This window comes from Ochlerotatus camptorhynchus, unplaced genomic scaffold (genome assembly GCF_037179485.1).
Source record: "Ochlerotatus camptorhynchus isolate MF236.1 unplaced genomic scaffold, CSIRO-AGI_Acam_v1.1 ptg000137l, whole genome shotgun sequence".
Taxonomy (NCBI): domain Eukaryota; kingdom Metazoa; phylum Arthropoda; class Insecta; order Diptera; family Culicidae; genus Ochlerotatus; species Ochlerotatus camptorhynchus.
In genome coordinates, this window is record NW_027040627.1 from 1 (window position 1) to 144179 (window position 144179).

At 39.7% G+C, this 144179-nt stretch overlaps 5 protein-coding genes across 5 annotated transcripts; 2 read left to right on the forward strand and 3 right to left on the reverse strand.

The window, feature by feature from the left end:
• The first annotated feature begins 7689 nt into the window (after positions 1-7689).
• LOC135700501 (fibrous sheath CABYR-binding protein-like) lies at positions 7690-84025 on the forward strand. The gene is made up of 3 exons (XM_065221045.1): positions 7690-8428; positions 68875-69201; positions 83186-84025. The coding sequence occupies exons 1-3, from the start codon at positions 8417-8419 to the stop codon at positions 83900-83902; spliced, it is 1056 nt and encodes a 351-aa protein (XP_065077117.1). The 5' UTR covers positions 7690-8416; the 3' UTR covers positions 83903-84025.
• On the reverse strand, positions 46976-48824 carry LOC135700452 (putative serine protease K12H4.7). The gene is made up of 7 exons (XM_065220969.1): positions 48611-48824; positions 48363-48544; positions 48064-48299; positions 47591-48001; positions 47402-47534; positions 47166-47335; positions 46976-47098 (listed from the first exon to the last, which is right to left on the reverse strand). Exons 1-7 carry the CDS (start codon positions 48806-48808, stop codon positions 46992-46994), a joined length of 1437 nt encoding a protein of 478 aa, XP_065077041.1. The 5' UTR covers positions 48809-48824; the 3' UTR covers positions 46976-46991.
• Positions 84026-84114: 89 nt separating the features above from the next.
• LOC135700453 (uncharacterized) lies at positions 84115-84850 on the reverse strand. Its single transcript, XM_065220971.1, has 2 exons — positions 84447-84850; positions 84115-84388 (listed from the first exon to the last, which is right to left on the reverse strand). Exons 1-2 carry the CDS (start codon positions 84795-84797, stop codon positions 84152-84154), a joined length of 588 nt encoding a protein of 195 aa, XP_065077043.1. The 5' UTR covers positions 84798-84850; the 3' UTR covers positions 84115-84151.
• Positions 84851-102182: 17332 nt separating this feature from the next.
• Positions 102183-103851, reverse strand: LOC135700454 (CLIP domain-containing serine protease B4-like). Its single transcript, XM_065220972.1, has 3 exons — positions 103679-103851; positions 102592-103613; positions 102183-102526 (listed from the first exon to the last, which is right to left on the reverse strand). The coding sequence occupies exons 1-3, from the start codon at positions 103734-103736 to the stop codon at positions 102413-102415; spliced, it is 1194 nt and encodes a 397-aa protein (XP_065077044.1). The 5' UTR covers positions 103737-103851; the 3' UTR covers positions 102183-102412.
• Positions 103852-130903: 27052 nt separating this feature from the next.
• On the forward strand, positions 130904-132079 carry LOC135700455 (uncharacterized). The gene has a single exon (XM_065220973.1). The coding sequence runs from the start codon at positions 130960-130962 to the stop codon at positions 131437-131439; it is 480 nt and encodes a 159-aa protein (XP_065077045.1). The 5' UTR covers positions 130904-130959; the 3' UTR covers positions 131440-132079.
• Positions 132080-144179: the final 12100 nt, after the last annotated feature.

The window sequence follows — 144179 nt, forward strand, 5'->3', positions numbered from 1 at the left end:
GTTATTTATTTGTTTATTAATTCATTTATTCTTAATTTTTTTTGAGTTTTTTTGTGCATTACTTTATTGATTAAATAATTAATTAAATTTTTTAATTTATTTATTAATTGTTTTTTATTGATCAAGTTATTTATTAATTTATTAATTTATTAATTTACTTATTTATTTTTGTATGTGTTTGTTTTTTTTAATTTATTTTTTTATTTATTTATTTAAAATTTTATTCATTTATTTAATTTAATGCGAGAACTGCACTCTTTCCTAGTTACTTTACAGGTCGTAGCGTAGCAGTAAGTTTTAGTGTTAATCCAATGGTGTATCCAATACAAACAATGCATGAATGACTAACGCAAACGACTATTAAATTCAGTACTTTAACTACTTAACTAACTACGGTAGGCCAACACTTTAATTTTGAATTCCAATTAACTTTAAACTTAACTTTTTAAATAGCATGGAATTATTCTGCTGCCTGCGTGCATACAATCACATTGTTTTTTTTTGTTACATCCCTTTTCTACTTTCCATGACTTTCTGGCTTATCACAAAACGCACCACAATAGCTATCATAGACGAGTGCACGGGTGAACTTTTGTTCCTCTACTGAAAAGGAATTGACACAACAGCGGGGCCCTGTTTACTAACAATGAGCACATGAATAATGCTCGCGTTACATTTGAAACGAGCCTTTCAACTTTTGTAAACAACTTGCTAGGTCCTTTCCCCGAAAATCGAAGTAAGCCCACGCAAACCAACAGCACTATCGGGAAGGGGAGAATTTCCCCGACCCGGGTGATGCTAGTTTGCGTGGACGAATTCGGTTCGCACGAAAAGGACTTAACAAGTTTTATGTACAACAGTTGATAAGCCCGTTTCAAATGTTACGCGAGTATTATTCATGTGTTCATTTTTAGTAAACAGGGCCCCGCTATTGTGCTATTTTTTTCTTCAGTAGATGAACAAAAGTTCACCCGTGCACTCGTCTATTAATCAAATCTGTTCCAGCATCCCTACGGTAGATTCTTCCGTACTGCTAACGGTCGTAACGTCTCCCGCAACAACTGGAGTTGTTGAATGTTGAGACATTTAACATTTTTGTCTCCAGTGTGCAATGGCTGATACAAGTTTACTCACTTTTGTCAAAAGCGGATTTAGCCACAGCTGTAATATTCCACATGAACACTTATGAGAGGAACCTTTTTTTTTTGCTTTATTATACAGATTTTCAGCCTGTAGCTGGTTCGTCTCTTTGAGAGGGACTTGACGAATATTCATGGTCCATAGAAATATTTAAACATTACATGGATGATATTATCCATGGAGGGGGAGGGGCGGGGTCTAAAACATCTCATAAACTGACCACGTGGCATGTGGACAGCCCCGACGTCCGTGTAGATGCGTTACATACAGTCCACAGAGGGCCAGGAATTACATTTATCAGGAAAATTTAAAAACGCCCTGGGATTGCATCCAATTGAGTTTCTTGAATTAATTACGAGTGAATAAAAATAGTTCATGTTTTGGCCGCAAAGATGGCACAGCGATAATTTTTTTTTTTATTTAACAAGATAGAGGTTTTTTGCTATGGACAAAGTTGAAGAACGTAGAATTTTTGGAAAAGTTGCCGAAGACATAAAAGCTATACATCTTCAAACAACTGAGATATACGAAGTTTTATAAAATTTGACTGAAATTGACGTTTTTAGTATTAAATGGTGATACGGTCAAAATTTGGTCAAGGGAAAACGCGTGTAAATCGGTGAAATCGTTTATTTAAAAAATCAAATTAAATTTCTTTTTCAAGTTCAATTAGTATAAAATTCAGGAAAAATATTCAGTTTCCGCTTTTCCAAATCCGAATTGCCGGGCCTTACGCTTGACCCCTGCCATCAGATTTTGTACAGCCACCTTGTCCACCTTCTTCGCCGCAGAAAGCCAGTTTGCCTTGAACTGCTGCTCGCCCTTAGCAGTTTTTTTGGTCTTCTTTAGGTTCCGCTTGACAATAGCCCAGTATTTCTCAATTGGGCGGAGCTCTGGCGTGTTGGGAGGGTTCTTGTCCTTGGGAACCACCTGCACGTTGTTGGCGGCGTACCACTCCATGGCCAATGGCAAGATGCCAAATCCGGCCAAAACAGTACGGAACAACCGTGTTTCAGACGTTTATTCAAACACTCTTTCACGTAAATTTCTTGGTTGACAGTCCCGGAAGCTATGAAAATGCTGCTTTTCAAGCCACAGGTACAGATGGCTTGCCAAACCAGATATTTCTTTGCGAACTTTGACAGTTTCATGTGCTTGAAAACATCTGCTACCTTTCCCCTTCCTTTTGCCGTATAAAACTCCTGTCCCGGAAGCTGCTTGTAGTCGGCATTGACGTAGGTTGCCGTCCATTACCACGCAGTCAAACTTCGTCAGCATCGTCGTGTACAGCCTCCGGGATCGCGCTTTGGCCGTCGTATTTTGTTTATCATCGCGATTTGGAGTCACTATCTTCTTGTAAGTCGATAGTCGATAGGCTCGTTTTTTGGCTCGATGCACGGTTGTAGACGATACACCCAGCTTATTTGCGGCATCTCGGAGAGAGAGGTTAGGGTTTCGCTTGAAACTACCGGCAACTCTCTTTGTCGTCTCAGCGGCTTCCGGTTTTCGATTTCCCCCCGATCCACACTTCCTGGCTGTCGACAAACGTTCCCCAAACACTTTAATTACATTTGTAACGGTTGATTTGGCAATTTTTAGCGATTTTGCCAACTTTGCGTGCGAGTAGCTCGGATTTTCGCGATGCGCGAGCAAAATTTTGATACGCTGCTCTTCTTGCTTGGACGGCATTTTGACAACTGAAGAGTGAATTCCAAAATCAAAATAGGAGCAACATTCTACACACACACACCTTCAAAATGAGGGGTGTTCAGGTTTTTTAAATGCAAAATTGAAAGAAATACGTAAAGTTGATATTGACCAAATTTTGACCGTATCACCCTTTATATTTTGACAACCGTTAAAAAGAATGCTTTTATCATTTTTCCTCGATCCCGCTGAATCTTTTCCAGATCAATGTTCTTATTTTTAAAGTACTGAAAAATATATATCACATAACATTTGAAAAAAATACATGTTTTCTGAATGCATTTTCTAAAAAATGCGCAAGTGAACGCAAAATGTCATCAATTATTCAATATGTATACCAAATACACATAAATTTCTCAAAATATCTAAAATTTTTAATAAGATATATGAGATATTTGGATTTAAAACAATTTATTTTATTTAAACAAATACTTCAAAACTATTCTTTTTGCTTTACATATTTAAAAAATGCTCAATTTTGATCAAACTTGAGATTTTGATTAGGAAAACTATGCAGAACAACGTTGTTTAAGACCGCAATTTGATTGGACTTCTGCGCAAAAAGGTATAAATGATTTACGTTTGACCTATTGCACCAAATATACCTACAAGCCTATGTATGAGCTTATAGGTATGCGCGATGCACTTGGCCTGAAGCTAGTAACATAACATAACATAATATAACATAACATAACATAACATAACATAACATAACATAACATAACATAACATAACATAACATAACATAACATAACATAACATAACATAACATAACATAATATAATATAACATAACATAACATAACATAACATAACATAACATAACATAACATAACATAACATAATATAACATAACATAACATAACATAACATAACATAACATAACATAATATAACATAACATAACATAACATAACATAACATAACATAACATAACATAACATAACATAACATAACATAACATAACATAACATAACATAACATAACATAACATAACATAACATAACATAACATAACATAACATAACATAACATAACATAACATAACATAACATAACATAACATAACATAACATAACATAACATAACATAACATAACATAACATAACATAACATAACATAACATAACATAACATAACATAACATAACATAACATAACATAACATAACATAACATAACATAACATAACATAACATAACATAACATAACATAACATAACATAACATAACATAACATAACATAACATAACATAACATAACATAACATAACATAACATAACATAACATAACATAACATAACATAACATAACATAACATAACATAACATAACATAACATAACATAACATAACATAACATAACATAACATAACATAACATAACATAACATAACATAACATAACATAACATAACATAACATAACATAACATAACATAACATAACATAACATAACATAACATAACATAACATAACATAACATAACATAACATAACATAACATAACATAACATAACATAACATAACATAACATAACATAACATAACATAACATAACATAACATAACATAACATAACATAACATAACATAACATAACATAACATAACATAACATAACATAACATAACATAACATAACATAACATAACATAACATAACATAACATAACGTAAAATAACATTTAGCGCAAATGTTTAATCGATTTGCGATCTTCGATAAAGTTGTTCTGCATAGTTTTCCAATTTTAATCTTAGTTTTGATCCGAATTGACAAATTTTTGAATTTTTACCAGTATATGAATAGTTTAAATTCGTTTTCCATATGTTTTTTCTAAAAATAATTTTAAGATCTCCCACAAATGCAAATCATAACCAACCTCATACAAATTAGGCACAGTTGTTGGGGACCTCAATTCAAATCCAAATATCGCAGATAAATTTCAATTTACCTCTGAGATATGTTAAGAAATTAAAGTCTGATGTATGTTTTGAATAATCGATGACATTTTGCATTCACTTGCGCAAATTTTTAGAAAATAATTCATTCAGAAAACCATGCAATTGTTCAACTTTCATATGATTTACAGGGTGTTCGGTTCCTTAGTGCAAATAATTTAAGTGGCGATAGAAGAACAAATTTAAAGTAAAAAATTATTCTTCGCATATGACCAAATCTCAAAGATTACTGAGCTATTGAGCTTTTTCTGTTTCGACAATGTAGATGAGCTGTCGGTCAATTATATCGGCCTATACATTAACGAAAAACCGGTACTGTGTACTTGTTTATTTGACCACTCTTGGGTTTTCAAAGAGATGATGGCAAAAAATCTCTATAATAAAGAAAAAAAAATCTTGGGTTTTCAATTGCCCACGTGTGGTCATTGTGGGTATTGAAGTATCCTGCACGGGTAAAGGTGCACTCGTCCGTCCAAAGAATGCTTTTCAAGAACAATGCATCCTCATCCATTTTCGGGGCCATAATCCTGCTGAACTCAAGCCGGAGCGGTTTATCTTTTTTCCAGAAGCTCCTGAACTTGTAGCGTATGAAACGGATGCATATTCTCTCTGTTTGTTTTAAGTACGTTTTGTACTATACGCTCCAGTGAGAGACTGGAAACGGAATGGACCGATTGCTTGGCCCCCAAGGAGTCCGGAATTGAATCCCATGGATATCTTTTTATGGGGGTGCATAAAGAAAGAGGTGTATTCGGTGAAAATAAAGACGCGCGAACAGCTAGTTGACCGAATTTTTCTTGCTGCTCGAAAGATACAAGAGAAGATGAATAATATTAACCTTGTGGAAGAAACCGGAAGGAGGTTCAGGTACTGCATCCAAGAAAATGGAGGACACTTAGAGCAACTATTGAAATAAATTTATGAAAGAAACGAAGATCAGTGTTTCACTTTGATTAATCATTGGAAAATACCCAATCAGTTCAATGAACTGATCTACATTGGCATCGAGAAAAAAAATAGAACATTTTCAATTTTCATAATGCGTTCAATTGAACCGTCCGCAGCATTGTTTTTCTTGTCACACCTTTCATACCGTCACTCCGCGTGGCGATCAAGTGTGCTATGTGCGCTGCAAACAGACGTCAACAGCAACGCACGGTTGGGCTGTATTCGTGTTTTAGGCAACCGTTAATTAACGACCTAGCATGATGTGTTAAGTACGAAATTGCGACAAAACTAAACAAGATAGAAAATTGGTGTCAATGAGAGAGTTGTAGAGCGCATCTTTTGGTTAGACAAAACAATAGACTTTATCACGTATTTTTTTAAATAATAATAAGGAAAAACCCGTAGGTAACACGAGTTGTATACTCGGTTATCCCTAAAATGTGTCTAAATGCAGCTTACCTAAAGTAGAAATAACACTATTAAGTAGGAAATTTACCAAGCTGTCCAATGGAGGCAGGATTTTTCTGCTAAATGGCATAGTTTTTTAGTTCGAGCCAAGCATATACCAAAACAAAAAAAGTTCAATAACTCAGTAATTTTTGAGATTTGATCATATGCGTAGAACATTTTTTTACTTCAAATATGATCGTCCATCGCCCCTTAAATTATTGGCACTAAGGAATCGAACACCCTGTATATTTTTCAGTACTCTGAAAAAAAATAACATTGATCTGATCGATTGATTGATTGATCGAAATCAATCCAAGGAACTTCACTGAAAACGTCAACTCATTTGGATGCAATACCAGAGCGTTATTAATTTTTCCTGCTAGTTTTAATTTCTGGTCTATACACTTAGTTTTTTTCTACCAAGCTCGGCTGTGCAAATCTCGGCAAAAATAAGTTTCCCTGAGATCTCAGCAAAAGTGACATTAAAACACATGAACACATGACATGAAATTTTTTCTTGCCTTCATTTTACCGAATATTCATCAAACAGCACCAGTTTACGGATAACATACGCTTCAAAAGGTACGTCAATATCCAGAAAAAAAAGAAGAAAAAGTAAATGCAAAATTTATTCAAATTCATCATAATGCAAAAGTTTTCCAAGAACATAAGACCTAACGGATTCCGGAATGACCCGCTCCGAGAATTTCGCTCATATTCTTCAATCAAACCGCACACACCTGTACAGTTGGGGACAGCTCTTTGCATTGGACAACAGGTGACAAGGCTTTTCGGATCAAAGCAAACGAGAACGATCGAAGAAAACAAAACAAATTTAAAAACGAGTAGGAATCTATGAATGAAATAATACGTGACGAGAAACCATCATTCCGACTAGCAAAACCCATCGGAGGCGTTGATTGAAAATCCCACATCATATCGTCCACATGGAGAGTTGAATCACATTGGTGAGGACTCTGACAATTCTCGTTAATGTGCACGACAGTTGCCGTGTTTCTCATTGTTTCAACATGATTTATTCGAATCTTCGAGTCTAATTTCAAAGAGACATATGACCGCTCTGCATTCAGCTGTAGCGCTCTTTAGAATACCTAAAAAGGATGCTCAGAACATTGTCCGGTGAGAACTCAATTTGATCTGGAGCTGATAGGGTTTACAAACTTTGAAACGATCGCCTACGGCCGTAGCGTGACTCATGGAGAAAACTCAATTCACTTTGAAAGGGCAAGGTTCGACTTTCCCGCTCTCAATGAACTAAATCAAATAAACTGCTCTCGCCCACAGTGGAAATTTATCCCTTTGAGAATAATAAAAAAAAATCTCCCGGTGCAGGCAAATCTCTCCGCTCTCAGCCCCAGACGAGCACCCCACGGTCAAAACTCTCACTCGCGCGCCCAGTCGCGATTTCAAAAGGTATAGTAGGTATGTTACTTATTATAAAAGAAGGTAAACAGTCATTCTGTATTCCCATTTGTAGACTTACCTTGTTGGAGTAAACACGAACCGTGCGTGGCGGCAGCCCTGATGAGAGAGTGGCTCTGAAAAGTGCTAAGTGATCGTGAAGCGAGTTTTCAGTGAACATTTTGTTGCTACCTTCAGATCGTTGATAAAAAAAAAATCATTCATTAGCCGGAGTGTGAGTGTACGAGCCTGGCCTGCTGTGATTTTAAATTGTGAAGCGTTTCCTAGAAACATTAAACATTACTGAGCCAGCGCATGCTGCAATTGGTGAGTGATCGGTCCAAGTTCTAACCTGTGCACCCAAATCAACACAATCACAATTGACGATTTAAAGCTCACATGTGTAAGCAGCGAATAAGTGTGGCAGCCTGAGAACTTCACAACACCTGTATTGCATGCATGTAACGATCAACAAACATTTGAAAGTCCCACGATTATTATTGTTATCAACGAGACTGGAGCCATTCAACAGAGTTTGCGCTTTAGAACCGGTTGAAGCTTTCCAAAGAAAAAAAAATCCGTTCTAGTTGGTGAGGCGTGCGTGTGTGAACTTGGCAATCTAGCAATCGGCACAGCAAGGTGCCTGTCAGTTTAAACGCCCATAGTAGCCACCATAAAGCTACCAGCGGGTGGTGGTAGATTGATCCAGATACATTAGATCGTGTGCAAGTGGCTCAATAAGGCTCTGCCGCGCGCTCGGGGGTGAGATAAAAAAATAGTGACAACAGGAATTGAACGATTGCACACCATGAATATCAAGGTAAGCTCAACTCTTCGCTAATAACAGAAACATGAATTGAAGCCGGATTTGAGAGTTCGGGACAAGATTGATTGGATTTTGTAAACAGGATTGCTATTTTCGATCGTATTAGATGACCGGCAAGAAGGCGATGGTGATATTCGGCTCCTCTTATTTCCGCATGCCAAGATTGGCAAATTTGACAATACTGAAACAGTTCACGAAGTCATTGCATGATCTACACGATTTGACTATTGAACAAGATTGCTAAAACCAATAAATGGTTGGAAACGGAAGAAATATGTGCAATTGAATCAAATAAATTCAGAGTGAGAAACTAATAAGCTAGTTTCAGAAAGCTTAAATTGATTATTGATTCTTAAAATTGTCCATAATACGTACTATTTCGGGGCCTCCCAAATGAAGTGTCTATAGAGGGACGCGAACATTAGTCATACCATGGTTCAAAACACCAATTTCGATGTTTTATAGTGATTTATTTTTGATTTTTGCAATTTTTTTTTCAAGGAGAAGTATTGAAAATAACAGGAGCCTTCGGTGCTCGTTTTTAATAATTCACATCGATCGAGTGCTTCAAGCATCAATGTAAAGTGGTCCAGAATGGGAATTCAGCATAAATAGTAGTCCTACAGCAATTGCCGTTATATTTAAAAGTTTGGTTTCTTCGGTGACGTTTTTTTATAGCGGTAAGCTCCAACTCGTATTAACTTTTAATACCGACCCTGATTGGATGATCTTCCAGATGTTTGCTTCGGATCGCATTGATTAACACCGACATCGACTTAAAAGCAGCCCAACATTCCTGATTGGGATTTAATCCAAGGATAATACCGGTTGGAGCTTACCACCATTAGTGGTTGTCAACAAATTAATTGATTTTCAATAACTCAATTTTTAATTTTGAAAATAGGTAATGTAAATATGGATGTAATGTCGGCCTTATGCCCTTAGCTGAGTTAATTTCAAGAAAATATGTTTTCCATCTCTTTGTGTTCTCATTTTGGGGTAATTTTTCAGAATTGAATTTTGTTGAAATTGTTCCTGAAAAATGTAGTTTTTAGCTCTAATTTTGTTGTTTTAAAATTGTCGTGAAAGTTGACTTCACGAAGCTTTTATGACTTGGTATTGATGATTTCGGACCTGATTGAACTCTTGAGCTAAAATTAAGTACGCAGCAATATTTTCGCACTGGTCATAAAATACAAATTTTGAGCTTACCCAAGTAACCAAAAGTTCTGATAAAAGGCTTTTTGTGGCTTAACCAGCTTGGTTGAAGGTGGTCTATAGAATTCTTAGCAGCCTCATTTTTAAGTCGTTATAAGAACATGAAAGTTCCGGTAGCATAATTGAAGAGCATTCTAAGCAGCATTCTAAGCAGCAGTGTTACTCTGAGCTATATTGAAAGGAGCTGTTGTCCCGCCTACTGTTGGAGTTTTCAGAGCCAGCCGACTGATTTGAATACGAAACACAACACCTTGATGAACTTTAAATTGGTGTTTGTCCGCATGGTTTTCCAAACACACTTGTGACACAGTGGTTAGCGTTCGTAGTTCGCATGCCGAATAAACGGGTTCGAATCCAGGAAATTAATGTGTATATTTTTTTGGATACTGTATTGAAGTACTGCGTAGTTATAAGAATTATGATTTATTTGAGCCACTTAACATTTCATATTTACGTTCATTAAATTTTGTTACTAATAAAGACTTGTGCGGATTGCTTCATGTGGGCTATGACGGACCTTTTTGGAAACATTCAAGTTACTAAGATACTTTAAAGCTGCTAAGAAGTTCCGCTGGGAACTTGTTCGGGACTTTGTTGAGGCCATGTTTTCAACCTTGTCCGAAGTTCTTAAAAAGAGCTTAGGGATGCTTTTTGGATTTTTTTTTTTTTTTGAACTTCTATCGGATTTTTTGGAGCCTGAAGTTTTTTGTGCGCTTTTTATAGCTTCTAAAGTTGCCAGAATGTGGTGTTAGAACTTTATATGCACTTATGGAAATTGAAAGTAGTTTTTATCGTTGAATGCGGAACTTGGGAAGAAAGTTCTGTTGGAACTTTATTTGAACTTTATGGAACTTTAAAGTTCTTCCGGAACTTTATTTGAACTTTATGATGATGATGATGATGGTCCCACATCTTACCCCTACAAAGGTTTGAGCTGGACGAGTTATCTTTAAGATAATTAAATATAAACATTTTAACCAGGTTTGCAAACAAAATCGAGCTGGTTTCAATTACAGGTATAAATTTCCTCAACCAAAAACATTCAAAGGTGTAACTAGTTATCAAAAGTCCAAGTATAGTCCTCGACAATACTTCCATTTACACGTGACCTGGGATTTACACGTTTAAGCTTCCGCAGTGCCAGGACTATATCCAAGAAAACGACTTCCAGCCAATCCTTTACTAATTCAAGGCTTTTGCCACAATTCCCACGTATTAGTAATTTATACCTGTATTCCGCGCGCGAGGCTCAAACCATTGTAGACTACTTAAAGCTATTTTTACTATTACTACTACAAAATCAAAAAACTAAAAATCCATCATCACCATCGAGGCAAACAATGTAGTTTTTTGTATATGCTACACAAATTACTAAAATGTCTTTATGACAGTCTCCATACAAAATAATCCGTTAGTGATAACTTTGTCAAGATACATAATTTATCCATTCATAAAAATTTAACTGCTCAATAAACAGCTTTTACATGTGAAATGCAGCGTCTCTTGAATTCGGTAAGTGTAGTTGCACGCTTGATGTGTCTAGGCATCGAATTGAAAACATTTATACCTTTGAAAAATAATGAATTTTGTGAAGCATTATTCAAAAGATGTGGTGTTCTTACTTCATCCGCGTTTCTAGTGTTATATCTATGAAAATCACTTCCTCTTTCAATCCGATCACACAAATATCGAGGCAGCAAACCGTTAACTACTTTAAAAATGAACACCATAGTCAAAAACACAATTCTTTGCTTCACTGACAGCCATTGCAAAGCGTCCAGCATAAAAGTTGAGGAAGTGAATCTATTACATCTTAAAATCAAACGCATTACTTTATTCTGCAAACGCTGTAATCTCGATATTTGTTTCTAATTGCTAATTGCTTAAGATGGTTCGAATTGCTAGTATCATGCCAATTAATGTTAAAATCACCCGCAAGTATATTTAATTTACTAGAATCTAAAAATGTCTCAAACCAGTTCTCTAAAATTTCAATAAAACGCTGATTACTTGAACTGGGAGAATGATACAAAACACCATAATTACCCATCTTCATGCCACGTTCAACTGTAATGCCTAAGAACCAATTGCCATCAATAACTTCGTTTTGGCGAAGATTGAATTGAACTGATTCTTTGACATAAATAGCAACACCGCCAGTGTGCCTTGAATGTGACAAACAAGCAGCAGCTTTATATCCCGGAAAGCTATACTGATCAAAAGATTCAATTTCTACAATATGTGTTTCTGCTAACAAAACCAAAAGTGGACGATTTACTTCTACAATCTGACGTAATGTTACGTAGTTTGTAGATAACCCCGCAATATTCAAATATAAAATCTCTAATTTACTCACATTACTACTGGAACTTGGTTGCTATTTATTGAAATGTAAGCTGCTTTTTTCTGATCATATAGTTTTTTTTATACACAAAACAATTAGAACTAAATGCTGCGTGGTTGACGTCCAGATTTAATTTACGCTCCTTATTAGTTTTTAAACAATTAACGCATTTCAATACAGTTGACGTACACTTAGAGGTGCTATGTTGTTTGCTGCATCTAGAGCATCGTTCGCAATTTTTGCAATCCGTGCTTTTGTGCCCAAATTCTCCACATCTGAAGCATCGCAAAACATTAATCGCGGGAACTATCGAGCACCGATCAAACCCTACATTTACTTGAAGACTGCACATTGTAGTCGAAATACGTATCTGTCATGGATACCAAAATTAATTAAGTGGAATTAAATGGAAGATAACCTTTTTTACTATTTTATCAGGTCCTGGTAATTTTCCCAAAATTTGAGCTCATTTAGATGTGAACTCATACTGCACTGGCCCTTTGAAGTTTATATGGAAATTACTCTGGGAAAAGTGAACTTTTTGTTCTCATCATTCTAGCCGTTCTATGTAATGATCTGCTATGAACGATGAACTAATGTGAAATTTTCTCAGCTGCAACTATGCTCAAGACTGCATTTGGATTGAACGTCAGGATAATTAGTTAATAATTGACTAGGAAACGATATTTTTCTGACATGCTCCATAAACTGCACAGTAGGCAACATTGCACAGTGGTCAAGGAATGTGCAATCTAGTAGAACGAAATTAATAACTCCAAAACGAGTCATTTTAGTAATTCTTTGTCTTGAGAAATGTTGTTTGGAATGAAACGCACCATCTTTTGGGCAAAACATGATTGTACTAAACTGCTTTTCAAAGTGCAAATAATTCATTCTAAAGTGCTGGTGTCTTTTAAGACGTTGTTTATTTGTCAAAAATATAAAACTTTTACGAAAAGGTCAAAATCGCAGCGGCTTTGGTTTTCAAGCTTATGATTTTTTTTTGTTATAAATGTGCCAAAAATCGATAATTTAACGCGTCATTTAAAATATATTGAACAAAAACCAATATATTTGACACATCTTTCAAAAATCATATCTACGTATTCCCACATAATTATGTGGGATGCGTTTAAATTATGTTTAAATTAAATAAATTATGCAACTAATCGCACCCCAGACTTTTCAGGGCTGTTTCTATTTTGGATGTATGTAGAAGAAATTTTAGGTCGAAACTCCGTGCAGCATTTGATCGTTGGACAATTTTGTGAAATTCAAGTTCATTTCAGAACTGATTTAATGTTTCTATGTACTAGTTACAGAAGGAAACGCATTAGGTTATTGTATGACAATGCATTATAATTTAAGACTTAGTGAGGTACATAAGGTTCGATAAACGTTTAAAAACAACTTCGATTTTAATCTTTGCAGCCCCAAACTTTTAGCTCTTAAAATTTTAAATTGCTCTTATTTCGTAATGTTTTGATCAATTTTTCGTAACTTCAAATCATAAGCCCCTTAAATATAAATAAGTTTGGAGTCAGAATATTTGTTAGTAACTGTACTGACACCAAATAATTTCCAAGTTTTTTCATAATAAGACCGGAATTATCTAAATTTAGACTACTTCGCATAGTCTAAAACTCGCATTTCTGATCTATTGAAAGCTGTTTGTTCAAAATAGGTTAAGAAACTTGGGTGCCAACCAACTTTCCCTAACTCGATATTTAAGGGATCATTGAGATTAGGTAAATTTTAGAAATGTAATGTGGTCAAAGTAGCCAGGATTTCCATCGAGTTAGGGAGAATATCGAGTAAGGGAGAGTTGACGGTATACAAAAATTACATCAGTTCTAAAAAGAACTGGTGTTTCACAAAATTGGTCACGGATCAAAACTTCAAAAAAGTTCCGACCTAAAATTTCTACTAAATACATTTTATATAAAATACTATTAGCCCTGAAAATTCTGGGGTGCGATTTTGTGTGATTACGTAGATTCAATTTTTGAAAGATATGACTAATTTAATGGATTTGGTTCAATATCTTTAAAATGAAGCGTCAAAACAGAGTGATGCTTGAGGCAAAGATTCAAGTTTTGAAGAATTACACCAACTTTTCAAATTGAATTATTAAAAAGTTAAATTTCTAACAGCAGTTTAGTACAAGTTAGTACATTTCTTTTTTGTAGCAAAAGATGGCGCTTTTCATTTCGAAAAACATTGTTCAATATACACAATCACTAAAAAAAAAGCTTGTTTTGGAGTTATCAATTTCATGCATGGCGCGTAGATTAGGGGCATAAAATCTAGGCTACTATGTCATAAGTGCTAGATGCAGTGTTATACTGAAAGCAGTCGATTAATCATATCAGAAAGTTATCAGTTTCGAAATCAATTAATAACTATTTACCTTAAAGTCTAATCAAATGCAAACTAATACCTAGGTAACTGTAAGATCAGAAGAATCCCTTAACTTTTTGGCGCCACCCTACACACTAAGATTTTGTTTCCGTGTTCGGTAAATTTTACCGAAATCAGAACAGCTGAACGTTCGGTAAAACTTTGACCATTTTAAAGGCTATTGAATTTGAAAATAATATAAAAACATGTTCAACCTTGTTTAAATGATCAAATCTTGTCATTTTAGTGGAGATTTAGTTTCAAAGTAGCTGAAAAGCAATTAAATTGAATTGCATAAATTTTACCGAAAAGTTCAGCTGTTCAGATTTCGGTTAAAATTACCGAAGTCGGCGATAATTTCTAAGTGTGTAATACTATCTTCGGTCCCAAGCTAATCGATGCACCCCTCAAAACATAGGAAAATCCACGAGCCCCTCATTTTATCTATCAAACTTTCATAGCAAATAAAAAAACATAGTGTATTGCTGGAATGGGGTACGTTAATCAATTTGCTTGGGACCAATAGGCTAGTCAAGTAGTGAGCCAATTTAAAAAACGTTAGTTTCCACCGGTTGCTAATACTGCAGTTTATATGGGAATTACTAGAGCCCGGTAAGAGAGAGAACCGAGAATTCATATCTGCAGCCAATTTAACTGCCACATAAGTGCAGCCAATCGAGCAGAAGACCTGTCAGTAGGTATAAAGTAGTCCTGATTAGATTGTAGTATTGCTATCTCCCGAAAATCAATACGACAATATTCAAATAAATTAAACCATCTTAAAAAGGATTAGCACTATGGCTTGGTGTATTGCAAGGAGATGCATTAGAACATACACTGAAAAAAGTTTTCACTTAGTTTCTATTAGGAACGCACATAGTATTTTTCCAAAAACAAAAACAATGATTTTTACCTAAATATCACATAGCATTAGAAATTCTATATGAGAAATCATATAGATTTCATTGGACACATAACGTTTCAGTGGTGCAATTTCCAATTATGGGATCACATGAAAGTTATGTGAAATTCACATGGATATTTTCCACTGGTTATGTGATTTATTTTATGAGTGTATGACAATAAATAAGAGCCATCGTTAACATATCTTCAGTAACGTTTGATCTCAAACTTCAATTCTTAATAATAACAACAATACACAACGAAAGTGGTAAGTCATGCAAGGGTGAACAACGTTTAGAGTTGCTAGTTCGTGTGAAAAATATCGTCATGCTACCAGCTATTTTATTTGTCTTCGCGTTTCTGTCTCTCTTATAGGACTCTAGGCATTACGATAGGAAAAGTGAACTTTATGTTCTCAACGTCCTAGAACTTCGCCATAATAATTTAAGGAAATATTTGTTATGTGTTCTTATGTAAAAATGTACCAGACAACTTTGTTTAAGGCCAGTTTTTAATTAGACTTCTAAGTAATTAGTTATTAACCATATTTAATCCCCCTATGTTGAGATTTGACCCTTCTTACTAATAGGAATTCCGACAAAAGTGAGACGAAAAATGAATTCTCATGTGATTTAAGGTATCGCATGTTGGATTTTTACCCTTGGCAGAAAATTTCCACTTGCTCGGAATATACCTAGATTGTGCCAGTGTGATCCTGGGCACACTTAACTGTTACCATTGAACTGGTTGTTGAATTCTCATGTAATTTGATTATGTGTCACATGATGGGTTTTATTAATTTCAGGTCGGATTTAGTATCACGGCTCATACAAACCTGAACATGTTCCGGACATATATCCGGAACCAGTTGAACGATTCCAAAAATATTCAAAGCCTTCTACACTGAGAAAAGTTTTCACATAGTTTTTATTGGGAATGCACAATAAATGTTTCAAAGAACGAAATTAATGATTTTTATCAGAATTTTACAAAACATAAAAAAATATATGTGAGAAATCATATCTTATCAATTTTGAGGTTCAATTTTCAATTATGATATCAGGTGAAAGTTATGTTATATTAACATGGACATTTTCCACTAGTTATGTGATTTATTTTATGAGTGTATGAGATCATAATACCTTGTCCTACCCACATCTGATAAAAGCAGTAAAAATGTTCGATAGTATAATTGATTGGGATGCAGCATCGCTCCTTTCAAATGACAATGCTATTTATCTTCGTCGAATTCTAGAATTTTTGATGACGAAGTCTCTCAAACATTGAAAGTCAGTTAAAACTGTTATGTACAATGCATTGTTTTTAAAATTAGTAATATTCTTTGAAAATAAATCTAAGAATAAATGTTGAATAATAACTAAAGCAATATTTTTTAATACAATAGCAAATAAAACATTACACTGTTTTTTCAACCAAATATAAATTCAAAATAAAAAATTCCCAGTAGAGAGACAAGGACTAAAATGAGCAATTGAAACAACGGTGAAATCATTCAAATTATATGATTGCAAATTTATTAAAAGCTAATGAACATGTGCCTTGAATTGACTGATATTTGAATTAAATAGCACTTAAAACAGTAAATTGTTCATTTTATCGCGTATGCTCATTTTATCTCACTTTTCCTAACATTTTCATTTAACCGAAGGGTAACAATAACAAACATTCAGAACGAAAAGTTTGCGAATTCATGTCTAATAGGAATTCCACGAACTGATCAATTTTTCAATGTTTTCAAATATAATTGTTATCTCTGAGCGCTCTCTCTCACTCTATTACTACAATGCCTCAGGTCCCTGGTCTAAAGTCACGGGGACCAGACGGGGTGGGCTATCCACCAGCCTCTTTTGCGGTGACTTGCTCGAGCTTGAGGGACACTGATCAGCAAGTTCAAACACAGTCACCTACTCTTTCACTAGTTAAGTTTTATTTACCAAAACCTACTTACAATTTCTGGGTATGTGTGTATGTATGTAAGGGCCGGCCGGCACGGGGATCTCTGCGGCGGGAAATCGGGCGGGGCGGCTATGACTGTAACAGTCGTATCAGCGCAGGATGGCACGGGGTCCTGTCGCTGTGAACTCCTCGCGGTACTTGGTTCCCTACGAAGGCTGAACTTCGACTCGTTGGCACGTGTAGCCGGTCGATCGAGCACTACCTGTCCCGGAGCGATCTCGGTCTGATTTACACACGGCTTTGAAGTAAAACTCAATGGGTTCTGCGGGCACGTGGGAAATAGGAAAAGGGTCTATTGAAGGTTATGCTACCGGAGTCCGTTGTATATTTTCCTAACCTGATTCTACGGTTTCAAAGGATTAGGCAGCTTTGTTTTTTCACCCGTATTCGACTGTTCACTATTTATATTTAAACTATATATCAAACTTATAAACTTTGTTCTTCAACTTGGTGAACTTGTCCCTTTCCTTCTTGATCCATTAGTCCCATTCCAAATTACACCTTCTCCTCCATGATCCGGGTGGTGGGTGTTGTTTTCTGTATGCTAAGTGTAGGTATATAACAGATGGTGTGTTTCTTTATTTAATTCGACCGTTCATACTGGAGTTTATGTTATTCAGTTCCCTAATTCCTATCTGTTTTATCTATATGAATGCGCCATTAGTGCTTTACTATGCACAACAATATGAATAATAGTATCAATAATTCAAAACAAACATTAGTTCAATCAGACGGCGCCGGTGGTGTAGTGGTAAGCGTGATTACCTCTCACCCCAGCAGGCCTGGGTTCAATCCCAGTCGGCGCCGCCGGGATGTTCTGAGGCATAACATCTCTGATCACGCCTTCTTTCGGATGGGAAGTAAAGCCGTTGGTCCCCGGTTCATGAGTTGATGGGTCGATAGGTAGGGTCCAGGTGTGGGAGTTGCCTTCCTGGCACGTCGGTAGCATTGGTGCTCAGCACAGAAAACAAGATCGACGGAAAAAACAAACCAAAGGAAAAAAAAAAATTAGTTCAATCATTACTGATTAAAAACTTTAATGGTTCTCAGGCTTGAGCGCACCGAACAGCAGTATACTAGTGGATTGTTGTCTCGTTCGGTTGAGTGCTCGCTCTTTATAGCACTGCTATCGCTCTGCTCGAGCTTTTTCCATAAGGCAAAGTACCCAAACGGTAACATAATTGGGAAAACATTTTATAAATATAGATATACAGACCATTTTGTTTGCAGAACATGCGTCGTCTCAAGTAGGCTCAAAAGTCTCTTGAAGATGACATTCATGAGCAAATTTATATATAAAAGTTTCAAGCAAAAGATGGGTTTCAGAGGGCCATCCTAACGACAAATTTAAATAAAATCTGCTAGTGCTTTTGGTGCTATAATTAGACTCCGGTGAAGTTTTTGTGCTTAAAACATCCCTTCATTTGGTGATTGTAAACAATAGGGTCACAATAATCAGCTTTCTTACTTTTGAAAAAAAAAAGACATTCAATCTTCCGCAAAGTTGTAACTGAGATAATTTCAAGCAACTTTGTCAAAGAAACATGTTTTCTATCTGTTAACGTTACTTTTAATGCTTTTTAAGAGGCATGTGGAAATTCCAAGGAAATTATCAGGGAGGAAATATCAGGTTCCATTGTAATTTCGGGGGAGTATCTTCAACATTCCAAGGGGATATTTAGTGAGACCAATTTGAGGTGTATCTTAAGGTAAATTTGAGAAAAAAAATAAGGAAGGTCAGACTATAATTCTTGAGTGTTGAGTATTCCAAAATAATTTTTAACTAACGCATCCCTATTTTATTTATAAACTTTCAACATTAAGCAGGTGTTAACTTTTTGTAACGAATGTAGTGTTAACGGATAAAATGGATCCGGCTTTCAAACCGAATTTGAGTTCTGCTCATTTTTATATCTTCTTCTTCTTTTTCGCATTTCAAGCTTATTGCTTATCGCATATTATCTTATTGCGTGCTCTCAACTTAGTGTTCTAGATGCACTTCCACAGTTATTAATTGAGAGCTTTAGATGCCAGGTACGATTTTGCATTAGTTTAATTGTGTGGCAAGTACAATTATACTCTAAGCCCAGGGAAGTCGAGAAATTTTCCAACCCGAAAAATTCCTAGACCGGACCGGGATTTGAACCCAGCCGCCTCCAGCATGGTCTTGCTTTGTAGCTGTGCCTTTACCGACTAAGCTAACGGAGGCTTATTTTCATATCTATTAAATCTAAATATATTAAAGACTGTACACGAAAAAAGTGAGACACAAAAATGGTCGCCAATAATAAATTTTAAGTGGGAGTTTCTTCAAACTTCAGGGAATAAACTACAACATTATGGTTAGGTTTCTACTTCATTGCTTTATTGGATCTCTGCTCCATAACCGAATACCCGAACCTTGCCCTTGACACCACACATAAGGTTTTGGGCAATGGTGAGGACGACTTCTTTTGATACTTTTACCCACTGTTTCTTCAAAGCCAGTTCGTTCTCCAACACCTTAGGTGTTTTACGAATACTGACCTTCATGATGGGCCAAAACTTCTCAATCGGGCGAAGTTCCGTGGGATGATGTCTTTGTATATGAAAAACTTACCAACGTATCGAATTTGTTGAGAAACACATCTGTATTCATCTATAATCATGTTAGATATTGTATTTGGTCTGACTCATTAATTTTAGATATGTTTGCCTTTAATCGGAAAAACAAAATGTCCGTGTTTAAACACTTACTTATTTCGTTTTAATAAATACGATACTTCTCGCAGTAAATCGGTAGTTATCTATTTTTTGGAAACCCAATAAACTTTTGGTACAAAAACAACATTTTTGTCTCTGTACGCTTCCGTGAGACTGCAGGAAGGGTAGGAGGCGCTCCTGGAGCCACTCGTTCCGGTAGATTTGCTCGTTAATGGTACCCGTCGTGATGTACGACTGGCTCACCTTGCCGCACCCACAGATGGCCTGTCAAACCAAGAACTTTTTGGAAAATTTGCCTACCTTTTTCTTCCTTACCTCCTCAGGAACGGCCAACCGTGATGTGGTGACGTAAAACTCCTGCCCCGGCAACTGTTTTGTGTCCGCCTTGATGTAAGTCTCGTTGTCCATCACGACACACCTCGGTTTCGTCAGCCACTCCCGGTACCACTTCCTGGCGTGGGTTTTGGCTACCGTGTTTTGTTTGTCGTTCCGGTTCGGTGCCTTCCGGACCTTGTAGACGTGGATGCCGGCACGTTTCCTCGTTTTAGACAAACCGCTTGACGCTTGAACAGACTCAGCACCTTCCTGGCCTTCGCCGGGTCAGCTGTCTTCGGTTTTTTGCTGCCGTTGAGTCACCTGGGTCTCCTTGAATGACTTCACCACCCGGGAAATTGTTGAATGATGGATTCCCAGGTGTTTCCCTATCCATCCCTATTGGGACGCAGGTGGATTTTCCACGAAAGCGCTCAAGTTTTTTTGGCGCATCTGCTCTTGCTCCGATGCCATCTGGATAACCACTTGACAGTTGTAATGTAATTCTGCCAGCGTAAACATTACACACTTAACTAGTTTCAGTCAAAATTTCATAAATTTTTACCACACTCTAAAAAGTTACAAACTAATCAATGTGTCTCACTTTTTTCGAGTACAGTCTTTAATCATCTGTTATCGCAAGAAGCAACAAACTATAAGCTTTGACATCCTCTTAAAAGATATGGGAGTAATTCTGGGTTCCTAGTTAACGTCACCTGACTGATCTGAAGCCTTTACGGATTCGGAAAGATATTATCGGTACAGTTGAAAACCGGAATAGCCCACTATTGAACATAGTGTTGGAAGTAGTGCACTGTAAACTGCATCATTGTGCGAATACAGTGCACTACTTCCGACACTGTGTTTAACGTACAGAACGAGATTGTCGCTAGTGGATTATTTCGGATTTCAAATGTATCGATAATACTTCACGGGCCCTGCTCATCGCAGAATTGATTGATCTACAATCCTACAAAAGATCAACTTGAACGTCCGTCCCCTAGCGCGTATTTTTTGTGATGCAGTAAACCGTAAAAATAACCCTGCATTGTGTATTTTATTAAGCTGGACTATGTATTTTAATGGTACTCCCTTATACATGATTGGGGCACATAAGTTTAATCTAGTCGTAAAATGCCTAAGGCATTAAAGTTGAATAACCTGTACGTTATAAATGTGTATATCAGAACCCAAATTCAGAACCCTAAAAACTGCCTTGTATCTAATCCGAATCAAATGAATCAAAAGTTGTGCACACCTCTTCCCGCCACATCGAAACAGAAAATAAGATTAGGCTCTAGCATAACAAACATTGCTCCCACGTAAACCACACGCCCTAATAGTCACGCTGAAACTAATGAACCAACAGAACTCATGTCTATAACCCCCCGAGATGGATGTAAGAATCGTTCAAAGCACCGTCAAGTCGGAACGAAATCGACTAAATCACACACAAAATATGTTTGCAGTAAAAATGAACCATTGTACGCGCAATAAAATGACGAAAACTCAACCGAACAAACAAATGGTAAATTTGCGCGTTGAATGCTAATAAGTTCCCCAAGCAAAACACCCACCGCGCACCGGTAGACGGCTCACAGACATCTACACATACTTTACCTACCGTTTGGTTCAGTCACTGTGGCGACTGGTTGACTACCTCACGCGTCCGAAACCAACTTTATTTAGCCTGTGAGTGAGTGCTTATTACAAGAGAATAAATCAAAACTGCCAAGTTTATTACTCAATATTTTGTGGTTCGAGCAAAAGTTCACTTAGCTTTACAACAATTACAACCGTTGTGAATGGGTGGCTTATTTCGATAAATTGTTTTATATTCTACAGACAACGTTCCATTAGGCTGTCGTACCAGATATCAATACCTACATGCGTCATCTTCTGGTTTATAAGTCTTTATGGTGGACCTTTTACGACATTTGGATTTCAAGGTCCGATGTTGTTAAAGTCAATGTTAAGCTGCTGGAGTAAACCGCGTTAAATTTTTCAGACATTGCTTCACCCGAGCGCAAACACGAATTGAAATCATCTGTCAATGGGTGCACTTGGCTGACCTGAAAACGATAAGCACCTTCCTATTCCGCTCAAAAGCCATTGTATCACATCACTCTAACCCTACTCAGCTCTCACTTTAAAAAGCCAACTTAACCTGATTTTCACTCCTGCTACCAACCAACCAACTAGCCAACGATCGAACAAACGAATGCATCCATGGTTGGCGATCATTCATCGTAGATATCATTGTTTATCATTCATTGGAAGGCTCTTTTTGAGCAATTGCATTCCTAGCGTTGCTGTTTGCGATTGACCCGATCGTCGCTTTTGAGCATCTTGGTTGAAGAAATGCAACTCCTTGGTGGCGGCGGTGGCGGCTTCGTTGCGATCAAAAGAAATCGGCAAAAATGTCGGGATCATGCTCGGTCAATTATATGCATCACCAAGTGACCTGGATGTGTCGAAGTCGTTCCATCAGCGGGAGATGTTCGTGAAGGAAGCATAAAAACAATGAAATCACTCGCACGCCGCCGCCGTCACCGCTAAAGGCTAATTTTCAAGGTTGATTTATCGGTGTTTTTCAATACAATAATGGCGGTAAGAATAGGGAAAACGCTAGCGATCAATATTGAAATTATATTGTTTACCCTGTCTTTAGTGGATACAGTCGATGCTGTCCCTTTGAATAGTTAGGCTGTCATGGCAACAAAATCAACGATGAATGGAAGATTTATAACGGTTTGTGCTGGTGCCGGTCGTGCAATTTTGATTTACGTATGTATTCAAAGGACGATAAGTTCTTCAGGTGTCCTAGTTCAAAGGTCCCATATATTAAGGTGCATTGCAATGAGCCAGTCAAGTAAAACATGTCATCATCGCTACAAAATACTAACTTGAGAACATAGAGGTAGTTACCCACCGAATAAATCATCACGTGAATCGTTTTGTTGTAAATTATTTCTCTACAAATAAACGAGAAAATTGATACATTTCTAGATTAATATCTCAAAAGATTTTATCAACATTGATCGATTCGCCTCATCGACTTTCTTTTTTGATGTCCATGGCTGTGCAAACAGATTGGGTGCTATTTTTGCCACATAGTTTAATAAAAGAGGTTCTTATGCAATCTAGCGTCCTAAACGTAAATCACAACAGAAAATGTTTTTGCATCCGAGTAATTTACGAAAGCATGGAGAGGATCAATGATTGATTAATGCAGATAGGACGTTTTGAAACGTTGATTTAGATTTATCTGCAAAATTCATATCGCTGAAGATCAATCCATAGTCCTCTCCAGGCGTGTTTGTGTATTGGTGCGATTTTTGTGTATTAGTGAGATGATTTTTTTTTATTAGCGGTGATATTTTTTTTGTTTGCTGTTAGAACTGTCAATCGAAATAAACATAAGCAACAAAACGAATACAAACCCTACGTATGCACGGTTATAATCAAAAACCCATGATAAATTAAACAACCAAAATGAAGACTTTACTAATTCCTTTGAAAGTGATTTTAGAAGAATAGGTGGTAAATCATCTGGACCAGCGCCTTTTGACGTATCCAAGGACTAAAGAACATGGAAGATTTCTTTGAGGGATAAATTGTTAACTGTAATATCCGTCATTGGCTCCGGGAGATATGAAAAATATTGATAATCGTGATCATTCTCGTCATGAGTTGTATAAATATTCTGAAAAAAAATTGGAAGGAAAGTTCTTCGATTTTTGTCTTTCTTTAACATAGTTTAAAGATGATTTTGGATCTGTTTGATATTATTTTCTAGCTTGGTATTATGTTCTTCATATGATTTTTTTTTTTATTTTTTCATTCAGTTGATCACTTAGGGTATATGTTCCTAACCTAGGTCTAATATGACGCCTTTAATTACATATTATACCGTATCTTATGTTATAATTTAGATATTTGTTGACAGAAAATGCAAGTTTAGATGTACTTATTAATTGAATATTAATTAAGCACGACTGAAAATTGATACACTCACAATTTTAACATGATAACTTTTTACGTGGATGTGATGTCGGTCTACTGTGCTCAAATTGGGTCTATGAATGGATGCAACTTCGTCCTATCGAAGATGAACCTGGAACCTGATCAGAAATGCTATACCTCAGAACCAGGGGTTGAAACTGTTGACGTTTTTTTTACTTTTACACTCGCTTCGTTGTCATGCGCGACAGTCTGTTTGTATTCGTACTCTCATGCTCTACCGTCGTCTCTCTTATACAACACAAACACTAGAACAACATTCTAGTAAAAAAAAATATCAAATAACTTTCATATGACATGAGTGATTTCGTTCTAATTCCTCAATTTGATGTAAAATAAAACAATTTCTGATCAGAAATTTTATTGCTAAGACATCGTTGCTTGCTATTTTCAGAATTCACCCAAGCACAACATCAGCAGCTCTTTTTATGAGAAAAAAAAACTAAAATACATGCATTCGTGACGGTCTTCGGCGACAGTGTCGTATGACAGAGCCATTCATATGACATTTTAGTTTGATACTGTAATTTGATAGCTTGTTTTGCAAGTGTCGGAGACGAAGGCAGTCGATTGTCACAGAAAATGTGTTGACTACGGTGACCGCTTACAAGATTGCTCAGAAATTCCCGGAGACGCAGACTGGGATTGAGCCCAGGCCTGCTGGGGTGAGAGGTAATCACGCTTAACACTACACCACAGGCGCCACTGATCTACAAAGGTTCAACATGTAAAATCGTGCTTCTTTTTCACTTTTTATCATTCATGCGTAGCCACATTGGGTTGACGTCAATTTAACTTCTCGCGTAAGAACTAATAAGAAAGAAAGATACAGTGTTTTCTTTTCGGTTGATCTAAACCACGAAGCTTTTAGAATCGAAATAAAAGCCAAACAGTCATCTCATGACCACACGTATATCGAACTGTAAAATCATGTGATAGCTAGCCGAACAATGCATTAGCTCCTAAGTAACATTGACAGATTCTGACGGTAGATTTTCTATTTGCATCCAAGCTATTATCGAAGACAACATATCAAGAAGACTAGCAACTCTTCCATTTTCTCATAAGAACGCTATGAGGCAGGTACAATCGCGTCATCTACCGCTCCAAGGGTAAATGCTTCGAACAAATTTGATAGCAAAGATTACATCCTCAGAAGAAGGGTTTGTGTGTTTGTTCATTTTTCTATGCGTTGTTTCCACCTTCACTCAAGCGCAGCGCCATTGTATCTGTCGCTTGGATTCTGGGAAAGTTGCCAGTCTTCTTGATTTGTTGTCTTCGCTTTTATCTAGCATCTATTACGGCAAACACGGCAAGAAACGATATTGTAGCCAAGTTATTAACGAAAGAGAAAGTTGAAGAAGAGAAGCGATCAATGTTACTTGGGACCTCATGGATTGTTCGGCTTGATTTTTTTTTCGAAGGGCCTACAAGGTAAATTAATCTAACTCATATTTGAATCCCGCTCATTCAAATTGGGTTCTTTAATTTTGAAAAATGTATCGGTTTTTATACATCATCTGAAAGAGATTCGTTTTCGGAGCACAGCGATATTTTTTTCGAACCCACACACTTTCATCTCGATTTTTAAATCAAGATTTAAAGCAAAATAATAACTTCACTGTTTGAAACTAAACTAACAAACTAACAGCTCGCTCCCATACAAAGTGACACCGAGGGGCGCTAATAAGGTGATTTTTGCAAATGTAATCGTACTTATTTAAAATAGTTCCAGTGTACCAAAATTGATGAAATTTTGGGTTTGGGTTCCATTTTTAATGCAGATTACGAATATGCATTTACCTCAATACCCTTAAAGAACCCAATTCGCAAAAACCTAGGCCACTCATTGAATGAGTAATTTTGTTTTCAAATATGAATAAATGTCACTCATATATAAGTAAAGTGTGAGAGTGACATTAACTCATATTTGATAAAAATTTACTCATTCTACAAGTGACCTACGCTTTTGCGAATTTGAGGGAACGGTACTTAATTATGAGTCATTTGCCGTGAAGTTTGTTTTGATGGCAGGATTTGCTGCACGCTATTTCATATCCGTCAAAAGTAGGGCTACTTTTAATTAAGCAAACAAAGTTGGAACTGACAAGATGATGAACAACATCGTTCGTATTCAGCACATAACATGTGTGGAACTCGATCAACAAAAATCGACCCCATTTCAGTAATTTCAAGTGGTATAGATTGGCGTTGACGAGAGCTCTGTAACTCTTTACTCCTATGAAGAAATCTCATATGTAACTGTCAGTCTATGTGTGAAACATGGCGGACTTTTTCTTATTCTCTCACTCCAACGCAAAACTCTATAAGGAACTGTCAAAATGTGTGTGAAGAAACGTCACTTCCGGACTGGTGTCAAGGCGAATGGACATCGATCTGTCAAATTGATTATACCCACTGTAAAATGATAAAGGGGATCAAGGGGCTTGTCAATTATTTTATATAATTCTAAACCACGGTATGTTCCTATATGTTCCTAGCACTCCTGAACTCATGTCTTACCATATATGTGCTTTATTTATAATTATATAGCTAACTTTAACAAATTCATCACCTTGATTCACACAGCAAACTGGGGTAAACTTAGAAGAAACATGTATGTAAAATTTCCTTCTTTTGACATTTTCTATTTTTTTGGAACCAATTTCATCAAACTTTAATTTCATTTGGTTTCATAGGAGGAAAAACACGACCACGTAAATTCGGAATTAAGTATAAGCACTTTCAAAGTCCAGAGAGAAGCAGCAAAATTTTAAACAAGAGTTAGAAGTCCCAGAAAATATGCAGTGTTTTGTGCTGACTTTGCATCGTTTCATTCGCAAGAATTTTGCAAGCAGGACGATAAATGATTTCGAGCGCAATATCCAAGATTTCAACACTCGCAATTTTTCTCAATTGCCATCAATTGAAAATTTCTTCAAAAAAAAAACGTGGTAAGGTTTATCCTTGTTGATCGAAAAGGCAAAGGAGGAGCTACACACAATCATAACAAAAAACAAATTCGACCACTATGGCTAAGGTTCCAGCAACCGGTGAGCACTCGTGTTTATTTCAGTTACCATGGGGACGTTATTTGTGATTAGCCCGGTCCCTTTCAATTTGTATCATTATTTATGCACGGTCCTTATATTTGAAATGACGTTTCACATTCATCTAGTAATGGCCGATTTTCATTCGAATAATCGATTAATCGATTAACGAACCGAAAAGTAAAAATATGTGTAATCGGTTATATCAACAATCAATACGAAACTAACGATTTTAAATTGGCTCACTACCTGACTAGCCTATTGGTCCCAAGCAAATCGGTTAACGACCCCATTCTAGTCAAAATTCTAGTACTACGCAATGTTTGTTTTGATTCGCTATGAAAGTTTGACAGATAAAATGAGCGGTTATTGGATTTTCTTATGTTTCGAGGGGTGAATCGATTAGCTTGGGACCGAAGATAGTACCAGAGCTGAACCAAAAAGTTGAGCACATTTCTTCGGTGTCTACTAGTCTTAGAGTTACCTCTATGGTTATATCATGCCGATATAAGTATAAACGTCTCCAGAGGATAATCACCCATCGTTTCAAACATATGCTGCACTCTCATTGGTGAAAAATTACAGCACAGCGAACAAAAAATAACCGATAAGTTGTTAATCCAATAATAAAAAAAATGGGACATCTCTGATTTTGGTGTGATTGTTTTGATAAAAAAAAGCGCAAAATTTCATCTCTACCGAGGGGGCAGCAAAACCACAAAATTACCTTGCACACGGGAGGTATTCATTTGATGAAAGGGACCGTGAAAGAGGACACTAAAATAGAAAGTTTTTCTTCCGACTGTTTCATCTTAGTATTCTTCTTTGATAATACGGCAAGATCATGTCGCCTAAAAATCGAGGAATACTAATAGTTCACTAAACTTTTTCTTTGAAAAAGAGCAATAAATGTTCTGAATTTGTCCCAAAAATAGGTAATTCATTTACGGATCATAATTTCACAGCAGATGTGGTATCAGTTTCTTATTACTATAGTGTATTATTGCTGAATGAACCAGTTATTTGCGTGATAGGCCGAAGTGAGTAGCTAGGCTGACGTTACATCCCTTTACCCTATTTCTAGATAAAATGTAAGATTTTCTTCATTACGGTTTCTTTAATACGCCTTATGTGCTTTCTGTTTCCTATTTTTAAGATTGATAACTTTTTTATTGTACCAAACTGATGTCTTGGAATTTGTGGGATTCCTCTGCTCCAAGGGCACCGTCTGTTGCAGAATTCTATAAATAATTTGATAAAATGTATGTAGTATGTAGTTTGCTTTATGAAAGTCGAAGTATGTTTCAGATAAATTGTTATCCAACGTTTCCATTTTCTTCATGTGTGAATATGGAGTATTCAATAGCAATTTTTTTTTCCAAGGAGGGGTGGGTGACTCTGATACCCAGAAATCATCAGTAATATTAGTGAATAACAAATCTTAGTAGCAGTTATTTTCATTTTTTATGTGATTTATTTGGTTGAGTCCGATTTCTGCACTTTTGTCGAACAGAGTACGAAGTGTTTTATTTTCTCCTATAATCGGTATCAAAAACTATTCATTGCCGTCATCAACAATAAAATTCACTGAGCGTTGGTTAAAATCTTCGTATATGTGACTACTACTATTACTACTACTACTAACGATTTTAAATTGGCTCACTACTCGACTAGCCTATTGGTCCCAAGCAAATCGATTAACGTACCCCATTCTAGTCGAAATTCTAGTACTACACTATGTTTGTTTTGATTCGCTATGAAAGTTTGACAGATAAAATGAGGGGTTCGAGGATTTTCCTATGTTTCGAGGGGTGCATCAATTAGATTTGGACCAAAGATAGTACCAGAGCACGTTTTTCTTCGGGACCTACTAGTCTTAGAGTTACCTCTATGGTAATATTATCAGCAAGTTTTAAAAAAATTTCGAATGAATCTTGATTTGCATATTCTGGAGGAATATGAACTTGATCTCCAATGAAATATTTGACCCAAACGTAGTCAAACTCCTTACACTTACAAGATGATATTTGTTCAGATTCATAGTCAACACTAACTGCCACTATGACACCTCCATCCACTCCTGTTTGTTGGATAACGTTTTATCAAGATAATCTCGAAAAACATTCAAGTGTATTGCACTTTGAATCACACTACTGTTCAAATGGATTTGAAGTGTTTTGCATTTCAATGTGATGTATATTGCTTGTTCTGCAAGGTAAACATTTAAAACATGAGTTATGACTTCATCTTTATCAACTATCCTTATCCTCATACACACTAAGATTTTGATTTCGTGTTCAGTAAATTTTACCGAAATCAGAACAGTTGAACGTTCGGTAAAACTGTGATCTTCATTTTTAAGACCATTGAATTAAAAAATAATTTCAAAACATGTTCAACCTTGTTTAAACGATCAAATCTAGTAATTTTAGTGTAGATTTAGTTTCAAGGTAACAGAAAAGCAATTGAATTAAATTGCATAAATTTTACCGAACAGTTCAGTTGTTCAGATTTTGGTAAAAATTACCGAAGTCGGCGATAATTTCTAAGTGTGTATATGAGAACTACCGTGAAGCAGTGAGTTCGGACGAAGACAACGGCAGGATCAATTCCCAAATAAGACCCATTAAAAAAGGCATGTGTATGCTCTGCCCTGGTAGCTTTGTTTAATTATTTGTCGATTATTGCAGAATCGATAAAGTACAATATTGTAGAACATTGAACTATGATGTGCAAAGCAATTAATATCACCATGTGAGGCACATAGGGGCCTCATAGCCTAGTCAGTAAAGGCACGGTATTACCAAGCCGGAGGCGGCGGGTTCGATTCCCGATCCGGTCGAGGGAATCTTTCGGGTTGGAAATTTTCTCGACTTCCCTGGGCATAGAGTATCATTGTGCTTGCCACACAATATACAAATTCATGCATTGATATTGGCATCGAAAGCTTTCAATTAATAACTCTGGAAGTGCATTTAGAACACTATGTTGAGAGCACGCAATAAGCTAATATGCGCTAAGCAATAAGCTTGAAATGCGAACAAGAAGAAGAAGAAGAAGATGTGAGGCACACATAGACTCCAAGAGTGTTACAATTAATACCAATAGTGTTGAGGCATGGTTCACAGCATAAGATTCACGCATGAAATGGATGTGTTTCACAACAAGTGCTCAATTAAGTGTGAGTCACATGATGATGACGTGTGGAATTTTTTGAGTGATAGTAGACAACAATGTCCATGTCCATAAGTCAACGTCAAAAGAACCATGAAGAAATATGAATAACTAGGGTAGAATCACGTAGAACACTACTTCGCTGTAATAGTTCATTTTTGATCTATCGAGCAGAAAACGTCAAAGATTTAATCGTGCACACGTAAAAAGACGGTTCCCATATTATAGAGCAAAAAAATCACGACAACGTGAACTAACAACTGCTTCAAATTCATTACTGAATTCCCATAAATGTGATTTAGTAAATCCAACTTTCTGAAAACAATCCCGGATCCGTGAACTCAATTCAGCAGAATCCATTTTGTAACGCAAACGGCGGTGGATGTGGCGGCGGATAGGGCGGCGTGATTATTACTTCACAAAATCTCGGAATATCTTCAGATTGTGCTGAAAGACGCAAATTCTATATTCCAAAAGCACTTTCTCCCCAGAAATATTTTGGACCTGTCCTAAAAATTCAATATCCTTGAGGTTCTTCTCGGAATATTTTTGGAATTTGTGTTTTTTCAAAACACCTTGAAACTGAAATTCGCCTAAAGTTTCAGAAGATTTTTTTTCTGTATTATCCAGAAATTCTTCCCAGAATGAGCTTGAAATTATCCTCAGAATTCCCTTGACATTTTCCTCAACATCCCTTTAGAATTTAATTCAAAATTTGATTCTCTCGGTATTCTTTTCGAAATTATCTGCAGGATTCATTAGCAATTATTCGCAGATTTTCATGAAATCAATCACAGATTTTTTTTTCCTTTTGGAACTGTCGTCAGAATTCAATGCCCTTGAGGTTCTTCTCAGAAGTCAAGTTTAAGTTGTCCGTTCATTCACCAAAACGTTGTAGTTTTTCTACCAGAAATGTTCAATAATGCTTGCCCCTCCATTCACTAGAGCTGTGCAATTTTTACATCAGGAATTACCAATTCAGCTTGCCCCTCCATGCAGCAGATTGTTGCAAATCTTACACCAGAAATTTTCACTACAAACTTGCCCCCAATTGACCAGAACGATGCAAATTTTCCATCGTTAATGTTCAATAAAAATTGCTTCTCCAATCTTCTGATTGGTGAACATTTCCTTTTTTTCATTTTCCACCAGACATTTTTAAAATAGAATGCTTCTCTTATCATCAGAATGCTGCAGGTTTGCCACCAAATAAAGCTTGCCCCTATTTTAAGATTGTCCATCATAAATTTTCAGAAAAGCATGCTCCTCCATTCAGCAGAACGGTGCACCAAAAATTGTCAGAGAAGTTTGTTTCACCATGCACCTTTGTGGTGCAATTTTCAGGCTCCGCCTCTTCAAAAAAAAAAAAATTCAATGAAGCTTGCATTCATCAGAACGATGCAAATTATGCACCAGAAAAATGAATAAACCTTGCTTCTACATTCACCACAGTGTTGCGAACTTTCCACCAGAAATTTTCAGTTAAATTTGCACCTCCAAATTTATAGCATGATTCAATTTTTCCACCAGAGTGATTCATTTTGATTAGTCCCTCCATGCACCACCTTGATGATATTTTTACACCAGAAATATTCAATAAAAAGCTTTTTCTTAGATTTACCACTACGTTTCATCGTCGAAAAGCTGAACATAATCTAAAACCATTTTATTCAAAAGATCTAGCCTGAACGAAGTCTGAAAAAAGCGAATCAAAAGATGTCTCATCATCGAGGAGCTGAAAATAAACATAAATCAGTTTTTTTTTTTTTTACCTTGGATTTGTTTTCCGTCGATCTTGTTTTCCGTGCTGAGCACCAATGCTACCGACGCCAGGAAGGCAGCTCCCACACCTGGACCCTACCTATCGACCCATCAACTCATGAACCGGGGACCAACGGCTTTACTTCCCATCCGAAGGAAGGCGTGATCAGAGATGTTATGCCTCAGAACATCCCGGCGGCGCCGACTGGGATTGAACCCAGGCCTGCTGGGGTGAGAGGCAATCACGCTTACCACTACACCACCGGCGCCGCTATACATAAATCAGTTGTTGCTGTTGTTTATTATCATGAAACCTTCTGATAAACTTAAATAATTAAAATCAAAAGATCCAATGGCAGTTTTGTAACATCTGTGTCACAAATTCTGAGCTGTTAATTTTAAAGCTGCATGATAATCTGACATGTATAACGATACTTCCATATAATGTTCACTATCTCCTGGCCAGAACCTTCATCGCCAATTCCAATCACACACTCCGATCAGCCAAAGGCCAATCACAAAAAAGCATACAATCCAGAAATCAAGAACACTGATAACAAATGCATAAAGAGCGTTCTTCAACTGGAACAAACTCATTAAATCCAACGATGATCGTTGTCCAATGGTGCGGATTCATACATTATGAATTCAAATTGCACTTGATTCAAAACTGACTGAAAACGACCCGGAACTCGTCCAATATATACAAAATGTATACAATCTGCATATGGCAGACAGCCCGAATCATTCTCCACGATATTCACTGAAAAACCGACACGCATGACCATCATTCCCACCACATAATCGCTCTCAATTAACGACGAACACTATATTGAGAGTCAGCGTTCCAACTGGGGCGTAAAAGTCAAGAGATGAAAAAGATGACAGTTGTTAAAAACTCAAATTTAAAATAAGCGAACATTAATTTCTGGATGATTGTAATCATATAATTTTCAATATTTTCAGCTCTTAGTTTATTCTATTTTCCAATTACCATCGATCTGAATCTAGCTGAACACCAAGATTTAAATAGTTCGTATGAGCTTAGTAGTTTTGCTACTTTGTACTCACTCGTCTTCACCATCTACTAAAACGTTAGTGTGCCTAGCTCATTTTTAACAATGTAGGTTGTCTAGTACAGGTGTAAACTAGCACACGGATTTTTCCTTGCGTACTTAACACCGGCGTGAATAAATATGATCGGTGGCGTGACAAACATTGGTCATCCGCGCGCTGTCGACATCTCTTTCGGCGTCGGTGTAAACCAAAAAAAAACATTGGCGGCGGCGGCATGGAAACCGTGGCGCACAGGGCTGTAATCCTGGAAAATTTAAAAAGCTATTCGTTTCGGAAGACCACCCATTGTTTAATTTAAGCTTTGTAAAGCAGGAACTTAGCAGAACACCCAGTATACCAAGCTTAATGATCAGAAAACCGTTTCACCTCTCAACGTGCTTTGATCAAGCATTGCACCAAATTGGTAAACCAACATGCAAATTTCCGCTTCATTCCGAAAGCAGGCGCGCACTCGAGGAAATCGGATGGGAAAATTGTGAAAGAATTTCTTAAGCCCGCTGCCGTGTTTGCGTTTGATCGTGCAGCCTTCAATTGAATCGTGATGGCTTTACAGCCTAAAGCGCCCGAGTTAACGATGATTGAATGCATTCCACCGTTGCCGTGGGTGGGTGCCCCCTTTTCAGTGACTTCGGGGGGTGTTGCATTGCAGCGTGTGGTTTAGTACCACACAATAGTGGGCTCTCTCTCGATTCGGTCGGAAGAAGTTGAAGAAGGTTACCAAATGTTTTCTTCCCGTACCTCTATATGTATGTATCCACCTTCCTAACTGGGCATAAGTGTAAAACTCCTCGAGAACATCGTATGCATGATGTTGAACTTGGACACCCATTGCGGGGGAGTGGGTTTCGCTGGCGTTCGGCTGGCAATGATCTATAGCGTGGTGAAGCGTTCAACTCAGAGCGCGGCGCTTTCAGGCAAATAAGGAACATGAACGGAACGTGCGGGTAAATGCCAACGATGTGGGTCAGCAGTTTGTTGCGAATCTTGCGGTATAGAAAAGTGAAAACGTTTAAGGGCCTTTCTGAGAAATTGGCGAAAGTTGGAAGAATCGATCAAGGTTGCCGACTGCTGCCGGCTTGTTTGATATTGTTTCGATATGCAAATGTATGACCCGAACAAATTCGAATCCGTGCACCCGTAACGCGTTCCATATACCTAACCAGGAACTTGCAATCTGATAAAGTTAAACCTTTTTTTTTTTGTCGTTTGCTAACCGGTTGAACTTTTTGCTGTCCCACATAACTTCAACACAGCTCATCATTGCCTTTGTTTATATAACTTTTAACATATGTCAGCGCGCAAGTAAATTTTTATCGGATTACCTGCGATCGTTTCGCTTCGTGCTTTAAGTCGATTGCATTAGAGCTTCTACTGTGGTTTATGTTTTTTTTTTTATTAATGCTTGGAACTCAACGATGGTGATCAAAGTGCGATAAACATGTGGTTAGGAATTGCAAATGTACACACAAGTCAATTGGCAGAAAAAGTACCATTCATGAAGTTGGACTACCCGATTTCCATTTCTTTAGCAACCAGCAGCGGCGAATTGATGGCGCTGCCACCATTCTTCTTCTGCTTCGTGCAGGTCACTTCAAGTGGTCTTCAGTTAAAACAAGCCGAGATTTCTAGTAACTGTAGTAGTTGAAGCTCACCACACTTGCAGGGTTGGAAGCGAGTCACCTTTCCGCGAATAATACCAATGGTATCAAATTTTGACGAGACAATACAACAGATAGGGTCGACAACTCAGAAATCGAAATTTATTTGCCGTAGCCCATCATCGCACAAATTATGCAAAATTTGGGCCATTAAATCGCATGATGGCGTCTTACAATCAATACTGCGAAACCATTGACTTTTCAATGTCTCGGCATAAACTAAAACAATATTTTAACTCCATACGGAATCATAACTCGTAGGAAGTAAAAATATAATAGCTGACAATATATTTTTTAATATTCTTAAGAAAAACAAATTTGTATATGTATTTGTACTAGTCTACATCGGTTGATGAAATAAATAAATAAATAAATAAATAAATAAATGGTTCTAATGTTGGCCTATGGATCTAAAATTGGGCGCATCGCTAAAAATCTGCCCTTTATCAATTTTATCTAGATGAACCGTCATTGGGACGGTACTAGTGGATATTTTTGGTCGCTATTGAAAATTTAGTCGATTGTTGAATTTATGTATGGGTCCAAATTAGGGTCATTTAGGCCGACATTACATCCATTTCCCCTATTAAAAATAATCAGGATGCGTCAGCAAATTCTTGGAAGAATCATGGTTAATTTAGGTTACTTTGTTAAAGAGACTTTCAGCCAAAGGGCTCAACACATTATCTGGTCACTTCTCCGGGAGCATCAGAACATGCATGGTTGTGGTCAACGTAGTGCCACTTCGCTGGGGACACTAGTATTCATTTGTGACCATTTGCGACCCTAGAGACTTAAAACGCGAAATCAAGCCAAAAAGTTTCTCAAAGAGGAACAAAATGTGGTTTCCTCACTTTTGGAAAATTTAAGTGGCCAGCCGAACAGCCGTCCTCAGTTTTTAAAAGAGGAATGCCGAAGCAAAGCGGAGAAAAGGGCATGGTATTAAAAACTGAGTGAAGTTGGAATTCTATATTTCTCTTTTTCTGCTCTGAGGTGGATCCATCCCTGCAAAGGAACATCCATTAAGGGGAAGCTCACCGCTTCGAAAAAAATAATTACGTTTTGATTTTTCTAAAAATATTGAAAAAAAAGTATCAAAAATCTAAAAAAATCACATTTTTTCTAATTTTTTAAAGAAAATTCACGTGCAAAAACATGTTTATTAAGTCATTATGGCATAAAGTTGGACTCAAAAAACCACAAAACATCAACTTTTCGTTTTTTCTGAGAGTCCAATTTTTTTTCATGATGGGATAATGTATTTTTGTAATGTAATGTAATTTTTGACAAAAATCTAAGAAAGAAACTGATTTTCTTGGATTTTTGATAATTTTTCCCAATATTTTTAGAAAAATAAAAACGTACCGAAAATATTTTTTTATTTTTGGGCCGGTGAGCTTCCCCTTAAGTACTGTTCACAAAGCTCTAACCTCTCCCCCTTGCCCCTTTCAGCATGACGTACACTACCCGTCATAAGTGATGATTCGCGTGGAAAAGTATTGTAACACTCGTTTGAATATTGCATCAGTTTAGGATCACCCAAGAAAAGTTTATATTTTCACTAAAATTTGAACAAATTCACTGTATCACTGTTAAATTATTGTAGTAAACATTCAGAAAGCCAGAATTAGACTATGAAAGTGTTGCAGAAAGTGATGGCTCCCGGTAGAGAAGTTAGATATCACTATGGATAGTACTGAATCATTTCGAGCTAGAAATCATTACAAATTTATTGATCTAGTAGATAAGTTTGAAATCACTATGAAAAATAGTAAACCATTAAATATATATTACCCGCCATAAGAAAAATATCGCTCCACGGAGAATCAGACCTGAATCTCTTGAAGTCGTTCCGATTCTATACACAAAAGTTTGGTATGATTTGAATTTGAAGTGATTCAGACCTGAAAAGTTTGAAATCTCTTGAATTTGATGTGAATGAGAGTGGAAAGCTTTGAATCGCTTGAAATCGATGTAAATCAGGACAAAAAAGTAAAGTATGACTTGAATTTCGGCTGTTTACATTGTAAATTATTTTTTATCGGTGTCTGCATATTTTTCAAATTTTCCTGATAATTCTGAAGTGTTTTTTCCTTGATTTGTTTTCCGTGCTGAGCACCAGCGCTACCAACATCAGGGAGACGGCTCCCGCAACTGAACCCATCAACTCACGGACCGGGGACCAACGAGCTTACTTTCCTTCCAAAGGAAGGCAGATCAGAGATGCTATGCTTCAGAATATACCAGCGGTGCTGACTGGGATTGAACCTAAGCCTGCGGGGGTGAGAGGCAATCACGTTTAACACTTCACCACCGACGCCATTTTCTGAAGTGAGTTCTAACATATCAGATGCAAATAAATTAATATTCTTAAAAATTAAAACATAACAAAACGTGAGTGGGTCACGCTTGAGTTTGAGATCACACATCTGTTCGTTCAAAAGTGTTTCCACTTTGATTGAATCTACTTTTGTTTATCTTTTGCTTGCCTGTTGTGGCAATAGTTTTCAAAATTTCTGTGTGGCAGAAAGCTCCATGAATCATTCTTTTGTCATTCATGGTTTGATATTCAGGGTGCTTAAAAACTCCTGTTGTCCTTGTGGCTTTATCGAATATTAGTTTCTGCTCAACAGGCTTCATCATGGGTGCGAGAGCTGATACAGGACTCATGACTCGTTCCAATATTGTTGCGTTACATTTTAAAGGGTTTTCAACACACCTCATCTCGCGTACCATGAACGTCAGTCAGCCGACTGTAGTGCGGGCAATTCAACGTCACAAGCAAACAGGAAACCACTCCAGCAGAGGTCGTTCGGGAAGGCCTGTTGGTTCCGTTAGCCGACAACATGTACGTAAAATGCAAAAACGTCCTATTTTGAAGAACCGTAAATCAATACAAAAGTGGAGAAGGATTCCTACGGAGAAACGTTCAGGTGTCGTAACGTTGCACAAGGCTGGATTATCGACTAGAAAGATAGCGGCACAGCTTAACCTTACTCAATGCAGCATTTTCCGAATTATTAAACTATTCAAGAAAACGGAATCAGTTTTCAATCGCCCGTACAACAGGTAAAAACATTCTTCGAAGTAGTGTTTTTGCTTCTGTTTTATTTCCAAATCTGCATATTGTTACTTTCCATAGTTTGAACCGACAAAGACGTACTACAAAAATGAGAACAATCCAGAAGCTTGTGAATGCAGTAATAACTCCTTCCCGGATAAGGACAGCAACATGGAAGATGGTAGACAATTATTAACGAGCGCAGATATTGCAGATGGCTGCAATGGTTTAATCCATGCGCCGAATCGCTGCTGTGACGATGATTAATGCATCAACAGCATCTAGAATCATTCGCAGCGATGTTGAAAAAACATCAACAGTTCACCTCGGTAGACCTCGGAAACAAGGAACTGGATCAAATCCATTAAAACGCACCTCTTCGATGACTCGAAGTTCATTCGGCTCAAGGCGAAAGGAGTCAAGCATTGAACAGCGTGCAGCGTGCATGGCCCTATTTAATGAAGGACGGCTTGTTGCTAAGAGACTGTGCGTAAGTCAAAGCACGGTAGTAAGATGTGTGAAACGTTTTTTCCTCTGTTCGGGACCTGTAACGTTGTTTTGAATCCTATTATTTTTCTATTAATGTTTACCCGTTCGTTCGTACTACCTATACAAGTAAAGATAAGCTTCATGAAAGCTTTGGATGTCCATGAATTTTCAGAGCATGCTGTCAGTCTGTATGCTATCTTAGACACACACCTTTTGTAGACGCCACCTAGTTTTTGACACGGCAGTTAAGATACCATTTTTAAAATTTCAAACCATTGCGTCGTAGAGAATTCAATAGATTTGGCTATTGTGCTTAACACCTTGTACAACTACGTTTATTCTCTCGAATCTGCCAATAGGAAGAAATTACGCAGTAGTTTTTAGGAACAACCCAAGCTACTCCGCGTCTATCGAATCATTTGAGTGGAGTGCTTTGAAATAATGAGAAGTTGATAATTGCTGATTTAAGTTGAAGACAATAGATTGAAATTTACTGCGCAACATCTAAACTCGAAGTAAGTTCGGGTGGTTTATGAATTTTGATGATTTAAATCCATTTAAATAATTTTCCACAGTTTTGAATTTGTCGAGTGCAGGATCATATTTTGATCAAAATAGAAATTGATATTGAATATATATTGTGAAGTTGGTGAAATTTGAAATTCAGGTAAGCCTAATTAGTTAGTAGTAAATTGGTGAGCAAATTATGTGAGATTTCTGCGTTAACAGGCCCTCCTTGCCCAGTCAACGCGGGCGGCTTGTATCGGTTTGTATCGGCTTGTATTAGCTAGTGCTAGAATTGGCTAATATCGTCGAAACTTGAGCGGGCTGTTTCAAGCAGCTAGGACATCCACCGTCTTATGCTGGCTGTTAGTTGGACGGCCATTACGCCCACCCGTTACTGCTACTGCGCATTTTCTCGTTCAGCTACGACGCACTACCACTGCTACTGCGCAATTGGTAGCCTTTGTTGGAACGACTCGTCTCGCCAAGTCGTGCGGCGTAAACTGCGTACCGCTACTACAGCTCATCACTCCACTACGCTTGGGGACGCCTGCTATACCCCTTACTTGCCCACGCGCGAGTCATCTTGGTGCGTAAGCTTTTGGTGACCAACTGATCCTGTTTGAGTTCACGTACTAGAACGTCGCGGGACATCCGACGAGGGACCGGACGCTGAAGGAACCAGGTCAGATCTGTCCGAAAACTGCTCACATTAGTTTTATTCGATCTTGAATGGATATGCTAACATACATGAAATAGAAACGTGACGTCACAGTAGGAAACTGTTAGGTTTGCCTTAATTCAATAAATTTCGATTTCCCTTGAATTTTAATTAATAAATCGCTAGCTCGATAAATTTAAGTTTAGTATATTCGGGTTTCGTCCAATTAAATTGAACAAAATAAAAATTGCTTCTAGTTTAGATTAGTTACTCCACACATCTTTTGCGTCACGTTATTTGTATATGTTTATATTTGTTAGATTGGTTTGGGTTTAAATAACTATTGCACATTTCCCCTTGGTTGATTTTAAAGAATTATCTCATTTTCGCGGTTTGAATTGGCGTTTTAAAATTTGAGTATCCTAATCTGATTGGTTGGCTATAGACGTTTGGGTCAAAATAAGTAAGTTCGTTTGTGTCAACATCTGAGTGACCTGCCCTGAGAAGGGAAGTTTCTTGCCGGGTAATTAAGAACGAGTTGACGGTCCTTTTTTTGAAAGGTGGCGCATAAGCCATCAGCTTAGCGTAACACAGAGAACGTTACAGACCTAACACTACTGCGACCAGTAAATTGATCTATTGTAGTATATCCCGTGTCCTTAGTTTAGTGCATGTCGTATTACTAAATCACTATTGAGAAATGATGAAGTATTATTCGATTTTTTATAGTTGCCACTCTTGCATTTATCGCAAGGATCCGACTCTAATTGAAAGGTCCCGCTATTTATACCCTTTGGAGTGTTGAAACACCCTCCAAAGGCGCGCCCCTTTGTCAGTCATAATTGGATTCCTTAGCAACAAAATCAAGGTATGACACCGATAATGACCATGCATCAGAACCACTTCAAACTAGGGAACAACGAATAGAAGATTAGGAATCACATAGATGAAGACAACTAACTCATTTCAAGATCATCCTCGGTAGACAAAGCCGAGTCTTGTCACTATCAACAGGGCATAAAAAGTAACAAGGACTAAGATGTGTTCCTTGGATTACTGAAAAATCCTGTTCCCCTAGTTTGAAGTAGTCAGGACTAGTAATCGGTGGCAGATCTTACATCCCGTAACGTACCACGAAAAGGTGATCTACCCACGTTACGGGGCGTGTGAAACGTTTCAAAGACACACGTTCACATGAGAACCGAAAGCGATGTGGAAGGTCACGCATTACAACCAGAAGAGAGGACAAATATGTCACCATTCTCAGTAAACGAGAAAGAACATGGACAGCCCCTGATATCCATGAAGAGTTGAATAGTATGAGAAGCACACCACTATCCGTTCCGACAGTGCGACGACGACTCCTTGAAGTAGGGTTGAAAGGCCGTATTGCTGCTAAAAAAAAACCTCTGCTTCGAGAAGTCAATATTATGAAAAGACTGCAATGGGCCAAAGATCACGAGAGCTGGGATACAAACCAGTGGGTGAGAGTACTATTTACAGACGAGTCCAAATTCGACCTATTCGGAATAAACGGCGAGTGTTTGTTCGCCGTCTTGTCGGTGAAAGAATGAACCCTAGTTGCATAGTACCTACCGTAAAACACGGAGGAGGATCGGTGTTAGTTTGGGGTTCATTTGCAAGAAGCGGTGTTGGGGATTTAATTCGATTCAGCGAAATTCTCAATAAAGAAGGATACATCAACAAACTGAAGCAAAATGCAATTCCAAGCGGGAAACGGCTTGTTGGACGGGGCTTTTTCCCTCAACAAGATAATGACCCCAAACACTCGTCAAAGCTCTGTCGGGGATTTGTAAACGAAGAGGAACAAAAAGGAGAATTGGTCAACATGGTTTGGCCAGCGCAATCGCCTGATCTAAATCCCATCGAGTTGCTCTGGGATGAGCTGGATCGGGCCACTCGAAAAATTAGACCACAAAATCATGAACATCTTTGGGAATGGCTACAGCGGTGTTGGCAACAAATAGATGATGATGCTATAAGAAAAATTATCGAGCGGATGCCCAGGGTGTGCAAGGCGATGATAAATGTGAATGGAGCATATTTCGAGGAATCTAAAATCTGATTGGTTCAAAACAAAAATGGTTTAAACGTTCCTAGAGTATATTTAAGCTGTACAAGAAACTCGTATTCTGATTGAATCCGAAATAATTTTTAACTTTTTTAGAATTATTTAGCATTTCGGTATTTCCTAATTTTCTGAAGTGAAGTGGCTTCAAAACTTCTAAAAGTGATTTCAAAGTATCCTGAAGAGTTTTTTTTTTATTTCGCTTATACACTTCCAAATCAGTACTTCCCAAAGAAATCTCCATTTTACATATTGGTTTTAAAATCAATATATTTCACCGTGATTCATTACTTCTCCCGAGTCATTCAGTGTTTTTCAAATATTTCATCATCAATATCATACATTCCTGAAGTGATTCTGTACACACAAAATAAAAATAAAAAAAGAAATTGGGAAATTGGGCTCTTCTACACATCGATTTAGGTGATTCCAAACTTTTCAGGTCTGATTCACATCCAATTCAAGTGATTTCAAACTTTTCAGCTCTGATTCACATCCAATTCAAGTGATTTCAAACTTTTCAGGTCTGATTCACATTCAATTCAAGTGATTTCAAACTTTTCAGCTCTGATTCACATCAAATTCAAGTGATTTCAAACTTTTCAGGTCTGATTCACATTCAATTCAAGTGATTTCAAACTTTTCAGCTCTGATTCACATCAAATTCAAGTGATTTCAAACTTTTCAGGTCTGATTCACATCAAATTCAAGTGATTCCAAACATTTCAGGTCTGATTCACATCCAATTCATGTGAATTCAAAAATTTCAGCTCTGATTCACATCAAATTCAAGTGATTCCAAACTTTTCAGGTCTGATTCACATTCAATTCAAGTGATTTCAAACTTTTCAGCTCTGATTCACATCAAATTCAAGTGATTTCAAACTTTTCAGGTCTGATTCACACCAATTCAAGTGATTCCTAACTTTTCAGGTCTGATTCACATCAAATTCAAAAGATTCCAAACATTTCAGGTCTGATTCACATCCAATTCATGTGAATTCAAAAATTTCAGCTCTGATTCACATCAAATTCAAGTGATTCCAAACTTTTCAGGTCTGATTCACATTCAATTCAAGTGACTTCACTTTTCAGCTCTGATTCACATCAAATTCAAGTGATTTCAAATTTTTCAGGTTTGATTCACATCCAATTTAAGTGATTCCTAACTTTTCAGGTCTGATTCACATCAAATTCAAGTGATTCCAAACTTGTCAGTTCTGATTCACATCAAATTCAAAAGATTCCAAACATTTCAGGTCTGATTCACATCCAATTCATGTGAATTCAAAAATTTCAGCTCTGATTCACATCAAATTCAAGTGATTCCAAACTTTTCAGCTCTGATTCACATCCAATTCAAATGATTCCACACTTTTCAGGTCTGATTCACATCCAATTCAAGTGATTTCAAACTTTTCAGCTCTGATTCACATCCAATTCTTGTGATTCTAAACTTTTCAGGTCTGATTCACATCCAATTCAAGTGATTTCAAACTTTTCAGCTCTGGTTCACATCAAATTCAAGTGATTCCAAACTTTTCAGGTCTGATTCACATCAAATTCAAGTGATTCCAAACATTTCAGGTCTGATTCACACCCAATTCAAGTGATTTCAAACTTTTCAGGTCTGATTCACATCAAATTCAAGTGATTCCGAACTTTTCAGGTCTGATTCACAACAAATTCAAGTGATTTCAAACTTTTCAGGTCTGATTCACATCAAATTCAAGTGATTTCAAACTTTTCAGCTCTGATTCACATCAAATTCAAGTGATTTCAAACTTTTCAGGTCTGATTCACACCCAATTCAAGTGATTTCAAACTTTTCAGGTCTGATTAACATCAAATTCAAGTGATTTGAAACTTTTCAGGTCTGATTCACATTCAATTCAAGTGATTTCAAACTTTTCAGCTCTGATTCACATCAAATTCAAGTGATTTCAAACTTTTCAGCTCTGATTCACAGCAAATTCAAGTGATTTCAAACTTTTCAGGTCTGATTCACATCCAATTCAAGTAATTCCGAACTTTTCAGGTCTGATTCACATCCAATTCAAGTGATTCCAAACTTTTCAGGTCTGATTCACACCCAATTCAAGTGATTTCAAACTTTTCAGGTCTGATTCACATTCAATTCAAGTGATTTCAAACTTTTCAGCTCTGATTCACATCAAATTCAAGTGATTTCAAACTTTTCAGGTCTAATTCACATCAAATTCAAGTGATTCCAAACATTTCAGGTCTGATTCACATCCAATTCATGTGAATTCAAAAATTTCAGCTCTGATTCACATCAAATTCAAGTGATTCCAAACTTTTCAGGTCTGATTCACATTCAATTCAAGTGATTTCAAACTTTTCAGCTCTGATTCACATCAAATTCAAGTGATTTCAAACTTTTCAGGTCTGATTCACACCAATTCAAGTGATTCCTAACTTTTCAGGTCTGATTCACATCAAATTCAAGTGATTTCAAACTTTTCAGGTCTGATTCTTATCCAATTCAAGTAATTCCGAACTTTTCAGGTCTGATTCACATCCAATTCAAGTAATTCCGAACTTTTTCGGTCTGATTCACATCAAATTCAAGTGATTCCAAACTTTTCAGGTCTGATTCACATCCAATTCAAGTGATTTCAAACTTCTCAGGTCTGATTCACATCCAATTCAAGTGATTCCAAACTTTTCAGGTCTGATTCACATCCAATTCAAGTAATACCAAACTTTTCCGGTCTGATTCACATCAAATTCATGTGATTCTAAACTTTTCAGGTCTGATTCACATCCAATTCAAGTGATTTCAAACTTTTCAGCTCTGATTCACATCAAATTCAAGTGATTTCAAACTTTTCAGCTCTGATTCACATCAAATTCAAGTGATTTCAAACTTTTCAGGTCTGATTCACATCAAATTCAAGTGATTCCAAACTTTTCAGGTCTGATTCACATCAAATTCAAGTGATTTCAAACTTTTCAGGTCTGATTCCCATTCAATTCATGTGATTTCAAACTTTTCAGGTCTGATTAGCAGCAAATTCAAGTGATTCCAAACTTTTCAGGTCTGATTCACATCCAATTCAAGTGATTTAAAACATTTCAGGTCTGATTCACATCAAATTCCAGTGATTTCAAACTTTTCAGGTCTGAGTCGCATCCAATTGAAGTGATTTAAAAATTTTCAGCTCTGATTATTTGAAGTGATTCCAATTCAAGTGATTTCAAACTTTTCAGGTCTGATTCACATCAAATTCAAGTGATTCCAAACTTTTCAGGTCTGTTTCACATCCAATTCAAGTGATTTCAAACTTTTCAGGTCTGATTCACACCCAATTCAAGTGATTTCAAACTTTTCAGGTCTGATTCACATCCAATTCAAGTTTTTTCAAACTTTTCAGGTCTGATTCACATCAAATTCAAGTGATTCCAAACTTTTCAGGTCTGATTCACATCCAATTCAAGTGATTTCAAACTTTTCAGGTCTGATTCTCATCAAATTCAAGTGATTTCAAACTTTTCAGGTCTGATTCACATCCAATTCAAGTGATTTCAAACTTTTCAGGTTTGATTCACATCCAATTGAAGTGATTCCAAACTTTTCAGGTCTGATTCACATCAAATTCAAGTGATTTCAAACTTTTCAGGTCTGATTCCCATTCAATTCAAGTGATTTCAAACTTTTCAGGTCTGATTCACATCAAATTCAAGTGATTTAAAACTTTTCAGGTCTGATTCTCATCAAATTCAAGTGATTCCAAACTTTTCAGGTCTGATTCACATCCAATTCAAGTGATTTCAAACTTTTCAGGTCTGATTCTCATCAAATTCAAGTGATTTCAAACTTTTCAGGTCTGATTCACATCCAATTCAAGTGATTCCAAACTTTTCAGGTCTGATTCACATCCAATTCAAGTGATTTCAAACTTTTCAGGTCTGATTCTCATCAAATTCAAGTAATTTCAAACTTTTCAGGTCTGATTCACATCCAATTCAAGTGATTCCAAACTTTTCAGGTCTGATTCACATCCAATTCAAGTGATTTCAAACTTTTCAGGTCTGATTCTCATCAAATTCAAGTAATTTCAAACTTTTCAGGTCTGATTCACACCCAATTCAAGTGATTCCAAACTTTTCAGGTCTGATTCACATCCAATTGAAGTGATTCCAAACTTTTCAGGTCTGATTCACATCAAATTCAAGTGATTTCAAACTTTTCAGTTGATTCACATCCAATTCAAGTGATTCCAAACTTTTCAGGTCTGATTCACATCCAATTCAAGTGATTTCAAACTTTTCAGGTCTGATTCACATCCAATTCAAAAGAATTCACACATTTCAGCTCTGATTCACATCAAATTCAAGTGATTCCAAACTTTTCAGGTCTGATTCACATTCAATTCAAGTGATTTGAAACTTTTCAGATCTGATTCACATTCAATTCAAGTGATTTCAAACTTTTCAGGCCTGATTCACATAAAATTCAAGTGATTTCAAACTTTTAAGGTCTGTTTCAACAGCTTCACGAGATTCTAAACTTACTTTTCAGGTCTGATTCTCAGTAGGGCGATATTATTCTTATGGCGGGTAAAATATATTTAATGATTTACTATTTTTCATAGTGATTTCAAACTTATCTACTAAGATCAATAAATTTGAAATGATTTTTTGCTCGAAATGACTCAGTACTATCCATAGTGATATCTAACTTCTCTACCGTGAGCCATCACTTTCTGCAAAACTTTCCTAGTCTAATTAAGAGGGTTTCTGAATGTTTACCACAATAATTTAACAGTGATACAGTGAATTTGTTCAAATTTTAGTGAAAATTTAAACTTTTCTTGGGTGATGCTAAACTTTTTCAGGTGATACAATATTCAAATGAGTGTTGCAATACTTTTCCACGCGAGTCGTCACTTATGACGGGTAGTGTACATACTTAATGCATTGTCGCTGAGACACAAAACAAGATATGTACTGTGAGTTCTTTTAGGAGGTCAATACTCCAATCATCATTATACTCAGAGTTTAGATGTGCTAGAAGAGTGTCAATGCAATCGTTACTTATGATGATTTATTGATTCCTTTTTAGTATCAATCAACACTTTTAAGTATCACACAATAATATGGTAACCAGCAGTTATCCTGTTGAGGGATTATAAAACCCACTGCTTGATAAGATCAAATACTCGTTCCTTTGCTGCTCTCATTTCTGGAGAATCCCTGTCGCTGATGGAATTCAAATCCGCGCAGTGAGAAGCCACTGTAATGCAAATACATGAAGGTTAGGGATTATTTTACATTAATCTCCAATGAATATTGGTAATTACTAGGGATAACAACAGCTGGTGAATGCTCGTTCAAGTCCTCTTGCAAACCCATCGGCCGCCAAGGATCAAGTTGTCCTTGTGTGAAAAATATATTCGTAACCGCTGGGTTCATATGCCCGTAGATGGTGTTGGTCCGTTCAATATTTGCCTCTATTCTAGTCTGGTAAAATCTAAACAAATTGAAATAAATTCTTAATGATCTCCTTGACAAATGAAACAACAAAATCGACACTAACAAGTAATCATACAAATCGATACACATTTTTATGTAAAGATCAACTGGAAAACCGGATCCAAATATTTGCATGTCCGAACCTGATGTTTGATACCACCCATATTCAGCACACGTCTGATATAACCACGGTCTCACTGTAAGAATAACATAATCATAAGATTGCGAATGATTCACTTTCATATTTACCGACTTGCTCCTCTATTGGCACCATGATTCCAATCGGTTGATCTGTAGTAACGTATTGTGCTATCATAAGTTAGATCCATGCAGCTAGTAACACCTCTAGTGAACCAGTTTGCTAAGGCGGTCATATCGTTCGTAATAGCCTCATCGTTGATAATTTCGCAAACTCCTTCAATGTCCCCTGGCCAGTGGTACTGCACAACACCAGCTATGTAGTCTGATATGGAGCTCAAAAACATTCCAGAATCTAAAATGTTTGCTAAATTGATATTATCACATATTTTAAACTCTTCAAGTACTCTCTCAAATTCCTTTTTGGCCAAATAATCTTCAATTTCTTTGTAAGCGCGCTCAATTCTGTTGGCACAATTTTCACCTCCAACCAGGCGAATTGATTCCGATACTACTTCTTTGTACTCTGAAACAAAATGAACATTTTCACTATGGTCTTATCGGGCAGGTACCTTAGAAGGAGCGTACCGGTAAAGTCAAGTTTAGCCAATAATGGAGCACTGGAGGCCCAACCACCGTCCAACAAATGAGGATACTTCTGTCTGAACCACGCCACCATCGTAGCGGAGTAAGAACCACCTGCCATGATTATTTTAGAATTCGTGGCCCCTGGAATTGTTCTCTTCATTTCCTCCACGAAATGTGCCACATCTGCTAATGCTTGATCAACATTCAGAAATTTCAACAAGTCGGTTCGAGTGCTCCTAAAAAATCCGCGACAGTGTTATAACCATCGACTATAAATAATTATAATTATAGTCACTTACGCGGTAGGGCGGCTCTGACCATAGTATCGATGCTCGGTGTAAAACAAATAAGCTCCCAACTCTTTTGCCATGTCGTAAAAATGACCCTGTAGAACGGTACCGGAGTTAACTTCCCATTCACCTCCTAAAAATATGAAAAGGGGTCCTCCTGGTTGGTAGTGTTCGCCATTTTCGATGTAACGCTGTCAAAGAAAGTAAAAACCTAGTTATATCATAAACGTGTCACAAATTACGTAATTTAAACATACCATGCTCCATGTTGATGGGTTTTGTGGGTCAAAATTGTCAACGTACTGCATAATCCATTTCGTCTCAGCCTGCCTGGTGCTGTTCAATGAGTATCCTCGAATCGGAGGCTCTCGGTGTAGATTTTCCCAAAACACTTTTTTATTAGCCTCCAAAAAGGCAAGTGACCCTAGCAGTAAGGCTACAGTGAGCAATTTCATCTCAACGTCCCTTACTAAAACTGGTTCAATTAGAAGTACCACGTTCACTGGGACATAGCTTGGTTTAAATACTTATTTTTAAGTGGATGAATTGCTAATCTTATCGGCTGGAAAAAATCGTCGATGTGATTTTTATAGTACCCATAAATAGGTAAATCCTATTGATAACACAAGTCTACGATTATTTTAGTGCTTGTAAGCATGTTCATTTAGTATGTGGTCTTGGAATTTGAAAGAATGGAGATCTTTGAATAATTCGATTCCTACGAACTCGATTATCCATGTACTAACACTGCAAATACCAGGTTCACGAATCACTCGATACTAAATGTTCAACCAGCATTTCTTTCTTTCGGTCTCCAACGTATTAGGGCAACTGGGGGTAAAATGAACACTCTAAGCAATTTCATTTTTTTTTTTTTTTTAACTCTTTATATGTTCCAAATTCAAAATAAATTACATTTCATTTTAACCTAGGTGCTCCAGTTACTGCAGTAACGTACCAGCCTTAATTGTTATGATATATATCTAAGTGTTTTTACATTGTTCATGTCTTGGCAATTCAGTATTTTAAACAGGTTTTTTAACCTGCATGTCAGTATAACAATTGATATCTTAAAACTAAAAACTAAAACTAAATCTTATCTAAGTATAAAGGGAATTAATCGTTGCAATTGAGGATTGCAACGATTTTTGCCTGAAATTATTCATTATTTTGTTGGACATTTGTGCTAAAGTCTCAACATTCGAAATTCTATGTACCTCGGTAGTACTGTACCAGGGAGGCAACTTCAAAATCATTTTCAGAATTTTGTTCTGAATCCTTTGAAGTGCTTTTTTCCTGGTAGTGCAGCAACTAGACCATATTGGCACAGCGTAAAGCATGGCCGGTCTAAAAACTTGTTTAAATATTAGAAGTTTATTCGTCAGGCAAAGTTTGGATTTCCTGTTAATAAGAGGATACAAAAATTTTATATATTTGTTACATTTGGCTTGAATGCCCTCAATGTGATCTTTAAAAGTTAATTTATGGTCAAGTATTAATCCAAGATATTTCACTTGGTTTGACCAGGAAATCGGAACTCCGTTCATAGTGACTATGTGACTACTACTAGGTTTCAAAAACGAAGCTCTAGGCTTATGTGGAAATATTATAAGTTGAGTTTTGGAAGCGTTGGGAGAAATCTTCCATTTTTGTAAATAAGAAGAGAAAATATCTAAACTTTTCTGAAGTCTGCTGCAAATAACACGAAGACTTCTTCCTTTAGCGGAAATGCCTGTGTCATCAGCGAACAAAGATTTGTGGCAACCCTGAGGCAAATCAGGGAGGTCCGAAGTGAAAATGTTATACAATATAGCCCCAAGAATGCTACCCTGAGGAACTCCTGCCCTAACAGGTAGTCGATTAGATTTGGAATTTTGATAATTTACTTGAAGAGTTCTGTTAGTTAAATAATTTTGAACTAATTTCATAATATAAAGTGGAAAATTAAACTTTTTCAATTTAGCAATCAAACCTTCATGCCAAACACTGTCGAATGCTTTTTCTATGTCTAGAAGAGCAACTCCAGTTGAGTGCCCTTCAGATTTGTTTGAACGAATTAAATTGGTAACTCTTAAGAGTTGATGAGTAGTTGAATGCCCATGGCGAAATCCAAACTGCTCATCTGCAAAAATTGAGTTCGTATTGATGTGAAGCATCATTCTATTCAAAATTATCTTTTCAAAAAGTTTACTTATTGAAGAAAGCAAACTTATTGGACGGTAGCTTGAAGCTTCAGCTGGATTTTTATCCGGCTTCAAAATTGGAACAACTTTTGCATTTTTCCATTTATCAGGAAAGTATGCCAAATGGAAACATCTGTTAAATAATTTTACCAAGAAAGACAAGGTACTCTCTGGGAGTTTTTTGATGAGGATATAGAAAATTCCATCATCACCTGGAGCTTTCATATTTTGAAAATTTTTAGTTATAGACCTTACTTCGTCCAAATCAGTCCCCCAGGAATCATCAAAAATATTTTCCCGAGAGAAAATATTCAGAAAATCCCGAGTAACCTGATTCTCAATAGGACTAGTAAGACCCAAACTGAAATTATGGGAACTCTCGAATTGCTTAGCAAGTTTCTGAGCTTTTTCCAAATTTGTGATCAAAATTTTACCACCTTCTTTAAGCGCTGGAATAGGCTTTTGAGGTTTTTTCAAAATTTTTGTGAGTTTCCAAAAGGGTTTGGAACTCGGGTCTAATTTAGAAATATTATTTTCAAAAGTTTTGTTCCTCAGGGCAGAGAATCGCTTTTTAATTTGTTTTTGCAAATCCCGCCAGATAACTTTCATGGCAGGATCGCGTGTTCTTTGATATTGTCTCCTACGGACATTTTTAAGACGGATCAAGAGCTGAAGATCATCGTCTATTATAATTGAATCGAATTTAACCTCGCATTTTGGTACTGAGGCAGCTCTTGCTTCAACTATAGAAGTAGTCAGAGATTCAAGAGCATAATTAATTTCATCTTTGGTTTGCAAAGGAATGTTTGGATCGAAGTTATATTCCATAAATGTTCTATATTGCTCCCAATCAGCTCTATGGTAATTGAAAGTAGAGCTGTTGGGATTACAAATTATTTCTTGGGATATTTCAAAAGTTACTGGAAGGTGATCAGAACCGAAGTCAGCATGGGTAACCAGTTGGCTACAAAGTTGACATGAATCAGTTAAGACCAAATCAATAGTGGAGGGATTTCTTGCAGAAGAAAAGCATGTTGGGCTGTTTGGATATTGAATAGTGTAATAACCTGCAGAACAATCATCAAACAGAATATTACCATTGGAATTGCTTTGAGCATTATTCCATGAGCGGTGTTTTGCATTAAAATCACCAATAATGAAGAATTTAGACCTATGACGGGTAAGTTTCTGGAGGTCACCCTTGAGAAAATTCTTTTGCTGGCCTACGCATTGGAATGGCAAATAGGCAGCTATAAACGTAAGTTGTCCAAATTTTGTTTCAACAGAAACTCCCAAAGTTTCAAAAACTTTGGTTTCAAATGAAGAAAGAATTTTATGTTTGATTCGTCTATGAATAATGATGGCAACGCCACCACAGGGTCCATCAAGACGATCATTTCTATAAATCAAGTAATTTGCGTCCTTCTTAACCTTATGGTCAGGTTTAAGGAACGTTTCAGTTATAACGGCAATATGCACGTTATGAACTCTCAAAAAGTTGAATAGCTCGTCTTCATTATCTTTAAGAGATCGAGCATTCCAATTTAAAATGTTTAATGCTTTAAAATCCATTACTGAATTTTAAAGTCATGACAATATTATTTGCAAATTTTACTCCAGTTTGAATAGCATCAAACATGGAGTTAGATTTAAGCATATCAGAAATCATGTCAATTAATGAATTCTGTAAAAATTCCATTTTGGGGGCAGTAATGCTTCCTAAGTCAAAATTGTCAAAATTTCCGTTAGAACGTTGGTTAGTATTTTGATTTCTACCCGCTGCAATAGCAGCATAGGTAGCTCCATTAACTCGCTGAACATTGTTAGCAGCGAGGGGAGTAGGTACAGATGAAACATTTGAAGCAGGGGAGATATTTGTACCTACGGGTACGAATGTAGAATTTGTTCCTCGCTGACCGTTGTTAACAGCAGAGGAATTTGTACCTGGTCGGAAACGTGGAGCGTTTCCTACCTGACGGTTAGAACGAGATTGTAGGATCGCTTTGCGAGTCTTACATTCCCAAAAATTGGATTTGTGGTTTTCACCGCAATTTGAACATTTAAATTTCTTAGGATCTTCCTTCACAGGACAGTCGTCCTTTGCGTGAGAGGAATCACCACAATTCATGCATTTAGCTGGCATGTAGCAATTTTTAGTTCCGTGACCCCATCCCTGGCACTTACGGCACTGAGTGAGGTTTTGGAAATTTCCTCCAGTCTTCCTGAAGTGTTCCCACTTCACTCGGACATGGAGCATAAGGCTAGCTTTTTCTAAGGCCTTAAGGTTGTTTAGTTCACTAGACTTGAAGTGAACTAAATAAAAATCATTAGAAATCCCGTTGCGCGAATCGCCAGGACGGGATTTCATTTTCATTTTGATTACTTGGAGTGGCACAACTCCAAGTAATTTTGCCAGTTCATCTTTGATCTGATCCAGGGATTCACCACTGGGCAGTCCTTTCATGACAACCTTGAACACACGTTCAGTTTTGGTGTCGTAAGTAAAAAATTTGTGCTTCTTCTCAGTAAGATACTTGAGAAGACATTTAAATCCGTCCAAGGTTTCAGCCAATACACGGCATTCACCCCGACGTCCAATTTGTAGTGAAAACTTAATTTTCACGAAATTCAAAAGTTCCATGCGAAGAGCATGGAAATCGGTAGTGGTTATCACAATAGGGGGAATCTTTTCCTTCTTGGCATTAAGCCGGGAAAGTTTACTAGAATTTTTCTTGGATGATGGATCATTCTCATCATCCGTGAGCAAATCAAATTGATTACTCAAATTAATTTCATCAGAAGGGGGGTCAAGAGTTTGCCCCTTTCTTTTGCGTTTAGGCGCCATGGCGGCAGTAAATTTTTATCCAAATCGACTTCCAAGCAGATTACTATAAGAATCTGAAGGATCGAAGAGGAATTTTCCAAATCGATATCCAAGAAGGATTACCTCGGGTAGGGTCCAAACAAGGATCGAAGAGGAATAAGAGTTGAACAAGGTAGAAAATTTTTTCAGGTTGAGCACTGAAAAGTGCTGTTTAAATTTGTTGTAGCTTTAGGTAGTAGTAACACTTCCTTCAACAAAAGCAAATAGATCCGCACGGCAAGAGAGCACGATGCGGACTGAAGCAATTTCATCTTTTTCCCTTCTTTAAACCAATAAAAAGTTGCATGTACCGCATAAAGTAAAGCTTCCATTATTTTTTTTTTTGTTTTTTTTTGTAAAAGTGAAGTTTTATTTGTTAGTTTAGCATACAAAGTTTTTTTTTGTTTTACCGTTAATTTGATACATCAAGATGGAAGTTCAAATCAGCTATATCAATTCTACCGTTACAATCGTTATCGAAGCAGATATATGTAATAAACATATTCAGAATTGCCACTCTATGTCTGCCGTTTATTCCTAATAGGGCAGGTCTTAGCAAGTCTTCGAACTCGAGTCGCCTCCATCCACCCAAGATGACTGCTATTCACTGCTAAAGAACCGCCCAAGCCGGGCCGACGCGAGCACAAGCGCAAAATTTGTGGGAGAGAGTTTCTGCTGTACGGTTGCCACAATGCCTACCGTTTTCTTCATCTACTCGGCGCATCACGAATAGCAGTTTGCGGTGCTCTATCTTCTCGTTCACCAACAAGTAAAGCTTCGTCCTCTGCGCTGAAGTAAGTTGCCTCGATGCAATGTTTCGCCATGTGCGTGACCAGTAGCTTGCTGGACTGTTACGTTCCACCCTTGGTAGCTCAGTTTGCTGGACGAAGTACTGGTGAATTTGATCGGTGGAGGGGTTCTGTTGGATTTGGTGGGGAATTTGGGATAAGTTTGATAGGATTTGTCTAAGGTCGGGAAGATCTATTGAGATGGCTGGGCGGGGATTATCGTGGAAAAGAAGGGATCTATAAAAAGGAAGGGATTCGATCTCTTGTAGGTGTCGGTTGATTGCGAGTGACTTACATTTCAGAGCTGGTAATTGCAGCTTCAGGCCTCCATTATCTCTGCTGCGTGCCAGCTGCATCATTGGAACACGGGCGACAGTCCCTCTCCAGAGGAACGTACCCATTGCTGATGTTATTTTTGCCGTATGCACTCCCAACGGCGGTAGTATGGACGCGAGGTACCATATCCTGGACGTTCCGAACGTGTTGAGCATGATGACCCTTTGGTGCAGCATCAGCGTGCGCAGAGAATGCAGCCACATTTGTTGTGCGAACTTCCCCACTAGCGCATTCCAGTTCATCGTTGTCATCAGTCGTATTGAATTTGTGAAAACAACACCCAGAATTTTAACTACATTGACTGTTTGTAGCCACTGACTGTTGATTCTGTTGCCATCGCAAACGCCAACATCAACGGCAACAGTTTTCCGCAAATTTAATTTTGCGCCAGCAGCTCTCTCGAAACGAGTGAACAGCCTATTTATCTCATCGATTTGCCTGGTCGATGTGACGATCACACTGATGTCGTCCGCATACGCCACCAGCAGATCATTGCCGTACAGAGCGTTGAATTTCGAACGGACGAGAAAGGTGCCCATTGCTCAACAGCCGAGAGGTGGACCGGCTGGCGATTCGCGAGAGTAGAGCGATGAGATCCTGGTTGAAGCCGAGCGAGCGCATGGTTTCGAAGAGAAAAGAGTGCCGGACCCGATCGAAAGCGTGATCGAGATCAAAGCTGATTAACTTCCCGGCACGGCGGTGGTGGCGGAGATGTGCTATCCGGTCCTTGAGAGCAAGAGTGGCTTGAAAGATGTTGTGCTCTGAGTTGGAGCACTTCTGCCCGTCGCTCAAGACGTGGTGCTCTCTCATCACTTGCTCGAGTCTGGTTTTGAGAATGCGGGAGAAGAGCTTGTAGGGTTACTGATGATGGTTGGACCTATTTAGGCCGGTTTCACACGACGTCAACATTCATGTTGTATTTTTTTTTTATGAATTCAACATATAATTATGAAAAAAAGCGTGATTAGGGGAAAGATCTACCTTTCTTGTTTCTAATAATAACATAAAAAGTTAAATTTTATGCACAAATGATTTTATAATACGTTTTTATTCAGCAAAGAATTATGATGTTGGTTGAACCTAAAAAATTATGATGGTTGGACCTATTTTTGCAAATGCTAGTTTAGCCCATATTTGTTCAAAAACTTTGTTTAGAGCTTAAAGGTATCATGAAAAAACCCTTTTTATACAGTTTTTATGAATTTGCTATTTAAAAAAATCAAGAAATTTGAGTTTAACTTCGTTTTTAAAAAAGTTCACTTTCCACGCATTAGGTATTCATCATGGCTCATTTTCTCGGAAATCATTGACCCGATTTGGATTTTTTTTTTACGTCAAACTATAGGTATTGTGGTCCCTTTGAAAGCTATCGAATATTTTTGGAATCGGTCAACTGGTTCCGGAGATATGGCCGGAACAAGTTCCAGGGTATATGGAACATGGACCTAATTTTGACATTGAAGGAATAAAACTTATCATTCGATAACAAGATCAATAACAAAATTGAGTGCATGTTTTGGGTGCCCCCGAGGAATTTAGGGGCCTAACATTACAGAATATCAGAACTTAATTCCGGTTTTATAGTTTTTTTATTCTCCTAGGAGTTTTTTTTTTTCGGAAATAAGTTTCAGTTAGTAATTTTTGGTTTGTTAACATTTTATTTCAAGTTAATTCACACACAGAAGGTGTATGAGAAGTGCTTAATGTATATTCATATTAACAGATTCATTCGGCGCTTTCGTGGTAGTTCGGAAATCGGTGGTTACCCTTTCAGCCAACCTGACGATGGAATTCCTCCTTTAAATTTACGCCCAACTAGTGACGCAAGGTCTTTAGCAGCTTCCAAGATCTGTTTGGTCGTCTTGGGACTGCCAGAAGCAGCGCACATACAAACCGAATCCCCTAGCTGGTTCTCCAAATCAACACTCAACACTATTTCCCTTCCATATTTCTTGCCGTGACTTCCCTTAATTTTTGCGTGAAGTGTCGTTTTCGAAATATTGTATCTTTTCTGTGCCTGATACGCGGTAAGTGATTTATTTCTTACTAAAAGAACAGCCTCTTGAAGATTTTTGACCGTATAACTCTTTTGTTTAGCCATTTTTTCAATCGAAGAAACTGATCACTCGGCCAAAACGGAATCGAATTTCAAATCAGCTGCGCATGAAGGATGTAGACAAACCGAAGCGCACCTAGCGGCCATCTAAGGAAACACATAGGTCCAACCATGATCATATTTATCTATTCGAATTTCGTCAATTATTCAAACATATTAGTGAAACCAATGGATAAATGGCATACTAACGTGTTGTTTACACCTTAAAGCAGTATTTTACTGCATGAAAATAAAAATAAATGTAAAAAATATTCCGTTTTTGTATGTTTGAAAGTAAGGCATGATGACGAGCTAATGCGTGGAAAGTGAACTGTTTTGAAAACACATTGAAACTCAATTGTTTTGAATTTTTTTCGATAAAACACCCATGCAAATTGAAGAAAAAGAGTTTGTTATGATAGTAAAGTGATCTTTGGAAAAAAAATTAGCGATTGAAAAAATAGGTCCAACCATCATCAGTTTTTGGATAGGTCCAACCAGAATCAATTACCCTAGTCGCTGTTGAGCAGCAAGATCGGACGATATGAACGGGCTGTGTCGTCGCCGCCTCTCTTCTTAACCAGCACGATGATGCCATCGACAAACGCTGGATGAAGATTACCGCTGAGTGCCTCATTCAGCAACAGATTCAACTCTCAATGTAATATTAATAATAAAAATTCTCGAACTCTACCTGAAAAAAAAATCATATTCTAAACAGTAGACTAGAGCAATATATCAGAAGCAACAAGTTGTCACTATAATTCCTGTATTTTCACCAACTCCAAATACAAGGCTGAATTTTATGTATGCGGGTAAAATGAACATGTAATGGGGGTAAATTGAATATAAAGTTTGAAGATATATGTACAGACACGATGTACATGAGATGGGAATAAAATGAACATACAGTGGGGGTAATTAAAGACTGGAACGCGCAAAAATTGGTCGACCAAAAATCGTTTCTTTCAGTCAAAGTTCATATCACAAAAATCTTCTTATTTTTCTTTTGGTAGTTCAATTCATATATTTAAAGGAAAAAGTAGAAGGATCTGGGAGCCTATGAGCACGAACGAAGCTTGACGTAGGACCGCTAGTGGACGGAACATATTTGTTGAGCCTTTAGTTCTTTTAATCGTTCGAAAATCTATTGTCTTAACTCCTTCTGTATTTGAATTGGTGGCCCTGAAAAGGCCGTTTGTTTGTTGGTTTTTGGCCCTGAAAAGGGCCTTTTGTTTTTCAAATTACAAGGGCCGTTTGTTGTTTTTTCCTGGTGTCCATTGAAAGGGTTGTTGGAGTTGAAGGGTACGGAACGAATAGGTACTAATCGCTATTGCCTTTTGACGCTCCTTTTATTTTGGCGCTGTTTTTTGATATTGCTCTTGTAACTGCTTCAGTAGATGGAGAACTAACACGAAATGCATAAACGTGCTACCAATTGACGTATGTGGGTGGGTTCAGAGTTGGATGATTTACGCAAGTTTATTCTCTCACGAAGACGGAGATTTTTCGAACACTGCTATTGGTACTGATTGATGATTATTTGCTGTTGTTTCTCTCCATGGCTCAAAATTATTTCAATTTTGCGAACCTGTTTTACCCACCATCTAGAGATCATAAATGAGATACTATAGAAATATAGTGGCCCTGAAAAAGGCCATTAACATGCTGGTACTTTCGGGATGGCGTGCTTACACCATTGAAAAGCAGTTTAAATCTTGCAGGTGATCAATGTTGTAAAGGGTGTCCACGATGAAATTGCCACAATATGAAATTGCTCTAACTTTTTAACCATTGGGTAGAATTTAATGAAAATTTGGGTGGATTTAGTTCATAGTGCATTATTTACATCCTGCAAGTTTTAAAGTCCTGTGATCAAAACTCGCGGAAATGGAGTCAAAAGAATAGCTCGTGCGTGATAAAATCTTGTGCATTCATCACGAGAACAAGGATCTCTCGCATCGTTCCATCGCTAAAACGTTGGGAATCGCGAATTCCACGGTGTCGCGAGTGATTAAGCGGTTCGAGGAACGGTTGACCACCGATCGGAAGCCCAGAAGTGAAGGAAAAAGTGTTCCGTACAACACCAAAAATCACAACCGCGTAGTTGGGGCCTTCAACCGAAATCCGAACGCCTCCGTTAAGGATGTGGCTAAGAAGCTGCACCTAAGCCGAAGTTTTGTCCAGAAGGCCAAAACTAAGGCTGGGCTTCGAACGTTCAAGGTACAAAAGGCCACTAATCGCGACGAGAAGCAGAACAAGTCCGCCAAAACCCGTGCCAGGAAGTTGTACCTCAACATGCTGACGAAAGTTGAATGCTGCATCATGGACGACGAAACATATGTGAAGGCCGACTTCAAACAGATCCCCGGCAACCTGTTTTTCACGGCCAAGGATAAGTTCAGCGTTCCGGAACATGTCCGCACTCAGAAGATGTCCAAATTTGCGAAGAAATTCCTGGTTTGGCAAGCCATCTGCACGTGCGGGCAGCGGAGTGCACCTTTCGTGACCCAGGACACGATGAACGGACAGGTGTACATAAAAGAGTGCCTCCAGAAGCGGCTGCTTCCTCTCCTGAAGGCCCACAACGTCCCAACAATCTTCTGGCCGGATTTGGCCTCATGCCACTACTCCAAGGACGTGCTGAAGTGGTATGCGGACAATAAGGTCAATTTCGTGCTGAAAATGTTCAACCCTCCCAACACTCCGGAGCTCCGCCCCATCGAGAAGTACTGGGCGATTATGAAGCAGTACCTTCTTAAGCGACCTAAGGTAGTGAAGACAGTCGAGGAACTGAAGAAAGTATGGGTTTACATGCAAAAAACGGTTGATTCACAGGTTGTGCAGAATCTTATGGCCGGGGTTAAGGCCAAGGTGCGGGCATTTGCGTATGGACTGTAAATAAAATACGAGTAAAATGGTAAAATGAAGTTTAATAGTTATTTCTCAATCCCTGAAAATTTGATGGCAATCGGATGAAAACTCGAATTTTGCGAATCAATTTTGTGTATAGCAATTTCATCGTGGACACCCTTTAGTTAGCCTAACGGATCGACTGCAGTTAAACTTCCGAAAGATGGTGAAGCTACTCACAGAGCCTCCGATGTCCTCGTCCTTCAGGGTCCTACCATCATGGTGATCATCTCCGTCGCAAATGAAACTGCCATTTTGGATCGATTTTTAAGCGAACTAAGGCCGACAACATAGTAGAAGCGATTCGAAGCGATTCGATTCGTTGGCAATAAGCGGAGCGCTTGCGTGAAAGCACCCTCTATGAGCGTTCTATGGGAATCGCCCAAACCAGCCATAGTGAAAGCGATGCGAAGAGGTGTAAAGCGTTCAGCAAAGCGACAGAGCTGTTCGTGTTGTGTTTTGACGCCTTCGAACGCAAGTGGACTGATTCTAGTGAGGAAAAATGGACACCGAAAATTTGAACAAATATTTTGCACTGCGCGCGCGACTGTAATGTTTTCAAAAACGCTTTCACTATGTCATAGGTTGCTTCGCTTGCCGCTGCATTTCGCTTTGCCAATTGCTATCGCATCGAATCGCTTCGAATCGCTTCTACTATGTTGTCGGCCTAACTGGTGTATTTGGGTATCTCCAGAGAAAGCGTGCTCAGTTGGCTTTCCTAGCAGCAGCATTACGCAGATGACCGACTACAATGGTCTCAGCTGTGTAATGTTCGAAGGATGCCGTTGGTAATGCTTCTCATTCCGGTGTTCGCGTCCACTTTCTGGGTCTTTCAAATTAGTTGTAACGACTGTCCCCACACAGCTAACGGAATTGCAACTGATCACGTTCACCGAATTACAGTATGTTTTATGCTTGCAGAATAACTAATTAGGCCTCTCCCTTTTGGAGTATTTTTCATCAGAGCGTTCCTAGTTGCAAGTATAAGGCAGCATTCACACCAGGCCAAGACTTGCGCCGACAAGCATTGCATTGGGTTGTTGTGACAACTAGCGCTACTTGACTCTTTCACACCAGTGCAAGTCGATGCCACCGGATGACGGTGGCCCAGTCGTGCTGCCTATTCCGGGAAACCTTTCCTCTGGTCGATGTGGGTGCATTCGTCGTCGTCTTCGAATTGGTGCGATGCGTGCTGTTCCACTCTTAACCGTCCGTTGCTCGAAAGAAAATGACGAAGAAAACGATTTGGCAAGCGTGTTTATTCCCGCTGCTTTTCTGCTCCGTTCCATTCATTGGTGAAATGGGGAGCAGTCAGCCGAGCGGTGAGCTCGCTCATTTGAGTAAGCGCAATGTGTCGTGTGTTCGATTTGTGCTCTATCGTTACGTCCGAGTTTGGGATTTTTCGTTACATGTCTGAATTTTGATTTTTCTAATGTGACCTCTATACTGTGGACGTAGTCCTACGTCAAAAGTGTTCGGTTATTCTTTTGGTTTGCCAAATCCGAACTGCCGTAGCTTCCGCTTAACCCCTTCCATTAAATTTTGCACAGTGGTCTCATCGACCTTATTCGCCGTCGAACGCCAATTAGATTTAAACTGCTGCTAGTTTTCCATGGATTTATTAGTTTTTTTGGGATTCCGTTTGACCAACACCCAATACCGTTCGATAGGGAGGAGTTCTGGGCTGTTGGGAGGGTTGTGGTCTTTGAGTACCACAACCACGTCGTTCGCATCGTACCACTCGATTGCTTTTTTCCCATAGTGGCAACTCGTCAAGTCTGGCCAAAACAGCACAGGTCTATTATGTTGCTTTAGAAATGGTAGCAGCCGCTTTTCCAGGCACTCCTGAACGTAGATCCCTTTATTGATGGTTCCCGTAGTAAAAATGCCGCTTTTTAGACCACACGCATATGGCCTGCCAGACGAGATATTTTTTCGGCAACTTCGATAGTTTGATGTTTTTGAAAATTTCAGCCACCTTCCCTTTTCCTGATGTTATATATAACTCCTGTCCCGGAAGCTGCTTGAAATCCGCCTTCACATAAGTTTCGTCGTACATGACGACACAGTCGAACTTTGTGAGCAGATTCGTATACAGCACCGCTGCATTGCCGACGTGTTTTGTTTGTAACCTTGGTTCACCACCTTCACCTTCGTCGACAACCCGGCTCGTTTCTTGGCCCGCTACACAGTAGTATGGGAGACATTGAGCTTGCCAGCGACGTCCCGGATGGAGAGGTTAGGATTCCGCTTATATTTCACCGCCACCTTATTCGTTGTCGCTGCCACGTCCGAATTACGATTGCCGCCGCTTCCAGGCTTCCTGGTGGTCCACAAACGCTTCCCGAACACTTTTAAAACGTTTGGCACGGTCGATTTGGCCACATCCAGCAATTTTGCCAATGTGGCGTGTGAGAACGTCCGATTCTCTTGCTGCGCGAGCAAAATTTTGACACGCTGCTCCTCTTGCTTAGACGTCATTTTGAAAACTGGAGAGCAAATGGTGAAAACTCATCATAGCAACCATTGTATATACACTCAACTACCAAATGCAGCACTTAAGGTTTTTTTATGCATTTTGAACAGAAATACACCAATTTGAAGTTGACCAATTTTTGCGCGTTTCAGACTTTAGAACCAGTGCTGGAGGTGAAATGAAAATGTGTACTGTACTGTTAGATTTACCCCCTTCGTGAACTGGTTATTTTACCCCCAAAACATCAATTGATTTCAATCGCTTATTTAAAAGAAATAATTACGGGAAATGCTTATAATGTTCGATAAAGCCGTCAAATTAAAAAAAAAAACTAATGGATATAATTTATTGGATTTTGATGTTTTACCCCGAACAAGCTTATGCGTGGCAAGCGGAAATAACTATTACAGTCAGAACCGAGCGGTTCATGTGTTTTTATTAACATTTCTTCACCTTTAAAATCTCCTGATCAGTACAGGATGTTTTGGACACCTTAAAATACACTTCGAAAAAGGTGGTTGTAGATTTGGATCTGAATTTACCTATTTTAGCCATTGTAGCGTGGTCGTTTAAAACCCAGTTCCCATCTCATTTAGTGGAAACCTACTAAACATTTGTGTATTTAGGGGTGTTCAAATTTCCTCTGAAGCGACTCACAGCAAATAAAACTACATGTTATACAGGGTGCAAATATGTTGAGGGTTGATAGAAGATCATATTTGATGAAAAAAAAAGTTCTACGCATATGATCAAATCTCAAGGATTACTGAGTTATTGCACTTTGTCTGTTTTGGTCTATGCTTGCCATAAATTGCTTCTTATACGAAAAATATGCTACTTAGCACAAACTTATCAATTCCATTGGATAGTTTGGACAAATTTCTACTTAATAGCGCCCTTTCTATTTCAAGTAAGCTGCATTTAGTAATAGTTAAGAGATAAACATGTTTAAAATTGGTGTTTTCCCTTATTTTTTAAAAACATACGTAATAAAGTGCATTGTTTTGTGATACTAACGGATGTCTCTTAAAGCGTTCTACAACTTTTTCTTTGACACCAACTTTCTATATTGTTTAGTTTTGTTGCAATTTTGTTCTAAAAACATCATGTTGGGTCGTTAATTACGGTTGCATAAAACAAGAATTCAACCCCATGCGTTGTGTTACTGTTGACGTCGGCATGCAGCGCGCACAGCACACTTGACCACCGCGTGGAGCGAGGGGGGAGGGGACTCTATCTACGATGCAGGGAAAATTGTGTTTTGCTGTGCTTTGCTGCGCGCACGCTGAGTAGATAGAAAGAAGATTGATGACGATTCTGAAGATTTCCTGCAAAAATATTATGCACGATGCAAGTAGATGCGAGAAATGAAAGAAGATTTATCGAAGATTGATTCACTAGTGTGAGATTTGTTGAGCATCTAGAATTGAGATTTAGATGTGTCGCCCCCCTATGGGTGGAGTGACTCTTCGTGGTGACACTTATCAGACCACTCACTCAGTGATGGCGTTTTATCGAAGCTTTCATGTTCACGGTCCTGTTGTGGGTATATTTTTTATACTACGGCTGCAGTTTAGCCCGGAGGAGCTCAAACAGCGCTACAAATCTCGTGAGATTGATAAGTTTCTCGGAAAGGATACACATGCTTTGAGAAGACAGTGCGCAGCAAACTGTAGATCATATTTTCGTATTGAGTTACTGGAATAGGATTTTTCACCGAGTCCTGAACTGAAGGGGAAGAGGAGTTTTCAGTAAGGGAAGGTCCATACAAAAAATGTGACAAATTTGGGGGGGGGGGGGCGTTTTGAAAATTGTAAGTTTTAGCTAGCTCAGCACTACTCTTATCTCGGGCCGATTGTCCACGTACTCCAAGCAGACTCGTCGGGGGACAAAGTGGACCTATCACCAGACCAACAATCACTTTGAAGTTCAAAAGTGATGTCAAAAAATCGCATCTAGCGATCAATGAATACGCACACACCTGCTACAAGATTTTTTGGCATCATCATAAGCTAACGATGAACTCTGACTCTAAACACAAATACGCAGAGAGCATTTCGAAAAGTGAGTTACCAAGATCTCCAGAGAGCAAGACGATAACAACATCATTGCTGTGTGCACTCACGATACATTACTTATACTACGCAAGGCTTGTTGTGAGTGCACGCTACAAACAAAAGATCTCAATGCGTACAGCTGAGTACAAGAAGTTGTTCGGATTATGTACAACTGATGAACAACCGTGATCAGATCATGATCATTGCCGTAATGATCGTGATTTTTTTTGCTTTTTTTCAGTCTGTGAATTAGAAAAGATGCATGTATTTGCGTTGGCGGCATTATTGGTCCTTTCGGTGGAGTAAAAAAGAAAGGAAAAGTTCACCGTGTTGACAGAACTATCCGATGAACTACTGAGCCAAATGTGCGCTATTTACAGGGAGGTGCAAGGAAGCTAGTCTTTCATTCTCATCGCGTTCTAATACAGCAACAGACGTGACGTAGCGCATTAGAAACCGAGAGATTGAAAGAGTCGACTTGTTTGCATCCTCCTCACCTATAGAAACCGTACATCGCCCCGTTTCAGCTTTCGTGTTAAAAGTTAGGGTAGGATGGTTCAAAACGCACCCCTGGGGTAAAATGGCCCTGCACTGTTTTTCATAGCTTTCCGATTGTCAATTCGTCAATTTAACCATCAGCATTGCTAGTTCAGTGCTTAAACTAACATTCTGGCACATGATATTTACAGAATTAGTAATGGGAAAGCAACGAAAACCCGCACGGCGCCATTTTACCCCGGGGGTGCATAATAGACTGTTCTCCCCTACCGATGGTCAGCACCTATCTGCTGATGCTTGCTTATAGTGAATTTGTTTATTATACCGTTCCAACCTGGATTGGGTATCAAGTTAGGGTCGGCTTGTTCTCTAGCAAACGTCAGTTTGATCGTTTGTTTTTATAACCTGACACGGGTCAACTTTCTCGCTGAAAAAAGTTCGGGTTTGCACTAGGTTAGAACTGGTACCAACCTGGGAATAAACAAATTCGCTATTGCTCTGTAACCCCAAACTGCCAAAGAATGCTACTCACAGAGAGACACTCACTCTCGTCTCGTGAAAAAAGCACATGTTGCGATTTGTGGATATAATGAGCGAAACTCACTTCTCTGAGCTTGACTCAGTCTAACAATGTATTTGTTATTTGTGAGTTGCCTACGCAACAACGTATTTTCAAGGTGGAAGAGGACTAATCGTTGGTCGTAGTTTGTACAGATCACGATCTGTACAGTTTACGACAAACTGGAAATCGGATCATGCTCGCTTGATTTTCAACAGACTTGACATGCACCTAAGGCTCGAGTTTTAGAAATTATAAGACGCACACAAGTTCATTTGACTTTTTTTTTATTCATAGACACATGGGATGGTAGGAGGGGGGGGGGGGGTGGGGTTATGGGAGGGGATAGAGGAAAAGGGAAACGTTGCGGCCGTTCAGCTCCGGTTGGGGCCCATGCGGTGGAGAGAGAGAGAGAGTTGCATTGTCGACATACCTTTGCTGAAGATGCTCACGGAAGGGGGAGAGGCACATCAGTACCAAACACTGGAAAGCGGGGGCGAACCCTCCGGACCTTACCAGGCTGATACCTCCATAACGTCCGCTTCTCCGCTCCGCAGCCGTGTGTAGCCGACCGAAATAACTTGGGGGCTCGGTGACTACCTGCACCTGGGATGGGTATATTGTCCGGTGGTTGGGGTTCCTTCTTGGGTTCCTTGAGGGTTGATTCTTGGCGGTTCCTCGATGTACACCGGTTCCAATTTCCACGACCCACGTGGTTTGACAGTGGCGTCTCGAGGCAGCTACTTTCATGCAGTAATTCTTCTACGAGCTACGGTTTTTTTTTCTGATCCAGCAATACGCCGTTCCTTCGGAATTCCCTCGTGGTTCTGGTTGATGTCCAACGGGGCTTCCTACCAATTTTCACGACCCACGTGGTTTGGCAGCGGCGTTTCGAGGCAGCTCCTTCCAGTGGATCCTTCTGCTGGCTACGGTTTTTCTTTTTTTTTTTTGCCTGATCCAGTAGTACGCCGTTCCTTCGAAATTCCCTCGGCAAAACTTAACGGGATCTCCCTAATCCTGGAGCTTGGATCGGAAACCGCTTCTAACGATACCCACGGAATATGACTGGTCCGTGATAGAAACCAGGTATCTCCGAACACTCACTCGCGAACTTTTTACGTGAACGCACTATCTACGATCCGTAGTATTTCGGCTTAGAATCCGTAATTATAACCGCGGGCAAGTACGGTATCACTGTATCACCTCTATTAAAGATGGCTCCAACTATATAAAAAACTTCAATAAGTTGCCGCGACGAACTTCTTACACGTCTGACTTCCGTGATGGTCCCGTACATTCTCCCTCATCAGTCATCTCCAACCTTCCTTCTTCTTCATCCACTCTTTTTCCAACTCTTTCTCACTTCTCTTTCTCCTCTCTTTCGCCGGTTGTCTTCCGGAAATGGGAAAACATACCCATTTTGCTCCATCAGTTAGTTTTTTTTTGTTATATTATTTTAGTGCGGAACTTTGCCGTCTTTTTTCTCATTTATATTATAATCATTGAACAAATGACGCAAGCGCGATTTATATTGGTTCAAAGGTATTTTTTTTTATTTCTTTTAAACATCGTATAGCTGCATGCGACGCTTTACATATATTAAGTATGGGGCTGGGTGACTATTTATATAGGTAATAAATTTTAGATTAAACATATATTAACAAATTTAGTTTTAAGATATAGTAAATAAAAAATGTATATAATGCAAAACACAGATATTTACGTATGAGTGAGCCTTCCTATAGCAAGTAAATTTAATAAACTAGCCTCCTATAAATTTAATTATATTTATGGCAAAAGCTGTACAAAGCCAATCAGCTTCAAAGCCATTGTTCTCGGTGATTGACCGGTAACAAAATGGGTCAAATTTGCGTGACATAATTAATGGACCTTCCCTCAGCAATGGAACGCATTTTGGACCTTTTTTTGTGCCTTGTTAGTAGTAGCTAGTCTCGGGTAGTTATGATTTTTTATATTGTGTACATCATATCGAAAATAACGTCGCGTGAAAGTGGACCTTAATGAAGGCCTAAGTGCTTTTTCGTAGCATTTAATTTTCGGATTTGAAAGATCGTTGCTTGCAGCGGCTTGTTTACCGAGCAGAAAAACGCGGTCCCAGGAACATTAATATTAAAGAGATTTATGGTAAAATCGCTTGGTTATCGTGTATTTTGCGAAACTTATCGTCGTATTCGGATATGAAGGGCTCGGTGGCCTTAGAGCGACCGTTTTTGCTTACTGAGCAAAACATCGTGAGGCTAATCTCAAACCCATCCACATTCAAGATTTGTAAATCGTTTTATTTGTTAATATGACTACGCAAGGGTAGAGTAGGGTGGTGTACTGTTCCTCTATTAGATGACTGCGTTGATCATGGTGAGAGAAGCAAACAATAGTTGGGTAAAGAAGAGTTGCATTATAGCATACCATGGGGGTAACGTGGGGCTTTAGGTAATGATAAACGTCGCTAGAACTATTTCGCAGCCACAAGACAGTATAAGAGCTAGTCAAACGCGCACTCTTTGCTTGTGGATTTCAATAGTCCCCTCACCAGAGCTAGGCAAACGAGTGCACACTTGATAAGTATTGTCGCATTAATGGCCTTCACTCAATTTCAACTTCTGTTCAATTTTCACACATCCGTACTCTAACGACGGTACAGCAATCTATCCTCTTTAGAACTTTCTCTAGCTAATAAAGTATCGCACTAAAGCTTCTTGTTGATATTGGTATACCATCTTCTCCCAACTCTGTTAACTTTACTCTTCAGTAGGATTAAAAGGAGTATCAGACTTTTGATATGCCATCAAGGATGCTGGAATAGCCTATAGTGAGGCAAAAGTTCGAGTTAGCGCAGCAATAGTTTGAGGTGTGTCCTACACCCATGTAATAGTTCACAAATGTCTAAAATGTTTTTTATTTACTCTAAACTAAAGAGTTTGATTGGTTAAAATTAATTAAATCGAAACTCGAACACACGAAATCTATCCACTTCAGCAAAAGAGTATTTGAATAAGATTAAATCTCTAAGCAATGAGAAATTAATTCTTAGGGAGACCAATCAGCCCTGAAAATATACAACACTTCGAAACAAAGGCATTGTTTACTGAAGGATATTCAACATTGCAATAACAAAGCAACTACTACCAATCTTACCTTCAATCTTAATTGGCACTAATTAATGTTTTTTGTGGCAATGTAAATAACAGTCCATGAAACGAAAACAAAACTAATCCCAGCTATAAAACAATGATCATTATGAGAAAAGTAATTAAAACCAGAATATGGATTCCAACAGTATATCACGATATTCTACCAACAATCACCTCACGTGGCCATTCATTAATCGATAACGCTAGTTTATTGCCTGATCAATGCTATTCAGTTCCAGCTCTGAAACACGCCGTTTGCAGATCTATCGAAACCTGCAGTCCTTGATCGAATGTACTTTGCTGGTAAATTACGATTTAGGTACCGATAAGTCATGGACCAAACGACGACTGCCTCGTGCCAAACTCTTAGAATCACAAAATCCTGCTCTCTTCTAATAACGCAGTTCTCGTCGATCACCCTGCTAAAGCCAAACTTAACCAGCTTGTTACCGACAATCAGTGTAATTAAACATCGCTCAACAATGTTGATCGATCAGTTTTGAGATTTTAAAGCCGGTTTTCCATTCGCTGCTATTCCAATCACAACCTGGGTGATTTATCACTTATTTACCTTCACTGTTTTTATTTCTACTCTGACCAGGTCACGGTGCTCGTACCACTGCTGGTGGTGTCAACGTTCTGTGCCAGCCCGGCCCTTGGTGGTCTACTGAGGACGCCGAAGGTCTACAATGCAGTCATAACGACTGACGAGAATTTGACCCCGAGCCGAGCCTATCCCGTGGTGCAACCGGTGCTACATGATGCAGGCCTACCCTATCCATTCGGTGCGTTCGGACCGTTCGGGCTGTACAATGCATTCAACTCGTACCCTGGATTCTACCAGCCGCAGTCAGCTGGATCCGCCGGAGCGAGCGTTGCTCAGCAGGTGCAGGCCAGAAACAATGCGTACTATGCGCAAAGGAATCCGGTGAGTCATTGTGGATTGTGACAAACAACTATCTAGGGGTGGTGCAAAAAAAAACCACCCTTAAACGATTTGTTGAGTGCCTATTTTGCGATTGAAACACTGTTTAAACATTTCAATATATTTATTTCATCATGAGTAGTAGAACCACGGCGCCGAAATTATATACAACACGAGCCAATTCGAGCAATCAACCGGCAATTCAACAACTTGTTTTATAGGGGAAATGTATGTAATGTTGGCCTAAGTGTCCCTAATTTTGGCCCATACATAAATTCAGTAATCGACTAAATTTTCAATAGCAAAAATATCCATAAGTACCGTCCCAATGACGCGTTCATCTAGAAACAATTGATAAATAGCAGATTTTTAGCGATGAGCCTAATCTTAGATCCATAGGCCAACATTAGAGCCATTTCCCCTATGTTCGACTCCAATGTATCAGCTGGCGTGTTTCGTCATGGGTTACTTGGCCTTTTCCGTATCGTTGACCGTAACTATTTAGTTTAAGTTTTATTCATTTAGATAACAATTGTCAGTTGAATTTTTCAATATACAAACAAATAAATACAGGGGGTAAATGACACGGGACGGGGTAGGACACCTTGGCTGAACATATCAAAATATGTTTTGATATTAGCATTTTGATGACTTGGAATTACAAATAAAATATCCGAGAAGGATTATTCGAATTTGGGCAAAACTGTGGAATCTACAAAATATTTTTTTTTGCAATAAATAACATAGAGGAAATGGCTGGCCTATGGATCTAAGATTGGAACATCGCTAAAAATCTGCTATTTGTCTAGATCTATCTAGATGAACGCGTCATTGAGACGGTACGAATTGATATTTTTGGTTGCTATTAAAATTTTAGTCGATTGCTGAATTTATGTATGGGCCCAAATTAGGTAGGGGAATTTAGGCCGACATTATATCCATTTCACCTATTCAAGATATTAAAAAATATTAATATTCACATTAACAAAGTTGATGTACTTAATGAACCTTTTTAAAATATAATTTCTTATCGCTGTTGTCATCCCTAATAAAAAATTACCATAAACGAACGATAACCCTAATGATTGAACTATTCCACAAATGGTTTGGATGATACCTCGAACACGTCGTTAAGCAAATTAACCATAACATTGTTATTAGGGATGTTACCCAAGATTGGCCGTACAAGATCGTCGAAGCTCAGCCTCTGCCAGCCGCCGAGCGTCGTCGTCAATTTTCGCTGGATGTTTGCCCAAGCTGCAGCAACTCGAGGGTACTCGCAAAACGTATGTTGCAAAGTCTCTATTCCTACCGCACAGTGTTGACAGTTTGGGTCCTTGCACGGCCGATGACGTTCATCAGTCTACGGTGCTCCGTCTTCTCGTTCACTAGCAAGTAGAGATCAGTATGCTGGCTCGACGATAGCCTTCTCGATGATATCAGGCATAACATTTGATAACGGCACAAAAGCATTTGTAAACAAACTTTCTAAGGCCCTTTACACGTGAACCAAAGTACGCTCACGCAAACCAATTCCACTTTCGGAAAGGTAAGAGTTGCCCCTATCCGATGATGTTGTTGGTTTGCGTGAGCGTACTTCGGTTCGCGTTTAAAGGGCCTTAAAAAGTTTGTTTACAAAAGATTTTGTGCCGTTATCAAATGTTACGCCTGATATGTTCCATCCAGATCTTTTTCCAATGGATGCCTGTATGGTTTCGTTCCACTCTGGGTAGCTCAGTTTGTTCCAAGTAGAAACGATGGATTTGTTCACTGGAGGGGTTTTGTTGGATGTGGTGTGGAAATAAAGGAATTTGCTGTGAGAGAAGTTTTAGGCAAGGAAGATCGGTGAGAGGAGGAATATTTTGGGCGAGAAGAGACTGATAAAGGGTGATACGTTCAAAATTTGTTCAATATCAACTTGACGTATTTCTTTCAATTTTGCATTTAAAAAACCTGAACACCCCTCATTTTGAAGGTGTGTGTGTGTAGAATGTTGCTCCTATTTTGATTTTGGAATTCACTCTTCAGTTGTCAAAATGCCGTCCAAGCAAGAAGAGCAGCGTATCAAAATTTTGCTCGCGCATCGCGAAAATCGGAGCTACTCGCACGCAAAGTTGGCAAAATCGCTAAAAGTTGCCAAATCAACCGTTACAAATGTAATTAAAGTGTTTGGGGAACGTTTGTCGACAGCCAGGAAGTCTGGATCGGGGGGAAATCGAAAACCGGAAGCCGCTGAGACGACAAAGAGAGTTGCCGGTAGTTTCAAGCGAAACCCTAACCTCTCTCTCCGAGATGCCGCAAATAAGCTGGGTGTATCGTCTACAACCGTGCATCGAGCCAAAAAACGAGCCGGACTATCGACTTACAAGAAGGTAGTGACTCCAAATCACGATGATAAACAAAATACGACGGCCAAAGCACGATCCCGGAGGCTGTACACGACGATGCTGACGAAGTTTGACTGCGTGGTAATGGACGACGAAACCTACGTCAAAGCCGACTACAAGCAGCTTCCGGGACAGGAGTTTTATACGGCAAAAGGAAGGGGAAAGGTAGCAGATGTTTTCAAGCACATGAAACTGTCAAAGTTCGCAAAGAAATATCTGGTTTGGCAAGCCATCTGTACCTGTGGCTTGAAAAGCAGCATTTTCATAGCTTCCGGGACTGTCAACCAAGAAATTTACGTGAAAGAGTGTTTGAATAAACGTCTGCTGCCTTTCCTGAAGAAACACGGTTGTTCCGTACTGTTTTGGCCGGATTTGGCATCTTGCCATTACGGTAAAAAGGCCATGGAGTGGTACGCCGCCAACAACGTGCAGGTGGTTCCCAAGGACAAGAACCCTCCCAACACGCCAGAGCTCCGCCCAATTGAGAAATACTGGGCTATTGTCAAGCGGAACCTAAAGAAGACCAAAAAACTGCTAAGGGCGAGCAGCAGTTCAAGGCAAACTGGCTTTCTGCGGCGAAGAAGGTGGACAAGGTGGCTGTACAAAATCTGATGGCAGGGGTCAAGCGTAAGGCCCGGCAATTCGGATTTGGAAAAGCGGAAGCCTAACTGAATATTTTCCTGAATTTTATACTAATTGAACTTGAAAAAGAAATTTAATTTGATCGATTCCACCGATTTACACGCGTTTTCCCTTGACCAAATTTTGACCGTATCACCCTTTAGTAGGGAAGGGAAACGATCTCCTGCAGGTGACGATTGACTAGAAGCGCTTTGCATTCGATCGCAAGCAGTTGCAGTTTTAATCCACCCTGCTCTCTGCTGCGCACCAACTGCTGCTTTTGGTGGACTCGTGCGGGTAGCCCACGAAAAAGGAAAGTCCCCATGGTTGATGTCAGCTTCGCCGTGTGAGCACATTGCGGTGGAATAACAGACGAGAGGTACCACACCTTCGCTGTGATGAAGATGTTCAGCAGTAGCACTTTCTGCTGCAGGGAAAGGGAGCGCATGTTATGTAACCATATGAGTTGCGAGATCCTGGATACTAAAGCGTCCCAGTTTAGTTTTATCATCAGTTGGTGAAAATAACGCCCAGTACCTTGACATTCTCCTTTGTCTGCAGCCCTGGTATCGTCAGTGGATCTCCATTGATGAAACCGACATCGATCGCAACTGTTTTCAGCCGATTTAGCTTTGTCCCAGATACGATCCTGAAACTACCAAACAGCCGATAAATACGGTCTATCGTGTGTTTTGAGGTGGCAATTAGTGTGATTTCATCAGCATACGTAAAGATCACCAGCGCAGACACCCGTGTGAGAAGAGGATGAAGACAGAGCACGAACAGTAGCATCGACATCGGGTCTCCCTGACGCCAGGCGAGAAAGAGAGGTGCCACAGTCGGAAGAAGTGTGAGTTTGTTTACTCAAATGAACCATGCCCATTTTGTTATGGCAAGTTTGCTATAAGAAATGCTCCTCGTGTTTATTAGCGAAATTCACATCATAGATTTATTAATTGCGTAGGAAATCAGTTTAACACGGCATTTGTGACCAGTATACACCTTCCGGTCGTATGAAACAGGTCAAAAACTGACCAAATCCGCAGATAAAAATTTTTGTTTTGAATTTCTGTATGGCAAAATAGTGAACTTTTCGTGAACATTAACGGCAAAGAACTCACCAACACTGGGAGACCGTGAGTTCCTGCCCACCTGTCATTTTCCATCTCGTCCCTGACGTACGGACCCGAGATGGAAAATGACAGGTGGGCAGGAACTCACGGTCTCCCAGTGTTGGTGAGTTCTTTGCCGTTAATGTTCACGAAAAGTTCACTATTTTGCCATACAGAAATTCAAAACAAAAATTTTTATCTGCGGATTTGGTCAGTTTTTGACCTGTTTCATACGACCGGAAGGTGTATACTGGTCACAAATGCCGTGTTAAACTGATTTCCTACGCAATTAATAAATCTTTGATGTGAATTTCGCTAATAAACACGAGGAGCATTTCTTATAGCAAACTTGCCATAACAAAATGGGCATGGTTCATTTGAGTAAACAAACTCACACTTCTTCCGACTGTGGCACCTCTCTTTCTCGCCTGGGTACGGACCCACGATGGAAAATGACAGGTGGGCAGGAACTCACAGTCTCCCAGTGTTGGTGAGTTCTTTGCCGTTAATTTTCACGAAAAGTTCACTATTTTGCTATACAGAAATCCAAAACAAAATTTTTTATCTGCGGATTTGAACAGTTTTTGACCTGTTTCATACTACCGGAAGGTGTATGCTGGTCACAAATGCCGTGCCAAACTGATTTTCTACTCAATTAATCAATCTTTGATGTGAAATTCGCTAATAAACACGAGGCGCATTTCTTATAGCAAACATGCCATAAGAAAATGGGCATGGTTCATTTAAGTAAACAAACTAACACTTCTTCCGACTGTTACACCTATGTATTAGCCGTCTCGGTACGGACCGTTCTATACGGAACGGATCTGAGAGGCACCCATTCAATAGCAGCCGTGATGAAAAGGCAGCAGCAACTCGAGAGAGCCAGCAGACGCACCCTCGTCGAAGCCCAGAGAGAGCAGGGTCCGATGCAGGAACTCATGAGAGACCCGATCGAATGCGTGTTCAAGATCGAACGAGATCGTCTTCCCCTTCAGCTTCCTCGCCATTAGCTGCGCAATAGAGTTCTCTACCACCGTTAGTATTAGTGAGCAGTTTCACTAATACAAGCGTTTTACTGGTTGAAAATTAAAAAAAAACAAACCGCTGTCAAGTCGAACACTTTGACAGCTGATTTCGTGGTTGAAAATATTAAACAAATCGATTTTACACGGCTACACTACACTGAACCAATTTGACATATTCCTGTTATGTGGAAATCTAATAAATTTGCGCTATAAGATAATCCATTGAAAATGATATGATTGAAAATGTGTCAGGTAAATTCTATATGAATATCTGATACATTTACAATGCTGATAATTTGGTAACTTTTATGTGATCGTCATATGATAAATGAAAATCAGTCAAATTATAATAATTAACTGAAATGGATTTGAAACCCATAAGCATAAGCTTTACGTTTCACCCCAATATAATATATGTGTCATAAATCAATCGAAGTAAAGTTTATGTGAAAATCACATGAAATTTACTTCTTCTTTTGACACATATATTTAATCGATTTCTAAAAATAAATCGAAAAATAAACAACAGGCAGTGGGAGCTTTCACAGTTGTGTCTTTTTTTATTGTAGCTGATTTGGGATTCGATCAAGAAATGTTGAGGTGTGATGCTTTCGGTTTCTGCGCTCGATTCCACTGGGCCACGGCTGACTTCAAGATTGAGCTCGTTCAATTAGCATGAAGTAAGAACAGCTCTCCCGACATGGAATGTAGTGCAACTTTATGCTCGTTTTGCTAGAGTGAAGACAAATAGCACTGACAAGTTTATGTTCCGTTTCGGTGGTGTCGTTTGTTCAAATCTTTCTTAATGCGCCTGTGTGCAATAAAACAACGACTAAATTATATGAGTTGATGGAACTGGTTCATGAAGTTCGAGTACTAGGGCTGGAATCTGAATTAGCTGTGTAGAAGGCTTACAATTAGAATCACAGCAAAGTAAATATTGCAGTAGAATCATTTTTTTTTCAATCTCAATACATTCTTTTCCGGAACCCCTTATCTTATGAAACAATAACAAACAAAGATTATTCAATACAGTATCATTGTTGTTAGCAATATTTACAATATCAACTAATCATTTTAATGAGTGTACGATAACATCGTTGAAAATTGTTTCAATAATTTATGAAGAGCAATCATGTAAGATGTATTTTATTTTGAGCGATATTCATCCCAGAAAAACATGCCAAAACAAATGTTTGCTGTTGGATTTCTTAAAATGCAAATCTATATGACTATATAATGATTGGGATAAATCTGTTTACAATCTTTAAACCTCAAAAATCAAAGGAAGCTATTCCAATGAGATATGAGATATACATGTTTTCCTATACTGCAGAGTTAAATGACAGTCCAATAGTTTCTACATGTCTGTTTACACGCGACATATCAACAAACGTCAAAAATCGTTAAAAGCAACTTCAATAAAATAATAAAATATACATGATTATCTTATAAGATATATCTTTTAGTGAGCAATATTCATCATGAAAACAGGTATATTGTACTGAATTATCTAATAATGCAAACTTATATGATTTTCCATTACTTTCTAGATGTCTGTTCCCACATATATCAACATGACATATCAACAATTTTTCACCATGAAATATAATCAGACAATATTCATATACTTTTTACCTATCGCTAACCACGTTCGAAGCAAAGTATTATCAAGTACAAAGTATGTGAAATTACGATAGAAGTCATTCCATATCGCAGTCATAGTTTTAAAGTGATAATACAATGGAATCTATCAATCATCACATAGAATGAATAAATCTGCTGACATTGCTATGTTATAAGATGGATCCAGTAAACGGTACATGTCGATTTGTTTCAGTGTAGCAATGTTGTATTCCCAAGTAACATTTTAAGTTTTATGAAATACTACAAAGCTACTATAAAACAACATTCATAAAACCCTGGTCAAGACTGCTTTGCCGTTGATGCATCCACCAAAACCTCATTGATGCTAGAATCTGTCTAGTTGGCCCACCCTGGAGAAGGTTCTGTAGGGTATATTTTCGAAGCTCTTCAAGATTGATTTACTGCAAAATGGTTGTACGATAAACGCATTGAGATCCATTTCAAACCCGTATTTAAGCTACAATCAAAGCTATTTGGCAACAATTAAAACCATTATCCGAGTCATTTACCCTAGCTGCTTGCTAAGTTCACTAGAAAAACAACAATCAAGATAAAAAAGGATTCATAAATACCATCAGATCTTATCAAAATAATTAAAATAAAACCTGATCGTATAAAAATCCTGCCGAATTTCCAAAACTATAAAATAGTTCTCATGAAGTGGCCTAGTTTTAGGTTCCATATAAAATTTGAAGTGAAATGTACGTGAAAACATCGAAAAACTTGAGCCCGCCACGGAAAGCATCGATTTTACTAATTATTTTACATTAAGATAAAAAAAAATATTCTTCATATCGATCATTAAGCTTACCCAAGATTTTTGTTTCTCATGATTTTTGCATTCTTCTCATTGCTGAATTAACTAAAATAAAGTTATATCCAAGGAAATATAGATTGAAAATCGAATATTGTAAAAAAAAAACAAAATAATTGTAATATGGCGGAGGCATAAAAGTTGATTTTCATGAGCCATTTGTGAAAAAGTTATTTTGCTTTAAAGAAATCCTTAACAAATTCATAAGGTTTTGAAATGGCTTTTATGAAGAAAACTTGTAGACTGAATTGTATTTATCTAAGCCATTTTGCTTGATCTTAACCCGTTCAGATTTATGGTTGCATTTATGGCGGCAATGTTGCCTACAAAATGTTAAACGTCAAAGTTTGTTTATCTTTCGATAGTTGCGCTGTGCGGTTCAGCGTTCTTCCAGGCAATTCTCTCCCGATGGCTTGGAAGCAGTTACTCAGAAAGTGTTCACAACAATTCGCATTTCGCACAACTTTAACCTCGATCCTTCCCGAAAAGATCCCCTTCTTCCGGATGGTTCTGGAAGTGCACCATCAAACGATGCAGGAATGTACGGTTGATTTTTTTTCCAACTGATGACCCTTTCGCCGAATAAAATCGCAGCTATGGATCGGAAACCAACTAGTGTCCGCTAACTGACAGTTTCAATGGTTTGCTGTCGGTACTGACGAAAGTTATTTCGATCTTCATCTATTCGCAAGGTCTGGAGAAGGCTAGTCTGTTTTAAGGCTGTTTTGACAATGTTTTATGAATATGAAGACCACGCTCACTTCATTTTTCTCCACCAGATGCACAGTCGTTGATGGTACCTGTTCCGCCGGACGTGCTGGATCTTCTAAAGAACTAATTTTTTTCTGAAATCGACTTCCCTTTGGTCGTTAGCATCGCTTGAATTTTTCCTCCAACTTCGTTTATCCTTCGAGATATCCTTGTCATAAATTTGGTTTTTATTCACTATGAGGATCCATCCTTAAAGTTCAATTGGTAAACAGAGGAGATTTTATGATACACTTTTGAAAGCCTAAAAGGCAACAATATATGCCTTTTACACTCATTTATTACCTAATAGTATGCTCTTGCTGTCCCATCCCCATCTCGCTTTTTAACCAACACAATAGTGCCATCGGCGAATTCAGATGGGAGCTCATTCGTCATAGCTTCATTATGGTGTGATTACACTTATGCTATTTCACTAGCGCTAATGAGCTAGCTGCTAGCAAAAAAGGCCCCTTAGTATAATGTAAACAGGACATCAGCGTCTACCAGTATGAAATTTCAGGAGCAACTGAAATTCGTTCTAGGGGTCGAGTACACTAGCGCGAGTAAATCCGCACAGATGTAAACTACCCATTAGTTACGAAGTAGAGCTCTCGATAGATGACGTCGAAAGTTCGTAGGTAGAACTCTACGGGAAAACCATCGATCCCTGGTGATTTAGGGGAGGAGGGGGTAAAATGACCACCTTAAGAAGGAGCTCTTATTCCTTGTAAATAGAAAATTTGTGTCAAGAATCGACACGTGTGTCTGAAAGGTAAGACAATTTTAAGTTTTATATACTGCTGCTGAGGTAAGAAAGTTCAATTTAATTGGTTGAAATCATAAAATTTCAAAAAGACTTCGAAATTTCGTTTTAAGATACTTTAGGGGTAAAAGGCGCATATGTGTGTACAAAACGAACCACAATAAAGGGGCAAAATGCACAGCATGTAATTTCTTGGTGAGGTACAAACATCTGCGGGCAGTTTGATGTAATTATATGGAAAGGACATGGAAATTGTGACAAATACATTAAAATAAGACAATTTCAGCTGAAATTCATATTTAGTTGGGGTTTGAAATTAATTAAGTATAGGTGCTTTAAAAGTTCAGAATATTAAATTCCTACAAAAAAAAACAAGTTCGAAAACCGGCCTCTGCTTCAAACGCACATGTCACATGTTATTGAATCAGGGTTAGTTGCATACTCAGTGTGAAACCATGTTTTCCATTGAATGCACATCATCCAACCCTCCCCATCTTCGGACGAGCTGAAAACATTTCCACAGAAAGAGCACAACATATCATCCATCGTATTACATGCTACAGATTTGCGTTGCCGGCCTTTTCTTTTCACATCCTTCTTTTTAATGATCTTGATTTCCTTGGATGCGTTATCTTTCAACAGTTTCTTGCGGTACGGAGATGATGTCAATTCTTCACTCTGTTGCTTTCTAGGTTTTCTGCCTCGTTTAACGCTATGAGCTGTCGTTACTGGTGCAGTTGCGATGGGTGGCACATCAAACCTCTTCAACTCTCCTTTTGTTGGCACTCTATTGTAATCCCAACGCCGTTGCTTAGTATCAGCAGTAAATTCCTTCTCTTCTTCCGAAACAGCTGTGCGATTGATCGCTTCCAATCCACATGGGCTGTTTTCAACAATGTGATCATCAGTAACTATGGAATGGACAACGATGTTTCCGTTTTCTTCTACACTGTAGTACACATTTGGATCCAAAACAAGCATATCAGACACATCATATTGAAGATCATTGTCTCCGCTGGTATAAACTATGTTTTGCTCAATCGATTTGATGAAATCTACGGAATACGCAGAATCAACAATGCCTTGAGCCTCAGGACAAGCCTCGCTATTTCCAACAGCAAGTTCAACGATGACGGTTGATTGGAAGAATTCCAGTCGCTCGAAAACCGTTTTGAGCGGTCGCGACAGACGAATCAAGGCAGAGGTTGTAGATGGTAACAGCTTTTCCGGGATATTGCTTTTGAAGCTTGTTGATGGCCTTGATATAATTAGTCTTAAGCGGCCCCATGAAGGCCACGTCTAAAGGCTGCAGCTTATACGAGGTATGAGGTGATATGGCTAGAAGCCGAACATGGTTTTTCTTTGCTTTTTCAAACATTTCCAGATTCCTTGTGTGGCTTGAATGTCCAGGAGCACTGGAGCATCTGCCGTTGGTCGTGTGTATGCTAAAAAATGGTCAAACCACATTGAACATGTTTTTGTTGTACTCCAACCACTCGTGTTGCACGCAAAAATAGTCTCATGAGGTGCTCCAACCTTCAAAGCCTCGTTCATACGTATTCACGGAAAAATCAACAGGGGAGGAAGGAACTGTCCAGGTGCTGACATGGCCATTATGGCTGTTGTGTTTACACTTCGCTCACCGGAGACCGCTCCCGCTACTTGACGCACCCCCTTCTCTGCTACAACTTTAAGAGTCCTTGTAGGAACCTGAAAACAAAGGTATATGTAAATAATTGTAATAATCGTCAGTTTTATCAATCAATTACTTACTTACTATAACCTGTCTTATCTGCGTTCCAAATACGGCTAGGTGGAAAATGTCATATATATCTTTAAGAAGCTTATAAAACCGATCAACACTGACCCGGTTGAATCCCTTCAATCGAGTAAGAGACGTCGGCTCTGGATACCTCAGTGAAAACTCCGGATGTCGCTTCAGGAATCCCTTCAACCAATCACGTCCTGCAAAGCTCCGTTTCACGACAGAAGGGATGGTTCACTAGATTTTTTTTCCGCTAATTGACAAGCGACGCTCCTCAATTCTTGTTTTGTAACACCAAGGCCATACTGGTTCATTTCAATGATGAACTGCACCAGCTCCTGTTCCTGGACCGTATTGAAGACAGGAGAAAAGCTCCCCAGCGGCAAAAACTTCAGTCCGTGTTCGTTGCGGGAGTCGATACTTAGGTACCGTGAAAGTGTTTTCCTCGGAATCTTATAGATGATTGCGGCCTGCGACAGACCCATCCTGACTCCGTCCAAAGCCGCCGGTCCGTTTTTCATAAGTACACAGCAAAAAAAAAATGTTATATCGATCAATGTAATTCAAGCTGATGTATGAAATAATGATGTAATAGCAAAAAGCAGATACAATATTACATCAATGGATGTAATTTTGTTCGCAAAACCGATGTACATCGTACAACGTTATATTACACAACCGATGGATTGACCTGGTTGCAGCAGTTTGGATGTAATATTTACAATTTGACGTTTGCCTTGAGTTGCATTGCTACGCGCAGTGCTGCTAGAATGATGATTTATGAAGAATGTTTTCTATCGGATGCAATCTAAATCCAGATTAAAGTGGCATCTTGGAAAACTTTTTACTTTTAAAACAAATTCTGTTAAATTTGTGGAATATTTTAAACGTATTGATATAATTCTAACATCATCTGCTATGTAAAGCCTTAAAGATATTGAACAATGTAATGGCGTAAAACCTTACGCAAGGCATCGTGAAAATTGTATGAAGAAGGCCGAAAAAAATGTTTTTCATTTTTGCAAGGATTCATCTTATATAAAGTGTTTATGTTATCAAAACCGTCTTTTTATTGTTAAAAAGAAGAGATTGGCACATCAAACGCCTTTTGAAAATGTTTCTTTCGTCAGACATAGCAATGGAGCGTTTTGCCCCGACTGGGCATTTTACCCACATTTCCCCTACGTTTTTGCCACGTTCGGATGGAGTTTTTTAACTCGTCAATGCTGATCTCTGCCATTAGAGCTGCGTTGGCTTCGTCGTTCTTGGGTACGGCTCTCTCAGTTTCGAACATTTCTTCCACCACCCTCCTCGTCTCTTCCGCCGCATACAGGTCCCTGAAGTATCGAAGCATGGGTTGCTCGATCTCCAGAGAGTCTTGTATTTGCTCTCCTCGTTCGTTCTGCAGTCCTGTTATAGGATAGAGCTCTACTTCGTCGTAATCGCCCATTTCCGTTCATTGATCGAAAAAGATCAATAATATCAATGATTTTACCGTGCACAAATCAATAATAGGTTTGTTCCGATGCGTTAGTTAGCTACAACATAAATCCTATTAGAGCACATTGTATGAATATTTACGTTCATGTTCTCAAAACAAAAAAAGCACTCCTATCGAATCCCTTTTTTCTACGTTTATCCGTAGGACGAAGAAAATCTAATGGCGTTTCAATGCGGATTGGAATTGAAACTCGTTAGACGAATTTATCAAATCCAACGGTACGTATGGAAAGGTGAATAAATTTAGGAGTCATCTTTAACAGAAATATTCTATATTTTGTTCAAACTCATTCAAAAATGAGAGGTAAAGCGCGGGTTGTGCTTAGTAGGACGGGAATTATATCAAAAACCTAGTTGTTTTTTTTACGCTGTCTATCACCCAACTGGAAATTGGATATACTCTCGCCGGCTATAAACGTCTCGTTAATGCGGATGAAGTTTTGCGCAAACTGCCGCTGCAAAGTGAGAATTTGTGCTTTTACGCAGTTGATGGCCACCAGCATGGTGGGATTCTGGTAAAAACCATCATATGCGAGTCGTAATTGCTCGTAGAGACGTTGTTGTTCAGCGTTGAAAGTCCTGAAAACTTCACTTGACTTCCAGCGGAAGAAAGATTTTATTTGTGGCTTCGCGCATGAGAGCCACCATGTCATCCAGCTGGGGAAATTTCTCCGTTGGCGGGTCCAAAACTGCCATCGCACTTGGAATTCCTCTAAGTTGTCGGCGGTTAAGAGGTGAGGGCGGAGGGACCAGAAACCGCGTTCTTGTTTGCAGCCTAGGTGGGGAAGGCAAATACACGCTGTTAGAGCTTTGTGATCCGTGAGTAAGCATACGTGCGTGGCAGCACTCCGCAGATGCTCGCAAAGCCCAGCGCTGACATACATGCGGTCGAGCCTGGATGCCGCATTTTGTGTGATGTACGTAGGTGCGGGGGTTGTGGGTATAATTTCAGCCACAGATCGTGAAGCTGTAGCTGCCGTACGGTCGCTTGGAAAGCCGGACTTGTGTTGGAACTCGTTGAGTCACTCGGACGTAGCACGCAGTTAAAATCTCCAGCGATGATGACGTTTTGAGTGTTGAACCGAAGGTCCACTATCCCCGATGGTGCATATACGTTGCAGGGTGTCGTGTTTTACACCCTCAAAACGATGAGACGACCATCCAGGCTCTTCTCCACATGCGAGAATTGTATGTGGTCTTTCAGCGCGATTGCCGTTCCCCGCATTGCTTGGTCCACATTGCAGATAACGTTGAAGCCAGGGATAGAGAGTTGCTCATTCTTCACCTCCTGGAGGAAAACGATATCCAGCTCCAGCGTTCGTACAAAGGTTCGAAGAGCGTCAATCTTTGTGTTCGTAATATTGTTGATGTTGATGGTGGCGAGGTTGTAGCTGAAGAACTCAGCCATTAGCATGGCTGAATCTTGCAGTTTAGATCAGTGGTGTCTTCGGGAAAGTTTTTGGATATGAAAACATCTCCTTTAGACTTTTACAGATCATTGATTAATCCCGCTAGAAGTGATATCCAAAATTATGTTTATTAATTTCCCCACTAAATGTCCATAACCTTTATTTATTTTACCTTTATTTTACATTTGCAGGAACCACAACTTCACGATGCACCAATCGAGACCCTCCCCGGTGCCAGACCATTCCCGGAAACGAACCTTCCACTGCGAGAAGCCCCAATACCGGAACTCATTCCTGAACCAAACAACAGCATCGCACCCAAAGCTCCCGAAGGTCTTCGACCAAACTACGAAGCTCGTCCAGCTGATCAAAAGACCCCTCTGCAGCTGAACGAATTCGGTCTCCCTCCTAGTTTGATTCCGCTGTCCTCCTACAATGGAAACATTCAAAGTCCCCAGCCTTATAGCCTACCTGGCTACCCTTATAATTTCCCTGTTTTGTACGATTCCTTCGGCAATTACAACCCCACTCAATACCAGTCCGTCCTTCCTCCATTCGGATACTTCCCTCAGCTAGCCCAGCCTAATCCCTACTTCGCTCAAAATGCTCCACCAAACGGTCCACTGAATAACGCCGTCGATCCTCAGCAAGTCAATCGCAGCGGACGTGAACAAGATCTTCCCGAACCTACCAAAGAAGATCTGCAGAGCGCAACCGACAGCAAAGAAGCGACGCCTGAAACCGAACCCGAAGCGGATGCGGAAGCTACCGAAGCCACGAAAACCGAAGATAGCACCACTGTGCAAAATATTCCCAACAGCATCAAGAACAATGCCAACAAAAATAAGGATATCCCAGATGTCCCACCGCCACCAATTCCATCCGGTGCGAAGGATGCCGATCAGTGAATGATCAGATATTATTAGGTTTAATTACGCGAACACGTGGGCTCGTACACGCGTTTTACATTTGTAGGATACTCATTGTTCATCAATCGTTTTGATAATAAAATTTGTTGTATAAGTAGGATAGTTCAAATGGAAAATCGATATCACAATCACATTTCGCTTTGAACTTTCAATCTATTTACTATTTATTCACACAACTGACACGGCTAGACTATCTACAAAAACATGAGTCAACTTGATAACAGTCTACTACAGCAGATTTGACTGACTGTCCTTACGTTCTTTCTCTTTCTCCGAGTTACCCTTCTTTTGTCGAGTTCCGTAGACGTAGATGTGAAAATGGAAACCCTTTCCATACTGACCGGCCACATCTATTTTGGCCCAATTAGAACCCATCGAATTAAACGTGGGAAGTGCTCCAAAGCCGTCCTTTATTTGATCGATCGCTCTCACGCAAGTTATGTTGACCGGTGCATCGATGTAAATCTACAAAAGAAAATTCCAGATCAGACACATTTAATCAGCATCCGTGGGTTAACCTCACCTCAAGCGTTCCATTCAGTGTGCTTGGCCCGGAATTTTCAATGATCGTGTTATCAAAATAGATCAGCTCATTGGGCTCGGAACAGTCCCCAAACTCTAGATCATTGCCAGGAACTGGAACGAATTTCTTCGTTGTTACATCCACCCACACGTAATCGTTGGTCATCCGTCCGCTTTCGATGAATTCTGCCACTTCGTTCTTGATCTTGGGGCGAACTCCGGCACCCGTCACCTGTCGTTTGGACACATGCTTGATCGGTGACTCTTGTGGGACAGGCGTCGCTAAACCACACTGGATAAAGCAAATTATGACGCACAAATTCAAGCACAATCCTCCCAGAGACGTCATCATTAATGGATCAAAACCGCGGTGCCTCGACGATCGCAAACAATTCGTGCAAGTTCATCCGCTCAACTAAACGTTCCTCCAAGGGGAAAAGCATAAACAACCGCCTTGATTCGAGAGAAAATTTCTATCATCATCGTCGTCCGGAGAGAGAATGTCCACTCTGCAATGATATGACTTTTAATCAAATTTATTTCACATTGTCCGTATACGGTCGGTGTCTCGTAATAATACATATGTCGTTATGTTTTACTCGCATGATGACAGACTTAGGAGGAAAGATAGGCCACGGTCACGACAAGCGTGAAAGAGAGGGCCATACATTGACAAGAAGTGATGCGAAAGAAATGAAAAATCGCAGAATATCGCAGAATGTATAGAATGTGGACCTCTGCCAGACGACACAATCAACAACACCAGCCGAGTGAACTACCTACATATGGAATGCTCATTTGAATATTACTTGAACGGTTGGAAGTATTTGAACAACCATCAGTTATTGTAAGATTTCTATGTCTGGCATGTAAAAATATGGGAAAGCAATTACAGTCATCTCTCTCTCTCCCCTTAATGACTATTAGGTGTAGTCCACTGGCTTCGGCGTCTTAGATGAAACTCAAGCGCCTTCCGTAAACTTCAGGAACCTGGGAATCATTTCCAATATGCCCGCAGACCATTACTTCATCTTCTCGGATAATCTCAGTTCGATTGAGGCAATTCGGTCGATAAAACCTAAGAGGAAGAGGAGACAATAGGGGGACTTTTATGAATCAATTTTCTTTCAAACGCGAACCAGTGCCTGATTGGTCGGGCGAACATATAGAAACGCGAGATTTTTTACAACAGGGAACCTACCCAAGCAACCAAAAGTTCGGATAATAGCCCTTTTTTGGCTTAATCAGCTAATCGAAAGATTATGAAGAGAATTCCATTCAGCTTACTTTTTAAGTAATTAACCGAACTTCCAAGTTCACATTCGATGTTTAAGCTTCTAACAGAATGCTGTTTCACTTTTAAAAAGAACTTGAAAGTTCACAAAAGGTTCGTTTAACCGTTGGAGGGAATGCTATTCAGCCCAAAAAGAAAACTTGAATGAAATCAACAAACCAAAATAGAAAACAAATATATCTATTATTTTGCTGCTTACCACGTTCTCTTCTTATTTATTATGCCCTGCTGCGTCGTCGGAAGATAAATGTTTGAAATATGGTCAAATATTTAATTTAAATTACATGTTTTTAAATTACTCACCGCAAGTCTCAAACTCGCGTCTTCCTCATTGAAACCGAGATACATACCACTGCTCCATGTGAACGAAGTAGAATATCATATGATTTTACTCGATGTGTTGATTTCATTCATAAATATGGTTTTCAGAGTAGCCAAATCTACTTTCATGTTCCGTAAGAACTATTTTTGAACTTCAAAGTCTCTGATTAGTTCATGTAGAACCTTATCTGAACTTGAAAGTTGCTAGAAAGTTCATACGGAACTTATTGTGAACTTGCACCGTTTGACATTTGACAGCTTGTTTTGTTTTCCACAAAAGTTTTCAGTAACATCGAAAAATATTTGACTTAATTGTAGTAAATTTAACTGTGTTGAGACTTGTTTTATTCAGAAAACCATCAAGGTATGGTAGTGGAACGCAAACCTCAATAAAATTTATTAAAATACAATATATTTTTTACAGAAATGCCATTCGCCGTAGTAGAAACATTGAACGCTCGAGGTTGTAAGGAGCTTTCGGTCGTCCCAGATCAATGGATGTGGAAATCAAAAAGTGGACACATTTTGTTCTGACCAAACGCAAACAGTTTCGCAGAACAAGATAAATTGATCCGTGACGAAGAAAGCTGCCAGAAATTGACATTTCTAAAGTTGCTTACAAGTTCAAGTCAAGGTTCAAGTCGAACTTCCTTGGTACTTATCTAGAACTTTACGTGTACTTTAAAGTCTGAAACAAGTTCAACATAGATTAATCGTGAACTTTCGCGCTGCTTAAAAGTACGGTTAGTACTAAGATTGAACTTTGTGTTAGAGGTTCGAAACAAGTTCTTTATCCACTTTTTGTGAACTTCACAGTTCAAATGAATTGGATCAAGAAACTTCTGTTGAACTTTCAAGGTTATTTACTTTAAAGAGCATTAAGTTCTGCTTGTACGTGTAGTGCCTTGTTAATCAGCAAGAAAGTTCCACGAAACTAAATTTGAACTTTTGAGTTCGTTTCTCAAGTAAAATCTGAACTTTAGGTTGCTTGGGTATTTTCTTATATTTTGACAGTCAACTGCGTCATCCATAATGAAATAGTTTTAGCACGGTCGTTTCCGCGAGAGAAGAATAACACGTCATAGACTAAAAGAAGCCAGTTGTCTCCTCTTCCTGTTAGGATAAAACCAAGGTGACTACATATAGGCGTTCTAATGTGTCAAATTCATGATTCAGTCATGTTTTGTTTTTGTATGGGACAGCGACCGAAGTATGATTACAACCGCACTTTAGCTCCCGCGATCTCCTCGCCCATATAGTGATAAAGTGGTATCACCATGTAACCCACCATGGATAAAATCAGGTAGGAACTCATTTTATTTCCTTTCAAAGGTAAGCGAGCAGATAAGTGCGCTGATCGAAAGACCTTTATACATTGCTCAATTGTATGGCAATATACGAGTGCACGGATGGATTTGAGTGCCAACTTTGATTTGCCAATTTAGGGCAAGTAGTTTTACCAGGTTGAACTCGGTTGAGATTTTAGATAAGAACAAGAAGAAACTAATCTACATCTCATTGGTATTTTGTAAAGTAATTTCACCTCAAAAATAAGGAAAATTAAAAATCAGGTCATTGAGACAAGTAAGTCGAACAAGGTCGTATCCGGTATAGTCGCTATATTTATAGTCTGGCGTATAGAATTGCGATCCATCAAAAAGCGGAGCCAATTCAATGTATTGTACACCAACAATTGAAAAGGTACTATCAATTTTTATAAACACAACGTTTATTATTCTTTCCTCGCCTATCGAACGCAAATTACCAGCATCATTGGATTTTCCCTAACCCAAAGATGGTGTTAGGGTTGATGCATATATTATGTTACGCTCTAAGGAGGATGGAGGTTCTAAGATTTTGTGACAAGCAATGCATTAGGAATAGGAAAAACGTCACGATTGGTGGCGAGGGGGTAATTTTTTGCTCGATTTATCGTAACATAATTAATGCATGGGCCCTTAATTTGCATAGACCAGCCTTGAGTCACGAGAAAAGGATTTTATTCGCAATAGCTGATGTGCTATTTCTGTTGTTGGTCGTGATTTGCTCGATTGGTTCTGCTCAATCGGTTCCCGAGAGAGATTCTATCCGCCAGACTATGAATATAGCGAGTATAGTATTCGGTGCTGGCAGCTATTTTTGACAGAAAAACCCGAGGAAGAACGGGCAAGTTCGAGTTAGTTCGAGCTGTGTCATTATACAGCTCGTTATACAGACTTATTGCCTCCCGTCCTGTCTTAAGCAAAGTTGTTCAGCTGGACAATACTCGTATGGTAGTGGATGGTTTAGTTCAGAATTGATTCGCTTGGTGGTGCCATAGTATAAATGAAGTTATTCCATTGGTAAACCAGGATCGAGACCAGATAGAAGTTTCCTTTCCTTTTTTTTAAAAAAGACCGCGCATTTTGTAGTTGCTCCTCTGTGATTGATAAGAGCTAATGCACTTGCACAAAGAACCACGTAGATGGTGCATGGGATTGGCTTTCCATCTTCAATGTACAAGCACACTTATTTCAACCTATTTGTAGATCAATCACAGCGCTGGCCATGTCCTCACGGTCTTGTGGGGGAGGGAACGATGATTAGTTCGACGTCCGTTGTTACTAGAGACCAAATACACCTCTGCATCTCCACGGCTAGGCTAGGGCTACAAAATGTTGAGTTGACAACCTGGAAGGAGCGGAATACCTAGCCCTGGTCCTCACAAGTTCCTACTTCACGCCTCCCCGAGACATATGATAACAAAAAACTACCAGCTGAAACATGGACACAGCTGGGTGACGTAGCCTGGGCAATGTTGCCAGTCTGGAAATAGCAAATTGAACAGGTGCAACGCAATTATTGGCGCGGTAACCATTATACGGTGATAGAGGAAATGCTTCACCAAACCTGAGCGTCTGTTCACCATAGAGGTGCGGCTCAAAACGGCGTATGTTCTCCATATTAAGAGCGGCTGATCACCGTCCTAGTGCCAGCGTGGGACTCTAAACAGAGCTGTGCACGATGGTCCCCAAGAGACAGGGGGTTGGGGCAGGCCCAACAAACCGCCCTGAAAAAAACAAAGTTGCAAATACTGAAGAAAGAAATACGGATCGGAACAATTGGCACAGACCTACGCAACGAAATAAGGACTACGATTGGAAGCTCGGAACATGGAACTGCAAATCGCTCGGCACCCCGGGCTGCGATTGGTTAATCTATTCATACGAACTTCAACCACGCAACTTCGAAGTCGTAGCACTACAGGAACTTTGCTGGACAGGACAAAAGGTATGGAAAAGCGGGCATCGAGCGGCTACTTTCTACCAGAGCTGTGGCACCACCAACGAGCTGGGAACCACCTTTGTATTGCTGGTTAAGATGCGCCAACGCGTGATAGGTTGGCAGCCGATCAACGCGAGGATGTGCAAGTTGAGGATTAAGGGCCGTTTCTTCAACTACAGCATCATCAACGTGCACTGCCCACACGAAGGGAGACCCGACGACGAAAAAGAAGCGTTCTATGCGCAGCTGGAGCAGTTGTACGACGGCTGTTCGCAACGGGACGTCAAAATAGTAATCGGCGACATGAACGCTCAGGTAGGACGGGAGGCAATGTATAGACCGGCAATCGGGCCAAACAGCCTGCATTCCGTATCGAACGACAACGGCCAACGATGCGTGAACCTTGCAGCCTCTCGGGGTATGGTAGTTCGAAGTACCTTTTTCCCCCACAAGGATATCCACAAAGCCACCTGGAGATCACCTGACCAACACACAGAAAACCAAATCGATCACGTTCTAATCGACGGGAAATTCTTCTCCGACATTATCAACGTCCGCACGTACCGCAGTGAACATAAATTCGGACCACTACCTAGTTGCAGTATGCATGCGCTCAAAACTCTCGACGGTGCATTACACCCGTCAAAGTCTAACGCCGCGACCCAACATTGAGCAACTACGGGACGCCGGAGTTGTCCAGAACTACACGCAGCAGCTGGAAGTTGCACTACCCACGGAAGAGCAGCTTGGCGCAGCTTCTCGTGAAGATGGCTGAAGGGACATCCGTTCCGCCATAGGTAGTACTGCTGCAGCGGAACTAGGTACTGCAATCCCAGACCGAAGAAATGATTGGTTTGACGGCGAATGGAAACTGTTAGTAGAGGAGAAGAGTGCAGCACGGGCGAGAATGCTGTAACACCGCACGAGATTGAATGTGGAGCGATACAGACAAGCGCGGAACAGACAAAACTCGGTTTTCCGAAGGAAGAAGCGTCAGCCGGAAAATCGAGATCGCTAGGCAATGGAAAATCTGTACCTCATAAACGACACACGGAAGTCCTATGAGAAGCTAACTAGTTCGAGCAAAGGCTACGTGCCGCAAGCCGATATGTGCAAGGACTTGAACGGTAACCTTCTCACGAATTAATGTGAGGTGATTGAGAGGTGGAAGCAGTACTATGACGAGCACCTCAACGGTGAAGCAGCAGAAATCAAAGGTGTCACGGCAACAGACCTTGGATGACGCGCAGAAGACGACAGGCTACTGGCCCCATGATCCTCAAGAAGTTGAGAAGGAGATTTGTCGGCTGAAGAACAACAAAGCAACTGGTGTAGATCAACTACTAAGTGAGCTTTTAAAATACGGTGGTGAAGCACTGGCTAGAGCGCTGCACTGGGTAATTGCCAAGATTTGGGAGGAGGAGATATTACCGGAGGCGTGAATGGAAGGTGTCGTATGCCCAATCTACACAAAAGGACGACAAGTTGGATTGCTGCAACTACCGCGTGATCACACCGCTGAGCACCGCCTACAAACTCTATGCCGCTGCCTGTCACCATTTGCAAGAAAGTTCGTGGGGCAATACCAGGCGGGATTCATGGGTGCCCACGCAACCATGGACCAAATTTTCGCGATTCAGCAGGTTCTGCAGAAATGCCGCGACTGCAACGTGCCCACACATCATTTTTTCATCGATTTCAAATCCACATACGACACAATCGATCGAGATCAGCTATGGCAGATTATGCACGAGTACGGATTTCCAGATAAACTGACGCGATTGGTCAATGCGACGATGGATCGAGTGATGTGCGTTGTTCGAGTATCGGGGACATTCTCGAGTCCCTTTGAATCTCGAAGGGGGTTACGGCAAGGTGATGGACTTTCGTGTCTGCTGTTCAACATCGCGGTAGAAGGTGTGATCAGAAGAGCTGGGATAGACACGAGTGGCACGATATTCAGGAAGTCCATCCAGCTCCTTGGCTTTGCCGATGACATTGACAATATGGCACGGAACTTTGAGACGATGGCGGAAACGTACATCAGACTGAAGGCTGAAGCTAGGCGGATTGGACTTGCCATCAACGCATCAAAGACAAAATACATGAAAGAAGATGTTCTAGGGAAGACAATGTTAGCCTCCCACCCCGAGTTCAGATTGACGGTGACGAAATCGAGGTGGTCGATGAGTTCGTGTATTTGGGCTCACTGGTGACCGCAGAAAATGATACCAGCAGAGAAATTCAAAGACGCATTATGGCAGGGAATCGTGCCTACTTTGGACTCCAGGGGACGCTCCGGCCGAATAAAATTCGCCGTCGCACGAAGTTGACCGCTACAAGACGCTGATTAGACCGGTGGTCCTCTATGGCCACGAGACCTGGACTACGCTCGTTGAAGAACCAACGCGCCCTTATTGTTTTCGAGCGGAAGGTGTTGCGTACCATCTACGGTGGAGTGCAGATGGATGACGGAACGTGGAGAAGGCGAATGAACCACGAATTGCACCAGCTGCTGGGATAACCATCCATCGTCCACAGTGCAAAAATTGGGCGACTACGGTGGGCTGGGCACGTCGTAAGAATGCCGCACGACGACCCAGTGAAAATGTTTCTAGAAAGCGACCCAACAGGAACAAGAAGAAGAGGCGCGCAGCGGGCAAGGTGGATCGACCAAGTAGAAGGTGACCTGCGGACCCTTCGCAGACTACGAGGCTGGCGAACTGTGACCATGGATCGAGTAGAGTGGAGACGACTTCTTCGGACAGCAGAGGACAACAAGGCCTTAGCCTGATTGGTAAAGTAAGTATCTCCACGGTTTTCACGGGGAGGATATAGTTGTGTTAGTGAGATGGATTATTTTTTCATCAGGATTCACTGTGGTAAGTGATGCGATCGGTTGATTAAAGCAGAATTTGTTTCCATTTAAATCTAGTGGGGATAGAATAAGGCAAAGTGAAAAATAGCAAGGAAGAGGACGGGCCTGTGATTGAACTCCCGTCCCGACCTTCTGCTCAGTAAGCAGAAACGGTAACCATTGAGCTACCATGCCTCGTCTCGAAACCAGATAGTAATTTCCTTTCTTCGGCAAAGTTGTTCAAATGGATGAGACCCGTTCAGTAGTGAACAGTATAGTTGGAAAATTTAGGATCAAGACCAGATAGAAGTTTCCTTGCTTCACCTAGGTTGATCAAATTGACCGTGTACTATCAAAACATTCGAGGTCTGAGGACTAAAACGAACGCTTTACTTCTTTCGTGGATATTAAAAAAATAAAAAAAAATATTTCATCACCTTTTATTCGACGTTAATATAACATATAAGTATAAAAATTATATTATCCACACATTTCACTTTTTGTCAATTATTTGAAGCAAACTTCGCTTTGTCGATTTCTGTATCGAAATTCCATAGAATCCTTAAAGGGATACAGAAGAATTCCAAGTTGAGTTCCGTATTATTCAAATAGTAGTTTAAGAGAAACCCAGGAGGAATTTAAATATTTTTCAATAATGATGCTTCACGCGAAACTTTCCGCTGCCGGCGAAAAATTTACATTTTATTTTTTTCTGAAAATAACGGAAAGCAATATTCAAATTCTAAAATAATCAGTTATTTTCCGCAAATTTCAAAGAAGATTTACGTGCCAAAACATTTTTTTACGTAGGATTACGTCGTTCTTAACTATACTGGGGGTCACATTAAGAAATCGAAAATAGGGCATGTAACGAAAAAAATGGGTGTTTTCAAACGCATATTTTTCCAAATATCTCCAATATGTCATGCAATATGCCATTCTACAGCGTAGTTAGCAATTAGTTAGTGGTTAGTAGCAATTTTGTGGCCTATAGTACAAAAAGTGAAAATAGCTAAAAAAAAAAACTGAGGAATTTAAGGGGGTATTCCCGATTTTTTTTTTCAAAAAATCAAATTTTTTTTTCACGTTTTTTTGTACTTTAGACTATATACTTTCATCCCCCCAAGCCATTTTCAGATCAGCGAATTCGGTGTCCAGGCATAGCTGACTAATGGTAAGAACCCCCAAAATGGTTTTAACTAAAGTCAAAACTTTAAACGCGTTTTTCTCGAAACCACATTTTTTTTTATCGGGCGAAGATTTTTCTCAGAAACTATAAGAGATATTGACTTGAATCTTTGCGCATTTTGTTCCTTATTAAATTCTTTGGAGCTTCTCTCACTTTCAGCCAAAAATATTAACATTTAACATTGTTTGAAGCACCTTAAAGCTGCAAAAAAGCGGGCTAAAAATCGCCTGTTTTTTCATATGGCCGCCATTTTGTTAATTTGCAAGATTTTTTACTGCCAACGGGAGAAGCTCCAGAGAATCTTATGCAGATTATTAATTTCATCACGAAATCTGTTTCAGATGAAGCTGTTCCAGAGAAAAGTCTTCGCCCGTCCAGGCGTTTGCGGCGAACAGGGGTCTGTTTGCCGCCATTTTGTGACGTCAATAATGTCTTTTTTATGTCGAAAAAAAATTATTTGTAAACTTTAATGTTCAATAAACAAGAATCCCAAAGAGTTAGGCGCATTACTATTCATTTTCCTTGAAAAAAAATTAATTGAAAAACAGGCCGAAAAAAGGCAAAAGATTGGGAATACCCCCTTAAATTAAATTGGAAGCCACAAAATTTCCCATACATTTGCTTAGACCACAAGGTGTCTTTCCTAACAGAGCCATCACATAGTTGGTACCAAACGAAACAAGCCGAAACTGAATTTCCATTCGTTTCGTTCAACACGCAGTAGCTCAACACAGACCATATGCGGACCGGAGGAAAGGCTCCCCGCAAGCAGCTTGCAAAAGCGCTCCAGCCAGAGAAGTAATGAAAAAGCAACACCCGGCTGTTCATTGTGCGATACGCCGCTGTTGGGCTATTTTCACCAAGAGCGTCATCATCATGTCGAAAAATATCAAATTTGCTCATCGTATCCGTAGAGAAATTGGATATTTCTTTGCTCTTCTCCATTGTCACACCTTAGCATTGAAATACGTGTTTCAAAATATGATGGTGCCATGGCTTCAAATTCCTTGAATTTATCGAGTTCTTCCGATTTATTTTTCATAAAATAAACTACCAAAAAAGCGTGTAATCATGTCGATAGCCATGGCATGCTTCCTGTTCCATGCTTCCACCTACGCCTGAATGTACCAAGCAAGGTCGTCTTGATCTTGGTATTATCATTTGCTGAAATTAGCAACTTGTTTTCCAGCCATAAAATACTTGCTCTTTGCTTATTTGGTCAGAAGTTAGATTGATACCTTCAACCATTCCCTTCTTTACGAGCTTTTCAAATCCTGTGCTGCTTAAATGCCCCATCTACTTATGCCAAGTCTCAGAACTCACCTATTTTCCAACATACGCTTAACATTGAGCAGATTCCGTAGACTTGTCTCCCCGAATTAAATCAAGGTAGAACAGTCATCCAAAAGTTTCCCGAAGCAATCACTGACATTCTACAATCATCTCTGAAAGTAATCCTTTAACTACCTTTGCTTACCCTTCTAACCGAAAGGAGATTTTCTTCAAGTCCAGAAATTAGAAGAACATTTAACAATTCAATCTTCTTTATTAAATTCTTTCCAACAATGCTCTTCAATTTCATCTTACCACTCTTCGTTGCCCGAAGTTTTGCACCGGACTTGTCAGTTGAAACGAGGATCGGTGGCTCCAAGTCTTGGATATCCTTCAGAATACTTTGGTCGTTCACCATGTGATCGCTCGTACCAGAATCCACCACAAACCGCACCCGTATTGCGTTGTTCTTCCTCCTATCACCAGTCTTGATCCTTGTCATCATCGCAAACGTTCTATTGGGGTTCTGTTTCTGCTTCTTCTCCTTTTACTTGACCACGAACTTCTTCATCATCGAACACTTGCCTTGAAGTTCCAATCGCGTTGCAGCCAAAGCACCGAGTTACTTCCTTCCTCGACGCTAACGCAACATTCCGAACTTCTATCTGCATCTCTTCCCCGGCTTCCGCATTCAAGGACAGGTTTATGTCGGTAATAGATATTTGCCAGAGCTTCTGATTGGAGAGTGCTCCTTTCACGTGCTCGAATCTCTCCGGAATCGCACTAATTAGCGAATGTTCTTCACCTCCTGCGTTGCCGGACCGCGTTAGCTCCAGCTCCCTCACAATGAGATCGTCTAATATTTTCCGCAACGTGGCTCGGTCCCGATATTTGATCGAGAATAACCTTTCTTGCATGCTGACAATCGCCACCGTGGCATATTCTAATCCAATCAGCTTGATTAAGACTTCATTGTTGACCAGTATAACAATCTCGTCCAGAGCTTCAATGTCTTCATCGATACGTTTATGTAGTTTTTCCTTCCGCGCCACTTCTTCCTTGGCTCCAGCGAAAGAGTTGTAATATTCCTCCCCGACGGGGGTCCTGACCAACGTATATTGCATTTTCATCTTTGCTAGATGGTGTTGAATTTGCCACTTCCACACCGGAACGATCGATCTACACCATTTCCACTCTCACCAGAACCGCTGCTCACTTCACCGTTATTGACCATCCTTGCGAGTAACACCTGTCTCTTGTCCGCCGGTCGCCTGTATTCGTCTGTCCGTCCAATTTGTTAGAAATGTCACCAGTCAACCACTGGGCCCATAACCTTTGTTGAGAGACTCTTTCAATCCGAATAATAAACACTGGAATACGACTCTTGGAGGTTTTAAGATTATTTGATTGAAACTCAATTCGTCATGTTACTTCTAGTAGACACGTTGTACAGCTTACAGTTTCCCACTAAAGATTTCCACACAAGATTTCATACAATGTTATATTCAGCAGAATACTTGCTACTAACCGCTCTAATCTCGCGATGTCAGACTGACAGACGTCAACCAATGTGTCCTGATCTATCAGTTGATTGAAAAATTGTTATTGTTTACATTTAATTCTTCCATGGTGATCATATCGCCGCTGCCGGTGGTGTAGTGGTAAGCGTGACTGCTTTCTCACCGCATTGAGTATTAGTTCAATCCCAGCCGAGGTCGGTGGGATTTTTATGAGGCATAAAAATCTCTGGTCACGTCTCCCTTCGGAAGAGAAGTAAAGCTGTTGGTCACGGCCCATGTGAGTTGAATGGGTGTGATATCCTACGCAGGTGTGGAAGCTGCCTTCCTTAACATTCGATTGCCGTCAATGGATGGCAATCGATGTCCGTCGGTGATTGGCACTAGATTGCGGAACAGAGACTGATGTTAAATAAAGAAATTAAGAAAAAGAAGAAGAAGAATAAGGTGATCATATCGCAGTGAAGTTAAATATTTTTCTCAACACTTTCCTGATGACAGAAAACTTCTACCCACTCTGACGCCACCGAGTAAGTCAATTTCCAACTAAACTGTTCACTAGTGAACAGGTCTCATCCATTTGATCAACTTTGTTCAAGACCGAAAACTTCTATCTGGTCTCGATCCTGAGTCATCAATGTAAGAACTTTATGTTTACTCTAGCACCATCCATTGAGTCAATTCCCAACTAAACTGTTCACTACTGAACGAGTATCATCAATTTGCAGAAGAAAGGAAATTTTTATCTGATCTCGATCCTAAGCTATCAATAGAAGAACTTTATTTGTTCTCTGGCGCCACCTAACGAACAAGTTCGGAACTAAACTACCCACTGCCAGACGGGTATTGTCCACCTGAAAAACTTTGCGCAAGACTGAATCATTCTATCTGGTATAGTGCAAGAACTATAACTGGAATAGTTCGCGTTGTAATCAGTACACGACGCGACTGCTTGTGTAACTTTTTTGCTCCATGGAAGAAACAAGTTACACGAGCAGTTGTGCTGCCCAAGTAACATTTTGCGTTTTATGAAGTACTACAAGGCTACTATAAAACAACATTCATAAAACCCTGGTCAAGACAGCTTTGCCACAGACAAACAGACGTAACACTTCATTGTGTATCTTCGTTCACGCATTTAACGGTTGATTTGCATATTATAATTTCCGCGAACTACTCACCGCAGCGCTAGCATCGGATCACTTTGACGTGTCTATACATTCTATAGAACTTTTATGCAATATTGTTTGCGAGTTAACGAGCAAGCTTGTTTTCCGCGAGAAGCCCGAGAGATGTTGTTACTGAGGTCCTATGTTTTGAGATACTATGTTTTCAAGAAAAACTTTTTCATAGGCATACGTCGTTTTGCCTTTATTACATCCACCAAAACCTCATTAAGACTACTGTCTAGTTGGCCCACCCTGGAGAAGGTTTTGAAGGGCATATTTTCAAGGCACTTCAAGATTGATTTGCTGCAAAAAGGTTATACGAGAGACTTTTGAAATCCTTATTAAAACTACAATAAATGCCATTTGCCTTTGACGCTTGCTAAGCGAACTAAAATTAAAGCATCAATCAAGATAAAAAGGGATACATAAATATCACCCGATTTTGCCAAATTCATTGTTTGAAAATGGATCTGTCGAATATCCTCATAAATTACAGCATCATTAAAGTGAAAGATATATGTACCAAAATTATCGAAACAGTTATCATATTGTGGTCTATTTTTAGATGACAGATTAAATCTAATGTGAAATGTGTTTCAGATGATAGGAAAAAATAAGTCCACCTTCGGAAAACGTTGATTTTACTAATTATTTTTAATTAAGGAAACAAAATATAGCCGGCGCCGGTGGTGTAGTGGTAAGCGTGACTGCTTTCTTACACTTCAATGGGTCTGGGTTCAATCCCAGCCGAGGTCGGTGGGATTTTTCTGAGGCATAAAAATCTCTAGTTACGTCTTCCTTCGGAAGGGAAGTAAAGCCGTTGGTCCCGGCCCATGTGTGTTTGAATGGGTGCGATATCCTACGCAGGTGTGGAAGCTGCCTTCCTTGCACATTCGACTGCCGTCAATGGATGGCAATCGATGTCCGTCGGTGATTGGCACTAGATTGCGGAACAGAGACCGACGTTAAATAAATGAATGAATGAAACAAAATATAGTTATTTTGTTATATTAATCGTTGCACCTAGCCGAGATAATTTGATAATTTTCGTAATCTCTATTACTGTTCATTGATGAATTGATGGGAATAAACTTATTTTCAAGGAAAAACATCTTGGAAACCATACACGCAAACCAAAACTTTATTACAATGAATGTTAGTTCCACTTCCTATCATCCTCTGTTCATGAACATCGCAGCGAATGTTAGAAGTTGACCTTACAGGCGATGTAATGGTTTTTTGCCTTTTTTATTTCGTGTTCTGTCTGTGCTTTCATCTACACAAGCAAGCATTTGCCTTGATTTTTATGTATAACATGGCAGAACGACGCACACACTTGCCTCGAATCTCTCCAGCAGAAAAAGCATACGAAGTCAAGTGTGAGAGGAGATGAGCGTTTCTTGTTTGCTTTTAGGCTATCCATATTCAGAAGCATGGAGAGAGCAGTGGAGAAAGCACAGGTCTGATAATCACAACGTTCGTGGTTCGAGTCCCAGTCGGCAACCTTTTTCCAATTTTTTTCGACATAATTCATTTCACTCACTAATACACTCCACATTTTTCGGTCTCCAATTCTCTTGCATTGGACCGCAGCTAGGTATATTGCATCCTCGGTTCGTGCGGTCTCCACTTACATCCTCTGATGATGAATCCCACATAATTGTAAGCGAATCTTATAGCGAATTCGTTTATTATTCAGTTCCAACCTGGATCGGGTATCAAGATTGGGTCTGCTTGTTTTCTGACAAACGTCAGCTTGTTCGTTTGTTTTTAAAACCTAGCTCAGGTTGAGGTTCGCACTGACAAAAAGTTCGGTTTCGCACTGGGTTGGAACTGGTTTCAACCCCGATAATAAACGAATTCGCTATTACATCCACCGGTTGAGTATAGGTAGTAAAAAAATAAATGGAATATAACAACATGGCGAGAGCATAGATAGACCTTAATTTTCCATAAGCCATTTGTGTAAAAGCTGTTTTGCTTTCATGAAATCGCTAACAAATTAAAAACGTTCTAAAATGTGGCGGAGAAGAGATGACCCAGCCTCTGGCTGAAAGTCTCGCTCATAAAGATAACCTAACCTTTAAGGGGAAGATTACCGCCCCGAAAAAAAAAAAATATATTTTCGGCACGTTTTTATTTTTCTAAAAACATTGGAAAAAATTGTCAAAAATCCAAGAAAATCAGTTTCTTCATAAGATTCTTGAGAAAATTTACATGTAAAAATAGCTTTTCTATCTCATCATGAAAAAAATTTGGACTCTCCGCAAAACCGAAAAGTTGATGTTTTGTGGTTTTTTGAGTTCAACTTTATGCCATGATAAGTTACAAAAAATATTTTTGCACGTGAATTTTCTTTAAAAAATAAGAAAAAAATTTTGATATCTTTTCCCAATAATTTTAGAAAAAAAACCGAAACTCAATTTTTTTCGGAGCGGTATAAGAGGATAATTTTCAAAGTGAATTATTTTATCTGAGGTCATTTTTTTTGATCCTATGCCGTATAGTTTTATGACGGCATTAATAATGGCAAAGTTGCCTGGAAAAAGTTAAACGTCAAAATTTGTTTATCTTTCGAAAGTTTTGTTGTGTGATTATTTCAACGAGGTTCTACTCTAGCGTTGGATCAACAAATTGCGGGCGACACTCGATAAGAGCGATTTTCATCCATTGGAAGCCGTTAATCAGGAAGTGAATCTACATAGCTTGGAACAGGTGGAAGAACAATCGTTCCCGAAAAGTTTCCCTTCTCCCGGATGAAACGATGAAGTTTATGTGCGCTTGGATTTTTTGGAATAGTTGACCCTTTCACTGAATGAAACCGCTGCTATGGAGGCAGCTAATTTCCAGCTGACTGTCAGTTCCCAGTGCTTCGTGAACCGCATTCACTTCACTCTTCTCAGTCGGCTGCTCAGTTGTTATCGATCGGTTTTTTCGGAACTGCTGGGCCTCCTATGAAGTTCTGGAATTGGATTCATTTTCCCTTCCGTCGACAGCATTGCCGGAATTATCCTTCCTACTATCGCTATTATTACTATCCTTCGGCATTTCCTTGTTATGCTGTGTTTGAAATACTCGATTTATTTTTTCTCTATCATCTTTTTTGTTTAATTTGTAAACAGTGGAGAGTTTTGTGATACATTGAAATTGAAAAAGCAACAATATATCCTTTTTGATCCCGTTTGAAACCAAACGGTTTTATAATTGCTTTTATAATGATAAAACACCATTATGGAGTATTTTGTCGTGACATCAATAATTATATGTATTATGATTCATTAACTGAACAGTTTTATAAAGGGATAGAGTGCTGCATTAAATTCATTTTTAAAACCAGACACTTTCTGACTTTATCGTCAGACTTCAAAAAGGTTTTAAAACAGCATAAAGCTGAACTACTTCTCAAGAATGTTTTGTAATATTAAAATCCTTATTTAAACTAAAAAGATTGTTTATTGCCGTTATGAAACCACAATAAATCAGTGTGAAAGCCAAAAGGTTGTCAAATTGATACTTGGGTGGTGTACTAAGTACACACTCCAAACCTTACGGTCCAAACATTGATGTTTCAACTACTTTTTTTTTATTTTTTTTTTTCGAAATGTTTCTTTGCCAGAAAGAGGAAGAGTAGATCTTGGAATACAACCCACACCCGGACTAATTTTAATAAGATTTCAACTATTTTTCCAACCTTTTTCAAACCGTGGACTCTGAAGAATGGAAAATGTTCAGAATGATGTATTATATTTTACTGATGATTAACATGGTGATTCAAGATCATGGCATTACTTTTTTGCATCGAAGTATGATTTAGTTATTTCTGATGAAATTTGAACCACACCAACAATAGGAGAATATCCAATTTAAGTAAAGTTCCACCAGCTGGAGTGCAAATTTAACTCATTCAATAGTCTGAATGACAGGAGACACCGTCAAATAGGAAGCACAGCATTTTGAAAAAGTATTGAGAAAGCAGAATTTGATAATGTTATGATATTTTTCTATCGTAATATAACATACGATAGAAAAACATCCTACCATTATCAAATTCTGCTTTCTCAATACTTTTTCAAAATGCGGTGCTTCCTATTTGACGGTGTCTCCTGTCATTCAGACTATTGAATGAGTTAAATTAATTAATTTCTCTTAAACATGAGCAGTTTTTTGGAAGTTTAATATTCTCGTTCTTATTTTGGCACCGCTAATGAAACTTCAATTTTTTTCAAATAATTTCCTTCTTATTGAATCTTATAAAAAAAATATATCGCAATATTGAGCGTGCATCTGAATGGCCAATTTTTATGAAAAACTGTGAAGAAATCTTGACTGGTGGATGATCAACTATTTATTGATCCATCTGTATAGTTTTGAACTTTGTTGGCAGCTCCTACATAAAGTTTAAGTAATGTCAGTAAAACGCTTTATTTTCAAATGATTTCGTAGTGGATGGATGTTAGTAAAATAAGTGTTACATGAAAGATCTTTTTTATGAATATAAATGAATAAAATTTGGTTTATTATATTTCAAGAAAATTTTTATTTTTGAGAAAAAATAAGCTCAAAATTATACCGATAGTCGAAAATTCAGAAATATTTTTTTAGTTGTGCTCCTACAGCCGTTGTTCTAAAATTTAAGGACAGCTGTACGCTCAATTTTGAGATACACTATAAATGCAGATTTATAATTCTTTCACTTACGAGAAGTTCTCTCACAGTTTATAAGTATTCGGCCGGAACCTCTCCTACTGTAAAACATTGTCAGAGTGACATTTTCAAATCACGTAGCCAAACTTTTGCATCCCACACTATATGGCTGGTGATAAATTACTCGGACAGTGAAATTATCATTCGACATCGTTGAAAACCGGTTGTAATGTCAAAGTTATTTTCCATCCCATAGCAGGAGGTATTCCACTTATAGCGCTATAGAACCAAGTAATAATAATAAATACATTCGCGTGCTGCTCGAGACGTTGCGCACACTTCTCGTTCATGAACTGCTGCTATCAAACTCTAATCACCATACAGAGGGCAGTACTGATCTAGTTTTGCTTTTCTCCTTCGTGTGTATGTGAATGAATTGTTCACGCTGCTGCAGGCAAATCGTCGAATTCCGTTTTGAGTACCGCTTGAATCCACTTCGAGAAAGAGCCAACCCGAACGTAAACTCCCGGCAGACCCTCGCTGTCGATTTTTGACTGAATAAAAAGAGATCACAAAATTAAAGTATCATGCATCATATTTCCGATAGAATATCTCAAACCTTGGCCAATAATGCATAAGAATTCAGTCCAATCACGTGATAGCGACCGTCTAGTTTTACCATCAGAGGTCCTCCCAAATCACCTGTGCAATTGTCTCCCGTTTCGTCCCAAACGCAAAATTCCTTCAAGCCAAGTTCGGCTTTGTGTCTTCGGAACAAAATTTGGCAATCCTTTTGACTCAGATAAGTTACCGCAATCAGTTTACTGCTTATGCCCATTCTACCGAAGCCGGACTTGTCCTTTTTGCAGATGTGAAAGTACATATCCGTGTAGTTAAAACGATCGTTGGCTGGTAAGCAGATTGGTCGGATTTTCTCGGTTATATTCACCCGTTCGGACAGTCTTATCACCGCAATGTCTTTCTTCTCGTGTAAAAATACATTCCTCACAGGTATCGACACCACATCTCGCTTTCTGGAATTCATCTCCTTGCTACCCTTCGATGCAGCCCACGTTGGAGTGTCACCCAGGCGTATTCCGGTTACCACCCAGAATGGATAGGAATTGTGAATGCTAGAAATTGTCGTCAATACATGACGATCGTCGATCAACACTCCTTTGCTCAAGGTCTTCTTTTGGACTCCGCCATTTGGGTTTGTATGCTCCAAGATTGCAATCCATGGCACGTCATCGCCGCTCAGCTTTCCACATTCCGGTGCGGATAACTTTGTGGCCATCGATTTCGACGTTGTTGTTTCAGTGTCAGTCGTACTGGACATTGGAACCTGAGTAGTCGTAGGCGTTGATTCTTCAGTCGCTGTTCCGTCAGTCGTTGTTCCGTCAGTCGCTGCTTCGGAGGTAGTTGATTTTACTGTATTTATTCTAAACCGATTGGACTTTTTCGTCGCTACTACTGCATCAAACGGAGAACCTGTTTTTCCAGTACTCTTGTAATCTTCCGCCGTGGACCATATTCTCAAATTGAACCTACTGCGTACAAACGGCGGCACACTCGAAGCATCATCCAATTCCTCGGAGGCATCATCATCACTTACTGCATCTTCACCTCGAACGCAAGTTTCTGAAATCGAGCAACTCTACTGCACTCTATTGCATTTTATACTGCAAAATAATGGCAAAACTTACGAAAGTTATTTAGACAGACCACTAAGCCAGTCACCAAATAAAATTCTTTCATTCGCATTGTGAATCACTTTGCATCTGCTTTACGAGGTTACCAACATAAAACTGAACCCCTTTCACGCACAAATAGAACTGATTAGAGAATGGAAAAACGAAAACTTCCTCTACTGCTGATAGACGATTGGACCGGCTTCCGATTAATCCAAACATTTGTTCATTCCTAAATTCGCTGTGACTATCAACAGAGGGTGCAAGTTCAGAGCACATGCTAGATTTGTCAGCGAAAAAAGAGGCATACAATTGTAAATAAAAAACACTTGATTGCCTCTATGTGTATATTAGTCTTAGGATGTTTCATCACTTCCCAGATTCGAACATTTGTAGGACGCATATTTGAAAAAAAAAGTTGACACAAACACAATTGGATAACGTCCATATTTGAAAAAAGCTAACACAAACACAATTTGCAAAACTATCGGATTATCGTGTGTTTCTTTAACATTTGGTTAAAAATATTACACTTTATATTTTTAGTATGTTCAACCAACTTGGCCAAATTCGAGACCGGTTACTCTCAAGGAAATGATCAAAATGTGTTTTGAAATAAAATTCAGCATGAGACATATTTATTGTATTACACTCAATTCTGTATCGCGATTTGTTTTGACGTAGAACTACGTATTTGTCAACTGTACTGGGGTGCAAATCAAAAAAATATGTGTGGTGAAGGAGTGTTAGGTTTTGAACGCTTGTAACTTTGTCATTTATAGATGAAATTAAAATCCAAATACACCAATCGATAGGATATAACATTACGAACCTGATTAAATAAATATTTTTCTAATTTTTCTGTAATTAAACTTTTGAAAATGTACAAATGATAATTTTATCACTGTTTTCATGAAATAAGCCTTTTTCCCAAACCCAGTCATCATAAACGAATACCACTTGGTTGCTCATCATTCTGCTTGAACCTGAAAAGATATAAATCAGCGCTGCTCTCCTGCATCTGCTCATTACCGCTTCGGACGGCGTGGCACTAGGTCCTGCATCAAGCAGGACTAGGTCAGCGGCTAAAGGTGGATCACGGCGTGTCCACCACAATGAGTAATGATACTTGAAAAAACGTGCATGTAAAACCCCCTCCAGCTTAACAACCCCCTCCCCCTCCTCCTCCCCCTTAACAATAACCCGAAAAAGACATGGACTTTGACGACCCTTTTTTTTTTCGGGAAATAAATTTTAAGCAAACCCTAATAATGTATGAACAATTAATTTTTTACATGCAGAGCCAACATTTTCAAAAAAAATATTGCTTAATAGGAGACATACACTCGATGAATTACCAACAACTGACTGTAAAACTTACTTAAAGTGATCTTTATTTCTTGTGTTTGTGTGGTTTACATTTATGAATTTTTCAAGTTTGGAGGCGAACCAGCCCAAGGCTGAAAGCCTCCCTAATAAAGTTAAATAATAATAATAATAATTTTTCAAGTGACACAGATGCGTCTTTTCAACTTTAGTTTCTTTTGAGATTTTAATTATTATTTACAGTTACTAGTCCTATCAGGCCTATTTTAAAGTATGACCACCTTGGTGGGATTGGTTTGATTTGAATTGGAAAAAAGGAGACTACTTATAACTACTATTTACAACTACAACTACTATATACACCTAACCTACTATATACAAATTGCTTATCAAAGCATGTTCTGATAAATTACATTTTTCTGCAAATTTAGTCTTAATTTCGTTAATTCTCGAATCTATTTTGGCAATTCCTGCCTCTTCGTGGAAATTTGTTATTCTAGTGTCGAAAGGACGATCAAGAACCATCCTCAGCACTCTATTCTGAGTGACCTGAATTTTGTTCCTGTGAGTCTGTGCACATGATTCCCACACAGGAGCTGCGCAGAGGATCGCAGGTGCTATGATTTGTTTGTAGACGGCAAGTTTGTTCAACCTTTGGGAGGCGGGATCTGCGGCAAATCAGCGGATACAGACATCTAGCCAAGGCAGAACACTTGATTACGGTTTTATCCACATGCGAGCGGAAGAGGAGCTTTTCGTCAAACAACATCCCGAGATAGGTTATTTTGGCGGACCACTCAACCCTTGTGCCATCCATGATTACAGTGCAAGATGGAGCCGGTTTCACTTTGGGCGATTGCCGATGTAGGAACATGATCGCTTGTGTTTTGGAGGCATTGATTTTGATTTTCCACGTGGTGGCATAATCAGCAAAAGCGTTAAGGCATCGTTGAAGTTTGTTCGTTATTTCGCGAGGCATCCTTCCTTTGACGGCTATTGCGGTATCATCTGCGAACAGGAAAAACACGCAACCGTCTCCAAGGGGAGGAATGTCGGAAGTGTAAATGCTGTAAAGCAAGGGTCCAAGCAGACTGCCTTGCGGAATTCCAGCTGGGATGGAAAACGTGTCGGAAAGACAACCATTCAACGATACCTTAAACGACCTTTGCTGGAGGTAACTACGGGTGATTTTAACCAGATGTAATGGAAAGTTGAAGTTACAAAGCTTGTATACAAGCCTGTAACAAGTGTAAGTGTTGCGTCCAAGATTGGTGAGATTAATCGCGTGTAGTTTTCGTATATTTTGTTGATTTAAATCCAAGAAAAGGTTTAACTGTTTGTAAAAGGCAAAACGTCCCAGAATCCCCACGAACGCAGCCAGTAGGAGACACTTCCCTATAAATTGTAGGACAATGCCACTAGCCACCACCAGAGGACGCTGTGTGAAGTCATGAATGGACAGCCATAGGGGTGGCGTAATGGGGGCCATTGCGTGGAGAATTCGTGGCACGTACGACGGTTCAACGGCCACGGTTCGGGGTCAACGTTCACCAAGAGGCACAGTCATTAGCCTGGTGATCTTTGCTGACGATAGTCGCAAGAAAGCTAAATATAGTAATCAAGTGGAAGTAAACGATAAATAGAGTCAAGTGAGAGTAATCTTCGTGGAGTGGAGTTGTGGAGTTAAACAGAGTAGAGGAAGTTGCCACGTACTGTTACATCCAGGTAAATACCGTCACCGAAAAACCCCGAACCAGCCCCAACCGTCACCTAATGAGAACCGTTCGTATGCCTAACTAACCGCCATTTCGAATTCTCCATCGCGCCCACAGGACCTCGCGGTTTTACCGTAATATCTGCGTACTCAACGTATTTCTCCGGAGTCGACCACGCCAATCGCCAAGGTAGTGTGTCCGAATCGCAGTTCGAGAACCTGATCCCACAGCTACAGTGTGCGCCACCAATCCAGGCAAGCCAACTTACCCTTGTGGTTCGTTGAAGCCTCGAGTCCGTCACCATACTCGAGGGGCGTACGGGACAGGTAGAGGCGTCCACCCCTGGACCAAGAAGCTGTTGCGGTACCAGACGAAGGAGAGGAACGACGACGACGGCAGTGGCAGGTGAAGGGGCCCCGAAGACGAACAAAGAGTAGTGCTAGCACAAGGTAGGAGTAGTCATCTAAGGAAGTGGGAGACCGTCCGTGGAGTGAGTGTCAGCGAATAAAGTGGGAGTTTGTCTTGAGTGAACTTTGAGTGTTTTCTTGGTTCGCGGAATGATCACGAGCGTGTGCCGACCCTGAGGCTTGGAGACGGGGGTCTCATCAGTGCTGGGAGTAACACCGCACTGGCACGTTACACTTTGGCGCCCAACGAGAATTGTCTTTGACATTCCGTGCTAGGGAAACGCTTAACATCTTTCCAACTTTTCTTGCAGAAGTCTCTGGGAAAACGTCCAGAAATCACTCACGGGATTGACGTCACGAACTACTTAGAAACTTAACAAAATTTTGTAATCGGTATTATTATTTGAGAGGTCTTGGAAGTCCCAAGTGGCAAGAATAGCTACCAATATAGGTGAGATACAAATTAAAACAGAATCGGAGAAGTAGTATAGTTTTCGCGAGAAGTTCCGGAAGACTATCTTGATCTGTGTGTTTTCGGAAGAGTGTAGTAATAACACCGAGCAAACCTAGAAACTTTATTTCAATTAAAACCAGATTCATAAAGTGAACAATACAATAGGATTTTAATTAATTGCTTTGTTTGAGAAGCTTGAACACATTTTAGGCATTTTTTCTAATTCAATTTACTTTCATTCAGCGAAAGCGTATTTAAAACTAGGCACCTTTTTTCAATTTTATACAGCAGTTCGCTGAGAGAGAACGAATTTTGTTCTTTTATATTCGATTTCCTAAATTTTACGTTGGATTACACTGCAAAGATGGAGATGTCACTGTTTCTTGTGCAGTACCACGGCATGAATACTGCCCACCTGACCGTGGATGAGCTCGAGCATGAGTTGAAGATCCGTGGAATGGATCAGATTGCACCGCGCAGTAGCCTCGAGCGAGCGTTACGTAACAGCCTGAAAAAAGAAGATGATCAATCAGATGTGCAATTTGAGTTTAGGAACGTAGAGATCGAAGACGAGTTAGAAACATGCGATGATAAGTTGAATGCGATGAAGAGCTATTTGGAAAACAGAAGGTCAAAGAAAGCCCCGGATCGATGTTTCAAAACTAGGTTGATTCACATCCTGTTCAGAATGGAAAGACTAAAACAGCGTGAAATAAATGAGGAGTGTGCGAACAGTTTAGCTGTGGTTGCGAGTGAGTGTGTGAGGTTGTTGAATGCGTACTTTTCAATGGCGTCTCACCTACCAGAAGTGAGAGCAGCTGAGCTGGCTATCGTGAATGAGAGCTTAAGTCGCATGATGAGAGAAGAGTCAGAAAGAACTGAACACGAACGCGAGGAGATTGAGGTTGATGACGCTGAAAATGGGAACGAGTTGGAGCAAGGAACCGAGAATGAGGGAGAGTCAAGGAATTCATTAGTGGAAGTAGAAGGTCACAAAGAAGGTGAAGTCGGTGACAAAAATACCGATGGTACAGGAAAGGATGAGCAGGAGAAATTGGCTGCTGAAAATCGGCGATTGTTAGTAGTTGTTAGCCAATTGCTTCAACGTGTTCAGGCACTTGAGGGGCAACAATCGAAGGAACAATTACAGGAGAAGCATGCCAAAACTACCAACAGCACCCAATTGGAGGTTGCGAAGATTCCAGCAAAATCCTCCCAGCAGAAACCGGATTTTCTTGCTTGGTTGAAGGAACGGAATAGCTCTTTGGATAGTTCGAGAAAATCAACGGAAAATAAGCAGGTCGCAGCTAAAACCAGTCAACCGGGTTCGTCTCAGCAGGAAAGGTCGAAGTCAAACAGCAACCGTTTGCCGGTGCACAAGTGGACGATCCGGTACGATGGCATGGACAACGGACGGAGACTGAACGAGTTCCTGAAGGAGGTTGAGTTCAACGCTCGTTCAGAAGGATTTTCTGAGGATGAATTGTACCAGAGTTCACATCATCTGTTCATTCACAAAGCCAGAGCGTGGTTCATGGAGGTGAATGGAAATTGTGAATTAGGGTCTTGGAAGGAGTTAGTACGAGAATTGAAGAATGAATTCTTACCGATCGACATCGACTACGTGTACGAGAGACAAGCGTACAACCGGAAACAGGGCACCAAGGAAAAGTTCCAGGACTATTACTTGGACATGGTCCGGATTTTCCGAGGTATGTCATGTCCCTGGGATGATAAGCGCAAGTTCGATGTGCTCTTCCGCAACACGCGTGAGGACTGTCGTATCGCCATGCTTGCTGCCAACGTGAACGATGTCGCTAAAATGAAAGAGTTTGGTAAGAAATTTGATGCGATAAACTGGCAGGTATATCAAAGGAGGGACAAATTCTCGACAAGACCGATTCAGATAGATGAAGTGAATCCGCAGCGACCGAATTTTCAGGGTAGACAGGATAGGTTTCGTCAGGATAGGAGAAACGAAGATGGTAATTTCAGGCAGGGTTTCAGTGCAAGAAATGACAATCAAGGTTCCTGGAAGCAACGCCCTCCAGCTGACCAACAGAAAAATAAGGAAGAATATAGAAAATACGAAAAGCCGAAACCAAAACCAGAAATACAGAGGCAGAAAAGCCCAGCTCCAGGACCGAGCGGGACTAGTGCTCTGCAACGGATCGTTAAGGCCTACATTCCTATTAAAAGAAGAATGTGCTTTAACTGTCACGAAAATGGGCACAGCTTTGAGGAATGTCCCAAAGAGAGAAAAGTATTTTGTGGCCGATGTGGATTTCCGGGATTCCCATCGAACAACTGTCCGTACTGTCAGACAAAAAACGACCAGAAGGCTACTCAGTGAGGCGAGCCAGTCTTCCAGTCGATGCTACAAGTCCTCACAAAGAATCCGTTTTAAATCCTCCAGGAATACTGAACCAACTCGGTTACGAGAAGGTGGCTGAAGAAAACTCAGAAAGTGAAGAAATTGCTACAATCGTCACTCTGAGCAACGACTCGAGACCATTTGCGAAGGTGGAGATGTTAGGGATTTCTGTGATCGGATTGTTAGACAGCGGTGCAGCGAGGACTATTTTAGGTGTAGGAGGAAAGAAATTGGTTAGTGCTCTAAAACTTAAAGTTAAACCCACGAACATAAATCTGAGAACAGCAGCAGGTCAGGAGTTAGAGGTGATAGGATCGACGGACATTCCAATTAGTTTCAACGGTGAAACAAAAATATTACCGGTGCTGATTGCTCCAAAGCTGAGTCGTAGATGTATTCTTGGCTACGATTTCTGGCGAAAATTCGGAATACGTCCAACGTTTAACCAATCCGTCGAATCCCTTGAAGAAGACATCCACAGCAACCTAGAAGAAGAAGATCAGTTGAGTGACGATCAACTTCAGCAGTTAGAGGAGGTGACAAAGTTGTTTCTAGTGGCTGGTCCAGGAAATTTCGGTAGGACGGACCTTATCGAGCATCGGATCGAGCTGAAGGAGGAGTTCCAGGGAGCGGAACCAGTCCGGAAAAACCCGTACCCTTGGAGTCCGGAGATTCAAAAGAAGATACACCGTTCCGTGGACAAAATGCTGCTGGACAACGTCATCGAACCGTCTAACTCTGACTGGGCCCTACCAGTGGTCCCAGTGAAAAAGAGAGATAGCGATGAGGTCAGGCTATGCCTCGATGCGAGGAAGCTCAACGAGCGTACCAAAAGGGATGCGTATCCTCTCCCTCATCAAAACCGAATTTTAAGCCATTTAGGACCTTTTAAATACTTGTCCACCATTGACTTATCCCAGGCGTTTTTACAGGTGCCCCTGGAAGAAGGATCCCGTAAGTTAACAGCATTCTCAGTTCCAGGAAAAGGCTTATACCAGTTCACTCGTCTACCGTTTGGACTCGTAAACAGCCCGGCGACCTTAAGCAAACTCATGGACCGTGTACTAGGGTATGGTGCCCTAGAACCTTTTATTTTCGTTTACCTGGATGATATTGTAGTGGCAAGTCATACGTTTGAGGAGCATATCCTAAAACTGCGTGAACTCGCGATGCGTCTCAATGAAGCAAATTTATACATCAATCTTGAGAAGTCAAACTTCTGTTGCCATGAACTGCCATATTTAGGCTATATTTTATCCCGAGAAGGTCTTAGGCCTAACCCGGATCGAGTCCAAGCGATCCTGGGATTTGAGGCTCCTAACTCGGTGCGTTCATTAAGAAGATTCCTCGGTATGGTTAACTACTACCGTAGGTTCATCGACAAATTTAGTGAACTCACTGCACCTCTCACCGACTTGCTTAAAAACAAGCCGAAGAGAGTGCAGTGGAACAACGCAGCAGAAGAAGCTTTTAAAGCCATCAAAGAGAGGCTTATTTCAGCACCTGTGATGGCCAATCCAAATTTTAATTTGCCATTCAGCGTCCAAACAGACGCAAGTGACACAGCAATCGCTGGAGTTCTTACGCAAGTCCAAAATGGAAAGGAAAAGGTCATTGCATACCATTCCGAGAAATTGAAAGGTGCGGAGCTGAATTACCATGCCGCAGAAAAAGAAGGCTTAGCTGCCTTGCGTTGCATCGATAAATTCAGGTGCTACATTGAGGGTACACCTTTCACGTTGATAACGGATTCATCAGCGTTGACCTTTATCATGAAGGCTAAGTGGAGATCGTCGTCGCGACTGAGTAGATGGAGTATAACCCTACAGCAGTACGACATGGAGGTGAAACACAGGAAGGGGAAGGACAACATAGTACCAGATGCTCTATCTCGATCCATCGAAGCTCTAGAAATAGAGGATGAAGGCGAGTGGTACATAAACCTCTACCAAGCAGTGGAAGAAGATCCGGAGAAGTACATCGATTTTCGTGTCGACAGCGGAAAATTGTATAAGTTTCTGCTAAGTCGGACGTTCTCGACTACAGTTTTCAGTGGAAGGAGTGCGTACCGGAATCTTCACGTCCACGAGTGATGAGGCAAGAGCATGACGAAAGCTTGCACATTGGCTTTGAAAAATGCTTGGAGAAGCTCAAGAGACGGTACTATTGGCCGAGAATGAGCGCCGATCTCAAGAAGTACGTCAAAAACTGTGAATCTTGTAAGGAAAACAAACCATCGACAGTCTCAACAGCACCAGAAATGGGACAGCAACGAATCGCATCCAAACCGTTCCAAATCATCTGTATGGACTACATTCAGTCGCTACCGCGGAGCAAGCAGGGAAATGCACACTTATTGGTCATTCTTGACCTCTTTTCTAAGTATTGCCTGCTTGTCCCGGTAAAGAAGATTTCGTCTAGTAGTCTGTGCAAAATCGTGGAGGACATGTGGCTGCGAAAGTTGTCAGTACCACAGTACCTGATCTCGGACAACGCAACGACGTTCCTGTCCAAAGAATTTCAGGAATTGCTAAAAAAGTACGAGATTCAGCATTGGGCGAATGCTCGTCACAGAAGTCAGGCGAACCCAGCGGAGCGCTTGAATAGGACCATCAACGCGATGATCAGATCATACGTCCGACAAGATCAACGTCTGTGGGACACTAAAGTGTCAGAGATGGAGTACGTGCTTAATAACACAGTTCACTCGTCAACTAAATTCTCTCCACATCGGATCGTATTCGGAAATGAGATCATGACCCGAGGGTATGATCACCGACTAGAGAGAAACGAGAAACTTACCGAGGAAGCTCGAATGGAGAGGATGAAGGGAGTGAATAAGAAGGTGTGGGATATGGTCAGGGAGAATCTAAAGAAGACTCACGATAGTACTAAAAAACAATACGACCTGCGTCACAAAAGGTACTCACCAACATTCGACGTAGGGCAACGCGTATACAAACGGTCATTCCGACAGTCTTCAGCTGGTCACGACTACAACGCGAAGCTCGGTCCAGTCTATGTTCCCTGCATCATCGTCGCCAAGAAAGGGACAAGCTCGTACGAGGTTTCCGACATGAATGGAAAGTCCCTCGGAGTATTTTCGTCGGCAGATTTGAAAGCGTAGGCGGAGGAGTAGCAAACATCTCTCGATAAAGTTTGTTCCTGAGAAGCGGGATGCCCAATCGGTTGATGGCAGTCATTCCGTTAATACTTCATTTGGAGGACTAGTCCGATACCATTGGTATAATTCCATTTCGAGGAGGGAACAAATATTTGTCCAAAAGTGCAGCTGCAGATGCAGCCATTCAGAAATGCTTGTCGTCATATGACGCTCGCATTCAGTAAAATCCTAGGAAATCGTAGAATATTTTTAATAATTTGTTGGTAATTTTTAATGTGTTTTATTAAATTAGTGTAAAATTCCAGAATTAGTGTTGGAAAATAAAGAGCGTAGCTTGAAAAGTTTGCACATGCACAAAAATGCATTCTACCAACTCGCAAGCAATCTTGTAATCAAGATCATCTAATATTGCTTCGCAAGTGGTCGATGAATGCTTTGCGTGGGGTGAACTATTATTCGCGCGTGAAAGGTTAGGCAGCAGTGAGCCATGATATTGAAACCATATCTTCAAATAAACCACAACACCATAGGAGGAACATAAAACCAATTATCTTTGCACAAACAATAAACGGTGCACAATAGAAACCCAAAAGGTACTTACCTGAAATCGCATGCGTTCCTCGTGCATAGCACCACAATGAGCTTTTAGATGCGAAATCACTGAAAACTCAGCACTTCAAGAGTTATACAACAATTTAATGATCATTTGGCCAAACTTTCGTCGACGAAACGTCATTAAAATGATATACTGCTCTTAGTGCGAATTTTCTAGAATTTTCGCAGCTAAAACCACATTGCAGACTTACCATCTTTTAACAATCATCACATTTGACAGAACATGGCTGACAGCTCGATCTTCCCGATTAATACGCACACATATAGATCAATGATAACGTTATCACGAGTAGGTATAGTAGATCGGCCGATCAACAGTGAACTCCGACACTGTGAAATTTGGCTTAGTATTAAAGGAAACGTTTGAAACCGTACTCTTGTGCGACTTTGTAATTTTGTGTTTGTAAATAGAAATTCCGGAATTTAATTGTACATTTTATTGCATGTCTTAGATATAGCATGCGAATTTATTTTAATTTTTTTTTGTTTGTATTTCAATAATGTAATCCCTTTGTTTTAAATATTTTTAAATTGTATCTCATCAAGGTTGGTCAAAAAAATAACATTATTGGGATCGCTGGAGACCGGAATCTTACGATGTTGATGGTCAGTAGCAGGTTTTACCTCTAAATTGCGTGGAGTTGGAAAATCCAACGATGATACCTTATGACCCCGACCCATAACAGTGTTAAAATAAAACGCTCTTCTTACCCAAGTGGAATTGTGAGCCTGATGGAGTGATATATCGTGTCAAAATATTGTCAATTTCCTTGTAAAAAAAATAAGTGACTGTCAACGATGTTTGTGAATATTCAGGTTCAGAGGTACGTGTTAAGTTGTCGAAATGTTGAGTGTGGAATTAAAAAAATATTAGCTACCCTAATATTTTTACCCGAGCGGGGGGAGAGTGTAACAAGTGTAAGTGTTGCGTCCAAGATTGGTGAGATTAATCGCGTGTAGTTTTCGTATATTTTGTTGATTTAAATCCAAGAAAAGGTTTAACTGTTTGTAAAAGGCAAAACGTCCCAGAATCCCCACGAACGCAGCCAGTAGGAGACACTTCCCTATAAATTGTAGGACAATGCCACTAGCCACCACCAGAGGACGCTGTGTGAAGTCATGAATGGACAGCCATAGGGGTGGCGTAATGGGGGCCATTGCGTGGAGAATTCGTGGCACGTACGACGGTTCAACGGCCACGGTTCGGGGTCAACGTTCACCAAGAGGCACAGTCATTAGCCTGGTGATCTTTGCTGACGATAGTCGCAAGAAAGCTAAATATAGTAATCAAGTGGAAGTAAACGATAAATAGAGTCAAGTGAGAGTAATCTTCGTGGAGTGGAGTTGTGGAGTTAAACAGAGTAGAGGAAGTTGCCACGTACTGTTACATCCAGGTAAATACCGTCACCGAAAAACCCCGAACCAGCCCCAACCGTCACCTAATGAGAACCGTTCGTATGCCTAACTAACCGCCATTTCGAATTCTCCATCGCGCCCACAGGACCTCGCGGTTTTACCGTAATATCTGCGTACTCAACGTATTTCTCCGGAGTCGACCACGCCAATCGCCAAGGTAGTGTGTCCGAATCGCAGTTCGAGAACCTGATCCCACAGCTACAGTGTGCGCCACCAATCCAGGCAAGCCAACTTACCCTTGTGGTTCGTTGAAGCCTCGAGTCCGTCACCATACTCGAGGGGCGTACGGGACAGGTAGAGGCGTCCACCCCTGGACCAAGAAGCTGTTGCGGTACCAGACGAAGGAGAGGAACGACGACGACGGCAGTGGCAGGTGAAGGGGCCCCGAAGACGAACAAAGAGTAGTGCTAGCACAAGGTAGGAGTAGTCATCTAAGGAAGTGGGAGACCGTCCGTGGAGTGAGTGTCAGCGAATAAAGTGGGAGTTTGTCTTGAGTGAACTTTGAGTGTTTTCTTGGTTCGCGGAATGATCACGAGCGTGTGCCGACCCTGAGGCTTGGAGACGGGGGTCTCATCAGTGCTGGGAGTAACACCGCACTGGCACGTTACAAGCCCATTGTGCCTGACATTATCAAACGCTTTCTCAACGTCTAACAAGGCCATGGCTGTGGACTTGGTACAGTTTTGTTACTTCGGATGTTATTCATCACCCGCACTTAGCTGGTGATTGGTGGAGTGCCCCTTTCTGAACCCAAACTGTTCCGGAAGGAGAATGTTATTTTCCTCGACAAACTTGAGCAAACGATTGAGAATGAGTTTCTCGAACAATTTGCTCAGCGCTGAAAGGAGGCTGATTGGTCTGTAGCTTGAAGCTAGCGTTGGGTCCTTCCCGGGTTTGTGGATTGGTATGATTTTCGCTGTCTTCCAGATACTTGGAAAGTAGTGCAGTTCCAAGCATCTGTTGAAGACAGCAGCCAGCAGAGAGTGAACCTTCATGCTGAGATTTTTCAACACTAGGTTGAATATTCCGTCAAACCCGGGGGCCTTCATGTTTTTGGTGCATTTCAGCGCTGAGCAAATCTGTTCCACTGTGATTCTATCCTCCGGAGGGATGGCACAAGGGGAGGAATCAAGGTTGAGTACGCATTGCTCAACCTGAACTTCGAGCGGACTTTGGATGTTGGAGCCAAGCAAGTGCGATTTGGCAATATGCTCACCAATCGCATTTGCTTTCTCCTGAGGGGTGATTATGAGCCGATCGTCATCATTTTCATCTTTGAGTGGTGGAATGGGTTTAGGGTGCGTCTTTAAGACCTTGGCAACTTTCCAGTATGGTCTGGAGCGGTCGTCCATATTCTGGACAAGCCGCCCGAAACTTTCGTTCCGGAGTGAGACCATTCTGGAAGCAATCTCCTTGTTCAGATTGGCCATTTCACGTTTCCTCGCTAGATCTCCAGTCCTCTGAAACTGGCGTCTACGAACATTTCTCAGGCGAATTAAGAGTTGGGTGTGGGAATCAATGGCAATAAACTTACCCCTCACAGGAACTCGTCGGACGCACGCCTCGTCAGCCACGGTTATGGCTTGGTGGAGTCCCTCCAACGCTCGGTCGATGTCCTCCACGGTGTCAAGCGGCGGGTTGTCGATGATATGTCTGTCTATCACGCGTCCAAACTGGGCCCAGTTTACGCGATGGTAGTCCTTGCGCAGGCTTGAAGCAGGAGCCACGTTGCAGCCCAGTTCAGCCACCACCGGTTGGTGGTCGGTGGTCGATATTTGTCAGGAACAGGTCTAGCGTCGATGGGTTGCCCGCCGGTGAGATGAATGTTGGTTCATCCGAAAACCAAACGGTGTACAGCCCATGCTGTGAGTGGTCGAACAGGAGACGACCGTTCTGGTTCTGCTGGTAGTTCCGCCAGGCCTCATGGCGAGCATTCAGATCTCCTCCAACTACGAAGTGGGAACCGGTACGGGTGATGGTGGACAGATCCTTCTTAAATTTAGCCGCTAGTCCACTGCTGGCGGCACACTGTCGAGGGCAGTAGACGGCGATGAACTGGACGTATCCAGTCGACGACTCCACCTCCACACCAAGGACCTCGATGATAGAGGTGCGGGATATGGGACAGAGTGTGGTATTTTATTCCTTTCTTGACGACGACCACCCCCCCCCCCCCCACCCCTGGAGCTGGTGCGATCAAGCCGGATAATGTTGTGGTCAGGCAACCAGAAGCTGTCGCCGGACTTTAGATGGGTCTCGGTTAGAAGGCCTACGTCGATGCTGTGCTTGCGGAGGAAGTCGGCAAGCTCAATCTTTTTTGCTCTTACAGAGCAAGCATTCCAGGTGACGATAGTTAGCGGTTTAGACGCCATACTGGATTATGAACTTACCGAGCACTTGGATCTGTTCGGGCTTATTGCGGCACTTACGAAGATCACCGGACATGTTGACGAAAATTTCCATCAGTTCATCCGCTGAGAACAGATCGGGGTTGTTGTTTTGCGCTGTTGGTTGTCTCCAGAATCCAGGGGGGATGGAGAGCTTTGGCCAGCAGAATCACCGGAAGTTGCTTGAGCGGGATGCACCCGCGAATTCACTTGCCTTTGCTGAGGAGCACGAAGAGGCGGAAAATCCTCCGTCCGAAATGCCGGGACTTTGTCCTTCTTGCGTCCTGGTTGGTTGTTAGTTGCCACCTGTTTTCGGATGCGTTTGAAGTCCTCGCGTTTGGAGCACTGTCTATCGGAACCTTGATGTGCACCACCACAGTTGGCGCATTTTAACGCCACGGCTCCATCCGCCGGGCAGTTGGAAGTGGCGTGTTCTTGAGCGCAATTGCTGCAGCGTGGCTTGATGTTCCATTTGCGGGTACCGTGTCCAAAATTGAGGCACCGCTCGCACTGCGTTACGTCACGATGGCCGCCACGGTATGGCTCCCATGGTACGATGATGGAGTAGATCAATCGGATGGCTTGCAGCGCATTGAGAGTCACCGTCCCTTTCTGCAAGTGCACCAGGAAGAGGCAATCCGGGTACGTCTTCACGTTTTCGTCTCTCCTTGTCATTCGGAATACAGGGATTGGGGCTAGCTTGTACCGGTTGATTTCAGCTTCGACCATCTCGGGGTCGAAGTTTGGTAGACCCCTGATGACTACCTTGAAGGGCTTCTCACGGGAATGTCGTGCGTGAAGAATTCCGCCTTGGAATCCTTCAGATATTTCACGGCCACTTCGTACTCCGCTTTTGTTCGCAGCATCACCTTGGTGCCGATCCTGCCGAGCTTAAACTCAGCTGCGATGAGAGATCGCCAATCAGCGTGTTGAGTGGTACTTGCTTCACCAGTGGAGGAAGCTTGATTTTCACCGCACTCGGGCCGGCAGAATTCTCGGTTTCAACGGCGTCGCCGAAATCACCGATGTCGCTGGCGTTCGTCGCGGTAATATCGTCGCGTCCGCTCGTACCATCGGACTGTCCTTGATTCTTCTTCCTCTTTTTCGTCCGCTTCACCGGGACTGGGTTGGTATCCCCAACATCGGTGGGAAGAGTAGCGTACCTATTTGAGGTAGGTAACGAGCTTCCCTCACCACTGTTTTTCTTCTCCGCTTGGTCACGAAGTCTGCTCCGGGAGCGCTGTCTTCCCATCACGCGATGCGACCGACACTACTGACGACGCGACGTGCAGTATATCTGCGAACGTTTGTAACAAACTATAGGTTAATCGAACAACTCGACAGAGCGAGCAAAGACCGAACTGTACTGCTTGACGTTCAAGCAGAGAAAAAAAAAACTGCGTTTGCTCATTTTCGCTTCGGACGGCGTGGCACTTGGTCCTGCAGTAAGCAGGACCAAATCAGCGGCAAGGTGGATCACGGCGTAAACACAATGAGGAAAAGTAAAGTATGTAAACCCCCTCCCCCTTTCACAACAACCTCTCCTCCTCCCCCTTCACAACAATCTCCCCCCCCCCCCTCAACAACCTCTCCGAACCCCCCCCCCACTCATCAACAACCTCTCCTCCTTAACCTTTCTAGCTTTGATGCTTCCAACGACCAACCAATCATATAATTACCAAAATCGGAACGTACGGTACGAGATGTCCACGTTTCATCCATTTATTGGATTCTGAAGCATCGTGTTTAAATCTTCGATTTAAACAGGCCCGATGTTTTCTGAATCATGTTGCCCCTTAAATGCTGCACAGTACGCCTGGCCGTTTTGATATGTGTGACGCATCTTCGATGTGAAACATATATCAAATAGACAAGAAAAATGATGTAGGTATACATATCATTTTCCCGGATGCTTTCAAGAACTGGCTGTGTTGGTGTTAGATTATATTAGATTAGACACTTATAACTTTGTCATTTATAGATGAAATACATCCTCCACCACGAATTAGTCAAACATTGGTTTTCATCCTTTACCTATGTTCGTAACAGCTCTGATAGCGATGCATACGCTTCCACCTCGTTTGTCAGCTCAGATCAGCAAATGACATTCGATAGAATTAATTACATCATCGTTTTGAATGATTTGCGTTATGGGGCTGAACCAATACCATATGCATTTCCATTTAGTATGACAGTCATTCTGCAGAGAGCATTACGCATTTCAACTGAAGGCCCTATCCCTTCTCATAACAAGTTTCATCCTGTATTCTAGAGGAAAATCATCTGATTTCAAATTAGAGATGAACTAGCCTAAGGCTAAAAATCTCTTAAGGCTGAAAGCCTCCTAAATAAAGCTAAATAATAATAATAATAAAAATCTCTTAAATAAAGAATTAAAAAAAAAAATCTGATTTCAAAACAACCGTCATCCGGTTCGCAGGTATCATTCGAAAAAGCGATTTCGGTGTTTTGTTTTGAATGGTCTGAGGTTTCATTCGATCATGTGTACATGATGATGATGTTTGTGTACAGTAGAAGTAACTTATTTCCTCAATTTACTCCATTTCCTCTCCTTGACATGTCAATTTCCTCACCCTCAGTTATTTTTCTGACTTTTTCTGGACTTTCCGTTAGGGATATTTCCACATATGAAACACTTGTGTTTAATCCTCCGTTATAAAATATATCCCCCGTGCACACTTCAATGCCGATCCCATCTCCGTTGAACATTTGTTATGGATAACACGTTCAACCAAACGCTTGATCGCAGTGAGATACCTCCGGTGGGAAATCGCTCACAAGCACGTATAGCACATCCCAGCTCGAGTAACATTGTAAGTTTTATTGAGGTTTTTAAGCACTCTACAAATCTAAATCAAGGTCTACAGTACCCTCATAAAAACCAAATTGTTACTTGGGAGGTAACCAATAAGCCCGCTAATTTGGATTGATTTTGTTATATAAAGCTAACATACGACTAATACAGGACTTTGGCGTATTATTAGTTGGATTATTATTAAGCATTTCATTCCATCAGCATAATCGTAAATTTTATATTCAGAGTTGTGCTTTCACAAAATTAGAAAGATTGGTCCATGTGACCCTGAGTTAAATATTTAATCATAATTTGCTACTTCAAGCATTCAAAAATTCGTCCATCCAAGCAGGATGGATAACTGGATAACGTCCAAATTTATCCACCTCTTGAACACATAATGAGGAACTAGAGCTACAAGTATTCAGAAATATATCTCTTAACATTTTGGCAATCTTGCATTTACTCAAAGCATGCTCCAACCCATTGGGGGCCCCATAGCATAGTCAGTAAAGGCACGGTATTACCAAGCCGGAGGCGACGGGTTTGATTCCCCTTCCGGTCGAGGGAATCTTTCGGTTTCTCGACTTTCCTGGAGATAGAGTATCATTGCACACAATAAACAAATTCATGCATTGGTATTGGCTTCAAAAGCTCTGTGGAAGTGCATTTAGAACACTAAGTTGAGAACACGCAATAAGCTAATATGTGCTACGTAATAAGCTTAAAATGCGAATAAGCAGAAATAATGCTCCAACCCATTTTAAGAGGTTTAATTTTTGTTGGAACGAACTAAAAACGGTACTCGATAATGACGACTTGGTTTGGGAAGAACGTTTATGTCATTGAAACAGTGAAAAAAATAATCACTTTTTATTTGCACATTTTTCAACCATTTATTATAGAAGATTGTGAGAGTTATTTCATATCGATTGGTGTATTTTCATTTTATGTTATAAGCGTTCAAAATCTTACACTTTTTCGTGACGGTCGCAATTTTAGATTCACGATTTACCCCCAGTACCTTCCCGCAAGACGTAGTCTACATCAAAAAAATATCCATTGATCGACATCAGTGTTGCAAACTTCACTCTGCGTAACTCTTCTATTATCAACTCTGAGCTAGCCTAGCTAGAGAACGTAAACATCCGACCAAAAATTCAAATAAACTATACGATTGGGCTCAGAAGCGAAACAAGGATCAGCTGACTCAAATTTTCTTTTGTTATGCAACTATTGAAGAATAGAAAACTAATAAACAAGAAAGACAAATAAAAAACAGACAGTTTTCAAACTGTTACAATGAAAATAAAATGGCTGGTATTACTAAGAAGTAAAGTATGGATTTCTGTAGCAACTATATCAATCTTACAATGTAAAAATAGATTAAATCATTCTCGTAAAATCCCAATAATAAGTTGTTTGTATGTGCAAACGAGTGAAATATGTATTTGCAAGCAATGAAATCAAAGTGTTTTAAAACATATACATATTCCGGATAATTTATATCATATCGATGAGCCACCAATGATCTTTCTGAGAAAAATATTGTTGGAACTGGAGAACCACAAAATACATTCAAAAATGGCAAAAAACTACCTGCATTTAAACAAAAAAATCTACGTTCAAACCATTACATCTCCAAAACGGTGTGACTTAGCCAAATTGTATGCACGTTCTTTTTTATTGTAAATATAGTGTACTTTCAACATATGAAGTCAAACACATAATTGAATTGGATATTTTCTATAAACGAGTTTTTTTATCATAACTTTTTTGTACAAGTTTTTATTTAAAATTTAAAAACAAAGTTGTGAAATTTTTCTTTGAGTGAAATTATTTTTTTCAAATAGTTCCAGTACCAAACCGATTGAACAAACATTATTCGAGTAACAGTTTTCTGAAGATGCGCTTAACATTTTTTATATGCCTTTTTCAAAATTAAGGCTCGATTTAAAACGTTGATCTGAGGATGCAAAATGGTATTTTTGGTCACGAGAAACTTTTCTGCCGAATAAAAAAATACAAAAACTAATGGATTTACGAATTCGTCTGGAATCGCACAGCTCAGCAGTATACCAAGTAACATAACACAAATTGTTCTCAGTTCACATGTATGATATTGAGGTGTTCATCATATCTCTGAGTGGTTCATCGCCTTTTACTGATTACTAATCTGCACGTTTTGAAGTGTTAGCTTCTGCCATCGTATACTGTGAAAATTTTCATTGATAATTGCAAGACCAATTAGCGCACTTCAAGCTGAACAATGCATTAGGTCCTAAGTAACATTGACAGATTCTCTTCGTCGACTTTCTTTTTATATCCCCACGGCCATGTAAAAACATTTCTACGTCTTTTCAGCTCACAGATCGATGAAATAAGCTTTTAACTAGCATCTAATACGACAAACACAACAAGAAACGGTTATGTGTTCAAGTTATTAACGAAAGAGAAAGTCGATGAACAGAATCGATCAATGTTACTTAGGACCTAATGCAATGTTCAGCTTGACTTCACTTACACGCTATTTCAAAACTACCCAAATTTGGGTAGAATCCACCCAGATCGGTTAAAACTGAACCTACCCAAAAATGGGAAAACTATGTTGGGAGTGACAAGTTGACACACGAACAACGTCGATAGGATTCATGTCTATGTTGTTGATTTGTCAACTTGTCACTGACAACATACACACTAAGATTATTTCACCGAAATCTGTGAAACTTTACCGAAATCTCAACAGCTGAACGTTCGGTGATTTTTCACAGATTTCCTGTAATTTTTCACCAAATATCTGTGAAAAATTACAGGAAATCTGTGAAAAATCACCGAACTGTTTACCGAACGTTCAGCTGTTGAGATTTCGGTAAAATTTCACAGATTTCGGTAAAATAATCTAAGTGTGTAGTACACGCTATTTTGAGGCTACTCAGTGACTGGGTAGATCTCACTCATTTTTGCATGCTGTATGAAGTTATCAAAAAATGAGTAAACTGGTTTTGCTCCGATGAGTGAAATCTACCCTGATTCTGGGTAAATGGTTCTGATATCAATTTCCCCTAAGTTTAAAAGTACATTGAAGTTGTGAACATGCGAGTGTTGCGCAGTGAGTCTAAAATTACTAAAGTAAAGTCTAACATTAGTTTTTAGATGTGGAGCAGTGAAAATAAATCAGCAACGTAAAAGCCTGGATAGCGAAAGCTATCAGAATCAAGTTGGTGAGGTATACAACTCTAAGAGCACCCGCACCGATGCGTTGCTAAAGCTATTTTAGCAACCTCCACCATAGCGCAGTAGCCGCACTGGGCGTTCCTATTTAAGTGCGGGAAATTACAATCTGCCTCTCGGTGAACAGCGTGTTGACAAATATAGCATCGCGATAGCAACTGGCCCAAGCGTTGCAATCTATGGAGTGTTTGTTTTGTTTTTCATTTGAACATTGTGATATATGAATAAATTTGGATTTGGGACAAAAACGTGGACCCAAGGGACAGCAAAGCATTCCTCTGGAAGACCCGGAACATCCGTAAATGTGGAAAATTAGTAAAAAAGGATCGAGATTTTTCGATTCAACTTGTTGTTATGCTGCATTAATGAATTTGGATTTGAAACCAGTATGTGCACTCTGGTGGCAATGGAACGGCCCTTCAAAAGATCCGGAACATCCGTAAAGGGGGCCAATTCGTAGAAAAGATCCTAGAGCTCCGTATTTTTTTAATCACTTATTTTGATGCTATATTAATGAATTTGGATCTGGAACCAGCATGCGAACTTTGCTGGCCACAACCCGGTCTTTCGGGAGCTGGTAAATATCACGGCCGTCATGTGACGATGAGAAAACAAGTCCTCTCACTATCACGAGACGAAACTACCTATCATTAGCTTTCTTGTCATTTTTCAATGATCAAGCACTCATGAGAATTATTCTTATGTGGTTTTTACATCAATATTTCTAACTGATTTTGATGAATTTAAGCAAACAACCGCATGTAATCGGTAGAGTGAATATATTGTTAAGATTTCTTCGGTACAAGTAACTTTAATAGAATTAAATGAGCTAGTAATTACGATGATCGCAACACTGTCACGTTCTGTCATAACAAAAAAATCGATGAGATTTTGAAGAAAATCTCTATCATCGTTTTCTCATCCAATGATAGTGACAGAAGTATCTCTGTAAATATCGCGTGAGTTCTTTCATTGAAAATGACATTTGCCAGTCCTGGTTCGGACCATGCGTAAAAGTGATAAAAAAGATTCAAGAGCTTCATGATTCACTTATTCTGAAGCTACATGTATGAATTAGGATCTAGGACTAGCATTTGCAATCAGGTTCTCTGGAAGATTTTGAACATCTTAATTCACGTAAAAATCCTAGAATTTTTCAATTCGCGTCAAAATCCTAGTTTTATTTGGGCTTCCCTGAGGTTTGGAATCTTTCCTGAAGTTGATTAATTTTTCTATTGTTTCGGAAATTTAAATCATATTTATAAAATTTTCTGAAGTCCTTGCATTGTTTCTGAAGCATCGCAAAATTCATAAAAATTATTGAAATAGACCCATAATTCATTTGAATTCCTTGAAATATCCTGCAATTCTCCCTAAATAAATTAAACTGATATGAAAATCTCTAATCATCTACGAAGTTCCGGGAACTAACCAAAATATAATGAAACTGCCAAAAAATCTATATACTTCTCTGAAGGTCTTTAGACGTTCTTGAAGATTTCTGAACATTTTAAACGATCTCGCGATTTTCTTGAACATAATCTGATCGTCGCTGAAGTTCCTGCATTTTTTGCAGTTCCTTAAACTGCATTGAATACCATGGAACTTCTTTAACATGATCTCATATTTACTGATGCTCTTGTAAGATCTCTTATGTTTCTCAAATTTAAAGAAAGGTCTTGGTACTTTGATGAAGTTTCAGAAATTCCCTGAGTTTCTTGGAACTACTTAAACATTCTTCAATTCCCATGAAATTAGTTTATTTTTTCCATTCCGGAAGTCTAGATAGAGCTGGAATTAGGGCGTAATAGACTTTGTAAACAATGATATCTCTTGTTGATTTTTCGGAATTCAAGGCACGCCTACACAAACCAACATATCCATCGGGTAGGAGAAGTCTTCCTCTACTCGATGGTGATGTCGATTTGCTAGGAAGAGCCACGACTTCCGAGAAATCATCGAGAGAAGTTATTGTTTAAAAAAGCTGTTACGCCCTAATTCCAGCTCTATCTAGAAGTATTTTCAATTCTTTTGAAGTGCTTGGTACTACCCTGAACTAAATAGAACTGTTAAAAAAATTCTCGAAGTTTTTCTGAATTTTTTGAATTGACCGGAATTTGTCGGAGCTTACGCATACAAATCTTTGATTTCGGTAAAATAATCCCTGGAATTTCTTGAATTTTTCGAAACTATGAAGTTATTGGAAGTGCCGTTAATATCTCTGAAATTCTCTAAAGCTCTCTAGTTTAACTTCTTTTAGGTACTTGGAAGTTCTTTAAAATGTCAATTCTCCTCAAGTTATCTCCACATCTCTGCAATTATTTTGACTTCCCTAAAGTTCTCTGGATATCCCTGAATTTCTCAAATTTTCTTAAAAGTTCCTGCAGTTTCCTGAAGCTTTTGGAACCGCTTTAAAAATCCTGAAGTTTGCCTGAAGTTCACAAAAATTTTCAGAAATTTTGCGGAACTTTCCTTTTGTTCCCGCAGTTTGCCTATGAAACTTCCTGAAATTCACAGTACTTATTTTCTTCCTCAGACTCTCCTGAAGATCTCTATTGTTTCCTGAAGTTTACGGAACTTCCCTTATGTTTTCCTGATTATGTTCCTGGATTTGTTCAGAAATTAGTGGAACTGTCCAGAAGGTCTTTAAATTTCCCTTTAAACATGGATATTCTGTGTAGATTTTTTTGACTTTCCCACCGTATTTTGCCGTTCGTCACGATTTGGAGCCTTCTGCGCGATTCCGAGTTGTTTTCCGATGTCCCGATGAGAGAGTTGAGAATCTCCCAGGTGCTTGCGCAAAATCAATTCGGGACGTTGCTTTTCGGATGACGCCATTTTTTCCAAATTCGAAAAACAGACAGCGATAAAAATACAGTGTAAGCTACTTCTACCCAAATTTTCCAGAGAAAATACCTAACGGGTAATTTTCAACAGCGTTTTTTTTTTCCATGATGCAATTTGATGTGGGACACCCTTTATTGTATAACATTTTCACTTCGTACCTCCCTGAATTGCCTCAGGGTTGCACATCAAAAATTAATTTTAATATCACATCAAAGTGGATGCACTTCAATCGTGGCGAAGATATGTTGTAATATTACTTGCAAAAAGGACAAAATTATCATTAATACAGTGCATGAACTGACATTACACTGCATTTACTGCATTTGTTTATTATTGTGGCCATAAAAATTAAATGAGACATTCAACATGATTGAAGTGCATCCTCTTGGATGTAATATTAAAATTTATTTTTTTGCTGTGTGCCAAAAACCTTTGTTCGCCGATGACACAGGCATTTCCACTAAAGGAAGAAGTCGACAGTGAGCATGCATAAGGGCCTATACGCAATGATCGATTCTCTTCATCGATTTTCTCTTTTGTTAATAACTCGCTAGATTTAACGTTTCCCGGTACATTTACTATTTCTTTTGATAGCTAATACAACCTGTTACAACTCTGCATTAGCGCGCAGGAAGGCGAATTATATGACAGGCAAATTTCACACGATGAATTTTACCATTTAGTGCGTCAGAGTACCCTTTCGAGTTGGCAAACCGATTGGGACACTGGAAATCTTGGACGGTGGTTACATTCAATTATTCCTAATGTTTCTTCGAGAGCGTGGTTTAAAGGCTTGGGCTTAAGTCGTGACTTCATTCGGGTGATGAGTAGACTTATGTCCAACCACTACTCGCTAGATGCTCATCTCAATAGAATAAACCTCGTGGACAGCAACATCTGTCGGTGTGGAAACGGTTACGATAACATCGAACACGCAGTTTGGCAATGTACGGATAATGACGCCGCCAGAGAGCGACTTTTGAATACCCTCGAGGCCCAAGGAAGACAACCCTATGTTCCTATCAGAGACGTGTTGGCAACCCGTGATCTCTGCTATATGCAGTCCGTTTATGTTTTTCTTCAAATGTCTAGTATAAGAATTTAATTCCTTTTGTCTTTTGTCTCTCTTTATTAGTTTTTGTTTGTCTTGTCCCCCCGTCTCGATGAGTCTCATCGTCGCCCACTGGTCACCATAGCCGGTCGAACTCCAGACGATGCTAGAACAGCACTACCATTCATACTGGCGACAACGCTCTGATGAGACAACGAAACCCTACCCCAAGCTACTCCCCTGATCCTATCCTTCAACAATGTACCCCTCTAACCTCGAGTAAGCCGCGAGTAATCGACCCAACTCCTACTAGACATAGAATTAAGTGAATTTTGTTACAAACAGTGAACAATGAATTATCGGCTCCGTAAAGCTAACGCGATTGAGCCTTCCAAATAAACGAAATGGATAAAAAAAAACACTGCATTCAACAAATTCTAGAAAACTGTTTCGCTTAGCTGTAGCAATGCAAAGAGAAATTCGATGAAGAGAATCGATCATCGCGTATACGCCCTAATGAATGCTCACTGTCGAAGTCTTCGTGTTATTTGCAGCAGACTGCAGAAAAGTTTACACGGATAGAAATCTCCTTATACCTTTTGGCAAATTTCTATTGCTGATTATTGATAAAATGTATAAGTCAACTAATAAGCAAACGCCTTGCAAAAAGTTAATGAAGATCATGTGTCAAATGAAATGTATAAGCGGTCACACATACCTTTTATGCATTCTTATAGGACCTATGTGGTTTGTCTTATGGAATGTATAAGGCTGATGTTTTGGCAAAAATGTATAAGTGAAACACATGAATAAAATAATTGAGAATATGATTATGGAGTAGTCCTGGTACAGTACTACCGAGGTATTAGACTGAATTTCGAATGTTGAGACTTTAGAACAAATGTCCAACAAAATAATTAATAATTTTAGGCCAAAATCGTTGCAATTTTCAAATGCAACGATTAATTCCCTTTATGCTTAGATAAGATTTAGTTTTAGTTTTTAGTTTAAAGATTTCAATTGTTATACTGACATGCAGGTTTAGAAAAACTTTTTTAAAATACTGAATTGCCGAGGCAGGAACAATGTAAAAAAAATAGATATATATCATAACAATTAAGGCTGGTAAGTAAGTAAATAAAGCTTTTAACGACGGAGTCCATAGTGTAATTAACCCCAATTTTAACCCCTGGGAAATTTAAAATATCCACACTGTAGGCGATACTGAAGGCTTCTTATAAGCTACTTATAAATTAAAGAAACAGCACTTCACCGAACAAAAATCTGTGAAAATTAATCTTAGTAGCACCAGTAGGTAACGTAAACAAATACAATCATTCACCTATTCATCATCTTCTTCTTCTTGTTCGCATTTCAAGCTTATTGCTTAGCTCATATTAGCTTATTGCGTGCTCTCAACTAAGTGTTCTAAATGCATTTCCACAGTTATTAATTGAGAGCTTTCGATGCCAATACCAATGCATGAATTTGTATATTGTGTGGCAAGCACAATGATACTCTATGCCCAGGGAAGTCTAGAAAATTTCCAACCCGAAATCGAACCCGCCGCCTCCGGCTTGGTAATACCGTGCCTTTAATGACTAGGCTATGAGGCCCCCTTCACCTATTCATTCCAGTTCTAAATCCAGAGCAGGTCAATCTGAAAACCGAGTTGAAAGCACTCTTCAATTGCTTACTTCATCGGTCAGTTGCCTTAACCATTGTAAAAGGAACCACTACAAACGAAACTATACGAACCTGTTTCGACGGAACCACTGGAAGAAAATCATATGCCCTAATGGAAATAATTCCCCCCTCAGGCCGATGCGCGACTATGGTGCAATCGGTTAAAAAATGTGCTGCTTTTGACTTTGCTAATAAAATTAAATTGAAAAATATGTCTGATAAGAACTGACAGCAACCAAATACATTCTCCCGAATATTCCAAAATTATACATTCTACCAATAATCCCAAATTATACTATACCATGTATAAACGAAGTCCGTATTCTCTCTTGTATACCGAGCTATGCGTCAGTCAGGAGAGTTGTGATTTACCGTAACTTTTATACTATATTTAGATTTGAATATTTTTTTGGATGTGCTCAGTACGGAAAACATCATCGGCGGAACACAAATCAAGAGAAAAAAAACAAGAACAAACGAATCTACATCTCATTCTATTCGGTCGAGGTAGGTTTGACCAGAGTTGATAATAGAAGAGTTACGCAGACTGAAACCAAAATCTACCCATCTCAAACCGTCTACCTATCGAGCATAATAGACAAAATGACTATTTTGCGTGGGAAGTATTGTTATCGAAACTAGAGGAAACTTTCACAACCCAGGTCATCCGAGGTGTAAACACAAACAAAGGTTGCCAAAATTAAAAAAAAATAAAATTCCATTGATCGACATCAGTGTTGCAAGTTTCACTCTGCGTAACTCTTCTATTATCAACACTGGGTTTGACATATATTTTTGAAAGAACAGCGAGCTGTGTCATTGGACCTATTATGATGATGATAATGACAAATGTTATAGTAATGCAAGTACAGTGAAAAATAACTTCGTGGTCCAACTTCACACAAACTTGCGTTTGTTCCTCAACATGGACGGACAACTACCGTGCATCGAATGCTTCTAACCTACTAATTACAATCTCTCCTTATCGGAGTAACTGTCGCAATTGCGGCTTTTACAATGTCGTAAATTTTTATTTTCATTTATTTAAATATGATTAACGAGTTGTTTTGTAATATGAAGATAATAATTCAAGTTGGCTCTATTAACCTAGTGCTCGGACGACCGACTGACACCACAAAGCGACCTTCCGTGGAGGCGCACTGATGCAGTCGTCTAGGATTGATTGTGTGACAAATCAGAATGCGAAACCGGTTCCCGTAGAATCCCGCTTCTGGGTTCTATATCTATAGGCATAGTTTCTTTACTTACAGAATCGGTTGAATGAAAAATGATACAAATCTAGAGTAATTGCCGGTGATATGGGGAAAATGCGCCACAACGGTTGGTATGACGCAAGGTTGTCTACCACCACCGCAGCAGCGGAGGCGTTCGTTGGTTGGTCGACGGCATGTTCCTGTTTTGATGGAGCTTTCTCAGCTGTTTGGGTGATAAATTAGGCTTCCAAGGAGAAATTTTGCGCCTGATAGAGACTAGTGTTTGGATTGTATTTAAAAACTGCTAAACATTTGTTTTGAGCTGATGTGAAGATTTGTGGTTTGTTATCGATACAAACTGCTATTTAACAATTTACATCAAAGCTGCAACATCTGTGCGAAATCTGTGGTCGATTGTATCGCATTTGCGCAGTTTTGCGGTAGTTGTCTGTAATATGAGTTACACTTATGCGGAATATATTATTCACGAATCTGGAAGTGGTTCTGGATCGGCGGCTATGGCTTGGGGCTTATAAATAGAACGCATTTCCTTCGTCCGATACTTGTTCAATTTTTACTCCGGACGGTATCGTTTCGGTTCTTTTGTTCTCGCTTGTGATATTGGTGCCAAAGGATGCGTTCGTGGGTTATTTTGATCGTCTCGTCGGCACTGGTTGCCGTTAGTCAAGCAGCCATCTACCCGTGGATACCCTTTGCACCATGGTGGGTACGAGCACCGGACAAGGATACTCCAGCTGCGGTCAATATTCAGCAACATGGAGGAAACTATCATCTGAGTACCGTTGAAGGAAAAGCATATCATGCTCTAGCTCCGGCACATGTCTTTCAACCACCTGTAACCGCTGTCCATGTTCAGGCAGTTCCATCTGCATCTCTTCAGTATCTTCGTAATGGGCAAGCTATACTACTACTATCTCCTCCGACCGCACCGGCAGGACAGCAAGCAGTCGCGGATGGGGCGCCAGATGCAGGAACAACCGCTGTGGAGGAAGAACCGACGGAGCCTAGCAATGATGCTGATCAGGATGAGCCAAGAGAACCGGCTCCGGTTACCGAGCAACCAGAAGAAAATGAGGCGACAGAAAGCACCTAGATATTTTGAATAGTGAATCTTAGTTATGTCAGTGTAAAATGTGTTCTGGCAAGTGTTCAGTTTATCCTTAAAATAATTTTGGTAATTTTGATGTTTATGGAAACTGGCATTAAAAAATAAAGCTAAACGAAATCGTTTCATTAAACAAATTACAAAACATACGGTTTTGAATGTTCCGTTGACCTAAAAACACAGTGAGGAAAGTCCGAGGAAGTCTGATTAGTTTCGACTAAGAGCAGAGCTGTGATTATTTTGAAAGGGCGGTAGCCTAGCGTTGCAAATCATTTGTGATTTCGAGCATTTCATTTGATTCCATTTGGAGCATTTCTAGATAGAGCTGGAATTAGGGCGTAACAGCTTTTGTAAACAATGACTTCTTTCGTTGATGTCTAGAAAGTTAAGGCTCGCAAATCAACATCACCTTTGGGTAGGGCAAGACTTCCTCTACCCGACGGTTATATTGGTTTGCGTGGGCGTGCCTTGAGTTCCTTGAAATCATCGATAGAAGACATCATTTTCAAAGGCTGTTACGCCCTAATTCCAGCTCTACCCAGATTTGTTCACATTGAACTTTTTAAAAGCAAATGTCCCTACCAAACAGGCACAATCCGTATGAATAATCTAGAACTGTGTACCTGAAGATTTCAAAATGGCATTAATATCGAACAAAATTGAATTTAAAGGGTGATACGGTCAAAATTTGGTCAAGGGAAAACGCGTGTAAATCGGTGAAATCGTTTATTTAAAAAATCAAATTAAATTTCTTTTTCAAGTTCAATTAGTATAAAATTCAGGAAAAATATTCAGTTAGGCTTCCGCTTTTCCAAATCCGAATTGCCGGGCCTTACGCTTGACCCCTGCCATCAGATTTTGTACAGCCACCTTGTCCACCTTCTTCGCCGCAGAAAGCCAGTTTGCCTTGAACTGCTGCTCGCCCTTAGCAGTTTTTTTGGTCTTCTTTAGGTTCCGCTTGACAATAGCCCAGTATTTCTCAATTGGGCGGAGCTCTGGCGTGTTGGGAGGGTTCTTGTCCTTGGGAACCACCTGCACGTTGTTGGCGGCGTACCACTCCATGGCCTTTTTACCGTAATGGCAAGATGCCAAATCCGGCCAAAACAGTACGGAACAGCCGTGTTTCTTCAGGAAAAGCAGCAGACGTTTATTCAAACACTCTTTCACGTAAACTTCTTGGTTGACAGTCCCGGAAGCTATGAAAATGCTGCTTTTCAAGCCACAGATACAGATGGCTTGCCAAACCAGATATTTCTTTGCGAACTTTGACAGTTTCATGTGCTTGAAAACATCTGCTACCTTTCCCCTTCCTTTTGCCGTATAAAACTCCTGTCCCGGAAGCTGCTTGTAGTCGGCTTTGACGTAGGTTTCGTCGTCCATTACCACGCAGTCAAACTTCGTCAGCATCGTCGTGTACAGCCTCCGGGATCGCGCTTTGGCCGTCGTATTTTGTTTATCATCGCGATTTGGAGTCACTACCTTCTTGTAAGTCGATAGTCCGGCTCGTTTTTTGGCTCGATGCACGGTTGTAGACGATACACCCAGCTTATTTGCGGCATCTCGGAGATAGAGGTTAGGGTTTCGCTTGAAACTACCGGCAACTCTCTTTGTCGTCTCAGCGGCTTCCGGTTTTCGATTTCCCCTCGATCCAGACTTCCTGGCTGTCGACAAACGTTCCCCAAACACTTTAATTACATTTGTAACGGTTGATTTGGCAACTTTTAGCGATTTTGCCAACTTTGCGTGCGAGTAGCTCGGATTTTTGCGATGCGCGAGCAAAATTTTGATACGCTGCTCTTCTTGCTTGGACGGCATTTTGACAACTGAAGAGTGAATTCCAAAATCAAAATAGGAGCAACATTCTACACACACACACCTTCAAAATGAGGGGTGTTCAGGTTTTTTAAATGCAAAATTGAAAGAAATACGTCAAGTTGATATTGACCAAATTTTGACCGTATAACCCTTTAATAAAATCTATCAATACGACGTGTCTCTTGATTTTTTAAAAACAATGCGTTCATTGTTTAGAATAGTGGTTTTCAACCGGGGGAATTTGGCGGGCATCCAAAACGGGTGGCGGTGGGGGAATTGTGCTTGAGATAAGATGATACTTTAAGTTCTTAGTAGAAAATGTTGACCAAATTGGATTCAACCCAAAAGTATACCTTTCTGCGATTACGAAAATATTATGTTACTTCATCTGGAATCTAGATACTCTAATCATCAGACTCTAGCGAATCAATCTACGGAAAACCTTCTAACATTTCTTGCTTCTAAATCAATTTACTCTCATCGTGATCGATCCTTTTGCACAAAATTTTCAAAATCTTTATCAAACTTCTTTCTATCCACGGGCACATCTCACGACCACCAATCAAAATCTTTCCTGAACCAAGAGTCGTATCCATTGGACTTGGTTCTTGGTAAAATTATTGGATTTGCCTTTGCGAGTGCTGTTGCAATTCGTTTTAAATTTTTAATGCGGATCTGGATTTTCAGCAATGTTGCAAATCAAAACGAAAGACTTCAATACACTACCGTATGCGTGATAATGTTTGCACCATTGAGCAATGTCAAAATTAAAAAATCCTCAAAAATTTCGTTTTCGAGTTTTTTTTTTTATTTATTTAAAGGGGGGATGTTTCTCAGAGTCTTAAACTATGTTATGCATCGATCGAGTTTCCACTTGCTGGTACGGGTCATTTCTCTCCAGGTACGGGTCAATGTTTGTCTGAGGCTTGCTGTACTCGGGTGGCGTTTAGAACAGGCCTTGGCTTTCATAACGCGCCATATTGAGTAATCCAGCGGATTAAGATTGGTACTGGCTTCGGACCGTACTGTTCTTTGATACTTACTTAAAATCCCGATGTAGACCTCCGTGTTGACCTTGTCGCCTTCTGGAATGAACACAGGGTCAATTTTGTTGCCATCGGAAGCCACCAATCCAAACACCATAACGCTAGCAACTCGTAGCTCCCGGATGCGGTTGGTAATCATGTGAGTTTTTTTTCCGTGCCATCGACTTCGCCAAGCAATCTTCCTTTACGATCTTCCGTGTCGTAAAGTCACTGATCCCGTGTTCCTTTGCCATTTTCCTTATTGAACGCACTGGATTCACCCGAATCTTCCTTTTGATAGCAGCGATAACCCTCGGAACACGAGCTGACCTCGGACGACCTGTGGCCACCTTCACGGATAGTTGTCCTTTCTTTTCTTGGTTTAAAACCCTTTTGACGGTTCACCGGGACACTCCCACGGCGATTGAAATGTCTTTTTGCGACATTTGCGCGTGGGACAAATCACGAATACGCTGCCACTTCGTCAGGGTGCAACTGTCAAACTAAGTAAATCATTTTCTTTTATACACACCCTACTACGGTATGAGCTATAGGTTACGTGCATGCAAAGAAAACCAAGACATTGTATGCACAGGTGAAACGGGAACCTTATTTGTACGATGGTGCAAACATTTTCACGCATACGGTAGACGTCGAAGATGACAAGTGCTGTGGCTTGTCAATCACAGTTTAAAAGATTAAAACGCTAGCTGAAAGGGACTAGGCGCACGTTTCTCATTAAATTTTGACGAGAATCTTGCCGTCCAAAAAAAATTTTTTTTAATTGGAGAAAACAACAGTTTTTTTTAGAATCGTGATATCTTTTCCAATATTTTTAGAAAAACAAAATCGGGTTTATTCTTTTTCGGGCGGTAGGCTTTCCGTTAATTTACAAATTCAATAGGGTTTGACATAGCGCATCGAAAACGTATACACTAATGACATTTGAGTTTCGAATCCATTTCCCTCTCTAGACTTTTTGCGCAAGCGTTCTTCAATGCACAACAATTGTCAATCGACTTTCTCATAAAAAAATTAATATTGTCTGAAAAGTTGTTAACTGAAATAAAAAAAAACATGACGTATGAATACATGCACAATTTAGTTCCCTCTTATAGACGATGAAATAGTTTGTTTATAATCAAATCGCCATAAAACTTAAAAATATTTACAGTGAAGGGAGTTATTCATACAATCCAATAAATTCGTTTTGTAGGCTATCGATTTTTGAGAAATAAAAAACTTTCGTAAGCTTGATTTGAATCCAGATCCTAACCATAATAAGCCATACTCTCAACCAGTGTTCTATCCTGACAAGGTTGTTTGACGTGTCCAGATTCGTCCAAAACCCTTATGCGACAAATCAAATCACAAGTCAATTGGTGAGAATTTTCTGAAGTTCTCTGAGCTTCCCAGAAATTCTCTGGACTTTCAGAAATCCCCTAGACTCCCCTGAATTCAACAGAATATAAAAATTTTCCCAATTTCCCTGAAGTTAGTGGAACTTTATTGGAGTTTTTTGATCTTCCCTGAAATATACTAACGGAATTTTCCTTGAAATCTCCATTTTTTAAACTGTTTTGGATTTTCCGGAAGTTTCCAAAATTTACTAAATGTTCTCCGAACTTCTCTTAAGTTGACGTGATTTTCCTAATATCTGTGAATCTTCTCTGACGTTCCCGTAGTTATTCAGGAATTACCCACTTATCGGAACATCTTATTGGGATTTTTCATAGTTCCTCAGAACTTCTTGCAACTTCTTGACATCAATGTAACTGCTTTAAAGCTATCCTTCCCCCAAGGTACTCTAAACTTCTCTCATGTTAATGAAATTGCCCTTAATTTTTCTAAACTTTCCAGGATTTTTCTGAACTACCCCGAAGATCTCGGATTGTCTAAATGGTTTTTATATATCCAACCGGTGGATGTAAGATTCGCTTACAATTATGTGGGATTCATCATCAGAGGACGTAAGTGGAGACCGCATGAACCGAGGATGTGATATACCTAGCTGCGGTCCAATGCAAGAAAATTGGAGACCGAAAAATGTAGAGTGTATTAGTGAGGTTAATTAATTATGTCGAAAAAAAAATAGGAAAAAGGTTGCCGACTGGACTCGAAAAACGAACATTGCGGTTATCAGACCTGTGCTTTCTCCACTGCTCTCTCCATGCCTCTGAATAACGATAGCCTAAAAGCAAACTTCGTATGCTTTTTCTGCTGGAGAGATTCGCGGCAAGGGTGTGCGTCGTTCTACCATGTTATACATAAAAATCAAGGCAAATGCTTGCTTGTGTAGGTGAAAGCACAGACAGAACACGAAATAAAAAAGGCAAAAAACCATTACATCGCCTGTAAGGTCAACTTCTAACATTCGCTGCGATTTTCATGAACAGAGGATGATAGGAAATGGAACTAACATTCATTGTAATAGATTTTTGGTTTGCGTGTAGTTTCATGAAACTGACAGAAATGCCTTGAAGTTTTCTGATCTTTGCTGAAGCTCCTCAAGTTTTCGAAATTGCTCTGATGTTTACGGAACTTTTCTTAAACTGTTCCCGCAAGTTAGCTAAAGTTTTTTTTTCAGAAATTAATGAAACAGTCTTCAAAATCTGAAAACAACGCTATACACACCAAAAAATTCTGAATTTTACTGGCGATGTAAACATCCATGCATACAAACATGCATACATGTAAACTTCCTTTTCACGTAAACTAGCAGCTTTCAAGAAATGTTGCAAACAAAAGTGGACAGTTGCATACATTTACTTTACACGATCTTAATCTAAACTTGTATGATATATGACGCTCCATTTATGTGCATCATAGTAACGGACATTTATACTACTTTTTTTAGCCGTGTAGTTCAAAATCTCTGATCACGCCTTCCTTTGGAAGCGAAGTAAATCCGTTGGATCCCGGTTCATGAGTTGATGGGTCGATAGGTAGAGTCCAGATGTATGAGCTGCCTTCCTGGCGTTGGTAGCATTGGTACTCAGTACGGAAAACAAGATAGAAGGAAAACAAATCAATGGAAACAAAATCGGTGTAATTCACTAGATTTCAGGATTTTCTAATATATTTCTGAAGTATTCTAAAATTCTCAACCCACCCTTACAGATTTAAACCACCCCAAAAATCTGGACTTTCATTATGTTCCTGAAATTCCTTCAATGTTACCGGAACTGCCTAAAGATCTGTAGGCTTCGTGAAGCTTTTGAAAACTTTTTTAAGGTTCCCAAAATCGTCCTCAAGTTCTCTGAACTTCTGTAAAGTTGCATGGACTTCCTTCAAATTCTCCTGAAATTGTCAGAATTTCCTAAAAGTTCCGACATCTTCTCTGAAGTTAAAGAAACCGACTTGAATTTTCCGAAACTTCTCTGCTGTTTCTGACGTTTTTGCAACATTCCCGAGGTTCCGATAGTCTGTCCACAGACAAACAGACGTAACACTTTGAACAAGTTTTTCTTGAAAACATAGTATCTCAAAACATAAGACCTCAGTAACGACATCTCTCTGGCTTCTCGCGGAAAACAAGATTGCTCGTGAACTCGCAAACAATATTGCATAAAAGTTCTATAGAATGTATAGAAACGTCAAAGTGATCCGATGCCAGCGCTGCGGCGAGTAGTTCGTGGAACTGAAAATATTCAAATCAACCGTTAAATGCGTAAACGAAGATACACAATGAAGTGTTACGTCTGTTTGTCTGTGGTCTGTCGATGAAACTTTTGAATTTCTCTGCAAATTTTCGTAAAATTAATAAGACTGCCCTGAAGTTCTACAAGCTTCCTGTGAGATTAAAGAAACTCACATAAGTTTTCACAATATTTCTGATGATGTTCTTGAAACTGCTGGAATTGGTTGGTTGTCTTTATTTAGGAAATTTTCAGCCATACGCTGGTTCATCTCAGATAATGGAATTGTAAAAAAGAGTCCTGACAATTTCTGGACCTCCGTGAACTTCCTGGAACTTCTGCGATGCTCCCGATTTTTCTTCTAAACTTTCCTGAATTTCTTAAGGTTTTGCTGAAATTTTTGAAAATTAGTGCAGCTGTAGCGAATTTTCCTAAATTTTCTCGATATTCAAGGAACATTGTAACTGTACGAAGCTAAAGAACAATTTGAGAGGGTTTTTCATAAACCTATTAGCACAGCTATCATTAGTTGGTTCCTCCATTCAGATGGAAGATACTGGTAGGTACTGAAATGTACTGGAAGGTACTGGAAGGTACTGGAAGGTACTGGAAGGTACTGGAAGGTACTGGAAGGTACTGGAAGGTACTGGAAGGTACTGGAAGGTACTGGAAGGTACTGGAAGGTACTGGAAGGTACTGGAAGGTACTGGAAGGTACTGGAAGGTACTGGAAGGTACTGGAAGGTACTGGAAGGTACTGGAAGGTACTGGAAGGTACTGGAAGGTACTGGAAGGTACTGGAAGGTACTGGAAGGTACTGGAAGGTACTGAAAGGTACTGAAAGGTACTGAAAGGTACTGAAAGGTACTGAAAGGTACTGAAAGGTACTGAAAGGTACTGAAAGGTACTGAAAGGTACTGAAAGGTACTGAAAGGTACTGAAAGGTACTGAAAGGTACTGAAAGGTACTGAAAGGTACTGAAAGGTACTGAAAGGTACTGAAAGGTACTGAAAGGTACTGAAAGGTACTGAAAGGTACTGAAAGGTACTGGAACAATGTTTATTTCACAAATTTATAAAATTGTTATAAATTTTAAAAACAATTTTTCTCAAACATATCATTTTTGAAATTTTTTAAGAAAATATATAGAAAGACAGTCAAATTATCTACAAGTCGTTCATACATTTCAAGATGTACACTTTTACACGAAAAAAAAATTATGTTAACAAATATGATCAGATCCATGCTAATGGGTAATGGCACCACTGACGAATACACGGCTATTGAGACTAACCCTGTGAGAGAGTCTTTTTTACTCAGATATGTAAGCGAAATTTCTGAAACCGCTGGTTACTCAGCGCTGAGAAATCTGCCTTTTCAGACATTTTTCATACAACTGAGTAAAAAAAACTCTCTTACTGAGTTAGTCTCAGCAGCCGTGTAAAGCTAATGTTATGCTCTTAAAACATTTTTGCGCCTACGCATAGCAATAAGGAACATGAGTAAAGTATACAGTTAGGATGTAAGCTTTCATTGCTTTACTTGTAAGCATTTATGTAAAAGTTGCATGCAACTCGATATCTTCCCGTGTAGCTCATTTCCAATTCAATGCAAGTTTTGCAGCATGTAGGGGGTCTCTTGATTTTCATGCATATATCTGATCTATTAATATTATTGCATTCAGCTCTCATAATCATAAGTTATATGGGCCAGTTCAAATCAGTGATGGGCAACTGAACCAACCGGTGCGCACCGTGTGCTGGTTCAAATTAAAAAAAACTCCTGTGTTTATGAAAGCGTGTACCCTTATTCGGTTGAGCTTTCGTAAGCCCGGTGTTCTAAATCAAACCCGACCGCCGGTTTTCGAGTTGATGTACAGAACCGCAGCTTGAAAATCGACAACCGGTGTGCTAGCATTTTGGTTTTGGTTCACGAGATCTGAATCGTGTGCATGGTTCAATTCTATGAAACCAATACCGGGTATACCGTTCTTGGTTCAGACCATTGGCAAGAATTAAATAGCTAGTGGCTCCGGTGGTGTAGTGGTAAGCGTGATTGCCTCTCACCCCAGCAGGCCTGGGTTCAATCCCAGTCGGCACCGCCGGGATGTTCTGAGGCATAACATCTCTGATCACGCCTTCATTCGGAAGGGAGGTAAAGCCGTTGGTCCCCGGTCATGAGTTGATGAGTCAATAAGTAAGGTCCAGGTGTGTGGAAGCTGCCTCCTTGGCGTCGGTAGCATTGGTGCTTAGCACGGAAAACAAATAAATAAATTAAATAGCAGTGAACCCAACACAGCGAGTAAAATATTTGTGCATAGCAACAGTTGTTCTTAAAAATTGTCACATATTTTGACTGACAATATTAGTATTTTCGGAATCGGAATGACGTTTAGATACCGAAAATCGATGTCCGACACCATCTTGAAATCCTAGATGGAGTATTCTGGTATTAGATAAATTGGGAAATACTGTCAAATACCCTTCAAGATGGGTATTTTCGGAATCAGGATGACCTCCAGAGACCGGAAATCGACGTCTGATGTCATCTTGAAATTCAAGATAGCGCCTTCCGAGTATAGAAAACCTGGGAAATAGTGTCAAATACACTTCAATATGGATATTTTCGGAATCGGGATGACGTATAGAGAACGGAATCTATGTCTGATGCCACCTTGAAATCCAAAATGATGAATTTCAGTCGCAGGAGAGAATGGAAATCGATGCCTGGATCCGAAAATCATGAATTTTAGAAATAAGTTCAATTTTTCGGCATCCACTTATTTAAATTCTATGCAACCACCAGAGAATGAAAGGTTTAGACGTCACCCCAATTCAATCAATGCCCATATTGAACGGTATTTGACAGTAATTTACGGTTTTTCCATGTACGGAAGCCACCATTTTTTTTTTCAAGATGGCGTCGGACATCGATTTCAGGTATCTTGTCGTCACCCCGATTCCGAAAATACCCATATTGAATGGTATTTGACAGTGTTTCCCAGCTTCTCTATTACCGGAAGCCACCATCTTGGATTTCAAGATAGAGTCAAATATTTATTTCCGGTCTCTAGACGTCACCCCGATTCTTACAATACCCATATTGAAGGGTATTTGATAGTATTTCCCGGGTTTTCTATACTCGGAAGGCGCCATCTTGAACTTCAAGATGACATCAGACGTTGATTTCTGGTCTTTATACGTCACCCCAATTCCGAAAATACCCAAATTGTAGGGTATTTTTTAATGAAGTAATGAAATTGGGTTGTTAGCTGAACGCTTAAATACAACAGCAAAAAAAGGTTATCTTCCATTTAATTCCACATAATGGGTTTTTCCTTATTAGAGAGTTGAATAGATTTTTCTCCTTTAATTTTCTTAAATCTTTGGTTTTTATTAGTTAGGTAGGTTCCGATTCAACACATTGTAGATTCATTTTTATACCTGTGATCTTGACTTTTATACCTAGGGGATGAGTACTTAAGGGGGGTTAGATTTTGATAAGTTCTTTAGTGGGAATGACGCTGATTAAGACTGCACATTTTAGTCGAAATACGTATCTGTCATGGATACCAAAATTAATTAAGTGGAATTAAATGGAAGATAACCTTTTTGGCAGTATTTCTTGGTTTTTCTATTTTCGGAAGCCGCCATCTTGAATTTCACGATGGCAGCAGACATCAATTTCCGGTCTCTAGATCTTTTCAAGATGGCGTCGGTCATCATTTTCTGTCTCTAGACGTCATCCCGATTCAGAAAATACTAATATTTAAGGGTATTTCCATTACCGGAAGCTGCCATCTTGAATTTCAAGATGACATCAGACTTTGATTTCCGGTCTCTAGGCGTCACCCCCATTCCGAAAATACTCATATTGAAGCCGCCATGTTGAATTTCAAGATGGCGTTGGTCATCATTTCCTGTCTCGTTACGTCACCCCGATTCTGGAAATATCCACATTTTATAATATTTCATTTGAATTTCAAGATTTTCTGTATTCACAAACCACCATTTCGACTTGAAATTGCATAAATCTATTCATTAAATACAAATTCTGTTTAAATAACTGCCATCACTAGCAATTCTGAATAATCACACCACGGACATACACTACAACAGCACCGGATCTGTTCTTGAATTCAGAACATCATCCTTGTGAATACGAAATACGGTTTTCGGAATAGGGAATCGCACCGTGTGCAGCGAAATGGTGAACACGGTTCGGTTTTGCTTTCAACAACAAAATCAAACCGTACACGTGGTACAACAGATCAGCACATCGGTATTGATTTAGACATCCGTACCGGTGCTAAAACGGTGTTTTGCCCATCACTTGTTCAAATATTGAACGATGATAACGTAACGACGAAAAGGGTGGGGTGTTTTGAAATATTGGGGCTTATTACGAATGTCACTTCACGGTGAAAACTTGTCACTTGTCGTCACGGTGAAGTGATTCCCATTTGATTTGTACGGCAATCACGGCTCTTATTAAGAGTATCACTTCCTTCACCGTGTAGTGACACCCGTAATAAGGCCCATTATATCAAATTGTTACACGGCCGATCTGACTAACTCAAAATTAAGTAGGATTACTCATTGAGTGAGTAAATTTTTTCTCAAAGTTCCACAAAAATCTGCATGAATATGAGGAAAATCGATTGAAATTTTACTCTGTCTACGAGTATACTCATAGACCAGGGGGAATGACACTCATTCACATGCATTTTATTGCAAGACTACAAAGACAGAAGGATAAACAATGATGCTCAGGATATCTTGCAAAAAATATGCAGGGATGCATGAAAATAGAAAAGGAATGTCTGGAATAAAAAGAAATCTGAAATTATTCTTCGTCGATGTGGATGAGAATGTGGATTTGAGAATAAAATGGATGTGGGTTGAGGATAGATGAAGACGTTTCTTTTCCTCTGTCATAGACTAAGTATAATTTTCTCTAGGAGACGGGACAAATCGGCTTTATTCATCAAAGTATGTTTTGTCATTTTTATTTTTAGACTTAAAACAAAAGAATAGGTCTATCTTTTAACATACATTAGTTTATAGAAAATACTAAAAAAGTTTCTTGGATATTATGAAATTTTTTGATGATATTTTGAAATATATCTAAGTTGTCTTGCCCCTTGGATTTTCCTCATATTCGAGCATTTTTAAGACGAAAATCGAGGAAAATCATAGTCACTTAGTGAGTAGCCCCACTTTTTTACGATTTTGAGCTAGTCAGATCGGCCATGTAAGAAGAATGGAGGTAGGACCTTTACATATAACGCTCCTTTGTTTTTAACCGTTGAGCACTCGCGCTGTTGTGCTTTGTATTATCCATATTCATTTTGTTGCTATGTTACCTATGGGCGTTAAACCAAGGAGTATTACTGAAAAAAAACTTTTTTCGTAGTAAACATGCCAATTTGTTATTACAGTAGTACTTCAAATAGCACGTTTAATAGAGGCCATGTAAATGGAACCCACGTATATGGAACAAGCACCAACAACACTATCTCAACGAACATAGCATCGACATCATCACCGAAACTCACCTGAAACCGGAGATAAACGTATTTCTTCCTGGATTCCGGCTCGTGAGGCTGGATCGAACAAGCTCTGGGGGTGGTGGAGTGGCCATCGTTACCAGAAACTAATCTGCCGCCGACTGCTACGCAGTTTTCAGCTGAAAATTATGCGGAGAGATATTATCCAGATAACACGACGCCGTGATTCATCATCGCTGGCGACCTGAACGCCAAACATCAAGCTTGGGGTAACCAAAATCGGAATCAAAACGGCAACATCCTGAACGACGACCTGCAAGAGGCCACCATCATGGCGCTGGAAGGTCCACCCGGTTCAGCGTGCACTCCATCATCGACATCTTCATCAGCAACATGGAGAACATATCCCAACCGGTAACCATCGATTTCGGCGTCCTACTGGAGACGACTGATGACATCGATAGATCTTTGTGCGCCGTCGCGGAGGCAGTTTCCAGCGCCCGACAACAGCACGTACCAGCTTCCGGACAGGTGAGGAATTCTCTAAACCTTGAATAGAATACTAAAAGCCTAATCAGACTCCGTAACGTCATGCGTAGGCAGTACCCCAGAGAACTGGACTGCCTACCTTAAAGACCCATTCCAACCAAACTTATCAAAGTCAAAATGGTGGAACTCAGAAATGAGAATTTTACCAATAACATCCATTCCATCCCAGATTGTGCAAAATCCTTTTAGAAAC

Excerpts from the sequence above, each read along its gene's own strand:
- LOC135700454 (XM_065220972.1), bottom strand. The coding sequence starts at position 103,736 with ATGCGAATGAAAGAATTTTATTTGGTGACTGGCTTAGTGGTCTGTCTA. Across the intron at positions 103,614-103,678 it reads GGTCTGTCTAAATAACTTTC|AAACTTGCGTTCGAGGTGAA; the intron begins GTAAGTTTTGCC and ends GCTCGATTTCAG. Across the intron at positions 102,527-102,591 it reads CTTATGCATTATTGGCCAAG|TCAAAAATCGACAGCGAGGG; the intron begins GTTTGAGATATT and ends CTTTTTATTCAG.
- LOC135700455 (XM_065220973.1), top strand. The coding sequence starts at position 130,960 with ATGCGTTCGTGGGTTATTTTGATCGTCTCGTCGGCACTGGTTGCCGTT.
- LOC135700453 (XM_065220971.1), bottom strand. The coding sequence starts at position 84,797 with ATGATGACGTCTCTGGGAGGATTGTGCTTGAATTTGTGCGTCATAATT. Across the intron at positions 84,389-84,446 it reads CACTGAATGGAACGCTTGAG|ATTTACATCGATGCACCGGT; the intron begins GTGAGGTTAACC and ends TTTCTTTTGTAG.
- LOC135700452 (XM_065220969.1), bottom strand. The coding sequence starts at position 48,808 with ATGAAATTGCTCACTGTAGCCTTACTGCTAGGGTCACTTGCCTTTTTG. Across the intron at positions 48,545-48,610 it reads ACCCATCAACATGGAGCATG|CGTTACATCGAAAATGGCGA; the intron begins GTATGTTTAAAT and ends TTTCTTTGACAG. Across the intron at positions 48,002-48,063 it reads GGCTAAACTTGACTTTACCG|AGTACAAAGAAGTAGTATCG; the intron begins GTACGCTCCTTC and ends ATTTTGTTTCAG.
- LOC135700501 (XM_065221045.1), top strand. Across the intron at positions 69,202-83,185 it reads ACTATGCGCAAAGGAATCCG|GAACCACAACTTCACGATGC; the intron begins GTGAGTCATTGT and ends TTACATTTGCAG.